The sequence below is a fragment of the Coffea arabica genome, chromosome 1c (assembly GCF_036785885.1).
Source record: "Coffea arabica cultivar ET-39 chromosome 1c, Coffea Arabica ET-39 HiFi, whole genome shotgun sequence".
NCBI lineage: Eukaryota > Viridiplantae > Streptophyta > Magnoliopsida > Gentianales > Rubiaceae > Coffea > Coffea arabica.
The window spans coordinates 46,434,443-46,578,621 of NC_092310.1; the positions used below are offsets into that span (position 1 = coordinate 46,434,443).

Consider the following 144,179-nt stretch of genomic DNA (forward strand, 5'->3'; position numbering starts at 1 on the left):
TATCATTAGTTTATAATGAATTATTGATATTAGCGCATCACTTAGTACTATTAAGAATGGGGACATGGTGTATTAAATTTGGCATTTTTAAATTTGTTTTCTGCCTTTATTTTTCCTCTTGTAGGAAAATTTAGAGAGGGAGAAAATTTTTTAGCAATATTTATTTTTTGAATTAATCCTATACACTGACATTATTTTTTGAAAATTTATTTTTTTACAATGGTTGATTTTGTAAAGTTTGGTATTAATATCACATTGATACTTGGATTGCGGATTTAACTCCCCTTTTCTCTCTCTGTCTCTCTTTCTATATATATATATATATATATATATATATATGAGTAAATCCTATATACAATGACGGTGTATACACTATCACGGTTAGATATGTGACACATATGCAAAATTTGAGTTTCAAATTAAAATTCAAATTATCTATCATGCATCTAATGGTAAAAGTGTATTATACACTGTCAGTGTATAGAAAATTAATCTTATATGATTAAATCTTATATACACTTATGGTGTATACATTTTCACAGTTGGATATGCGACACATATGCAAAATTTAAATTTTAAATTCAAATTCAGATTATTTGTCATGCATCTAACGGTGAAAGTCATGAAGTTGAATTGGAAAAATTGACCCCAAAAAACAAAAAAATGCAGTTGAATTGGAGATGTCTTCACCTACTAGATCAATATTTTATGAACAATTATGAGCTGATTTCCAAGTAAAGATAGAGGCATAGCATTTACACATGCTTTAACCATCTCACGATCATTTTTCATTTGCCCCATCATGGTAAAAACCAAGCCACCTATGGAGCAAATACTAACTCGTTTGAAACTGCAAGTTACCTTTTAATTCTACCAATATTTTTAGGCTGCAATTGTCTTTTACATTTGCGAGATTTCAACAACTTTTTTCAAAAAAAAAAATTTAGTTTATTTTAGACTAAAATTTTTTAAATTACTAAACCAATACCTTCATCCCAAAATTAAATGCCTAAGATATTCTCACAGTTGTAATCCTGATCCTCAATATGAAGATATCCTGAATCTTGATGGCATCACATCCCATCACTTTCTTGGAGAAAGAAGTTTGAATACAAAGTACACAAATCATGATTCTTGATCCCCAAATGCTGGTCCCAAATATCCATCAAACTAATCTTGTGGACTAAATTTACTAAGAATCTGTCTGCTGTAAATTTTAGCAAGATTTGACTGCACAATGAAACTTCACTGATCACTGTTAAAAGATTTAGATAAATTTTATATACACTGTCACCGTTAAATTCATGATACATGTGCAAAAGTTGGATTTCAAATTTAAATTTTACGCAGTTGTGTTCATCCAAAATTAATCCAAAAGATTTTATTTTAAGTTTTTGACCAAAATGACATTGGCAAGGAAGGGATGTGCCGGCAGTTTTAGCATTAGATTCCCCAAAACCTGCAAAGCTTTAACAAATATAGGGAGCAGAAGAGCCCCACAAAAGCCCACGGCATAATCGAGGCACCCAAGAGGATGACATAACACTGCTCAAAAAAAGAAGGTCCATGCTGCATTGCTGCATCCACTTTAGGACAGGTTCCTCTGCAATTGCAATATACACTTAACAACGAACTTAGAGATTAATTTGAATTTGGATGGATGAGATTGATTGGAGTCGTAATCTTTAATGAATAACAATATTTATTATATTTAAATACATTCTTTATTATATATATATGTATATATATTTTGAATTTGGAGGTCTTGATCAAGATCTCCAACGAATAATTCTTCCACCTTACTATCTACACACAATCATCCATTGTTTTAATGTATACATTATTATTTTATAACATCCACATATATTATTTTAGTACGTTGCACGTTGCAATCAAAACAAATACGCAACGGATCTTCTGTCTCACGCAACGTGATGTTTATGTAGGAAAAATAGCAATATAATAAAAAGTGGGATAGAGAGTGGCACAGGATGTGGAACAAAAGATTCGTTGCGAAACAAATATTTGTAGAAGCCTCAGATCCATGTTCTTTGTTATGCGAGTAAAGTTTTTTGGTGGTAAAGTATTAAAAAAATGTTCTACAACACCTTTTGTTTACATATATATATATATATATATATATATATATAGAAAAGGTACTATGATTAGATTTTTACAAAAATACTCTGAGAAATCTCATGTTTGGATGGAGCTATTTCAAAAAATATATAGTTTTTAAAGAACTCTTAACATATTTTCTGACTATCTTTCTACTTCACATGTATATTTTTCAAATTTGCTTTAATATATTTTTTCTAAAATGACTGCAAAAAAGAATAATCCAAAACGCTATATGAGGATTTTACATTTGTAGTTGATTTTGAGAGTTTGGGAAAAAAGAATGTGTGATGCTTAAAGAGAAATCGAAAGACCTGAATTTCATTTTTTACATATGAATACCATTTCTATCTAGAAGAAAAAGGGCTGCAAACAAAAATGAACAAGGGGGTTTGGAACATAAGCTTTGTGTACAAAGATTTAATCATTGAACCATGGTCGATCGTCTTATTCTTATAGTAACTTGATTGTCAACACAAATGCATGAAAAGTCAGGTGTATAGCAATATTCATAACTAGGCATTTTTCTTATACAAAAAGTTCCATTTGAGAACATTTTTATTTAAATTTTTTTGACAAAAGAAGGGTGAGATTAAGGAGAGGGACAGCGAAATTGGAATTCAGAATCTCTAATTCCTGAGGTTTCAATCTCCATTCGAGAACATTTAACATTTCAATGACAATGTACACTTTGACAGGCATGGGTTTTATATGTTATGATTGGTTTTTATGTCTTTCACCCATGATAAATAAATAGACGAGTAAGGGAATTAGGGCTATAGATGAAAGCTACATTTTTTTTACTCAGTGATGGAAGAGATGTAATGATTAACTTTTTCCCCCGAAAGCGTGAAGTGGGAGGTAGTTTCAAATTGTCTTGTGGACTAAGGGTGCGTTTAATACAATTGAAATTTAAAATTGAAATATGAAATTTGAATCGATTAAGTCATTGAATTATTAAATACTAAATTGATATATTTGAATGTATATCATATTAAGCGATAATAAATAACTTATCATTTATTTTTAGGAAGAAGTTTTATCTAGAAAATTTAGTATTATTTAATTAATTTAGATATTCAACATTTGATTATCGAACCCATCTGAACACGTTAAAATCTATATTCATTAACTTTTAAATGCTAAATTGAATTATTAAACAATACCTAAAACAACAATGGCACTTTGCTTTGCTGACAACGAGTCACATGATTGTTGTAAATGTAGAATTCGGAACATGACTAAATAATCCCTAAAAAATGTATGCACTCGGTAAAATACATTTTGAGTGCCAAAATTCTTAAAAACAACAATATTTTGGTATCCAAACATAGGCCTGTCAATGGGTCGGGTCTAGACCCGGATCCGGACCGGATCCGTGAAATTATTGCGGGTATGGGTAGGGATTTAATTCCGTTTCGCGGATCCGGATCCGGATCCGTTTTGTCAAACAAAAAAACGGGTCGGATACGGAATATTGTATTCCGGCCCGTATTAGACCCGGATCCGGATATAAATGAATTAATAATTTAAAAAATATATATTTATCAATATAATTTGATTAGGGTGATGTATTTTAATAAAGTTAATTTGATTTCTTTTCTTATTTGATTTTTTCTTTGCATTAGTTAGAAATTAGTTTACAAGTATATTTTTTTCTCATTTTTATTAGAAATTATAAAATTTGGTAAATTTGTTCGGGTAGACCCGGATCCGGATCCGGGACCGCCGGATCCGGATCCGGAAAGTATAATAAAAGACCCGTCGGGTAAACGGGTCGGGTCCGGAATAATGAATTCCGGCCCGGACCCGACCCGTTGACAGCCCTATCCAAACACTCCCAATATTTTGAGAATTTAATGTTTATGGGAGTCAACTTTTGGCCCCTCATATATTTTAAATCTTAAACTTGTCTCTTAATAATAAAAAGTGTCAAATTTTAATCTTTCAGTACATATTCACAGTTAGATTTTTCAAAATTTGCTATTAGATCCATCAGATTTAAAGGTAGAGATAGCCTAATCATTAAAAGATTAAAATTTGGTTTTTTTTTATTATTGAGAGACTAATTTGAAACTAAATGATAGGCTAAAAAAAATTAATAATTAGAACAATTTAACAGCAGCCTGAATAGTTTATCTTTAATCAAACTTATAAAAAGATACTTGGACCATGGCGGCGACACTAGAGCTGCAAACGAATCGAGCCGCTCGCGAGCGGCTCGAGTCGAGCTCGAGTCCGGCTTGAACTCGAGCTTAGAATATTAAGCTCGTTAGCTCACGAGCCGGCTCGCGAGTTTAGGTATATATATAATATATATATTATTTTTATTTTTATATAATAATAAAATTAAGTATATTATATATATATTTTTTATTTTTTATTTTTATAGTAAAATTACGTATATATCCTTAATATTTTATTATTTATTAAGAAAAAAATATTATTTTATTTATTTTTTAAAAATAAAATAATTATTTTTTTTTTTCGAGCTCGAGCTCGGCTCGACTTGATTCGAGTCGAGCTCGAGCTCGAAATTTGCCAGCTCGTCGAGCTCGAGTTTGGTAAAATTTAGTCGAGACTAGGCTAAATTAGCTTAAAACTCGACTCGACTCGGCTCGTTTGCAGCCTGACGGCGACAGCCACTAAGAAGTTATTCTCATTGTAGGACAGTATTTTTAATGGAATCACCTTATTCCCCACTTATTTTCTTGGGTCATAATGCCACTGGAGAACACTAAAAATCAAGTGTGAATATTGACAAATTTGTAGTAAATTTTCTTTACAAAGTCAGCTTCATGTTACACTGAAAACTATACTAAAATATTCATCACAGCGTTTACAAAGTGATTTTGGTGTCAATTAACCATTAAATCGATAAGAAATATCACTAATTAAACTTCAAAAAATTTGCAAAAATTCTTCTCTAATGTCAAACTAAACATAATTTGTTAGAATGACATGAGCAATCTATGTAAATTAAAAAAAAAATTCTATAGAAAATCAAATGAATACAAATTCAAGATTGAAAGTAATTGAATGAAATCAATCCATCTGGTTTGGTCGGAAACTAATTCACCCAAACCAATCAAAATTTCTATATGAAATACATTAGCAGGATCTTTGTATCAAATTAAGGACTATTATGTCAAATGAGATGATATACATGGCAAAAGCAAAAATAAATGAACTTCTGGGCAATAACAAGAAATACAAAATTTGGGCCAAAAGTTCTCATTTTCAAGCCCTAACCTTTTAACCCAAAGTTCCAAAATTTTTACATCGAAAACATCAATGAAACTTTGGAATCTAATGCTCAATTAAACGTAATAAGTTTTTTTAGGGGGAGGGATGGGTTAGTGAGAGGCCTTAGTTCGAAAAACATTTATTTTCCAAACATACCTAAAAAATATCACCGATCGAAGCTTTATTATAATGCATTTATTTGTCTATAATTAAAACGATCATAACACACATAGGCCCTGTTTGGCACTTAAGTTTTTTGTCAAGTTTGTTTATTACAAGTTTTTTAAAAATTTTAATTACAGTAATTTCAAAAATTTTTTCAAAAATTTTAAATTATACATTTCAAAATATTCAAAAATGTACACACTTCAAAAATTTTTTAAAAAACTTTTACAGTAAATATACAGTAAAATTTTAGAGAAATATAAAAAAAAACCCACTTGCCAAACGGACCTATAATATGAGTTGGACTACTAACTACCAGCTAGTGATTAGCATTAATAAATCTACAGGACAAAGTTAAGATATGGTAGATACTTTTCAGGCAAGAGATAGACAGTTTGCCCTAAAATTTAGTTGACCTAAAATCTTACTAACTAAAATTCAAGGTTTTAAAAAAGACCCCAATCAAATCAAATCAAATCAAATCCTCCATCTTCCAACCTTTTTTTCTTTTTTTTTTTGTTGACGGAGTGAGTGTCCGTGTCAATTTTTACGGGGTTCGATTTCGATTCGGAAGGAGAGGTCCCATCCCCCTAAATACGATAATCACAGGACTTGTACTCCTAAGAAGGCTTGCTGAGACCAACCGAGTTGTCCATGAGAAACAGATAATTTGATGAGAGACAAGAATTGAATCTTTGACCTCCCACCCCACCAGAGAGGTGGTGGCCACTGAGCTAAAGCTGAGTGGTTTCCAACCTTTTCCAATATGAAGAAAATACCAAACCCTCATGACAATAGAAGTACCTTTTTCTGAGTGGCAGTTAAGTAGGGATAAGCTTTACAACTAAAAGACTTGTTCAAAATCCAAGAAAACCTTAATGACATTAAAATAGAACATAGCCCATGAGCATGCTGAGATAAGTGGTAACGGAAGTTGGCACGTCCAGTTTGTGTCCGTGCGGGACAGGTGGCGCGCAAAGAATAGGACAAATCATCCGTCACTACTCTCTAAAGAGTCTGTCAGATAAGTGGGGAAAAAGTGTCTATGCACCTGGTTCACAGGGCATCACAAAAGGCCGAAATTCCAAAACAGTACCTTATGCAGAAAAGATTGTACGGTAGATAGGTTTATAGAGAGTACGAGTACTAATAACGTTGGTGTATTATAGACCGGCTACATATGAGAATTTTTCACTTGCATCGGCAAAAGTTAGCATCTGTCCAACAGTTACCTTAAATACTCTACTCTAGTCTCACTTCTCACTCTTTTTATTTAGTCTTTTTTTTCCCCTTGTTGTTCTTTTGTCAGGCGTTGAAAATAATAGGGGGTTTTTTTCCAGGTGTTTTCTTTTGTTTTTTCTGGTCTTTTTGGGGGGGTTTTCCTCACAGTCCTTACTGTTTCTGCACTCAGGTAATGACTTTCATTTCTGTGTTTTTTTGGAGTATGAAATTTATGGGTTTTTGTTGGTGAAAGAAGGGAAGGAAAATGTCAATGTTGGTTTAATTTGGGTTGTTTTGGTTAAATCTGTGCTTCTAAGGTTTGTAATGCGTGCTATGTTAGCTAAATGTTAAATCTTTATTAAAAGAACTAATTTTTTTGTGGGATTTTGGAGATTTTGTTTGTTGTACTTTTGGTGGAAAGAAGGAAAAGAGAAACCCTTAATGTTTCTGTATTTTGTGTTATTTTTGGTGAAATCTACGCTTTTAAGGTCTGTAATGTGTGCTGTTTTAGCACAATGGTAAGTTTTCTTTTGAAAAAAATGTTATTTTTTGTGAGATTTTTGGAAATTGTGGGTGTTGCAATTTTGCTGAAATAAGGAAAAGAAAACCTTCAATGTGGCTGTATTTTTGGTTTTTTTGGTGAAATCCCTGCTGTTTTGGTAAAATGGTTTTATGTTTTGGGAAAAAGTTCAAGCTTTTTTGGTTTTACATTTTTGTTGTTTTTCTTTTCTGCGGTTTTGCTTTCCCTTTTTGGCTGAAGGAAAGGAAAGCCTCACTGTTGCTCTGTTTTTGGTTAGGTTTTCTTGAGATTTTTAAGCTAGGAGTAATCTTGGAGAATTATATTTTATTATGTATGTTCTTTATGATTTTTGGCTGAAAGTTTTGACCTTGCTGTTTTTAAGTGTGAAGAAGAAGAACAATATTTCAAATGTAAATTTTAAGGATTTGCTTTTGTTGTTAGTTTCGTGGCATGCATGGCTGTTTTGTGACAGGATGTGCACTGTTAGGCCCTTGTTATCGGATGCATGCTCTATTTTGCTATCATATCTGGTCTGCTTGTTGTTTCTTTTATGTTCTTTTGGTCTTATTGGACCGTTCCCGTAGTTATTTGGACATTTTGCTTGTGTGTTTCCTTGGAAGATGTGTGTATGAATTAAGGAAAAAGTGAGAGGTCTCTCTTTTTTTTGTTTTTTTCCTGATTTGTGGGTTTTGCATTTCCTTCACTTGAAGGGGTTTGTGGCCTTTGGCTGTCTATCTAACTACTTTTCTTGAATATTTTTTGATTTTAAGCTACCAAACAGGAGGAAAAATAGAAAACGCTTGAAAGCCGCTGCTGTTCTTTTTCAGAACCTTGGGGATGTCATGATGATTCTAAGAAAATTTGTTGTTTTTCCTAAGAGGGGTTTTTGCACGCTAGTAAATTTGGGGTTTAAAGTCTGTTTGAAAGTTTGTCCACGTCTTTTACATTGCATGACAACCTGCTGATGATGCATCATTCTTTTCTCTGTTTTTCTTGTACTTCTGAGTCATGATGTAGCTAAATAGGAGAGCAGAGAGAAAAACAGGGGATTCAAATTAAAGTTTGTGCGTTTTGGTGTGATATTTGATTGTTTGGCTTTTAATTACTGATAATCCTCAAGTTTTCTCCAATCTAGGATTGTAATTTGAAGCAGTATCATTTTGGAACTGTTTCTTGCTGTTTTTACACCAGACAACCTCCCCCTCTCCCAAAACACAAAAAGAGAGAGAGAGAGAAATGTGATTTGCAGTGGTGGACATTTATGTAGCAATGACCACTACTAGCGATCTGCTATTTGTGCATTTTTTGTAATTCATTACTCTGAAGTCATTTTAACTTTTGTGGCAGTACTAAACATGGATTCATCTGAACAAGAGAAGAATGGTGTTACAGAAGGAAAAAATGGGGCTCCTGAGCCTGACGCTTTGCCACCTCCCCCTCCAGTTCCTCCAAATGTTACCCCTATCAAGGCTGAACAAGAACCTGCCAAGAAAAGGCTTCGAGTTCCAATGGCAAGACGTGGCCTGGGAACCAAAGGCCAAAAGATTCAACTGCTAACTAATCATTTTAAAGTGGCTGTGAAGAATGTTGATGGCCAGTTCTTTCACTACAGCGTATGGCCCCCTTTATTGGATATATATTTCCTTTTCATATTATATATAGTTATAAGAATTTCACACTGATTGTGATCTTGTCATTTTAAACAGGTTGCACTTTTCTATGAAGATGGTCGGCCTGTGGATGGAAAGGGTATTGGTAGACGAGTCCTCGATAGGGTACAGGAGACCTATGACACTGAATTAGCTGGTAAGGAGTTTGCTTATGATGGAGAAAAGAGTTTATTTACCGTTGGCCCTTTGCCACGAAACAAGCTTCAGTTTACAGTTGTGCTTGAGGATGTTACTTCAAACAGGTATTGATGTGATTTCTCCTTCTGTATATATTAAATTTTTAGGTTTGCATTTTGACACAATCTTTCTGTCCAGGAACACCGGAAATTCTAGCCCGGGGGGCCATGAAAGTCCAAATGATGGTGACAGAAAAAGGTTAAGGAGGCCATATCAATCTAAGACTTTTAAAGTGGAGATAAGCTTTGCTGCCAAGATTCCCATGCAAGCAATTGGAAATGCATTACGTGGACAGGAGACAGAGAACTCTCAGGAAGCCTTGCGAGTACTGGATATCATCTTGAGGCAGCATGCAGCAAAACAGTGAGTAAAATGTGAAAAAAATAGAATGAATTGTATCTGTATGTGTGATCTGTAATGTAAGTTAGTATTAAACAGAATTTTGATAAAATTTCAGGGGTTGCCTGCTTGTTCGCCAATCTTACTTTCATAATGAGCCAAGGAATTTTGCTGATGTTGGAGGCGGTGTTCTTGGTTGTCGTGGATTTCACTCTAGCTTCCGAACCACTCAGGGCGGCTTGTCTTTAAATATTGGTAATCATTTCTGAACTAAGGGGAGTGTCTTTTAGCTTTTAGTTATGCTTTAGTTAAATGTGCTGAATACTTGCACGGTGGCTTCTTTTCAGACGTCTCTACAACCATGATAATCCAGCCTGGGCCAGTGGTCGACTTCTTAATAGCCAACCAGAATGTGAGAGATCCATATTCCATTGACTGGGTTAAGGTAACAAAACTGTTTCCCCTTGGTATTTTATCCATGCTCGTGCACTTAATTTATGAGCAGCACTCTTCTTGTTTTGATTTGATCAGGCCAAACGGGTACTAAAGAACTTGAGGGTGAAGACTAGTCCAACAAATCAAGAATACAAAATAACAGGGTTGAGTGAAAAACCATGCAAGGATCAGATGTATGGCCCTTGTTCTCTTTTTAATTTATTTCATTTGCTTGTCTGGAAATAAGTTCTAAGTTTTCCCTATCAGGTTCCATTTAGTGCCACTGCTGTTCCAACTGATCTTCCTATTCTGCAAGATGGTTGTATACAATTTACATGAAGAAAATGGAATAGATTTGCTTTTTGCTCTCTGTAATTTGTAGGTTTTCGCTGAAGCAAAGAAGCAGGGATGATGATGGTGAGGTTCAAACTGTAGAAGTGTCTGTCTATGACTATTTTGTCAACTACCGGCATATAGAATTGCGCTATTCTGGTGATCTTCCTTGTATAAATGTTGGAAAACCAAAACGGCCTACATACTTCCCTATTGAGGTGATGAACTGAATGAAGCTCAACTTGTTTTATGATTATCAACTATCCTAGTTCTCATTGATTCTGTACTTGTTTAGCTATGCTCTTTGGTGTCCTTGCAACGTTATACAAAAGCTCTGTCCACCTTCCAAAGAGCTTCCTTAGTGGAGAAGTCAAGGCAAAAGCCCCAAGAGAGGATGAGTACTTTGACTACTGTATGTTTCCTACCTAAACCATGAAGTAGATGAGCTTTTGTGCACTGTATGGAAAATTAATTTCTGATTGGTTGTTTTAGGCTCTGAAAATCAACAATTATGATGAGGAGCCTCTTCTTCGTTCGTGTAGCATTACCATCAGCAGAAATTTCACTGAGGTTGATGGTCGAGTCCTTCCAGCTCCAAGGGTATGCTATTATATTGGTCTGAGATAACCAACTCTTAGTGTTACTATTAATTCTTTCACTGGTTTTGCTACTATTGGCAGTGAGGTTGGAAATGTGGCTAACACTTTCATTTGCTTGCAGTTGAAAGTTGGAAATGGAGAAGATTTCTTCCCTCGAAATGGAAGGTGGAACTTTAATAACAAGGTGAAGTTTATGTTTGATATTCTCTTGTACTCTGGTTTCTGCTCAATTTTTCCAATGTAGTAGTATGGATGATTTGATGAAAGCTTTATATTTTGTGTTCACGCGTACAGAGACTACTTCAACCTGCTAAGATTGAAAAGTGGGCCATAGTGAACTTCTCTGCACGCTGTGATATTCGTGGCCTTGTCAGAGATTTCATGAAATGTGGGGAAATGAAAGGAATTGTATGGCACTCAGATTGTTGAATCTCTGTCTGTAACAATGACACACTAGTCAAAATTTTTTTGAACTCTCCTTTAAACTTGTCAGGATGTGGAATCCCCATTTGATGTATTTGAAGAGAATCAGCAGTACAGACGAGCACCCCCTCTTGTAAGGGTGGAAAAGATGTTTGAAGAGATTCAGGCTAAACTTCCAGGGGCACCTAAGTTCCTTTTGTGTCTCCTTCCAGAGAGGAAAAACTGTGATCTCTATGGTTTGTGCAATTTTTTTTTTGCTATTTTTCCTCACTTAGGTTGCACGTGCACACACGAATAGCTATATGTCTAGACACTGCTTATTCTCTGGTGTTTGAACAACATGTTTCTTCCAGCTCCTTGGAAAAAGAAGAATTTGTCTGAGTATGATATTGTTACTCAATGCATGGCTCCTACCAGAGTTAATGACCAGTATCTTACAAACCTTCTCCTTAAGGTCAATGCAAAGGTTAGACTCTTTGTAGCCTTCAAGGAACACTTCAAATATTGTTCTTTCCTTCTATTATGTGAATATATTATAGGTTTGTTACATGTCCATTTACCTTGCTTTAACTTCTTTGGCAGCTTGGTGGATTAAACTCTCTGTTAGCTGTTGAACATTCTCCTTCAATCCCTGTAGTATCCAAGATTCCAACCCTAATTCTTGGAATGGATGTTTCACACGGCTCTCCTGGACAGTCTGATATCCCATCTATTGCTGCAGTAAGATGCTCATACTCTGTTTACTTCTCTATATTTTACTATTGGTTGGATGATGAAAGTTATGATGCTTTTGCTTCTTTTGTTTCATTTCGAAAAGCAAGAAACGGTGAATCTTTTTTTTCCCCCGAATATATTCCTTCAATTTGGGTATTTAAACCACTCAATCTCCCTCTGATGTTTTAAAGATTTTCTGCCAAGAAAGGGAGGGTTTCATGTGTCTGACTTGTGCAGTTTGCCATTCTTTTTTTTTTTTTTTTTTTTCTTTATATCACTTTTGTTATAGGTTGTCAGCTCGAGACAGTGGCCACTAATTTCAAAATATAGAGCATCTGTGCGTACGCAATCCCCAAAGCTTGAGATGATTGATACCCTTTACAAACGTGTTTCAGACACTGAGGATGACGGGATCCTTCGGTAAGTCTTATGTTCTTGTTCAATTTGATGAAAGCTCCTAGTCACAAGTGTAAATGAACTGTTAAACTTGCGCTTAAATTAGAGCAGTTGTTTTTGGTTGGTTTGTGTCAATGGTTAAATTAACTAGTGACTGAAGCTTGATGATTACATCTAGTCTTGTAGGCTGAGTATACTTTACTCTTACAAACATTGGAGTGTAACCATAGTGATGAATCAGAATTTCTTATAGTGTGGTTTCTTTTGAGTTCTCACCTGTGTAGATCCAATATTTCGTATGTTTAGTGTTATACTTGCTTGGGAGAGGTCAGAAAATTTTTATGCTACTAGCTTAGGGGAGGTCAGAAGCATATTTGATGCAGGGCTCCTTGATGATAATTCTCTAGGTCTGTAGGTCACTGTTACATCTATTTGTAAGCATGTGTGTAAAAGTTCTTTGTTATATCCTTGTAGTCATAGAGCAAATGAATTACCTGAACTGGTGAATTCTATGAATTAAGCCTAAGACAACAGATTGTTTGTGTCTAATTTGTCTGCAGAAACCTTATGTTAAATAGTAAGTAGTGCATTATGAGTTGAAAACGTGAACCCTTTTCTTTCAATCCTTTACTGCATCACGTTTCTTGATGCTAGCATTGTTGGATTACTGGAGATGTTCTTGGCATATCTAAAATGTAAATTCTGTATGGATTGTAGGGAAGCTTTGCTTGATTTCTACGTAAGCTCTGGCAAAAGAAAGCCTGATCAGATTATTATATTCAGGTATACCTTTTCTTTTTGTTGCAACTTCTATTATTTAGTAAAGTCTATTATGGTTGCAATACTTAATTCTTTGTCACAGATAGTATTTTAGTTGTATTTCTTTTTTAGTTCTCTCAATGTATTGCCAAATTAATATTAAGTCAATGCAGTCGTGCAGACATCTTAACAACTTGGGGAATCACTAACAGTTACAAGAGTGATATCTGTAAAACAACTTTTATATCAATCACATAGCTTGATTCCTATTGATCAGAAGTTATAGAGAATGGTGAAAACTACATGTGTGATATATTTAATGGGTACAAAGCTTCTACACGTGTTGAATGGAAAATGATAAGTTGGATTCATGATTTTACTAGAGCTTTGAGAGCAATGAAGTGCCAATTTGGCTTGCAATACTTCTTAAGCCGGAATTGAAGGCTCTAATAAGATATGCACTTGGTTTCCAAATGAAGGGGTTGAATTGATGATAGATTCATATACTCTTTTCTTGGTAAATTTTCCTTTTTTATTTTCTTGGATGGGGATGGGGATTATGGTCATGATGGAAAATCTTTGTGAATTTTCTGTAGTAACCGGGGTGGCAATGGATTTCATCAATCATGATGCAGCATTATGAGTTTGTGGTGTGGCTCTTGGACATTGATTCAGGGCATTTTGATATGTGTTCTCTAACTAGACGGTAGTCGTACTGATCTGCATCTTGTCAACAAGTGCAAAGTTATCTCTCATGCATGGAAGCATGTAGATGTTTCATTATTAGATTTTCAATTATATTGTCAGTAGGAATTGTATGGATTTCCCAATTTTGCTGCATATAAAAGGTTTCTGACTTTGCCCATTCTCTTGTACTCTAATTTAGAATCCTTAGTTATATACCTTTTTGTATACCTTCCATTTTTAAACTTTTTATTGGCCTTGTACTTTTATCCGCGGACAAACTGCTTAGTTTTGCTGTTTACCTACGTACTTCTTAATTCTTATCTTATAGGCTGATCAATTCTTGTTTACGTTCCAGGGATGGGGTCAGCGAGTCGCAGTTCAATCAAGTTCTGAACATTGAACTGGATCAAATTATTGAGGTCTCTGTTTTAGCTATTTCTGTTACAAATTAAGCTTAGAGCTAGGCTGAGGGAGTTTGGTAAAAAGTTTAAACTGTTGCCTCCCTTTTGCAGGCTTGCAAGTTTCTTGATGAGAATTGGTCTCCAAAATTTGTGGTCATTGTGGCTCAAAAGAATCACCATACAAAGTTCTTCCAGCCGAATGCACCAGAAAATGTTCCCCCAGGTAATGAGTTGAAAAAAATTGCCATTAGGGAAGTTAATTGTTGCATTGACTGATTCTTTTCATTGATGTGATGCAGGGACGATAATTGATAATAAAGTATGTCATCCCAAGAACTATGACTTCTACCTGTGCGCTCATGCTGGCATGATTGTAAGAACTTGAAAGTAGATAAATATTGTAATCAGGATATATCTCCTCCTTTCATGTTTTCCTATGTTTTGTCTGTGTATTGTCTTTGGTTATGTTCATCTGTACTTTGCACACAAACTTGTCCTGGCCCTTTTTTTTTTTATTGGGTTGGTCGGTGGTTTGCACGTGCAGTCAAACAGTTATATACCTCTGAAAATTCAATGGATTCCTTTCTCCTCTTGGTATGATTGGTGGATGATCTATTAAGCCTGTGTAAAAGAATTTGCTTGACATTTGAGATGATCACGCGAAACCATTTTGTCTTACAATTTCTGCAAAGACTTGTTTGGCAAAGATGTGAAGTTCAGATGTGCTAGCATACAAATATATTACTGAATAATGATCAACTCTATTTACAACTGCCAGATTGCTCTTTGTCGCGTGCTTAATGGATTCAGTTATCATATGTGCTTAAGATACTTAGGCATGGTTCCTGTACATAGCCTTCAACCTTGCAGAAAGCTTACACTTTTGTTAGTAATTAGATTCATTGTGTGAGTTGAAGTTCTGCTACTATGTATTGGATATGTTTAGTATCATCTTGGTCCTGTAAGCTTTATTTGATTGGGTCTAGTGATTTCTTTGGTGCCTGATTTTTGTGCTATTGGTACTTTAAGTTGAGAAGTAAGCAATGCAATAGAAAGTAGTACGCTAATATTGCTATCTGCATTTGTTGTTTTCATAAGAGATTATTATGATTTGCATGTTTCTTGCTGAGGGGAATGTACTTGGGGTTAAAGCTCTGTTTCATCCATGCAGGGAACCACAAGACCCACCCACTATCATGTTCTGTTAGATGAAGTGGGGTTCTCACCAGATGATCTCCAGGAGCTTGTACATTCCCTGTCATATGTGTAAGTAGTTTCTTGGATCAACAAAGGTTTTCAGTGATAGGAATTCTATTTCAAGAGTTGAAATAACCAGCTTTATGTGCCTTTGCTACAGGTACCAGAGGAGCACTACTGCCATCTCTGTGGGTAAGTATAACTTTTTCTTTAACGAGTGCAAAGCGCTGCAATACCATTTTATTTTAATTTTTTGTTCCTTTTTTTGGTTGGAGAATGGAGGATTCGTGAGAATCTCTTTCTAGGATTTGGCTTTTTACGAATTCCCAAGAGAAAACTCACTTAGACTGCTAAATATTGGTCTGCCAGTACCAGAGCACGATTCATTTTGCTTTATTCTAATTTTTCAGTTGCTCCAATATGCTATGCCCATTTGGCTGCTACCCAGCTGGGGCAATGGATGAAGTTTGAAGACACATCAGAGACCTCTTCAAGCCATGGTGGGGTGTCTCATGCTGGTTCTGTCCCTGTTCCCCAGTTGCCGCGCCTGAAGGAAAACGTCTGCAATTCGATGTTCTTTTGTTGAAAGCTTCTGATTCCTTTTTGATGCTTTACTGAAACTTTCGGTCAGTCTTGGACAAAATGCTTGTACTTGTAAATAGTTCTTAGCGCGAACCTGTTGTAGTTAGGTCGCTAAATTATGAAGCAAGTTATCTTGCAAGTCCTAGCTTTCTTTTTAGGTCTATAGCCATGCATGCAGGTGTGCCATGCATTGTTTTGTTTTTTCTTTTACTCTGCTGCAGCTACTTGCTTGTTCTGTGGCTTAAATTGCATGGATTCCTGACATTATTCTATGGCAGTGACTCTCATCCCAGTTTGATATTGTAGTGCAATCTCAGTTTGGCATCAAAATCGGCAACTTACATGTGCTCGAAGTTGAAAGTAGATGTGTTTATTTCCTTGCTGCTATATATGGTTCCACTTCTCTGTAGTTGCATGATGAGCCATCTGTAAGTTTGTGTTGAATTAATGAAAGAGCTCCCATTGCCCGGTATGACCTCAGTTGCGGTGGTGTGGTGGTACCCGAGGTGACTGCAGCTGGCTGGCCTAGGCAAGCTTTGGAGCTTGACATATTTCTGTAGGATCAGTTACATTGAAAGTAAGGTCATGTAGTTCGCTGGAACGGTTCCAGCTATCTTTGTTTACATATGAAGCTGGAAATTGAGCAGAAAGTAGCTGCTAATCCAGGCTGGGAAGCCTCAACTTCCAGTCTATTTCTGGGCATGAATTCTGCTTATGCTGAAGAAAATACGGTGAATACAAGAAATGATAATTCAGGGACTTAAATGTAAACTACAACTTGAACCAATGGGAGGGAACCTGTTTATGCTCAACAAGTGTGACTGGACATATGACATTTTCCATGGTTAATTTTTATACAGAGTTGAAGATTACTGATGTTTGGCCTCTCGGCCATATTTCTTTTGTCTCGATTCAAATTCAGATTTTGTTAGTTACTCACGGTTAATAATAGAATAAGTTAATTGCAGTATTCAATGTTGGAATTCTAATTTCAACATATTGTTTTTTAGTGATTGTATGCAAGGGCAAAATATGTGGATATTTGTCTTCCCTTCTCCCTCTTATTGAAATATGACATATTTGGAGATACAAAATAAAATCACGGATAATAAATGGGACTGAGGGAGTAACGGAGTTGAACTAAAATACGAAAGCAAATATATATGGTTTCTAGGTTTAATTCACAAATAGTTAGCCTTAACCAATTCACATAAGCGAATACATAAGGTGAATTTCGTTTTGAAAACAAATTATTACCTAAAGAGTTTTTTCTTTTCTTGCCACTAACAAAGTGGTTGTTTTATTGGGTCCTATCAGTCTCATGTACTCATTTCAGTATATTAATTCTTCAACATTACAAAAATAGAAAATTAGAAAAAAAAAATTAGCAAAAATTATGAATCTTATCTGCTAGTTTTAACATGCTAGATCAAATGCCTACCAAAACAATTGGTGAAGTGGTAGTTTTGTAGATAATAAGTTCCATGAAATATTAACAAAGTGGTCTCCAAAGTAAATTTCACAATGAAACCTTTGGTATTAACTTTTGTTTAATATTCCATATGTTTATACCTTTTCTAATTTCAGGACTACATCAAAACTCAATTCCTGATGAGAATTTGTTGCTGGAGTAGTAAATACCCTATCTTTAAATTGTGCTTATTAGATATTTTGTTCTTTTCAAATTGCGTCTAATCAATTTTAAGACTTAATCCTTATGAAGATCGGAGCCGCATCTAGTCAATGCGTGGGCAATTTCAAAATTTTAAGAATGTAGAATCCCTAAGATAGAGATTAAGAGAATGGTCGGCTAAACAGCCCATAGAATTTTCCTAAAATTATAGTATTGTATTGCTATCAATTTACTCTAAATTGAGAATATTTATTTAGAAAATTTAAGGTCTTGTTTTGGATTGAAGTTTTTCACAGAAAAAATTTTTCCTTTTCTGTGATCATATTTTCGAAACACCTTTTTGCCTTACATATTTCATGTCAGTATGTTTTCTGCACCTTTTAACTTTTTGCAAATGAAATTAAGACGGTTCCACCTGACATAATTGAAGAATTAGTATAGTAATAAAAAAAGGAGAAAGAATACATCTCCCAAAAAGGGAAAAAAATTAAGGTGAATTAATGACCTATATTAAACATATTACCAGGTTTATTGAATTTCCCTACAGCATAAATAGGAGAAAGGACAAAGCAAATTAAGAATTTCATAAAAAAGGTAAAACACAACCAAGTCAATGGGGATGAAGATTTACAGAACGGGAAGAATTACGGCACCTATTGCCCCTAACGGCGTCGTTTATGGGTCCCAAAAGTCAACGGAGATGAAGACTTATCGAAGGCGCAAAACACCAACTACTCCTCCGAACAACGTCGTTCATGCCCTCCACGAGTCAGCATGAAGACTTACCAAAAACGTAAAGTCAATGTTTTGAAAATCGGATCGGATCGGATCGGTCGGTTCGATCGGTTGAACCGATTTGTGAACCGGCCTTGTTTCTGGTCCGGTTCAATTAAAAACCAAAAGAATTAATTTAATTGGTTAAGAATCTATTGAACTAGTAAAAATCGGGGATGTTCAACCTGTTTTTTTATTAAGTATTTATTTTCTAAAATAAATATTATATTTTATTCAAAATTTTTAATACTAAAATAAATAAAAAATTATTACACCTTTGAACCGAGATCGAACTGATTGAATCACGAATCGGAAGGTTTTTCGGTTCACTCTCCGATTCGGGTTTAAAAACATTGCTTCAAACGGCAAGAATTACACTAACTGATTCTCTGAATGACATCGTCGTCCACGCTTCTTCGCCGGTTCCCAAGTCAACGGAGTTCAAGACTTAACATAGACGTAGAAGAATGGCAGTAATAAAATAATGTGGATTAATTGTTTTATAGTGAACTTTTTCTTTAATTGGTGCAACGTGCTGCAATACCATGTTATTTTACATTTTTGTTTCCATTTTTTGGTTGAAAATATGGAGAATTCATGAGAATCTCTTTATAGGATTTTGTAGAAAAATATAATTTAAGAATTTGATATAAGATAAAAAAGTGATTGAAAAATGTGTTTACGGAAGATGTAAAAAGTTTTTGGAGAAAAATGACAATCCAAATAAGGCTAATATGCTAAATATTGATGTGCAAGTATCAGAGTGCGATTCATTTTGTTTTATTCCAATTTTTTCAGTTGCTTCAATATGCTATGCCCATTTGGCTGCTTCACAGCTGGGGCAATGGATGAAGTTTGAAGACACATCAGAGATTTCTTCAAGCCATGGTGAGGTGTCTCATGCTGGTTTTGTCCCTTGTTTCAGAGTCAGACGAGATCTTCTGTCCATTATATCTGTCTATTTTTCCTTGTTCAATACAAAACTATGTAGTTTTATCTAGTATTGTTGATGTGGCACACAACATTAAATTTATATTTAAGAGGTATTTGGTAAATGGATTTCAAATTCAATAATATTCATAAATGATGTTTGTTTATGCCTAATTGTACCCATAATCTTCTATTTTGGAATTTCACGCCGCATGATTCAGATGAGATTAGGCAAGCATTTGAGGATGAGATCCTTGAATTTATCAGAGTTACAATTATATGCAGTCATGTTGATTCAGAAAGTAGGCCGTCCATACTAAAATTGAATTTGTAACCCATTTACCAAACACCCTCTAAATATATATTCAATGTTACGTGCCACATCAACAGTATTAATAAGTGTAATTACATAATTTTGTGTTGGACAGGAAAGTGTACAGACATAATGGACAGAGAATCCCATCTTGTTCCAGAGTTGCCGCGCCGGAAGGAAAACGTGTGCAATTCAATGTTCTTTTGTTGAAAGCTTCTAATTCCCTTTTGATGCTTTATTAAAAGGGATAATTTCAGAAACCTCCCTAGAGGTTTTTGACAATTTCACTCGGCTCTCCTGAGGTTTCAATAATTACGTTGACCTCCCTTGGTCTAATCAAATGACTAAAATGTCCTCCACTTAATAGTTAATTTATAAAGGAACATTTAAAACGGAAAAAATACTTCTTATTATTCTATTTGTCATTTCCTAATCTCAAAAAACAATCTCCATTAATTTTCAATTTTCCTCTCTTCCTCCCTCTCTCCTCCCATCCTCTTTCATATTCTTCTCTCTTTTTCTCCTACAACTGCTTCTCCCTCTCACCAAATATTGCGCTCCATTGTTACCAACCAAACCATTATCAATTTTTTACCATCTCCACAATTTATTTATATTTTTTTGTCTTCCTGTCTCTTTCTTCCTATAAAAATTTTAAACCACTTCTTTTTTTTTTTCCAATAATTTTATGCTTTACAAATGTTAGTCAATTGAAGTTATCAAATTAACAAGGTGCAGACTGTTGATTTTATTGTCAAACTAAGGGAAGATGAAAAAGATAGTAGTGATAAAGAGAAAAAAAAATGAAATTGAGAGTTGGAAGATAAAGAAGTGACTATTATATTTGTTAAGCAAAAAAGTCTAACAATTACTCATTGGTTTTCTCTTTTATTTACCTATTGATTGTGGTTTTACTATAAGGATAGAATTTTGTCTCTATTTCTAAGAGTGCTAGAGCAATGATGAATTATGTTCTTAGGGACATGGGGGCATTTCTTAGTTTAGTATTGGTAGTGGTGGCAGTGAATTGCATTAGGCAAGAATTAGTTAGCAATGGATTTTGAGATGAGTTGGAGTCGCTAGATTTTGTTTGTTTTAGTAAGTATGACACATACAAGAAATTAAAGATTAAAACGTTGTTTTATTTCATCTTGTTCTCAGAGGAAGGATATTTTAGGATATTTGTGAAAAATTATGGGCTATTGGGTCTATATTGTTAAATAAACCTTAAAAGCAAGGGAGGTAAGGATAATTTTTTAAAATTGAGGGGAGCTCTATATAATTGCTAGAAACCTCAAAGGAGGTTTCTGAAATTATCCCATACTAAAACTGTCAGTCCTGGACAAAAGGCTTGTAAATCGTTCTTAGTTCGAATGTCTTGTAGTTAGGTTGCTAAATTATGAAGCAAGTTATCTTTCAAGTTTTAGGTCTATAGCCATATATGCAGGTCTGTCATGCATTGTTTGGGTTTTTCTTTCTCTCTGCTGAGTCTACTTGCTTGTTCTGTGGCTTAGCTTGCATGGATTCCGGACATTATTCTATGGCAGTGACTCCCATCCTAGTTTGATATAGTGGTGCAATCTTAGTGTGGCATCAAAATCAGCAACTTACATGCTTAAGTGGAAATTAGATGTGTTTGTGTCCTTGCTGCTATATATGCTTCTACTTCTCTGTAGTTGCATGATTAGCCACCTGTAAATTTGTGTCCAATTAATGAAAGAGCTCCCATTGCCCGGTATGATCTCAGTAGCAGTGGTGTGGTGTGATTTCTGCAGCTGGCTGGCCTAGGCAAGTTTTCGAGCTTGGTATATTCTTTAGGATCAGTTACATTGAAAGAAAGGTCATGTAGTTAGAGCTGGTTCAAGGCATCTTTGTTTACACGTGAAGCTGAAAATTGAGCAGAAAAGTAGCTGCTAATCCATGCAGGGACGCCTTTCAATCTATTCATCTTGAATTCTGTTTATGCTGAAGAAAAGACAGTGAGTAGAAGTGTGACAATACAGGAGATTAAATGAAAATTACAACTTAACCAATTGAAGGGAACCTGTGCAAATTACAACTTAAATCAGAAGAAGGGAACCTGTTTAGGCTCCACAATTGTGACTGGACATATCACATTTTCTAGGGAAAATACTTGGCACTCGCATTAAATCAATGGGGGTGAATGAATAGAAGTATTATGACTGGTTGGAGGAAAGTGCAAAAGTAGAAAAATTGGGAGTTTAAGCTTAACTGGGATCTTAGTACAAAGATGGTTTGCTCCTGGGTGAAATGCTTTTTATCTGATGCATGTTAGCTGTTGAAGTTGTTTGAGTTCAATGGTTGTTTTCTCCTTTGTGTTGTGTATTTTAGCAATTATTCCGCGTTGTCCATAGAAGTTACTGTATTGCCGTTTATTTTACTTGTCATTGTCAATTTTTTTACACAGTTGAAGATTGATTGATGTTTAACCCTTAACCATAAGTCTTCTGTCTCAATTCAATTTCAGATTTTGGAGGATAGAGATGAAAGAAGAAGAACGACTTGTGTATTTAGGTTTAAAACTTTTCTTGTGTTGAGCCCCTGGTGTTTGGATAATCATAAAAAAACCCACAAAATCTTTTATGATTTCTATTTGCACCCTTCCATTTCAACAAATGAATCTTGATTTCGTCCTAGATTAATCCTCTTATAGAATTGTAGAGGACTTGTTAATGTGCGCTAATCGAACGTGAAAATTATTGTTATGTTTTATTTAAAAATTCTTCTCAAGTACTTTACCTTGATTTACCATCTATTGGGTTTGCTAGCTAGGAAATTGAAATCACTCTCTGTAAATTACCGTATGTATCTTTTATGTTGTTTCATCTTATATGTAACTAAAATGATCATGACCTCATTCAATTTTTCAAGTTTTTAATTTCGATTCAAAAGAAGTTGAACCTATTGATCCTTGAAACGATAGGCTTTTCATTAACTTACATCAACCAACTTATACGAAATGAGCAAAGGCTCAATGTCACTTTGCAATTCATGCATTTCGCATGACTAATTGGGATAAACCCATTCGTCATCATGTCGGTTGCTCAATGCTTGAGCTGCTACTTCAAAACAATTATCATTCTTTTCTATTTTTTGTTGCGAAAAAGAGTACATGCAAAACAATTTACTCATAGCTTGAATGTCCTTAATGATTGTATCCATCCAGTCATTTCTGACCACTTGGGCATGCTGCAGTTGCATCAGCTTCATATTTGGTTTTTCTATCTCTATGGCCGTCCATCTTTTGCTCCAAAGCATTGGCAGGAGTAAGCTTGACTGCATCTGCATCCTGCACAAGTTGGCATTCCCTCATCCTCGCTTTCATAGCCCATTTCATGATCATCTGCTATTATACCGTAGCCTGAGCTGTTGCTCATTTTGTCTCTTCTAGCCACGACTTTACGCAGTTGCGAACTCTTGAACTACAAACGAGTCGAATTGAGTCGAGATTTGGCCTAATCGAGTCGAGTCTCAATTTGGTTTGATGAAACTCGAACTCGAGATCGAGTTCGATGAGCTATCAATGTAAACCTCGAGTTTAAAAAAAATAATTATTTTATTCTTAAAAAATAAATAAAATAATAGTTTTTCTTAACAAATAATAAAATATTATGGATATATATATGTAATTTTACTATTAAAAAAAATATATAATTGAGTCGAGTCGCGAGCTCATGAGTTGAGTATCTTTGAGGTCGAATTTGATTTGGCCAACTCGAGCTCGACTTAAATTCGATGTTGACCGAACTCGAGTTGAGCTGCTCGGGACTAGATCGATTCGTTTGCAGCACTATTTCAAACTTTGGTTATTCTCCTCTACTGGTGGTCTTTGCTGCGGTATGATTGTTTCTTCTGTGCTCCTATTCCTGGTTTATTCCTGTGATTCATCCCATTCCATCCACTCACTGCAAGTCTTGTTGATGATGTCATTTGGTTCTTTTTCTTTCGCATTAAATATTCTGTCATTCCTTGCCTTCCAAATTTGCCAAAGCACGTTCACTGTTACCGAATCCCTAATTTTTGAGTTGAGCCGAATCACTACTATTTGACTCAAGTTTCAAGCGCAACGGATCTTTTGTCCCACACCCTATGCCACACTCTGTCCCATTTTTTATTATATTGCTATTTCTCCAGTATAAACATCATGTTTTAGTTCTTTTTTGTTTTCTAAAGATCCAATAACTATTAATTGAGAAATACACAAAATTTATCAAACTAAAAATATCAAAATGCATAAAAAATGAGATTTTTTATGTATTTTCTGTTGTATTTTTTAATTTTCTATTATATATTGCTTTTTTGAAGCTGTTGTCAATACACAAAATTTATCAAACTCAAAATATCAAAATGCATAAAAAAATGAGATTTTTTAATGTATTTTCTGTTGTATTTTTTAATTTTCTATTATATATTACTTTTTTGAAACTGTTGTATTTATTTTTTATTCAATTAATAGTTATTGGATCTTTAGGAAACAAAAAAGAACTAAAATATGATGTTTATGCAGGAGAAATAGCAATATAATAAAAATGGGATAGAAAGTGGCACAGAATACGGGACAGAAGATCCGTTGCGAGTTTCAAGAAACTATTTCACTTTGTTCCCAACATTGAATCTCAATGTGGGCTACCAATATGTGGCTGGGTTGGGCCAAGGCTTTGACCTTGACCCTAGTTGGCTTTTCCGATGACAGCCCTTCGCTGACAGCTGTCCTTCATGGACGATTAGCTGAAAAAGCTAGAAGCGAGAGTAATGGACAACTAAATCTCACCACCCCATCCATTATGGATGGAGTAGCTCATTTGGGCTGGGAAAAAAAAGGAATCACAAGGGTTGATCCAATTGTTAGAAAAGGATTCTTCAAATTATATTTGCTGTTGTCAGATTCAAGATTTGAATCATAGATACGAGAGTTTAGGATGAAAAGAGAGCGACGAAGAGTGGGACGTAAAAAAATAATGATAAAAATCAAGTTTTCCACCGCAAATACGCATGACTTTGATTCCCTTATCTACCTATTATATCTAGGAAATTCCTGATTTAAGGTACATATGACTTATATGACCAAACAAATTAAATCATGTAACCACTTTCTTAATTTTAGAAATTCTTATATTTATATTTATCTTTTTAAATAGGTTGTGATTTTTAATTGCCTTTTGTGGGTAAACTCTTATATATATATATATATATATATATATATATATATATATGTATGTATGTATGTATGTTTGTATGTATTAAAGGTCATGATTTTTTTTTAAAAAATTTTCTCAATTAAAAATGAATAAAACTCAAGAAATCGTTACGGTTAAAGAAGTATGCTTTTGATCTACAACCAACAGCTACTTATCTTGAACCTCTCCTTGCCCGATTCTAAGAAGGTTTAAAGATAAGAACTAATGAAAATTTTCACTTACGGTGTGTTTGATAAAATTGAAATCTGAAAATTAAAGTCTGAAATTTGAAATATAAAGTCTGAATCCATTAAATTATTAAATTGTTAAATATTAAATTTAATACATTTGAGTGTATATCACATTCAATGATAAGTGAATAACTTATCACTTAATTTTGGGAGCAAGTTTCGTTTAGAAAATTCAGTGCCACTGAATTAATTTAGATGTTCAATTTTTTGTTATCAAATAGTCTGAATATGTTAAGATTTGAATTCATTAAATTTAAGTGTCGATTTGGGTTATCAAACAGGGTCTAGTGTCACTTAACTACCCTATCTTTAAATTGTGCTTATAAGGTATTTAATCTTTTTAAATTGATTCATATTATTCCAAAACTCAATTCCAATGGAAACTTACCAAAGACATGAAAATGCCAGAATTACAGCGACTAATTCTCTGAATGACGTCGTTCATGCTCTCCAAAACTCAATGGAGATGAAAACTTATCGAAGACATGAAAAAACCATAATTACAGTAACTAATTCTTTGAATGACGTCATTCGTTCCCTCCAAAACTCAACGGAGATGAAAACTTACTAAAGACGTGAAAATGCTAGAATTATAGTGACTGATTCTTCGAACGACATCGTCTGAGCTTCTTTGCCAATCCTCAAGTCAACAGAGTTGAAGACTTACTATAGACATGGTAGAGGAATGGCAGTAACTATTTTCTTTAATGATGTCGTGTTGGCCCCCCTTAGATTTCACATTTTTGCCTCTCCTTCTGGTAAAATCAGAAACCCTAAAAGTTAAAACTTTTGCAAATTCTTCAATTCCTAGTTTTTTGTGATTTTAATTTTAATTGGCGATCGTGATGAAATTGGATAATAGGGAATAAATAATGTGGATTAATTGTTTCAAAAAAATTGTAGAAATTTTGGTAATTCATCGAGATGATGACAGTGATGGGAAAATAAAGGGTTTTGCTGATTCTGGTAACTAGTGTCAAGTAACTGGTTAGTTTTTTTCCTCCATATCTTTGAACTTGAAATAGTTTATATTTATCGGCAGATATATGGAGTGATTGGGTTTGACATTAAAAATGATTGCAGAAACAATGGTGCTACCTGGAGATGATGATGATGGTAGGGGCATTGCCGATTCCTTAAAGAAGAGTAAAGCCAAATTGCCTGGTTAGTTTTTTTTTTGTTTTCTTTTTGCTCTTCTTTTTTTAGTACATCTTTTTATTTGTGAAAGTAGGCTAAAATGCTTGTATAAGGTTTTTAAATGTTGAATTGCTTGATCATGTTTGCTTTTTAATTTTAGGCGATCACGAATCCTTGTTTTGCTCATTTAATTTGCATGTATTTTGGGTGAGGTTTGAATTTTTAGTTTGATTATGTGGGAAGCTTTGTTCTATTAAGTTTAGCTTGGATGAGGTTTGATTGATCTATTTATATTTTTCCAAATGAGGTTCAAAAGTGGACTTGAATCACAACCTCTAGGTCACAAGTGAAGATGCCAAAAATTTTTGGAGCTAAGTTTTTCTGTCAAGTTGAGAAGTTTAATGTTTTCTTTGTTTCTTCTTTTTTTTTTTGACGAAATGATAGGAGTTTTTATTCATGGTTATCAAAGTATATACAACAAGGACTAAGTCCACTGATATATTAGTAGTGCAACATTGCACTAAGGAGATGAATAAGTTCTCTCCTCTTCCCTAGCAATACTTAGCGCGTAGCTGCTAAGATTTGAGCATAAATCCATACAATTGGTATTGTCTAAACAAAAAGAGCACAATTAAAACAAACTAACTAGACTCAAAATCTCTTCCACCAGAACTGTCGTAGATATGTCTTTGCCTTGGCCTATTTGGAGCTCATTGATCAGTTGTTTGCTATTCATCTTTACCTTAACTCTGCTTCACTGGTATTCCAAAGCTTTACTCAGTGCTATCTTAAGTGCATGTGCTTCATTTTGGATCACTGAATTCAGTTTCCTATCTACTAGCGCCCACTCGAACCTGACTTGATTGGCTCTGGATATTTCCAATCCAATTCCAAGCTGTTCAACATTTGCTTCCTGGGCTGTAGCTATTTTCATTACTAGGCAGTTTGGTTTTTCTCGTTCCTCTTGCCTTCCTGGTTTTACTATGTTTGTTTCTGTTGTGCTACTAGGTCTTATTTTCTTAGCTATACTTTCAAATTCCACCCACTATAGATTGGCCTTTTGAATCATCTTCAGCTCATCCATTTGTTTATCCTCAAATTCTCTATTATTTCTTGCTTTCCAAATTTGCCAGAGAATGTTAACCGTGAGTGCTAAATGGTCCATCCATTTTCTCTTTTTCCTTACTTGTATGATCTCTGCCCACCATCTTATAAAACATGCATTTTGCTGTCTCATTCCATCTCAATGGATTGGGGCGAGTTTCCATATAAACTGAGCTTTGCTGCATTGGAAGAAAATGCATTGGAAGAAAATGTGTTCTACTGTTTCTATTCCTTCTCCACACTCCTTGCATTGTGGATCTCCTTTCTGTATTTTCATGAATATGTTCTCCTTTGTTGGCAGTGTGTTGTTTATGCATCTCCATATGAAAATTTTCAATTTGTGCTTCATATTAAGGTTCTAGAGAGTCTTCCAAAAATTGCTGTTGGACTCATCAACACGTGGTCCCGCAACTTGTTGACCTTGTTGAGTTGCTCTCTCTGCCTCCTGCATCATTTTCTTGTAGCTTGTTTTCGCTAAGTATTGGCCATCTTTGCTATGAATCCAAACTATCTTGTCTTTCCTTCCACACACACTGATAGGCATTCTTAGGATCTTTTCTGCATCCTCCTTAATGAATGTTCTATATATCAGGAGTCTATTCCACATAAAGTTACTAATCAGCTCCTCTACCTGGTTGAGTTTGCAGGCTGCTGGTTTTGGTGTTGTTCACCTTCCTTGCTCTGAATCCTGAATCCATATGTCTTCCCAAATCGGTGTGTTTTTTCCATTGTTCACCAGTTTTCATGTTCCTTTTTTCACCACTTTTCTGACTGTCATTATGCTTTGCTAGAACCACGAAGCATTTTTTGGTGCTTTGCATTGGAATATGGATTCTTTTGGGAAGTATTTAGCCTTTAGTACTCTGCTGACAAGTAGGTTTGGATACTTTAGAATTCTCTAAATTTACTTCCCTAGCATAGCTTGGTTGAAACATTGGAGGTCCTTGAATCCTAATCCACCCCTATTCTTTTCCTTAGTCATTTTTTTCCAAGAGCACTAGTGCAGTTTGTATTTTCCTTGGGCATTCCCCCACCAATAGCTAGCCATCATAGCAGTTATCTCCTTGCAGAGTCTTGTTGAGAGTTTGAAGCAAGACATTGCATATGTGGGCATAGTCATTATCACTGCTTTCAGCATCACCTCTTTCCTAGCAGCACTTAACAACTTGTTTCTCCAGCTATGCAGCTTCTCCTTGACATTGTCTCTGATAAAGCTGAATATCTGGTCCTTTGTTCTTGTGACTACCATTGGTAGACCAAGGTATTTGTCTTGTGAAACTGTTTGAATACCCTCTAGTATTTCACAGATTTTCTTTTTCTGATCATCCTTTGTATTTTTGCTGAATATCATTGATGACTTCTCCAAGTTTATCAATTGTCCTGAGCTATCTTCATACTAGTGCAATATTTCCTTGAGCTGTTGAGCATTGCTTTCATTAGCTTTACAAAATACCAGTGTGTCATAAGCAAAGAACAAGTGAGTTATGGCTGACCCTTGTCTGCTGATCTTTAATCCAGAAATTTCCTTTCTTGCTGCTATTTTCTTTATTAGACTTGAGAATCCTTCAGAGCATATTAGAAACAGGTAAGGTGACCGGGGTCGCTTTGCCTTATCCCTTTGTCTGGGGTGATATACTCATTTGTCTCCTCATTGATATTGAAAGAGTAGCTCACTGTTTTGATGCATTTCATTATTAGCTCAACCCATTTTTTGCAGAATCCCATCTTATCCACCATAGCTTTTAGAAAGCCCCATTCTACTCTATCGTAGGCTTTAGACATATCCAGTTTTACTGCCATAAAGTCTTTTTCCTTGCCTTTTGTTTTTGAGAAAATGGACACACTAATGGGAGATGATGATGTTGTCTAGAATTTGCCTATTAGGAACAAACGCTGACTGATTTTTGCTAATACATACATCCATCACTTCTTTCATTTTATTGGCCAGAATTTTTGAAATGGCCTTATAAATCACGTTACAAAGACTTATGGGTCTATAGTGCTTGAGGTCCAAGGGGTTATTGATTTTAGGGATTAAGGATATGACTGTTGGTTCATGGCTCTGAGCATGCGACCTGAATGAAAGAAGCTATTGATAGCACTAGTCACATCTTGTTTCACAACATTTCGGAATTTTTTTTTAAAAAAAGAGGGGACATGCCATTAGGTTCAAGGGCCTTGTGAGGATTCATAGTGAAAATTGCCTCTTTGATCTCATATTCCTCAACTAGTTTAATTGGATTGTCATTCATTTGTGCAGTGATTGTTACTGATGTTTCCTCTAAGATATCAGTTTAATTAGTATGGCTAGAGGAAGTAAACAATCTTTCGTAGTACTTAGTAACTTTCTTTCCAATTTCCCCTTCATTTTTAGTCTAAGATCCATTATCCCTCTACAACTTCTGAATTTTTTTTCTCTTCCTTCTTCCTTTCACCACAGCAGCCATGTTGTTCTAGCTTTTTGACTCCAAAATAGTTCATCTTTACTGTATGCTTCTTTAAGCTGCAATTTCAGGCCTCTCACTTTGTTTCTCATATCCTTTTCTTCTATGTTCCTGTATCATTCAATCTGCTCTTTGAACTCTATACATCCTTGATCCTTCCTTTTCCTTCTACCAGGCCTTTGTGATCACTTCTTTCACCCCTTATTTCTTTGTCCATCTCTTAGCAAAAATTTTTTTTCCTTTTTCTTTCAGTAGGCATTGTGTCCAAAAGAAGTATGGAATGGTCTGATGCAAAAGTGTCTTTATGACTGCATTTAGAATTATCAAACATCATGGCCCACTTTATATTGCTCAACCCTCTATCTAATCTCTGCTTAACTTTCCCTACTTCCCAGTTATTCCTCTATGTCAAGGGGTTTCCTTCATACCCCACGTCCACCATCTGGTTCTCTTCAATAAATTGGTTGAAGTTTTTGAAAGTTCATTCTTCTCTTCTTCTTTCTCTTTATTTCTCCTTCTTTGAGCATATATCATTGAAGTCCCCCATAATTATCCATTTGTCTTTCCACAGTCTTTTTCTTTCCTTAATAACTTTTCACTGTTTCTTCCTAATCTGGTCCTCACAACTTGCATATATACTTATAAACCACCACTCATACTTGGTTTCTGGAACATTTACTAGTGCCTCTATAGTGAAAGTAGATTGGTATATTCTCTTTCTTCTAAAACAAGGCCATTCCCTCAACCTTCTTCATTGCTTCAGTCACATAACACTCATCAAAGTGAAGTATCCTCATGACTTTCTCTATGTACTTCACCTTGTTTTTAGTCTCACTGAAAAAGATTATATCAGGGGAGAGGAGATTATTCATCTCCTTCAAGTGGGGAATTGTCAAGGGGTTTCCTGCACCATGACAATTGCACACTAGAGCTCTCATTGGAGATTGGGGGCCCAATTTGGGATGGCGCCTTCTCCCTCCTGCATAGTTATCTCCTGATCTATCTTACTATCTCATCTATTTTCTTTTGTAGTTGCTCCTCATCTTCTGCTTCTTCCATATCCTCATCTCTTATATGTATGTGTCTCTTCCCTTGAATTATCACCTTATTCTCCTGAATTTCTTTCAAAGGCTGCCTATTTCTGTTCATTGTCTGTGGTAGCTTTCTAAATTTCTTCCCTCCTTTGTGATTATTGATCTTTTCCTTTTCCATTTCATCTATATGGAGGACTCTTTTTTTTTCCTCATTCTCCTTACCTATACTCCTCACTTCCTTGTCTGACAATTCAGTCCATTGCAACTCCTTATTCTCTTCCTTTCTTACACTGCTCTCAGAAGATTTTTCACCTCCTTCAAGTGGAAAATTGTCAAGGAGCTCTCTGCACCTTGACAATTCCACACTAGAGTTCTCATTGGGGATTGGGGGCCCAATTTGGGATGACCCCTTCTCCTTCCTGCATAGTTATCTCCTAATCTATCTTACTACCTCATCTACTTTTCTTTTGTGGCAGCTTCTCATCTTCTACTTCTTTCATATCCTCATCTCTTATATGTATGTTTCTCTTCCCTTGAATTATCACCTTATTCTCCTGAATTTCCTTCAAAGGCTGCCTATTTCTCTTCAATGTCTGTGGCAGCTTTCTAAATTTCTTCCCTCCTTTGTGATTATTGATCTTTTCCTTTTCCATTTCATCTGTTTTCATCTGTATGAAGGACTCTTTTTTTCCTCATTCTCCTTAACTATACTTCTCACTTCCTTGTCTGATAATTCAGTTCATTGCAACTCCTTATTCTTTTCCTTCCTTACACTGCTCTCATTTTGTATCTTCCATTCTTGTCCCTTACTCATCTCCGCTGTGTTTTCTCCTTTTTTCAGAATTGGTAGCCTTTCAAAGGCAACCTTGTCCTTTATTGTTCTCTATTGCTTGTCCATTCCTCCTCTTAGTCCTTTATCTTGACATCTTGCTGTAGTATGCTGTAAGTCCTTCCCGACTTCTGTATCAGTTACCTTTTTTTCATTCTTCTAGTTATTGTCCCTCTCCTAACATTTCCCTTTTTCTACAGCTTTTTTGACCAATTCCCCATTCTTAAACCCCCAGTGTTGCGTATTTGGGTTCCATATAGTATGACTAATTTCCTCCTGTGGTACACTTCTGTTTCCTTGTACTCTCATCCAAGGTCCAAACTGATTTTGGTTTTGTTATCTGCTTATAGTAATATTTGCCTTACGATTTCTCTTACTATGACCAATAACTCCATACTTGTAACAAAAGTTTGGGCATTTTTCATATCTGAAGCTTGCCCATTTAATATTTTCAAGCACCTGCACTGTGGTCCCTCTCAGCAAAGGCTAGCTTATTTCAGCTGTTACCAGTAACTTCAAGTGTTTCCCCTTTTTGCCTCCTATTTGAGGAATTATAACGTCCCTAACTTCATCAAACACTGCTCCTATCTTTCTGCCTGCAGACTCTGAAATCCAGTGAAGAGGGAGATTCCACACTTAAACCCATAATGGAGCTAGATTAAATGCTTCTTCATCATCTTCTATTCCTTCGTACCATTCTCTCAACACCAACATCTGATTGTCCATTATCCAGGGTCCTCCTTCCAGGATTTTTTCTTTGTTTTCTCTATCTAGAGTTAAGAACTGGAATATATTAGGTCAAAGTTCTAAAACTCTCAAATCTTTTGGGAAGTTCCAAGCTGAGGTGACAATATTTTTTATCCCTGTGTAGTTTATAACCTTTTTCCCTTGAATCTTCCTAACAATATTTTCTTGACATTCCAGTATTCCTGCATCCATATCACCCAGATCCAGCTTTGTTTTACCCCTTTCCTTATTGGATAGTGCAAACTTATGCATTATTTCCCAAGTTCCTCAGCCATACTAATACTAATGATCTAATAGCTAAATTTCAGACCTCTACAAACAAACAACTCTCTAATCCTCCCAAGAGTGAGTTCGACTAAGAAGCAGTCTTAACTCCTAAGAGTTTTCTAAAGCAACACAAGTCAAGGAAGTCTAAGCAGAACCAGAGCATAAAATGACAACCTAATGAATGTTAAAGACGGAAGGTAGAGAAAAGCAAGTTAAAATAAAAGCTTTATAGCAGTAAACCACCTGTCTTTAGCCGATCAGAGCATTTGGGTCTTCCTCTGTGGTTATTCAGGTTTACCTCATCTACTCCTTTTCCTGTTTGTTTATCCTTTGTTGTTAGTGGCTCGCTATCACTTTTGCTGCTGTTTCTTTTACCTAAGGAAGTTTACTACGATAACTAAAGCATCGCATTTATGCTGATTCCATTAAGGAGGACAACAATGTAGATTGTTTCTTCACTTTTGTTGAATTTTGAGTTGAGTTTTGGGTTGGGATAGGTTCAAAAGTTTGTGGCTTCCACAATGGGGGGAAAGCTCTTATCCCAAGAGAGAGAGAGAGAGAGACAGAAAAGCCTCTACTAGTGAGAGGATCGTGTACCAAAAGATACATTCTTTTCTTTGTTTCTTCTTTTGAGTTTGGTTTGCCTTTACACAGAGTATTTTGCTAGACTAACTTTAAAAGGGTCCAAATTGTAATTTTTACAAGTAGTGGTTGTCATTGTAATGATGGATATGGTCACCGATATGTAAAGATGAATGTGAATGAGGAATGAATCTGAAGCATTTATTTGTTTTTCCATTCTTTTCCCTTTTTGTTGGAAATTATTGAAAGAGAATTTAATTATTTCTGTGTTCTGTTCCAAAACATTTCTTGGAAATACATGTTGTGTTGCTGAACAGGTAGATATTTGCCATTCATGATCTCAATTAAATTGCCAAAAAGAGAGTTCCAAGAGCAAGGATACATTTTGGGCTTGCCTATGTCCTTTTTTCATTGTATAATGCTGAACAGTAGATGCTTTTCTTGCCACAAGTTACATGCTGGCTTCGATTTGATCTGGTTACATTTTGTTCACGAAGAGTTCACCAAGAATTGTAATGCATAGATATCGTAGTTGTTCTTTATAAAGCATGCTGGCAAGTGCATTAGCTTCAACATGAAAATTCGCTCATACATGATACTATATGGAGCTGCCCTACATTTTGATGTGTAAGGTTTTAAAAGAACCAATCAGCAGGCTTTTTCCTCATGTCATCACTTTTAGTTTGAAAATGACATGTTAACCCTAGTACTATTAGCAAATAAGTATTCAAATTGTCTTATTTGAAAGTTTCAAATTTATGTTCCATTAAGCTGTTCTTATGCACAATAAACATCATATTCTGTGCTTCTTTAATGTGACTAAGATGCCATAAAACAAAACAACAAGAACTAACAGTGTGACTTTCAAGAAAAATGAAATTGCACTTGACATCTGTAGAAATAAGGGTGCATTAAAAATCTGATTGCAAATTTAATCAGGAATAGAAGAGGTGATTAAACCAACAATTGTGTATTCAGCAGATTAAGTGATAGTAAGGGGTGCATTGAATCTGTTTTGACCATTTGCTGCTCTGGTGCTTGTTTAAATGAGGATAGATCTTCTGTTTGATCTAGTTTTAATGATTTGATATTAATTAAGCATTCTTTGACCTATGTTTATGTGCCTATTGTTAGTAACATACCATAAGAGTAGATTATACGTTTTTTTTTATCCTTTCTTATCGACAAATTTTGTTGGACTTTTGGGCTAGAAAGTAGAAGGGGTAAATATCATGTTTCAAAGGTGTCCGGTGTTTTGTCACCATCCAAGGCCCAAAGTAGTCTTAAAAATGCAAATGTATGGGGTCCAAGTTTGGATATGGATCCTAGTGTTTTTTTTTTTTTAATCATGGCTTATGGTTACAACTATTGGATTTCGTCTATGGTAGATCTAGGGGTGCAAACGAATTGAACCGCTCGCGAGCGGCTCGATTCAAGCTCGAGCTGGTCGAGCCAGAGTCGAGCTCGAGCTCGAGCTCAAAACATTAAGCTCGTTAGCTCGCGAGCCGGCTCGCGAACTCGAGTATATATATTTATTTATTTTTTTTAATTTTTATTTTTAATAGTAAAATTACATAAATATCCTTAATATTTTATTATTTATTAAGAAAAAATATTATTTTATTTATTTTTTAAAAAATAAAATAATTAATTTTTATTTTTTTGAGCTTGAGCTTGAAAATTACCAGTTCGTCGAGCTCGAGCTAGAATTCGAGTTCGATGAAATTAAGTCAAGAGTCGACTCGATAAGGCCAAAGTTCGACTCGGCTCGACTCGTTTGCAGCCCTAGGTAGATCCTTATCCCTGAAATGAGAAAACCCTTTTATTCATTTTAAGTTCGTAATGCCAATCTATCCATGTACTTTCTCATTTCAACCAGCAATTGCTGCCGTTCCTTCACTTTCCTATTGCTCTTTGAAATTCATCACTCGTCTGAACTCAAACAAGGTATCAGGCATGCAGGTTTATCTTTCTGTCTCGCTCTCTCTGACGCACACACACAGGTATTTGCCCATGTGAACTACTGTCTTACCTTTTGAGTCCTTGAAAGAGATGAGTTTGAACATATCTAGAACCATTATAAACCCTATAATCCCAAATTTGTATACTATTGTATAGAAAAGTATGAGCATGTCAAAAAATTCATTGGATCTATTAGCATGCCAAAGATTTAAGATATAAAATATCAATATACTTATGTGAATAGGTGGTATATGCATGAACCAAATTAAATTGGGTTTTTTTTTTGTTAATTTAAGGTCATAGTTATATTGTAAAAATCACAAGGAGTGTTTTGGTATAAATTTTATAAATTTTGGTGAAGATTTTAGTGATGTTTAAAAATAAAACCGTGGCTGCATTTTGCCATTTTGACCCCTTTTCGTGCATTTTTGTGAAAAACCAAGCCCGAAAAGGGACTCTACGCAAAAAATCGAGTGGGGAAGTGTATTTTGATGAGTTTTTATGACCGAAGAGATCGCCGGCGATCAGTGACGGCAGCAACGATGTCTGCCATGGACGTCGGCAACCTGAACTTCAGTCCACCTAAGAAGAAGAAGAAGAAGAGGGAAGAAGGAAAAAAAAAGAGAGAGAAAGAAAAAGGAAGAAAAAAAGAAAAAAAAAGCATTGGGCTGGATTTTTTTTTATTAAATTTTTGGTGGGATTGCATTTTTTTCTCTTTGGGCTTGTGGTTGCCTTTTGGAACCAAAAATTTCCATTCTATTTAAGTTTCCATTATTCTTTGGGCTTGCTTGGTTTTTTCATGAATATGCCTGTATTTTTGTTTTGGACTTGAATAGTCCGGCCCAAGTCCTAAGATGATGGCCCAATTTTGTTTCTGGATTCTGCCCCAAAATTATACTATTTATATTCAGTCTAAAATAGAAACTGGATTTTGCAATTAGTCTCCCAATCTTTTGAGTAATTTTACTGTGGCCTAAAGAATTTTAATTGCTTTCGTTTAGGCCTATAATTTAATTACATTTTGGTCCATAAACTTTATCTTCATTTAATTTTGACCCATAATGTTTTGAAAAATTATTATTTGACCCTAAAAACTTTCCAATTTTTACAATTTAGTCCCTAATAGTTTTTGATTTTTCAATTATAATTGTTTCCTTCCTTTAGTTGTTAATTGTACTTCTCTTGCATGCATTTAAATTGTAAATTTTGAGTGTTTTGAGTTTGTTTACATTTTTTAACATAATAATGTGAATCTAGTACTTATTATCTTTAATTTTAAGTGAATTGGTACCATAATCCTTTTGTTAATTTTGAGTATAGATAGGGTGACTTTATCTCATTTAGTCACTATTTCAAAAGGGAGGTACCCTTATTGCCCTTAATTTTGATTATATGTTCTTATCTGCTCCTACATACTCCTATATGTTGATATGTTTTTACATGATTTTTGTTATTTATTTAATTCAAATGCTTATTCAATTTTTTTAATGTTTGTTTAGTTAATTTTGTAATTATTTGGGAGGTGCTTAAATACCTCAAGATGTAATAGATAGGTAATAATTTTATTTATTTTTACAAAATTATAATTAGATAGACAAATGTAATAGATAGGATAGATTGATTTATTTTATAATATTTTCTCCCATTTTACATTGTAGTTTTGTCTCAGCTGTAATAGATAGATTTTGTGTGTTTATGTGACTTATGTGCTTATATGTTTTATTCGCTTTTTTTTTATAGAATTTTTGTATCTAGATATTATACTTATGTATTATGTGCTATGTGCTCTTACATGTTTATTTGTTTTAATTCATGTTTTATTTGTTTTATTATGTATTATGAATGCCTGACGTCACCATACTAGTCCTAACGCGAGTTGTGGCTTCTCCCTCCACTTTCCTGCTAATCCAATGCTAATGAGAATTTCTAAAATGGAGTTAGTCCAACGTTAGGCCCTAAGATTGTCTACACATTAGATTCATCCCTTGTGTGTCATTCATTGCATTTTCATGCATATTTCTTATTTTAGGCCATTTTTCAAATTTGCATGATATTTTTTCTTATATTATTCCCTTACCCTCTATATGTGTGAACCATATCATTTAGATTCACATTTTATTTAGAAAATTAGAAGAAATAAGCTTGTTCATCTGTTTGTTTACATTAGAGGGTCACTTTTTGAATATGAAAAATGGGTGATTTAATATCCCATTAACCCTTTTATAAGAAAATGGGTAAACTATAAAAAAACCCCTGTGGTAAACCTAATATACAGAAAAGCCCCCCATAGTTTTAAAATATACAACATGACACTCCGTACTTTGAACTAAATTGTAAAGGTGACGGAATCCGTTAAACTTAACGGAAATGACTTATTAAAACCTAAAAAAAAAATTTTATACCTAATTTTAACAAATATACCTATTCTACCCCTTAACTCTTAATTCTCTCTATCTAGAGAATAAAACAAATGATTTTTTGAACTGTCTTTTGCTTAATTATATTAGGGCATTCTGATCATTTCATCTATTTCCGTTAAGTTTAATGAATTTCGTTACCTTTACAATTTAGTTTAAAGTACGGGGTGTCGTGTTGTATATTTTAAAATCACGGGGGGCTTTTCTATATATTAGATTTATCACAGGGGACTTTTTTATTTTTTACCCTAAGAAAATTATGTCAAGAGTTTTTGTCTTTCGTACTGATTATGTTGCATCCCAATCTTTTGGTCATGTATAATTCTATATATACATTATAAATCCTATTTCTTTTGAGTCCCATTTTTGCATACTCGTGACCTCTTAAAGAAATTATTTTGGATTTTGCAATTAATACAATTGGTACCAATTAAACCTTGAATGGACATTTTGCCCCTTTTGATATCTTTTTTAAGTTTAGATTTGCATCTATATATGAAACGTCCAAACGTAATAAACTTAAGAGCTAATTAGGAAAATCTTGACTAAATCTCGCAATTAATTTAGAGTAAGTTGAAAGGGTGCCTTAGATTTGAACCAATTGAAACTTTGTCTTTCCTTTCTTAATCGTGATTTTCAAAATTATTTTCTCTTATTTTCAAAGACTTGAAATTGTCGAAAAGGATTTTATTTTATTTTTTATTTTATTAAAAATATTTTTGGATGACTTGGTACACCTAAACTCTATATCAAGTGGTGACTTCTATTCTCTTAAAAGCCCATTTTAAACAAAAATTTGGGTCCAAACTATCACATTCTTAAAATCCCATTTAAGGCCTTTTTTGCACTTATATTTTTAAATAAAAAAATACATCTTTTTGTAAATAAACCCTTTCATCGCGGAAAATGGGGCGCGACAAGTTTTTTTTTTTTTTTTTTTTTTTTTTTTTTTTTGCATCATGGCTTATGGTTACAATTATGGGATTTTGTTTGTGGTAAATCCTTATCCCCGAAATGAGAATACCCTTTTATTCATTTTAAGCTCGTAATGCAAATCTATCCATCTACTTTCCCATTTCAACCAGCAGTTGCTGCCATTCCTCCACTTTCCAATTGCTATCCGAAATCCATCACTCGTCTGAACCCAAAACAAGGTATCAGACATTCAGGTTTATCTTTCTGTCTTGCTCTCTCTGATGCGCACACATAGATATTCGCCCATGTGAACTACTGTCCTCCTCTTGAGTCCTCCAAAAAGACGAGTTTGGACAGATCTAAAACCATTATAAACCCTATAATCCCAAATCTGTATATTCTTGTACAGAAAAGTATGAGCATGTCAAAAAATTCATTGGATGTTTTAGCGTGCCAAAGATTTAAGATATAAAATATCAATATACTTATGTAACTAGGTGGTATATGCATGAACTTGAAAGGGACTATAAGTTGCTAACCAAAATCCCAATTCATTACCTGCGGATACTATGAGCTTCTATTGTACGTGACAGTGTTCTGCTTAGGAGCTTAATTATGATGCATCTTGTGCTACTACCTCAAATTCTTTAAGGATAAGATCTTTTGTTGTTAGATTCAAAAAAAGAAAAAGAAAAAGAAAAGATCTTTTGTTGTTACTTTCAGAATTGAAATTATGTTCAGCATTTCTGATAGGTAAGTTTATTGTTCTACAGTAGGTCCTGTTGAATATGACAATACAGAGTCGCACCAGCAAGCTGCTCGGTATCCTCGCGCAAATAAGTTAAAAAGCATGCAGGAAATTTATGCTCAAACTAACCTCATATGTCAACATTTTCAGCCTGGCCAGATGTCAGAACGTAGAGGTGAACCCAAGGAAAGAACAAATGTTGTTGATACTGGTATATTTTTCACTCTGCCATACTTAGAATTTTGCTTTTGTTAATTGTTACTTGTTAATATTCCAACTAAAAAGATCTAGTTCTTCTATTCTGCTATGACAAGGGATTAGTCAACTTGTTGGTCTTACAGATACCATATTGACTGCAGTCTGAGATATTTTCTGAAATCTAAACAGAAAATCGAGTAAGAAGAGGTAGAGGTAAAAGATTTAAGGATGACAGAGACTTTTCTATAATGAACGAAGAATCACTTGATCATAATGGTTTGTGTATAGAAAATGGGAAAGAAACAAATACAAAATAAATTAACTATCGATTTCTATTATTTCAATGCCTTGAGACCATATGATTTCAAGCTCATTTAAAATCATCTTAATGGAATTGAAGGAGTGAATTCATGTGATAGCCTCCCTCAATCACAATTTTCTTTTGTAAAGTTTACTTGGTTGCCTTTTTGTAAAGTGTTGATATTAAAGTATGATTTGCTGATAATTGATAACAGTAGTTGGCATAAAAAGTCAATTGCAAATTATCTTGGATGGAAGAGAAACAAACCACACTAATTCGTGTATTTTGTCAATGGTGGAGATCATGAAGAAGGTGTGACCTCCAGACACCCAAGAAAGAACCAAATCAAGTCACGTCGCCATTCAACGAGAAGTAGAAAAAGCAAAGCTTTAACTGATACAACTGATTCTGATGTTAGCCCCCCACTCCAAGTTTGTGGGAAACTTCAGGGACCAGTAGAGTCTGATAATTTGAGTGCTGAAGAAGAAATTAAAATTGTTGGAGAGTCTTTTATTGAGGACGACATCAATGCCTATCCTCTTCGAACTAAAAGCAGGAGAAGCAGAAGAATGGTCAATAGAAGTGGTTCTGAAGTTTGTATTCCAAGAAAAAGAGTTCGACGGCAACCAAGGAGACCCCTGAATTTCGGCACTTCAATCACATCAGAAGGAGTTTTAAGCTCCAGGCAATTTTATCGCTACATGGAGTACGTTTTCTAGTTTGATGTTTTTAAAGTTGTACCATGATCCTATTTCAAAACCTTACTTGTGTTAAAAGCATTGCATTATGCAGCCACATATGGAGTGAGGTTTCTGCAGAGAAGCGAAACTCAATTGCATACATGGATTGCTTGTGGTTTAACACATACGCAGAAAATAAATGGAAGGAAATGGTGTTAAAATGGATAGAGAGGGTAGATATATTTTCAAAAAAATATGTTCTGGTTCCCATTGTTCTGTGGTAGGTCTCTTATATTATGCAGCGGGTTTAGTTAGTTAACATATTTTCTTTCGGAGTATCTTGTTCATCAAGATTGTACTTGTCAGGTCTCATTGGAATCTTCTGATCTTCTACCATTTCTGTGATAGCCTGCAATCAGAAAGCAGCACTCCCTGCATGATATTGTTGGATTGGCTGCACATGACAGATCCTTAGAGGCTTGAACCTTTAATTAGAAAGTATTTGATCAATCAATTGCTTGTTTTATTATTGGTCTCAAAAAGTTGGCGCTTGGTGCCTTATTTTCTCTTATAATGCTCTGTTGTTTTTCTCCTCCATAGGTTTGTTATGGACATATATAAAAATGAGAAGAGGCCAGAAACCAAAGAATTGATTCGTAAAATTCCTCTTTTGGTTCCTAGTGTGAGTTACAATTATCAGCTTATTTTAATTTTCAGTTGGATTCTTATACTGAAAAAGACGCAATGATTATGTTTTTTTTCTTTTTTTTTCCCAGATTCCTCAGCAGATAGATGATAAAAAATGTGGGTATTTTGTCCTTTACTATATTTATTTGTTCATAAAGAATGCTCCTGAGATGTTTAGCATCGACGAGGGCTACCCTTACTTTGTGAGCCCTCTTCGTTTATCTTTTTAAAGAAAAAGTTTCTTTTAACCTATATAATAATTGGTATTTTCTCTCATACATTGTAGATGACAGAAGACTGGTTCACTCTTGAAGAGCTCGACGGCTTCTATAAAACACTCGAATCAGTTCGGGCCGACACTACAAGCTCAGATGAATAGATTGTACAGGTGCATCACCTTCTTGTATTGTGCAGCAGTCTGTAATATAGGTTGCATCCAGGACTCTTGAAAAAGTAGTAGTGTAAGCAGAAAAAACAATTGATGTGTGATGCAGTTGCCAAAAACAAGATCTGAGTTGAGTTGCGACGGCCTGAGCGTGCTGAGAGGGAGCGAGCTGGCGAGCTGGGCTGGTGAGCTGCCAAAGACGCAATCCGAACTGAGCTGCTACGAACAGAACTGGCTGAATGCAGCCGAGCTGAGAGGGAAAAACCGAACAGACTATCCTACGGAGAAAGAACAACGGCAGGACTAGAGTTCCCGGAATAGCTCCGACGATCAAGTCAGTAGAGCTTAAGAATAAGGCAATAGTATGAAGGGTACTGTAGATGGCGTACCTTGAGTTGTCGCGTAGTGCTATATTTATAGGTTTAACGGGTAGCAGTTTCCAAATGGGTGTCGGAGTCCCCTTAGGGTTCGGAGTCTTTCTAGAGTTTCAAACTACTGCCCCTAAAGGTTCGGAGGCGGCGGCCCATTTGGCCCACTCCATAAAGAGGCGACGGTCGTGGCCGAGCTGATTTCTCTCTATACCGAGTTGAGGTGTCCGAGCTGTACGATCTCTATTGCCGACCTCGCTTGTGACAGAGCCGAGCTGACATGTGTCATACGTGAATTCGTTGGCCGAGCTGACAGGTCATCATGCCCGAACTGACACGTGGCTACTGGAAAATTTGCCCTACTACACTAGCCCCCCTTTGAGTCCAGAGTCATCGAAAAGTCGCATGAGTCTGGACCAAGTTTCTTGGCGAAGAGTCAGTTCGGTGTGGGACTCATGATTGCGGCCCTTGCTCGAGTAACTTGTAAGACCGAATTGAGTAGAACCAGTTCGTTTTTTGTATGAACTCCTTCTTTGTAAATAGACTCTTGTGGACTGAATAGACTTTTGTTTCTTCTATACTTAGCAAAATTTTTTATTCATGTCTTTCTTATTATGCTGTTGAAATACACTTGCATGAACAGTCCCTGAGCTAGCGCGCGAACTGACTTCCCACTTATGCAAAATAGTTCAGATATTTGCATGAAAAGATAGGACCATGCGCGACCAAACAACTCAGGTCATGTATAGACAGAATGAGTGAGTTTTAATGAAAGAGCCTCATACTCGGACTCGTTATTGGAGGCCCTGAAGTCAAACCTCAAGGCGCAAGCCAATTCTTTCCCCGTAGGGTTGATTAGGAGAGGTCCGACTCCACACCCTTGTTTGATGCTCTATCAATATACGATGTCTAGGTTGGGATGACCTGTCCAGCAACCTCATTGGTTTCTTCGGCCTGTACAGCCTCTCTGACCTGTTTGGCCTCAATTGTGTCTCTGGTCAGCTCGGTCTCGTCGGCTCTTGCGGCCCGTATGACCTCGGCAACTTTTTCGGCCTGCTCGGCCTCAGCTGTGTCTCCGGTCAGATTGGTCTCGTCGGCTCTTACGGCTCGTATGACCTCGGCAACTTCCCCGACCTGCTCGGCCACAGCTGCGTCTCTAGCTAGCTCGGCCTCAGCGGCTCTTGCGACGCATATGACCTCGGCAACTTCTCCAACCTGCTCGGTCGCAGTTGCGTTTCTGGCCAGCTCGGCCTCAACTGCGTCTCCGGTCAGCTCGGCCTCGGCGACTCTTGCGGTCTGTACGACCTCGGCATTTTCTCCGGCCTGTTCGGTCTCGGCAGCTTCTTCGACCTGCTTGGCCTCAGCTGCGTCTCCGGTCAGCTCGGCCTCGGCGACTTTTGTGGCTTGTACGACCTCGGCAGTTTCTCCGGCCTGTTCGATCTCCTGCTGCCCAAAGAGAATACCTTTCGCTATGAAATCAACCAGTACCTGGGATCCGATGGCTATCCGAGACTGGTAACCCAAGTCATACTCAGACAACTCCACAGCCCCCTTGGCCATTCTCCCTGACATGTTCAGTGATGCGACTGCCGATAGCACGATCCGAACTGAGCAGTCTCGAACTGCGCGAATTGGTTATAAGTGAACTAGTACTAGTGGGGTGAGCGAACTGACCTGCAAAAGGCACGAACTACGGGACTTGTATTGTCTGGTTGAACTATATTTATAGGGTTCTTGGTAGTAGTTTCTTTATAGGATTATGAGCCCTGTTAGAAATGGACTCCTCCTTGGATTATGTCTACTGGCCCTGAAAGACTCGAGAGTTTTGGCCACTAAGCCCATCCAGTTGGGAGGCGGTGGCTTTGTCCGAACTGGCTCTTGTAAAGGCCCGAGCTGACTGGTACGAACTGCCTATGCCCGAACTGACACATGACATTGGCGAATTGGTTCCTCTGCGACTGGAGACCGAACGGAAGAGTCGGCAGGTCATTACTCAGCTGGAGGCCGAACTGAACGGTCAGCAGGTCATTACTCGACTAGATGCCGAACAGAGGAATTCTGCTCTCTATGTTTGGAGGCCGAACAGAAGAAATTATATCATCTCCATTTTGATTTTGAGGCTGAACAAAGAAGTTCTATCATCTCTATTTTGAGGCCGAACAGAGAAGTTCTGCCATCTCTGGCCTCGTAGTTTCTCCTGTTCACCCTTCAAACGATTAGCTTCCACTGCATTAGCCTTCTCGTGAGTTCGGTCCAACATCTCCCGAACTGATTTGGGAGGTTTCTCCACGAACTCGGTCTATAGTTTCTGTTTGCATAGTCCATTGATGAAGGCGGCCATGACAACCTTATCGTCCCGATCCCGGACCTGGAGGGACTCGGACCATGTACTCACGGAGCGATTCCTCGGGCCTTTGCTGAACTGTAATCAGGTGAGCAGTACTCTTGGAAAGGCTCGTGAAGACACGAACTGCGCTGCGAACAGCCGTGCGAGCTTGCCGAAGGACCGAACTGACCTGGGAGGCAATCCCTGAAACCACTGACGGGTCTTCCCCTCCAGGAACATCGGGAAGGTCATGCACCTCACGGCATCGGCAGCCGTTTGCAGGCGCATCTGTGTCTGGAATGCGAACAAGTGGTCTTCTAGATCCGTGGTCGCATCGTAGGACTTCATGGAAGGTATCTTGAACTTCGCTGGCAGCGGATAATCTTTGATGTCTGGTATGAAGGGAGAAGTTGTGTACCTGTCCACCTCTGGATCCGACAACAGATCCAGTTCATCCTGCTTCGGGTATTCCTCTTTCTTGGGAGGAAGCTCCATCCGCGGGAGCCTTGGGATGGGCTCCAGGTGATCAGTTCGAGAGTTCTTGTGGGAGGGTTCTAGAACCTCGATTTGCTCACGCGTGAGCTTCTTGCGGGCTCCTCTTTGGTCGGGGGCTAGGGCTCCATGTTCTAGATTCCAACTGCCCAGTTCCGGTTGTCCTCCGTGCCTTGTGTTCCTGGTTGGGATGATCTCCGGATTGTCCCTTCAGGTAGTTCACAATGGCTTCGAAGATAGGCAGATTCGCCACCACCGATTGCACCAGCTGCTCTACGGGGATCCGTGAGAGTTCAATCCTTTCGTCCTCCAAAATTGGATCTTGACGGGGGTGCGGTGGATCACTCTGTTCATTCCCCTTAGATCTGTCCACATTCCTCTGGGATCTAGTCTTCGGCATGTTTTCGCAAAAGAGAGTACTTGCTTCCCACAGACGGCGCCAATTGATGCGGCTGCCAAAAATAAGATCTGAGTTGAGCTGCGACGGGCTGAGCGAGCTGAGAGGGAGCGAGCTGGCGAGCTGGACTGGTGAGCTGCCAAGGACGCAACCCAAGCTGAGCTGCTACGAACAGAGCTGGCTGAGTGCAGCTGAGTTGAGAGGGGAAAATCGAACAGACTATCCTACGGAGAAAGAACAACGGCGGGACTAGAGTCCCCGAAATAGCTCCGATGATCAAGTCAGTAAAGTTTAAGAATAAGGCAATAGTATGGAGGGTACTGTAGATGGCGTACCTTGAGTTGTCGCGTAGTGCTATATTTATAGGTTTAACGGGTAGTAGTTTCCATATGGGAGTCGGAGTCCCCTTAGAGTTCGGAGTCTTTCTAGGGTTTCATACTACTGCCCCTAAAGGTTCGGAGGCGGCGGCCCATTTGTCCCACTCCATAAAGAGGCGACGGCCGTGGCCAAGCTGATTTCTCTCTATACCGAACTGAGGTGTCCGAGCTGTACGATCTCTATTGCCGACCTCGCTTGTGACAGAGCCGAGCTGACATGTGTCATACGTGGATTCGTTGGCCGAGCTGACAGGTCATCATGCCCTAACTGACACGTGGCTACTGGGAAATTTGTCCTACTACAGTGTGATTAGTGATAACTAACAAAGGTCCACTTTGGGGCTACATGTTACGAGCGGCAAACTTGATTGTTACATTCTGGGAACTCATTTCAGTTTTCGCTTAGGTTCTTTCTTTTAAACAGAAAATAGGTTTTTTGTTTTTCTTGTACTTGATAAACCATTGTATTGTCAAGTTTTGTTTGTACTTGATCAACTACTTATAAGTTTTCTTGTACTCATTTCAGATTTCTTCTCTTTGCTTTCATAAGACTTGTGCGGTCATGTTGCATTTCTCCAACTACCCCGTCTGTTCGAATTATTGCTTGTGCTTTTGTTTTTGGCCCTTTCCAACTTCCAAGATTAACCTAGACACTTTTTTAATTTGTCAAAAATTTAACATGTCAATTTTGACATTAAGGGATTCTTGTGGTTTTGCACCAATTTTAGTAGATGTTAGTTGAATCTTAACAAATTGAATGCTAGCTAACTAATCATTTCATACGTAAATACTAGTGGGGGAGGCGCACTCTATGTGTGTGCATATTTTAGAAAAAAAATAAATAATGAAAAAAAATGTATAACAACAGGTTAGTTGCAGCAAAGGAATTAATTATGGGATTTTTTTATATTGAAGTTGGTATAAAGATTTGAGATAAATGTCTTATCATACTATATATGAAGCGAGAGCGAGGGGTTTGGCATAAACAAATTATGTCATTTAATGTATTGCTTAGTATGCCCATACTTCTAAAGAGAATTACATTATTTTAATTACTCGCCTCTCTACATCCACTTCATATTTGTTGAATTAACTACCACTTCTCTAACAAAAAAAAGCTACCATTTTTTTTAACATATTACACAGTTTAACTATTTCTAGCAGAAAAATATTGCTAATCATTTTAAATATCTTTTTATTAGTAGCACACACATTAGGTGTGCCTGTACTTGGCAATTGGATGAATTGAGTGGGTTTTGGATTAGTTGATATTAGGTTTTCACTTAAATTGGTTATACTTAACTCGCCCAACTTTAAATTGGATTGATTTTAGGTTGGGTCATATTGAGTCATCTCAAATCCATGACCCATCATATTAATTAATACATTTGGATACGTAAATTTTCTTACATACATTTTAACACACAAAAAGATTTTTCCACACACATAAACACATTTTCACATACATAAATATATTTTTACACACAAACACACTTTCACACACACAAACACACACTCACTTCTTAAACTCCTTGGAAACACATCATAAATAGAATAATATTTTATATTGCTTGTATTGTGAATTTTAGATAATAAAATTTTCATTTAAACAAATTAGCTAAAAAATTTGTTTACTTTATACTTTTTAATACTACTAATTGATTGAAACTTATTTAACACTTTTACTATTCATATTTGCCTTATTGTAAGTTGTAATATTCTGTGTATTTAAATTATTGAATGCTAGATTATATTATGCTTGAAAATGTAATTAAGAGACATATAATTTGTTGAATTATGATATTGATCAGGAATTATTAACAATGAAATAAAACAAGTTAGAGAAAAGTAAAAGAATGCAATTAGACCAAATTTAAAACTCTATTCTATATACATGAAATATTAACAAACAGAAACAAATAGCAACCTGAGAACAATAACCAAAAAAAAAAAAAGAAAAAAAGGGAGAAAAGCAACATACTCTTAAAAGGCATAATAAATCATTATAAAAGTTGAGCAAGTTTAACTATAGTTGTAAAAGTAAAATAAGCATGAGTTTCTTTTTTTTCTTATATAAAAATTAAAAAAATTGATTGAAAACATATATATGAGAATTGTGAATACAAATTGGTCAATAAATTGTTAACACATCTCGAAATGCAAGTGGTTGGCAATATATGTATTGAATCTTGTATTTATTATTTTAAATAAGTTGGATATTGGGAACCCAAATAAAAAATTCAACCCGCCCAATGAATAAGTTTGGTTGTTCTTACCAAAACTAACAAAATTCATAACCTAATTGACTCAACCCATCCTTTAAAATTAATGGACCGGTTGGGTGGGTTGATGGCTTTTGAATTTTTTTGTCAGCTCTATATGTGGGCCGAAACCACTCGTAATAATAGTAGATAACTATTGTAATAGAGGTTATGTAAACATAGTAGTAGATAAGTGTAGTAGTAGCAATTATGTAGACGCAAGAATGTGGAGCATGAGGTGATTTTATATTATTCTATCATGTAAAGGGGCAATTGAAATAACAAATGATGACAATTTTTTTTAGCACAAGACCCATTGCTCATCAATTGTTTCTTTCTTTTATTTCTTTCACTCTCTTATATTGGTTTGGAGTTTACAAGGTCAATTTATACTTGTAAATAATCATTCTAGATACACAGAGAAATGTTCCAACCATCCCACAAACTCTCTTAATTTCCATCATTCTAGAGAATATTGCAACTATCTAGAAAGCTTTCCAACTACCTCATTAATCAAGCTAATTGATTTAGCACATTATTCAACATATTCCCCCCTTAATGTGCTGTCCTTGAACTCCAAGCATCTCTCGAAAGTAGTTGAACTTGTCTTTTGGAAGTGCCTTGGTAAAGATGTCTGTAACTTGGTTTTCACTCTTGCAAAATTTTAGTTCAACTTTACCATCTTCAATTGCATCTCGAATAAAATGGTGCTTGATTGCAATATGGCGAGTTCTGCTATGATAAACTGGATTTTTGGCAATGTCAATTGCTGATTTGTGGTCACAGAACATCACCGTAGCTTCCTTTTGCTTCTCACCAATATCTTCAAGAATTCTCCTAAGCCAAATGGTTTGTGATGTTGCCAAACTTGCGGATACATATTCAGCTTCAGCTGATGATTGTGCCACGCTTTGTTGCTTCTTTGATGCCCAAGAAAATACTCCAGAACCAAGCGAAAAACAATAGCCTGAGGTGCTCTTCATATCATCAAGGCATCCACCCCAATCACTATCACAATAACCATGCAGATTTAAAGTAGTGCTTTTGCTGAATTGGATACCATAATCGAGTGTCCCTTTGATGTATCTTAACACTCTCTTGGCTGCTCCAAGATGTAATTGACTGGGATTGTGCATAAACCTTGATAATAAACTTGAAGCAAACATGATATCTGGCCTTGTAGCTGTGAGATAAAGCAAATTTCCCACCAAACTTCTATACAAAATGGAATCAACTTTCTTTTCACCATCTTCCTTGACAAGCTTTTCACTTACAGCAAGTGGTGTAGCCATAGGTTTACAATCAGCCATACCAAATTTCACAAGAATATTTTCAGCATATTTCTTTTGACAAATAAAAGCTCCATCACCATGTTGATAAATCTCCATACCAAGAAAATGATGTAGCAGTCCCATATCATTCATTTCATATCTTTTCATCATGTCTTTCTTAAAATCAACAATCATTTTCTCATTGTTACTAGTGTAAAGCAAATCATCAACGTATAAAGCAACAATGAGAATGTTTGAGTTACCTTGAGTTTTCACATATAAGGTTGGCTCACATTTACTCTTCTTGAATTCTTGCTCCATGAAGTAAGAGTCAATTTGACTATACCAAGCCCTTGGAGCTTGTTTCAATCCATATAATGCTTTCTTCAACTTATACACTTGGTCTTCTTGTCCTTCTTTGACAAAACCTTGAGGTTGTTGAACATACACCTCTTCCTTCAATTCTCCATTCAAAAAGGCAGATTTAACATCAAGTTGGTAGAGATTCCAACCTTTTTGGGCTGCTATGGCAATGAGAGCTCTAATTGTATCAAATCTTGCAACCGGTGCAAATGTTTCATTGTAGTCAATTCCGGGCTGTTGTGAATTACCCTTAGCAACAAGTCTTGCCTTCTTCTTTTGGATTGAACCATCTGGATTCATCTTAACTTTGTAAATCCACTTGACACCAATGACTTCCTTGTCTCAAGGCTTTTCAACTAGCTTCCAAGTCTCATTTTTCTCAATTGCATAAATTTCATCTTCCATTGCCTTTCTCCAATCCTTTTCTGCATATGCTTCTTCAAAATTTTCTAGTTGAAAAATGCAAAAGTTGCATCTTGCATAAACATCACTTAAACTCCTCATTTTCATTGGAGTTGTGTTTGGAGAACTGCAACTTGAACTTGAATTTGGAGATGATGGTGGACTGCTTGTTGGTGTTGAATCATCACCATTTTCTTCTTCATTTGTTGAATTTTCTTCTTCTTTATGATGGCAAACACCCTGCTTCACAATCTTTTTCTCATCCCAATTCCAAGCAGCATTTTCATGAAATACAATATCTCGACCAATAATGATTTTGTTAGTCTTCAAATTAAACAATCTATAACCTTTAGACTTGGAGCTATAACCAACAAAAATACATTTTTCACTTACTTCATCAAGCTTGTACCTCTTTTCTTTTGGAATTTGAGCATAGCAAATGCTCCCAAAAACCTTCAAGTGTTTCACTGATGGTTTCCTTCCACTCCATGCTTCAATTGGAGTTTGATTCCACACGGCCTTTGTAGGACTTCTATTGAGCAAATACATAGCTGTATAAACGGCTTTAGCCCAAAATTCCTTTGGCAACCCTTTGTCATGTAACATGGATTTTGCCATCTCCATCACAGTTTGGTTCTTTCTTTCCGAGACTCCATTTTGTTGTGGTGTACAGCCAACGGTCAGTTGCCTCTCCAAACCTTCATCTTCACAAAATTTTTGGACTGCATTTGACGTGTACTCCTTACCACGATCACTCCTCAACTTCTTGATGTAACAGCCACTTTGTTTCTCAACAAGACTTTTAAACTTCTTGAAAATTGAAAGCACCTTGGATTTTTCTTTCATGAAATAGACCCAAGTCATTCTTGAAAAATCATCAATGAAAAGAATGAAATACTTGTTACCTCCATGAGAAGTTGTCTTCATGGGCCCACAAATATCCGTATGAATCAGCTCCAAGATCTTCTTGGCTCGCCATGCAGCTTCTTTAGGAAATGGTTGCCGGTGTTATTTGCCAAGTGCACAACCTTCACAAACTTCATGTTTCTCCTCAATTCTTGGTAAACCATATGCCATCCCTCTTTGTTGAAGCACTTTGAGGCTATGAAAATTCAAATGGTCATACCTCTTGTGCCACAACCATGAATCTTCATTGACATTTACTTTCAAGGCTTGATTTTTACTATAATTGAATTTGATTGGAAAGCTTCGATTTGCTTGCATTTGGATTTTCATCACAAGCTGTCTACCATTCCTTTTGTCATAGATGCAGCACTCATGATCATCAAAGTTAAGTGCATATTTATGCTCAAGAAGCTGTCCAAGACTTAATAAATTTTGGTCTAAATCAGGAACAAACAAAACATCACAAATGAACTTCATACCTTGCTTGGTTTGGACACCAATTGTTCCCAATCCTTGTGCTTGAACTATGACTCCATTGCCCATCTTCACTTCAGTCTTTATAGATTCATCCAAGTCAATAAAAATGGATCTATCTCTTGTCATATGATTGCTACAACCGCTGTCAAGGTACCACATATTGTTCTTGACTTTAGTGGCTGTGTGACAAGCGTAGAATAAGTTTCTTTCTCCTTGCTTGTCTTCCGAAAATTGTGCTTGGTGATTGGTCTTGAATCTGCAATCCTTCTCAATATGACCAAACCTCTTGCAATAGTAGCACTTTGGTTTGTCTTTATGCCAACAGTCTTTCTCAAGATGGTTGGTCTTACCACAGTAGCTGCAAGATTGTGAATTTTCAGCATTAAGGCCTCTTTGAAGGTTGTTTCTTCCTCTTCCTCTTGAATTTTTGCCTTTGCCTCTTCCACGGCCATATCTACCTCCTCTTTGTGAGTCTCCACCTCTTTGGTAGTTGCAAGATGGCTCTCGTTCATTGGTTTTGGGGGTGACATTCAGCTTTGATTGGAATGCGCTTTCAATAGATTTTTCAGCATGTCTAGCCAATCTTCTCTCATGAGCTTTCAACGATCCCATCAACTCTTGAACACTCATTGAAGCAATATCTTTTGTCTCCTCAATTATGGATACCATTGGATCAAATTTTGGAGGCAAACTAACAAGAATTTTTTCAACAATTCCGCTATCACTAATTTCTTCACCAAAGGTTTTCATTTCATTTACAATTGTGGTGATTTTTGTGTAGTAATTTTGAATACTTTCATCATCACCCATCTTCAAATTTTCAAGATCTCTTCTAAGAGTTTGAAGAGTAACATTCTTTACCTTAAGATTTCCTTGAAACTCCTTTTGTAGAATCTCCCATGCTTCCTTGGCATGATCAGCTCCCATAATTCTTGAAAAAATATCTGAACTAACACCTTGCTGGATGTGTGAAAGAGCCTTTGCATCCTTCTTCCTATGCTCTTTAAGTGCCTTTAATTCTTGATTGGTGAGACCTTCTTCACTTTCTGGTTCTCTATAGCCATTCTCTACATATTCCCACAAATCTTGTGATCTAAAAATTGTTCTCATTTTTACGAACCAATGATCATAGTGCTCACCGGAGAATATGGGAATTGGAAGACCATCACTAGTATGATTGGCCATCTTGTAGTTAGAAATTTCTCAAAATTTTCTGGTTTTGGGGTATGAGCTAAGGCAATGAAACCTTAGCTCTGATACCAATCTGTTGGATACTAGGCCAAGAATTGAGAGGAATATTTGGAGGTAAGGGTGGCTTCAATTGTTTCTTTCTTTTATTTTTTTCACTCTCTTATATTGGTTTGGAGTTTACAAGGTCAATTTATACTTGTAAATAATCATTCTAGATACATAGAGAAATGTTCCAACCATCCCACCAACTCTCTTAATTTCCATCATTCTAAAGAATATTACAACTATCTAGAAAGCTTTCCAACTACCTCATTAATCAAGCTAATTGATTTAGCACATTATTCAACAGACAAAGATTGAAGAACCTGATCAGTGACATTCTCAGGCACAGAAGCTAAGCTGTTCTTTCTGCAACTCAAGGATGTGCATTCTGTGAAGAAAAGAAATAATCTGCAATACCACAAAAAAAAACTAGTTTTAAAACTCGAACTGTTAATTGAACCTGTGAGGTGTTAGGGTCAAGGTTTAACCGGTCGGATCGGTTCAACCTTGGTTCAATGAATTTTTTTAAAAATAATTTATATAAATATATATGCACAAAATAAGACATGCAATGGACCAATTTAAAACTTTATATAATGAAAAGTTTAATATTTTCAAAGAACTTGGATTTTCAAAAATAAATTTTTTAAATTATAAGTTGAAACAAATAAAATTCATCTCAATCTCAATTATATCTACCAAAAAATAATCTTAAATCCAATCCAAAAATACCACAATATTTTGAAATTATACAAAAGTCACGTCTATGAAAATTAGACATTGTGAGATTAAATTTAATTCATGTCTATGGGATTTAGAGATTGCAACTTAAAAAAAAATGGAGTTTGGAGTTTGAAGGAAGTCAGAAGAATTGAAAATAGAGATGTAAATTTGATAAAAAGCAAAAAAATGAGATGAAAGTGAGTGGTTGTAACATTTAATAATTAATCTTTATGGTTAAAGAAAAATAATTTTTTTTATTATTTTCAATTTAATAGACAAAAACAAAATTAAAAGATGGAAGAAAATATTAATAAATTAAAATTAAAGAGATTTGATTAAAAAGGGGATGACAAAAGAAAAGAGGAGTGATAGGTTGCAATTTCATCATTTATTTTATTATTAATTTTCCTTATTACCTGAGTTGATGTGGATTAATTGTTAGATCCTACTCACTTTTGAAAATTTACATTTATTACAGGGAGTAGAACGAAAATACCATAACAAGTGCCAATTTGGCAGTTATCATGAAAGAGTTTAAGAAGCAGGCGTTCAGGGGCATTTTTGAAATATCAAGACGCGATCCCTTTTCAATAATTTGCGGAAGACAACATTGCAAAAGAGAGGGCTGGAGTATTCTTCTTCTGCTGGCCGCGGACGCCGCACAGTAGCAGTAGGAATATTAGATAGCTTTCCTTTGACTTTTTCTGGGTAGCTTTTCTGTCTTCGTATGGTAGGACCTCTAGCTTAGCTTTTCTTTTGACTTTTCCTCTTTTCGTCTTATTGTGCTTTTGCTTCTATAGGATGTGAAGGCAAAGAAAAGTAATTGGGCATTCTTTGTAATCTTGACTTTTCCTTCATTGCCGAACTGAATTGAATTTTCTCATTTTCGGAGTCAATGGCCGCAATGGTTGCTTCGATTTCCTGTGTGCTTTATTCGTTAAAGATAAACTAAATTCCCTTTTCTAGTCAAGGAACAACGGAGGCTTTGATTCGCCTAAAAATTGTGAGATTGATTTAATTTTATCTTTTTCTTTTATTTATTGTTATTCGCATATTCTCTGATTACAGTATTTATGGTTATTCAATTAATTGATTGTCTTGGATCCGGATAATTAGTTAATTTAGTAACCTATTGTCAATTGGGGCATTAAATCCGTAATTGTTTAATTGCCTTAAAATAGTGACAATTGGCATAATTAGACTTGTGTTAGGAGAATACGCGGACTAATTTAAATTAATCCTGGTAGTGCGTTATTTAGTTAGAATAGGGCTCCTCTAATGCATAAGGCAGTTGGGAAATTAAATCTTACGGGCGTACCTAAGATTATTTCTCAATTAGAGTAGTGGTTAACGGGCGTACCTTAATTACCGATACAGTAAGGAGGGGTTGACTGTCATCGCTTGTTTGGCAGTTATAACATATTTATTGATAAATAATTGAAATTGGCTTTGCATCGATGATCAATTTGGTGAACCATTGTTGAAGTTATTTCTTGGCTAGATCCTTAATTATCACCTATTTGATTTTAGTAATTTGTTATTTAATTTTTAGTAGTTTCTTAGATTGTATTTGAATTTCTTTGATTGTCACCTTCTGCACAAAAACACCCCCTTTGTTACTGTGAATTTGAAAAGAAACAGTTACATCCAGTCCCTATGGATTCGACCCTACTTATCACTATTTACAAAAATTAACTTTAGTTGAGTAGATTTTTATTATTGCACAACCCCGACACCTGTCAAGAAGAGAGAGAGAGAGAGAGTTGAAGATTATACAAAAAGAGTCATGGATGAGATTTTATCGGGTGGACGTTTGTTTTATATAAATGTATTATCAAAAGAGACTAATAGGATGTGATGATGCAATGGTTACTATGTTGGTTTTCCATCGCAAAGATCCTGAGTTTTTTGACAAGGGCAACTTTAATATAGAACCGGTATCATGGCTAGGCATAGCCACGGTTCCTGAACCGCTGGTTTTGGTTCTTCAAAGAGGTAGAATCAGAATCGCATAACCGCACCATCTAAGATGGTTCTAGTTCTGGTTCTGGTTCCTTATAGTTTTGATTTTGGTTCCTTATGGTTCCGGTTCCGGTTCCGTATAGTTGTATACAATTTTATTTAATTTCTTATCCTTACCAATTTTAATACGAATATAACAATATGTTCAAAATTTCAAAGAGAATGTAAAAAAATAAATACAAAATAAAGATCATATTTTAATTTTATTATTATTCTACAAAGTATGAAGTAATAAATAGATAATACAAATTTTATGAAAAGTACATTACATTGTCAAATTAAAAAATACATTGCACTATCGAATGGTAATCATTTTAAATGGAAAAGAAAATACATGATTTTTTCATTGAAATTGAGATGAAATATCAAAACCAACATTAATTATTTAATCATCTTCATTGCTTGCGATGGCATTAGAATCAGTTGTATAATTGAATTTTTCTTCTTCATCTTTTTCCATTTCTTGTTGTCTATATTCTGCTCTAGTCTAATTATCCACACATGCTTGAATTTCTAGTGATTTTGGGCTTAATCTCGACCTTGTCTCATCCAAAATGCTTCCACCGGCATTAAAAGCTTGTTCCACCGCTACTGTTGATGTCGGAGTTGCTAAAATTTGCTTAGCAATAACTAATAAGGGAGAGGATAGGATAAAAAATAAACGATGGTGGGCTTTCAGTCCAAGACTCCAAGTTTTATACCATTTATGGCTTTTAGTTTCAAACCAATAGCTTTTAATTTGACCTTTTAAACTTTCTTAAAACCCATAAAAAAAAAAGCCCATAAAATTTAAACTTTCTTAAAACCTATTAAACACAACTAATTTTTTTCGAATTATCTCACTACTTATATTAATTATTTTTAATTATTTTTTAACGGTTCTGGAACCGGCGGTTTTGGTTCTATTTTTTAGAGAACCAGAATTGGAACCTTTATCTTAGGTTCTACCACGGTTTTGGTTCTTGTTTTGGTCCAGTTCCAAACGGTCCGGTTCCGGTCTGGTTCTCGATTCCAAATAGAATCATGGCTATGCCTAATCATGGCCGGTTCGCGATTCAACCGGTCGAACCAGCTAGTTCAGTCTACTTTTCAAAACATTGCAAAAAAGTAGAATGATTTTCAGAGACAAAAGATAATGCTACATGACGTTATAGTCAATTAGTAAATTGACGAGCTAATCTTGAAAAAAAATAATTAAAAAAGGGGACATATTACATAATTAACTGTCTAGCTACAGAATTAACCACATCCTATGCAAGCTACATCCCTCGCTAAACATTTAGAGACCGATCATGAGATCTTATATTAAGGGTTATAAAAGACTCTTCAGATGGCTAGCAAGCTAGGAAATTTAAGGGTTATATGTAGTTTCGGTCATTTTTGCATACATGGTAAGCAGAGCAACCACGAATGAAGGCCAAAAACTGTACTCCAACCTCTGCATTTGGTCAAGATCTAAACTTCTATGTAGCTCAAACTTGTGGGAGTGCGTTTCTAGATATAGCCGGTCTCAACAGACTTGTTTCAACTTGGTACAACATAACATAATTATCTACACTGCTCTACAAAATATCCTCGTGAATAGTTTGATCACTTACAAAAGCATTTCTCATGAGAAGATATAAACTATACACATAAAACTGTTTGAAAAAAAAAAAACTCTATTTTCATCAAGAATATTGAGTATATCTTTTATCTTTTCTTCCTCAATGATATGATTTCAAGAAACTTAAGCAAGCACTGTAACTTCACACCTTGAGAATAGACGTAAGATTTCACAGTGCAATTTGGAAGATGAATATGCATACATCCTGAAATTTGTCTCTACAACAACATATCCCTGATAGGAGTAAAGTTGGAATAATAATCAGTCAACAAATCTGTCTGCTATTTCATCGAAGTCAACTGAGAAGCTATGACGTATATTAAGTTAGCTGAAGAAATGTACAACCAAATCCACGTTCAGAGGAAGTTCCTTTGAAATGTCCAGTCCAATCAATGATAAGCACAATTTTTTTTTAAGAACACAGATAATTGGGAGTATCGGCTGGACAGCATGGTAAACAAAGAAAGTTACTAGAATGTTGCAGATAGGCTGGAATGACCTGTTTCCTGGATGATGTATCTGATAAGCTGATAGATAGATTTGTAGCCAACTTTATGCGGATAAACCAACTCTCCTTTCTTCCCTGATGAAGAGCCAAAACAAAATAAGAACTGCAGGTGGAGCAAAAACTCTAGAAGACAAGCATTTGAAACAACCAATAAGTGCAACTAAAGTTTACCTGCTGAAGCTTCACACGGCCCAAACCAGCAAGATCCTAATTATAGTCCTCTGTGTATCACTCAAATGTGTTTATATTATAAGCCTACATTCAGAACTGGATCAAATCAAATCATGATAAATATACTGACAAGTTACAAAATATTTCAGGGGATAAAAAGTGAGGCCAAAATCATGTCCATGCCAAAAATCAGTGATGGAACCAATATAGTTTCCCAACCCCTTTGAATAATTAGTAGCTGATCAAGCAATAGAACTTGATGAAACCAAACATTCTTACTTAATACCTCTTCAGTAGCACGGAAGCTTAGTTCCAGAGAAAAGGATACAAGATCCGCTGAGCCCAGGCCCCGCTCCTCGCCAAGGTGAGGAATACAAGTAAGAGGATAAGCGCGTTGGTCAATAATATTTAAAACCTTTTAGTTGGTCATGGTTGTAGGCTCAATCACTAACAGCATTTTCTTAGCAGTGTATAGTTTTTAGTTCCCTTTCTTCTTGTTTCCCTTATTGGTGCAAGCAAGGTTCACTCCAATATCACAAGTAGCAAAAGGTAATCACTCTATTTGTCCTTGCATGGGTGTTAAAAGGATCACCCTGGAAGCACAAAACTATGTGGTTCAAGATAATACGGTTTACAGTTTATTGTGGATTCGAACTTCATTGGGTGGTGTGGTGATTGGCATATAGATGTTTGCAGGATCAGGGATGGGAATAGAAATATCAAAGAAAAAAAAAAGAAAATCAAGAAATAAAAAATCATCCTGATCATTTTTGTTTCACCAAATCTACTATTTTTACACTCAATTTCCCATTCATCTTTCTTTTCATCATTTTGGTACAAAATCCATCCTTTTTGACCAACCAAAACTCTCACAACTCACACTGTCTGCACTCCCTCTTTTTCTTTCAAGACAAAACACACAAGACTAACATAACTCACTCCTTTCTATCTATCGGCTCTCTCCACTTCTCCCCTCAACTCACAGACACTAAAAAAGAAATTCTCAGTCAACTTTCGGCCTCTCCTCTCTTTCTCAATTTCTCACACACTACACACATTCTCCTCAACTCCCCCAAAAATCTCTCGGTCTCTCTCTCAATAACACACAACAATCATACACACATACAACTCCCTATCTCAGCTCTCTTGCTCTCTCTCTCTCAAAAAAAAAAAAAAAAGGGCAGAAGAACAAGGAAGATTTGTTACTGCTGTTGAAGTCGCCAGTGTCGGAGTATGGTCACGGGCTTCTTCAATAAATTTGCACACTAGAATTCAAAGGCTATTAAGCCAGTTAAGGTACCCTTCTCATTTTTCCCTTATGTAAATGTGGCCACTGGCTTTCTGTGATTAAAAGTTAAATAATGAGGGCTTTGTGAACAGGAGTAGACGGTTAACATTTTTCCTTTCCTTTTTTCTCTCGTTCCTTTTCTTTGTGGTAATAGGTATACTGGTTGTTGGTAAAATTTGGGAGTTCAAATCTGTCCGAGTTTCATGAACTGTGTGAACCTAAATCTTGCATTCCAAATGTTTCAAAAAATGCCTAAATGAAAAATCGAATTAAATTGGGTTTTTTTTGTCCATTTAAGGTCATAATTATATTGTAAAAATTACAAGGATTGTTTTGGTACAAATTTATGAATTTTGGAGAAGATTTTAGTGATGTTTAAAAATAAAACCGTGGCTGCATTTTGCCATTTTGACACCCTTTCGTGCATTTTTTTGAAAAACCAAGCCAGGAAATGGACTCTATGCGAAAAATCGAGTGAAGAGACGTATTTTAATGAAATTTTGTGATCGGAGAGACCGCCGGCGTTTGCCACGGACGTCGGCTACCCGAACTTCAGTCCACCGGATAAGAAGAAGAACAAGAGGGAAGAAGAAGAAAAAAAGAGAGAGAGAGAGAGAGAAAAGAAAGAAAAAGGAAGAAAAAAAGAAAAAAAAACATTGGGCTGTTTTTTTTTTTTTTTTTTTTTCTGGTGAATTTGTGTTTATTTTTCGTTAGGCTTGTGGTTGGGTTTTGGAGCTGAGTCCAAAGTTTTCATTCTATTAAATTTCCATTATTCTTTGGACTTGCTTGGTTTTTTTCATGAATTGGCTTGCATTTTTGTTTTGGACTAGAGTAATCCGGCCCAAGTGCTAAGATGATGGCCCAATTTTGTTTCTAGATTTTGGCCTAAAATTATACTCCTTCTGTCCTATTTATTTAATTATATTTGGAGAATTTAACCTTTTAAGAATTGTGATTTGATCGTGATGTTTATACTTTTTTTTTTTAATTTGACCCCCATAAATTCTAATTTTCAATGATAACATGCATATAATTAGAAAGAAGGGTTATATTGAAAAGAGAGATTGAACGGTACTTTGACTTTTCTAACATGACAATTGTTTTGAAACCTCCCAAAATGCAAAGTATGACACTTCAATGGGACAGAGAGAGTATTGTTTATATTGAGTCTAAATCAGAAATTGAATTTTGTAATTATGTCCCAATCTTTTGAGTAATTTTATTGTGGCTTAAAAATTTTTAAATTTCATTCATTTGGGTCCCTAATTTAATTACATTTTAGCCTCTAAATTTTATTTTTGTTTAATTTTGACCCATAATGGTTTCAAAAATTATACGTTGACCCCAAAACTTTCTTATTTTTATAATTTGGTCCCTATGGTTTTTGATTTTTTCAATTATAATTGTCCCTTTCCTTTAGTTGTTAATTGTGCTTCTCTTGCATGCATTTAAATTGTAAATTTTGAGTGTTTTGAGTTTATTTACATTTTTTAACATAATAATACGAATCTGGTAATTATTATTATTATTTTTAAGTAAATTGGTATCGTGTTCTTTTTGTTAATTTTGAGTATAGATAGGGCGACTTTACCTCATTTAGTCACCACTTCAAAAGGGAGGTACCTATATTACCCTTTAAATTGTGATTATATGTTCTGATCTGCTCCTACGTGCTATTGTATGTTTATATGTTTTCACATTTTTTTATTATTTATTTAATTCAAATGCTTATTCAATTTTTTAATGTTTGTTTGGTTAATTTTGTAATTATTTGGGAGGTATTTAAATGCCTCAAGATGTAATAGATAGGTAATATTTTTATTTATTTTTACAAAAATTGTAATTAGATAGACAAATGTAATAGATAGGATAGATAGATTTATTTTATTATATTTTTTCCCATTTTAGATTATAGTTAGGTCTCCGCTATAATAGATAGGTTTTGTGTGTTTATGTGGCTTATGTGCTTATATGCTTTTGTCGCATTTCTTAGGATTTTTGCATCTAAATATTATACTTATGTGTTAGATGCTATATGTTCTTACATGTTTACTTGTTTTAATTCATGTTTTATTTGTTTTATTATGTATTATGAATGCATGACGTTACCACACTAGTCCCAACGCTAATTGTAACTTTTCCCTCTACTTCCCTGCTAGTCCAATGCTAATGAAGATTTCTAAAATAGGGTTAGTCCAACGCTAGATCCTTAGACCATCTACACGTTAGATTCAACCCTCGTATGTTATTTATTGCATTGTCATATATTTTTCCTATTTTAAGTCATTTTTCTCATTTGCATGATATTTCCTCTTATATTATTCCCTTATCCTCTATATGTGTGAACTAGATCATTTAGATTCATATTTCATTTAGAAAATTAGAAGAAATAAGCTAGTGCATATGCTTGTTTAGATTAGAGGGTCACTTTTCGAATATGGAAAATGGGTGATTATAGCTCTTTAACTTAATATCCCATTAATCTTTTTAGAAGAAAATTGTGTCACGAGTTTTTGTCTTTCGTATTCATTATGTTGCATCCCAATCTTTTGGTCTCGTGACTCCTTTAACGAATTATTTTGGATTTTGCAATTAATGCGATTGGTACCAATTCAACCTTGAATGGACATTTTACCCATTTCGATATTTTCTTTAAATTTAGGTTTTTAATCTATATAGGAAACATCCAAAAGTGATAAATTTAAGGGTTAGATTAGGAAAGTTTTGACTAAATCTCACAACTAATTTAGACTAGGTTGAAAAGATGCTTTAGGTTTGAGCCAATCTCACAACATTTGCCTGTCCTTTTTTCAACCATGATTCTCAAACTCATTTTCTCTTGTTTTCAAAGATCTGAAATTGTCGAAAAGGGTTTTATTTTATTTTTTATTTTATTAAAAATATTTTTGGGAGACTTGGTACACCTAAACATTATACCAAGTAGTGACTCTTATTTTCTTAAAAACTCTTTTTAAATTAAATTTTGGGTCCAAACTGTTGTATTCTTAAAGTCCCATTTTAGGCCTTTTTTGCACTTATATTTTTAAATGAAAAAACACATCTTTTTGTAAATAAACCGTTTCATAGTGAAAATTGATTTTTTTTTTTTTTTTTTTTTTTGTTTGCATCATGGCTTATGGTTACAACTATTAGATTTCGTCTGAGGTAGATCCTTATCCCCCAAATGAGAAAACCCTTTTATTCATTTTAAGCTTGTAATGCCAATCTATCCATCTACTTTCTCATTTCAACCAGCAGTTGCTGCCATTCCTCCACTTTCCAATTGCTCTCTGAAATCCATCACTTGTCTGAACTCGAAACAAGGTATCAGACATTCAAGTTTATCTTTCTGTCTCGCTCTCCCTGAAGCGCGCACACACGTATTCGCTTATGTGAACTACTGCCCGTCCTTTTGAGTCCTCCAACGAGATGAGTTTGGACAAATCTAGAACCATTATAAATCCTATAATTACCAAATTTGTATATTATTCTACAGAAAAGTATGAGCATGTCAAAAAATTCATTGGATGTAGTAGCATGTCAAAGATTTAAGATATAAAATATCAATATACTTATGTGAATAGGTGGTATATGCATGAACTTGAAAGGGACTATAAGTTGCTGGTGCACTCAAGATCCCAATACATTACCTGCGGATACTTTGGGCTTCTATTATACGTGACAGTGTTCTGCACAGGAGCTTAATTAAGAAGCATCTAGTGCTACTACCTCAAATTCTTTAAGGATAAGATCTTTTGTTGTTAGATTAAAAAAAAACAAAAAGAAAACATCTTTTGTTGTTACTTTCAGAATTGAAATTATGTTCAGCATTTCTGATAGGTAAGTTTATTGTTCTACAGTGGGTCCTGTTGAATATGACAATACAGAGTCGCACCAGCAAGCTGCTCGGTATCCTCGCACAAATAAGTTAAAAAAGCATGCAGGAAATTTATGCTAAAACTAACCTCATACGTCAACATTTTCAGCCTGGCCAGATGTCAGAAAGCAAAGGTGAACCGAAGGAAAGAACAGATGTTGTTGATACTGGTATATTTTTCACTCTACATACTTAGTATTTTGATTTTGTTAATTGTTAATTGTTAATATTCCAACTAAAAAGATCTAGTTCTTCTATTCTTCTATGACAAGGGATTACAAGTCTCTTTTTGGTTCAACTTGTTGGTCTTACAGATACCATATTGACTGCATTCTGAGATTTTTTCTGAAATCTAAACAGAAAATCCGAGTAAGATGAAGTAGAGGTAAAAAGATTTAAAGATGACAGAGACATCTGTATTGAACGAAGAATCACTTGATCATAATGATTTGTGTATAGAAAATAAGAAAGAAACAAATACAAAATAAATTAACTATCTATTTCTATTATTTCAATGTCGCGAGACTATATGATTTCAAGCTCGTTTAAAATCATCTTAATGGAATTGAAGGAGTGAATTCATATGATAGCCTCCCTCAATCACAATTCCCTTTTGTAAAGTTTACTTGGTTACCTTTTTGTAAAGTGTTGATATTAAAGTATGATCTATATACTATTGTACAGATCTAGAACCATTATAAACCCTATAATCCCAAATCTGTATACTATTGTACAGAAAAGTATGAGCATGTCAAAAAATTCATTGGATGTATTAGCATGCCAAAGATTTAAGATATAAAATATCAATATACTTATGTGAATAGGTGGTATATGCATGAACTTGAAAGGGATTATAAGTTAGCCAACAGCCTCTTGGGCTGTTGGTCACCAAGACATCTTTAAGTCTTGGTAGAGGGTTCAATCCTTGCCTCCCACCATCCTCTAGTTATGGCTTCCCCTCCCCCTCCTCTTAGATTAGGCTAGAATAGGTTATACAAACTGTTATCATTGCTGGCAAAAAAAATAGAAAGGGACTATAAGTAGCTGGTGCAGCCAAAATCCCAATACATTACTTGTGGATACAATGAGCTTCTATTGTACGTGACAGTGTTCTGTCCTGGAGCTTAATTATGATGCATCTAGTGCTACTACTTCGAATTCTTTAAGGATAAGATCTTTTGTTGTTAGATTCAAAAAAAAAAAGAAAAAGAAAAGATCTTTTGTTGTTACTTTCAGAATTGAAATTATGTTCAGCATTTCTGATAGGTAAGTTTATTGTTCTACAATAGGTCCTGTTGAATATGACAATACAGAGTCGCATCAGCAAGCTGCTCAGTATCCTCGCCCAAATAAGTTAAAAAGCATGCAGGAAATTTATGCTAAAACTAACCTCATATGTCAACATTTTCAGCCTGGCCAGATGTCAGAAAGTAGAGGTGAACCCAAGGAAAGAACAGATGTTGTTGATACTGGTATATTTTTCACTCGGCCATACTTAGAATTTTGATTTTGTTAATTGTTAATTGTTAATTGTTAATATTCCAACTAAAAAGATCTAGTTCTTCTATTCTTCTATGACAAGGGATTACAAGTCTCTTTTTGGGTCAACTTGTTGGTCTTACAGATACCATATTGACTGCAGTCTGAGATATTTTCTGAAATCTAAACAGAAAATTGAGTAAGAAGAGGTAGAGGTAAAAGGTTTAAGGATGACAGAGACATTTCTATAATGAACGAAGAATCACTTGATCATAATGATTTGTGTATAGAAAATGGGAAAGAAACAAATACAAAATAAATTAACTATCTATTTCTATTATTTCAATGCCTTGAGACCCTATGATTTCAAGCTCATTTAAAATCATCTTAATGGAATTGAAGGAGTGAATTCATATGATAGCTTCCCTCAATCACAATTTCCTTTTGTAAAGTTTACTTGGTTGCCTTTTTGTAAAGCGTTGATATTAAAGTATGATCTGCTGATAATTGATGACAGTAGTTGGCATAAAAAGTCAATTGCAAATTATCTTGGATGGAAGAGAAACAAACCACACTAATTCGTGTATTTTGTCAATGGTGGAGATCATGAAGAAGGTGTGACCTCCAGACACCCAAGAAAGAACCAAATCAAGTCACGTCGCCATTCAACGAGAAATAGAAAAAGCAAAGCTTTAACTGATACAACTGATTCTGATGTTAGCCCCCCACTCCAAGTTTGTGGGAAACTTCAGGGACCAGTAGAGTCTGATAATTTGAGTGCTGAAGAAGAAATTAAAATTGTTGGAGAGTCTTTTATTGAGGACGACAGCAATGCCTATCCTCTTCGAACTAGAAGCAGGAGAAGCAGAAGAATGGTCAATAGAAGTGGTTCTGAAGTTACCATTCCAAGAAAAAGAGTTCGACGGCAACCAAGGAGACCCCTGAATTTCAGCACTTCAATCACATCGGAAGGAGTTTTAAGCTCCAGGCAATTTTATCGCTACATGGAGTAAGTTTTCTAGTTTGATGTTTTTAAAGTTGCACTATGATCCTGTTTCAAAGCCTTACTTGTGTTAAAAGCATTGCATTATGCAGCCACATATGGAGTGAGGTTTCTGCAGAGAAGAGAAACTCAATTGCATGCATGGATTGCTTGTGGTTTAACACATACGCGGAAAGTAAATGGAAGGAAAAGGTGTTAAAATGGATAGAGAGGGAAGATATATTTTCAAAAAAATATGTTCTGGTTCCCATTGTTCTGTGGTAGGTCTCTTATATTGTGCAACTGGCTTAGTTAGTTAACATCTTTTCTTTTGGAGTATCTTGTTCATCGAGATTGTACTTGTCAGGTCTCATTGGAATCTCCTGATCTTCTGCCATTTCGGTGAAAGCCTGCAATCAGAAAGCAGCACTCCCTGCATGTTATTGTTGGATTCGCTGCACATGACAGATCCTAAGAGGCTTGAACCTTTAATTAGAAAGTATTTGATCAATCAATTACTTGTTTATTATTGGTCTCAAAAAGTTGGCGCGCGGTGTCTTATTTTATCTCATAATGATCTGTTGTTTTTCTGCTTCATAGGTTTGTTATGGACATATATAAAAATGAGAAGAGGCCAGAAACCAAAGAATTGATTCGTAAAATTCCTCTTTTGGTTCCTAGTGTGAGTTACAATTAATCATCAGCTTATTTTAATTTTCAGTTGGATTCTTATACTGAAAAAGACGCAATGATTATGTTTTTTTTTTCTTTTTTTTCCCAGATTCCTCAGCAGATAGATGATAAAAAATGTGGGTATTTTGTCCTTTACTATATTTATTTGTTCATAAAGAATGCTCCTGAGATGTTTAGCATCGACGAGGGCTACCCTTACTTTGTGAGTCCTCTTCGTTTATCTTTTTAAAGAAAAAGTTTCTTTTAACCTGTATAATAATTGGTATTTTCTCTCATACATTGTAGATGACAGAAGACTGGTTCACTCTTGAAGAGCTCGACGGCTTCTGTAGAACACTCGAATCAGTTCGGGTCGACACTACAAGCTCAGATGAATAGATTGTACAGGTGCATCACCTTCTTGTATTGCGTAGCAGTCTGTAATATAGGTTGCATCCAGGACTCTTGAAGAAGTAGCAGTGTAAGCAGAAAAAGCAATTGTTGTGATTAGTGATTATTAACGAAGGGCCTCTTCGGGGCTACATGTTATGAGCGGCAAACTTGATTGTTACATTCTGGGAACTCATTTTCAGTTTTCGCTTGGGTTCTTTCTTTTAAACAGAAAATAGGTTTTTTGTTTTTCTTGTACTTAATAAACCATTGTATTGTCAAGTTTTCTTTGTACTTGATCAACTATTGATAAGTTTTCTTGTACTCATTTCAGATTTCTTTGTACAAGTTTTCAGATTTCTTGTACTCATTTCTTTGTAATTAATCAATTATTGACAAGTTTTCTTTGTACTTGATCAACTATTGATAAGTTTTCTTGTACTCATTTCAGTTTTCTTCTCTTTGCTTTTATAAAACTTGTGTGGTCATGTTGCAACTCTCTGTTTTGTCACGTAAATTGTATAGACTTTTGATTTGAGGAGATTGATGGGCTAACAAATTTTCTTCATATTACGCCTCGAGCTAAAATAGTTTTAAAAACAAAACCCAGAACTCTGATCCAACCAAACCAAACCAAACACTTGAATTTGATCTATCATACTTTCTGGTAAATGTTTCACATCAGTAAAAGCCCCATCTGTAAAAGTTCTATCCTTCTTACAGCCATTAACAATTCCTATGTCTTTTAAGCAACCATCACAAAACAAAATTACGACTGCATGTCCTCATATTTCCAACAACTTAGATAGCAAAGCAAGCTATTATGAACAAATTTTTTTTTCACAATTAATCCAAAAGAAAGGTAAAAGGGGTACCAAATCCGGATTTTCGACCCTAGTTTGATCATTTGATGTACTACAAACAAATACATGGAATTCAATCTTCAGCTGCTACAGCGGATGATCCTCTCCCAACCCTGCCATGAGTTCCAGCATCTTGTGCAGTTGATTTATACTTGTACCATGAAGCCCAAAAGAGATAGTTAGCAAAGTTGAGCAAGCTTAGGATGGCTAAAAACCAGTAAAAAAGCTCCAACTTATTGTGGTTCAAATCTGGTGCCTCTAACCATCCTTGTTTGCTTGGAGTCACCTTCTTGGTTACAGTATTCACAAGATTGACAAAGGCAGTACTTAAAAAGTATCCCAAGGAGAGTGATAAGAGTGCAAATGAAGTGGAAAGAGATCTCATCCATTTGGGAGCCTCCCTGTAGAAGAACTCCATTAGTCCGATCACTGTAAACATGTCAGCAACGCCAAAGACTCCATATTGGAAAGACAGCCAGAAAAGACTTATAGGATGCAATGGGTCCTCTATTGCTTTATGTCTTCTTTTGATCTCAACCACTCCTGCAATGGCCATTGAGATGATGGCAAGTACAAGACCGATGCCTACACGCTGAAGCTGAGTGATACCTGTTGGGTGACCAGTGATTTTTCGAGCCAGTGGGACGAAGTAAAACTCGTAGACTGGCAGAAGAAGAGACATGAAAATTAGGGGAATCACTGGGATTGAAGCTGAAGGAACTTTGAAAGATCCCAAATGGGTATTCATGAAATATCCTTGAAGTACTGAATATGTCTGCAGCTGTGCCATGCATGTGTTCATTATAATTGTACTCAGAATAATTGGGAGCATCCTGATGAGTATTTTGACTTCTTCTACTTGTGTTACTGTGCATACTTTCCATGGATCTGGAGCTCTCTCTTCTCGAACACTAGCAGCCCTCCCTCCTCGAACACTAGCAGCTTTGTCTAACAGCCTGTATCATTACAAGCATTTGAGGTCAAAAAAGTTCTGATTTATACACTCCTCTTGGATTGGGGATAAAATTTCATTTTTACTTGCTCTTTTGACATGTTTCATCCTTAAATTTGGTGCATTAGGATACTTTAATTGTCGAGCTACCTGAATTGGCTAGTATGTGAAATTGCATCTTTGTCATCAGTCTCGTATAACTCACTGGGATTTTCTGGTAGCGGTACATTTCTGTTACGTATTGCGGCAACTATAACCTGGAAAAACATGTTGATAATGGTTACGAACATGTAAAATTATTGTATTTATTATTTTTTTTGGGAAGAAGGGAACTTTCAAGTAGTTAAATGAAACAAATTAAGGAAGAGAAAAACCTGAGATATCTTGACCAGGGGGCTGGTGCTTTGGGATGGAAGGCGATAGAAAGGCTTTCCAAGTGCTAGAACCACCATACCAATAGAAGTAGTAATTAGAGATATCAAAAATCCCCAGTGCCAACCTTTGTTCATAGCTACCCAAACCACAATAGTAACACCTATAATTGATCCTATGGTTACACTGAATTGATAGGAGTTGAAATAGCTTGCAAGTGCCTTTGCTTCCTTTTCATCCTTTTGATCAAATTGATCAGCACCAAGTGCAGCAACTGATCCTTTAACTCCACCAGCACCTACTGCCAAAAGGAAGATGGTGCAATATAACATGACAGCTTTACCACCTCTTACACAACTTGATTTGTCGCAGGGATCAGGCTGCAACTTATTTGAATCTGCTTGGACAAAAAGTAAAAGCAATCCCTGTAGGGAAAACACCAATTATTGAGGAGGAAAGATAGATGAAAATTTGCTATTTAGAGTTAGAATTCATGTTATTGTTCTTTACCAAAACTTCCAAGATGCCAAATGATAAGCATGTGTAAAGTCTGTTCAAGTAAGTGTCTGATATAAAACCGCCAAAGATTGTGAGCAAGAAAGTTGACCCCAGGAAATTGGTGAGGGTGTTTGCAGAAGCGGATAGACCAAATTGCATCACAAAGTGAAAGTAAAGAACCAATGATGACATATTCGCCACAAATCCAATGTTCTCGAGAGTTATCAAAGCTAGCAGAAAACAAGAAAGGAAAAGGAATCAATTAATCTTCATGTTAACCAGTGAGAGCCATCAATAGGTCATATGTTCTGATCATGCACACTCACCTAGTACAAATATGCAAGCCCTGAATCCACCTTTCTTCTTTGTCATTGAACTCACTAAGGATTGAACATTCTCTGCATCCTGCAGTAGTAAGCAACTGATGTTAAATACTGTTAACGAGTGATGCATATTATACTAAGTTAGCATTGGAGTAAAGTACTCATGCAATTCTTAGCACAGATAAACCATACCATCTTTCAAGAGCCAAAGACCAAGGAAGATTGATGAATTCAAATGCCTGATGACGATGAAAAAACAGCCTTTTCAGCTGCCTATATATATTGCACCATGGATTAGATTTGCAGCAACTTAGTCGTGGAGAATCATTCTATTGTTTAAGTCCCTTTTGACTTTCTGTCCCTTTCCTGCAACCTTGGATTTATGCTCTAACTTAGTTGAATCAACTCTAGACAAAATAAAATATCATTTCCCTGATTCCATGTGGAGGTAAAATGTTTTATACGAGTATCCTTTGCTAAACATTTAACCCCAACGTTACTAATAAAATACTAAGACTTCTTTTGTTTCCTTTTGATGCAAATCCATACATCTCAAACAAATGTTGACATTTTCAACTAATTACTTCCAATCAAATACTAAGGTTTCTGAAAACAAGAAATACGTGAGTGCAGATTATAGTTACAATTTTATGGTTGACAAAAAATTGAAACATTGGCAAATTTTCTTGGATAAAAAGGAATATTACCGCCACTTGTGGCAATTTTTTTGAACAGTTGTCGTACGAAAGCCACAAAGTCACAAAAAAAAAATACAAACAGAATAAATTAAGCTAATCAACTATTAATGTCGTCAAGAAAATGGTAAAATGCTAATTTGGATTGCAGTTTTTTATCAAAAAAATTTTTACATTTTTCGTGAATACATTTTTTAATTACTTTTTTATCTCACATATATTAAATCACTATAGTATATTTTTCTACATAAACTTTAAAACATAGTCATCCAAACGGGATCTTAGGTTTTAATTAAAAGGTCAACTGAGGCCTAGTTCATTATCAAGGAGGTTTATTGATTGGTTTTAAGTTTAACAAATAAATTGTTTTTCTGCAAGGACAGTATCTCTGACGAAAGAAAACCTTTAGTTTAGGCTTCAAGAATTGGAATTGTCAAATCTAGGCAACATATACAACTACTAAAAATAAAGTAAAATAGACTCTTTAGTATTATAGAAACGCAGAAGAAGTCATAAATCGGAGATGTAATAGATTAATATAGAAGTCCAAAAAGGACGGCCTTTATTTTTTCATTGTTGGATTCAACTAAAAAAAAAAAATCAATCAATGTAAATTTATACACCCCATGACTTATTATAAGACAAAGTTTTACCTAAGTCAACAAATAACCTTGAAACATGGTTCATCAGTTTTTTTTTTTTTTTTTCTAATAGAACTTATTTGGAAGTTAGAAGTAGGAAAAGAGAATGAGAGCTGAACCTAATTCTAAGACTGTATGAACAACGGTCTAAATTCATTTATCTAGAAGGCTTCAAGCATTATGTAAAGCTACAAACATTTTTGTTTCTTTTTTGAAGAGATTAAATTTGTAGTATGATTTTCTTGAAGTCAAAGATCATCTAATGGTGTTATAAAACATTTAAAAAAAGGAATTATAAGTAATTCCCTTGATTTTTGGTGGGTTAATTTAATTTAAATACCATGACCATTTAAACACATGCTAGAGCAAAAACAAAAAGGGAAAATGGCTAATTCATCCTTAAACATTTTCATTAGTGCCAATTTAGTCCCTAACTTTTATTCCTAACCAATTTGTTATGTGAACTTATTTTGCAGTTCCAATTAAGAACCTCCGTGGCGCCGCCACCATCTAAAGCTGATCTAACTCCTAATTAACCAACTAAACAAGGGTGTTTTGGGAACGCTACTTATGAAACTGTAATAAATCAAGTATATCATATAAAAAATCACAAGACTATACTTAAGAAAGTTTTATATATGGTGATTTTTTACATGATTTAAAGATTGTATCTGGTGATTTTTTACATGATTTACTTGTTTTATTACAGGCATGCAAGTGGTGTTCCCATAATACCCCAATTCAATTAGTCAATTAGGAGTCAGATCAGTTTTAGACAGTGATACCACTACAAAGGTCCTGATTTGGAACTGCAAAATAAATTCAAATATTAAATTGGTTAGAAATAAAAGCTAGGGATTAAATCGGTACTAGTAAAAAAATTTAGGGTGAAATTGCCTATTTTTCCAAACAAAAATGTGCGATAATAGTTTTTTTTTTTCCCGTCAGCTACTTTGCGATTATAGACTGTGGGAGAAGAAAACTTGACCAAAAGCAGAAGGTTTGACTGTCTTTTTTTTTGGATGTATTTTAGAATGAAATGACTTGACTTTGTAATTGCGTATAATGTGATTAGATTCGGTAAGGATGAAGTAAAATAGTGAGTTGAAAGGATGATGATTCAGCTGGCTTGACTTTGTCTTTGGTATGGAAGTTCATTTAATAAGTCATTAGCCGATCACACAAGATAATTATAGGCATGGATATATGATTTCAATAAATTAATGATAAAGAGGCTAATTATGAAAAAAGAATTTAAAAATGTTTCTTTCTTTTGAAAGTACGGCTACTCTTGATTTTTTGTTTTTTAATAGTAAGTCTGGGTTATTTTTGAGGCTTAACATTCACATGTTGTAACTGAGTTAAATTAAACTCGAATAGTGCACTGCTCAAACTCGACTAATTAATAAACTCAACCTTGATGCTTGAACTTGAGTTTGAGCTCATCGAAATCTTGAAAGTTGAGTTGATCTCGATCTCGAACTCGAGCTCAATTTTGGTCTGCCTTACTCGAACTCGATCTCAAGTTCGATCAAATCAAGTATAGTCAATCTTAATTCGAGCTCAATCTAGCTGAATTGATCCCAATCGAGTTTAAGTAATATAAATTTATATTATATATAATCTAAACTAGGAACAAGATAGATATTTCACACTAGTAAATTGAAAAATTTTAAAAAAACATATGTATGTGAAGCTCGATTGATCTCGATTACATTCGAAAAGCTTTTGAACTTTACATATGAAGCTTGAGTTCAAAATCATCAAGCAATTTGAGCCGCTCAAGTTTGAACTCAAACTTTGTCAACACGAGCTCAAACTTGAGTTTTGACTGAGTAAGCTCGCGAGTTATTCGATTAAACTCAACTTGTTTGCACACCTAAAAACCAATGGTATAAAAGATAAAAATGAATAGGAGAGAATATGAAAATCAAATATACATGTGGACTGTGAATGTGAATGATGCACTTCAGCCATAATAAAGAATAAGGTTTTTGATCATATTTAAACTGTGCATTCAAGGGTAAGAGATCTTCTTGAAAATTTGACATCAGTTAGAATGAAAATTTGATTTTAGATTCTTAACTCTCTCGAGTACGATTTAAATTTGATCTGTACCTTTAGTTTTATAAACAAGGCAAAATGGGCATCGTCCATATTTCACATCTAGGATTGATTTTTAGATTTTTTCAATTTTATTTTGCCTTTCATATCATAAGTTTCCATTAAAGATTATATGCTCTTCAAAAGAGCATGATTGGAAAGAAATTTTCAAATTGCAGCCAATGAAGGTAAAACAATCTATCATTTTTATAGTTACAGGGTGATTTGGTCATTACAACGGACTTGAGACATATTAGTTTAAGATTAGATTTTCTCATAATATAGTAGTTTGAAATATAGTAGGTTTAAGGTTAAATTTTCTACTGATATTTGTAAACGTTTTGTGAAAAGTTAATTTATAATGTAAAATCAGGTCAGTTGGCTATTCTAATTAGATCTCCGGAAAGGTATTGTCTGGGACTTGATTTTTCTTATTTTCTAGGATACAACCGATTTTACTTGTGGCTTTGAAATCAAAGTCTACTAATTACTTACCGTCAAATCTTATCATCAATTACAATTTATTTTGTTAGCAACCAAAAAGACAAGAAAATTACATTTTTATGCAAGTCGTTTAAGAGGGATGCTGTTTGTGTAGATACAAGTCATCATAGGAATGTAGAGGAAGAAACTGCCACAAATTCAATTTGATGGCCTAATGTTTCTCAAAGTTAATATGGCCATTTCAATCTGGGGCAGCAAAAACTGTTGATCTTTCAAAGCATTGGCCTCATCTGCATCTGATTTATACCTGTGCCATGAAGCCCAATAGAGATGGTTAACAAAGTTCACAAAACTTAGGATGGCTAGGAACCAGTAGAACAGCTCCAACTTATTGTGGTTCAAATCTGCTGTCTCTTATCATCCCTGTTTACTTGGAGTAACCTTCTTGGAAAATGGCGTTCACTACGTTGATGAAGACCACTCAAGAAGCATCCAAATGTAGGGGTGGCAATCGTGTCAAAAATGGGTTAACGGGTCAGGTCCAGATTCGGGTATAACAGGAGATCCGCTGATCTGAACAGAACCCGTCAACTAGTGATGGGTCAACATGCTTGACTCGAACACGAAATTTTTAGGCTGGTGGGTCATTCGAATGACCTGAAACATAATTCTAATTTACTAATCTACCGCTATAATTTCTAATAAAACCAATTCCGCACAAGATTAGTCACGTAATCAAGTAAAAAAAATCTCAATAAAATAATTTCAAACCAGATCTAAAATAAATTAAAACACCGTAAAAATATTTTATCCCAAATCAGATTTGAAATAAGTTAAAACTTTAAAAGTAGAAAATAATGTAATATATCATTTGTCTAAACATAACAATTCCAACTTCACACAAGTTAAACAAATTCATTTCTGATTAAATGATTAATGCCTTTGGGATAAAAAAAGAATAACTTAGTTTAGTTGGATAGAATATTTTTTATATTTATTAAATTATTTTTAATTCATAAACAGGTTATCAGGTCAATCGTGGGTAATCTGAATTAGACCTATTTTTTTTTTTTGGATTCATCGGGTTCGATCCGATTCTAACACGAATCTACGAAACCTTAACCCAAACCCATTAATTTTGTATTAGATTCGTGTCATGTTTTCAGGTTGTATAAGAAATTGCTACCCCTACAAATGAGACTGATAAAGGTGCAAATGAAGTCGCGAGAGATCTCATCCATTTGGGAGCCTCCCTGTAAAAAAATTCCAGTAGTCCAATCACTGAAAACATCTCATCGATGCCAAGGCTCTGTATTGGAAAGAGAGGAAGAAAAGATTGATTGGCTTCAGTGGATCCTTCAGTTGTTGATGCCTTCTTTTTACCTCAATCAATCCAGCTATACCCATTGAGATGATCGAGAGTACGAAACTGATGCCTACACGTTGTGATCCCAGTTGGGTGACCAGTGAATTTTCGAGGGATACGGGGCAGGGACGGTCATGACCGTCCCTGAACGGTTCCCTCACAAACACAACCGTGAGGACTAGAAATAACCACGTCGACTAGTTTTGAGAAGGTGAAAAAATGACGTCACATAAATTAGTAATGGAAAAAAACTTTGACGCTTCTGACGGACCTCGTCATGAAGCATTAGCTCCATTCCACAAAATCCCGCTCAAATGAATCATCAAACAAAAAGTTCATTTGCTTTCCCTCCACAATAATTGCCATTTTTCATTCATCCATAACACCAGAAAATGGAAGCAAACAGAGAATACAAGAAAGTGGCTGGAGGCAAAATAAGAAAGTGGTTGAAGGCAGACTAGGTATAAGGGAAAGCAGGGAAAATACAATTGCACTAAGGTATATTACAGCAAGAAAAAGGAAGAAGTAGCGACAGAAGAGTAGAATTTCGCATCCGGAGGAGAGATAAAGCAGGAAACATTCAGGTAACAAAACAATAATAGTATCACATAACTTTCAAAATTTGACAAGGTCATGGAGCGATGTGAGTAGTTGTCATTGTTGGACAATGTTGTGAATGAATAGGTCAATTGATTTTTAATGGTTTTGGTGGAACAGACTGTTCACTAGTCTCGAGTAGAAGAACGTAGGTATTTTGGTGGCCAACATAGTGGAGGATAGGTGAGGAAAATTTAGTGCGCCAAGTGTTTGTGTAAAATCGTGTGAATGGGATGGAAAATTGCTTGGGTAATAATATAACAAGGGTACTCATTGTTTTTATGAATTTCTTATAGATTTTGTTGAAAGTAGTGCCTGCGTGCAGATTATACTTTATGTGGTTTGTACATACTATTCATGGCAACATACAAAGCGAAAGAAAAAGCATTACAAAGATAATTTCCTTAAAAATGTCTCTTACAGCATGTTATATAAGAGACATTTCACATGAATAAATAATGACGCGGAGTAAAATTATTATGCGGAATAAAATAACATGACACTCAGATTGGTAGACGCATTGCAAAGAAAAAAGTTATAAGTTTTTTTAGCTAGTGGGGTTGGACACCATGTTGAATAACTGTTACATGCAGTTAGTCAACAGTTACAGTAGAAGAACTGATATGTAATATTGCGTGAGCATACTGTAAAATTGCTACCTATTATTTGTTAGTTAACTCGTATTTGCATAATCACAGGATAAATAGAAGAAGAGGTTAATTGTTTGAAACTTGATAGTTAGGGCAGTAGACGACAATCTGAACAGGGTAGGCAAAATGAATAACGTAGTTTTTAACTTGGCACACTTAATGTGGAAAAAGGTTACAAGTTTTACTTTGCTAGTGTGTGTGGACATGAAGTTGAATAACTGTAACATACAGTGAGTTAGCAATTATAATATAAGAACTGCTTTATAAAATTTCGTGAATATAACTGTGAAATAGGTACCTCCTGATTGTTACATTAACTCATATGTATAGAGTAGGACAAGAAATAGAAGAAGAAGTTAATCCCATCAAACTTGATAAATGAGTGAGAGTAGATTGTAAGTGGAATTGATGAGGCAGAATAATTAACCTACTGTTAATTTTGACAAACAAAGTGTGAAAAATAAGTTATAAGTTTTCATTACTATTGTTACTAAGATTTGAAAGTGATATATTATTTATCTTAGTACTTTGTAATGCATTAAGAATAAATGTGGAAAGCATAATAGAACTGAAGTGCAATTGTTTGTGTAAAACTCTAGTTTAAATGGACAGATGCTCTGATCTCTGAAAGGGATGCATTGGAGATTAAGAATCTTGGGACTTATGGAAAAGAAAAGTTGGTAACATGTTATTTATTGTTTACCTCATTTCATATAAAAAGTATTGGTGTATGTATTACGTGGCTTTACTATTGAAATGGTTGGTTTAATTTGATGTTAAAGGTTGGACGACATGATCTGGACGAGAATAATATGGTGCGTGGCGTACTAAACTACCCCCTGATTTGGTAGGGATAATGATGAACAGCGGGCATGCCGATATCGGTGTAAATGGGCCTGTTCCATGGTTAACGAAATTTATTATTTGATTTGACGTAATTACTACATATTATAGTCAACATTATGGGTCATTGATAGGTTTATCAACTTGTAACTACATACAGTTACAGTTAATATATGAAACCAATTCTAATATTACATTGAACAAATAAGTTATCTTGAATTAAATCACACACATGTAAATACATAAATGTAGTGATCTTTTGGATAATCATATTATAAATAAATGAAAATTCAGTTTTCGCGGTGACCATTTTATTTATTGTCATAGAACTTACAGTTATAGAACCTATGCCAACAGTACAAATGTTAAATTTATAACTTTCACTTAGATGTATTATTGTATATGCGTGTATTATATTCCATTCTGGAGAGTATGTGGCTAATTTATGGATTGGTAATGTCGTCATGTAACTGCAGGCTGAGCTAAATGTGTTATATAATATTGTTGTTAGTAGGCATACTGTCATAATACACCAATGTCAGCTGCATATGAACGGACCTGACAAACTAAATTAAGTATAATAATTAAGTGTGACTTTATTCAAGTTACATCCAGATAAGTCTAATGTCATGTTAAGCCAATTGGAAAGTTACAGTGTGTTTGAAAAATTGTTAATTACATTGTGTTTAAAAACTATTACAAAATAGTTATTGACAAGTTACAGTATGTTTGAAAACTGTTACCAAAAAAATTATTTGGGAAGTTACAGATTAAAAATTAATACAAAACTCCATATTTGACTATTTGTTGACAGTGTGTTTGTAAGTTGTTACAAAATAGTTATTGAAAAGTTGAATGTTATTGAAGACTGTTACAAAATACTTAATTGGGAAGTTAGAGATTGAAAATTAATACAAAACTCCATATTTGATGATTGCATGTTACAGTGTGTCTGTAGGTTGTTACAAAATAGTTATTAAAAAGTCACAGTGAAAACTGTTACAAAATAGTTATTTTAGCAGTTACAGTGTGATCCATACAACAGAACACAAGCAGACCACATATAAATTTGGACCTAGTATGGGGTCCATACATGTCACGTTTGGACCCAAGAATAGCTTTCGTAGTTCAAAATTTATTACTCAGAGCACATATAAAATTCGTACACGTGCATTGTTATACAACATCGATCCAAACATGTCGACTAACAAACATAACTCTATAAAATTTGTTTGCATTATTATCATATTAAAGATCAAAACATATGCGGCCTTAGTTATGCTGGCATTTCTGTATCTTTAACAACAAAATCGACTGAAATTTCATACGTACTCATTTTCACAAGCAATATTAGTTGCTAGTTTACATCTTCTAGTGCCGCATATTACCACTCGAGAAAATAGAGTGGCTATGAATGAATGGCCATGATTTGTTATAAAAAAAGTCCATGACTAATTTTTAATGCAAATTGAGTAATTATAGTTGTTATTTGTTTCTAAATTGATCTTTTACCATGACCATTACCCCAAACGTTGAAGCCAATTAAGTTGAATGTTTGGTGAATATTTACAATTACGTGGTAACTCCGTCCAAAATTTAAGTTTAGATTTTAGGGCACCTACTCTTTTAATACAACAACTTTCTTTATATAATATTTGCTTCTAAATATTACTTTTATTACGAACGCATACCCTTTTTTTGTTGAAGCAAGCAGGACCATTTTGTGGTATATCACGAGCGCATATATTACGACATATCACAAACGCATATATCATGACAGTCATTTGTTGTGGTATTCTATGAAAAATACTATAATCCTAAAGAAGCACGTTCAATGGTATTGTAAAAATGTTAATTTTCAGTCAACTTTATAATTTCTTAACAACTTTATACAACCCATTACAGAACAATTGATGACTACTAATACTGGATATGATTACAATTATAACCCACTTGTCTAAGTTTGAATAGAGTGAAACATTGAAGGTGCCTGTCCAGGCACATGAATAACTTGTAATAGCTTATTAATTTCTTGTAACGTAGATATGCAGCATTCTCAATCAGGTCGACATGGAGGTCCAATAACAAATGTTCTTCGAAAAACACCGCAAATCTTGTTCAAGATAACTAATGTATGAAAAAAAAAATCTAGTCAGTTATAGTCAACATGCACTAATTCATTTCAACATTGTAGATTAAAAGAAACTGATAATAGGGAAGCGATTGAAACTGAACAATATCTTCAACAGAGAAGTACTAACATCAATAAATAAGGTCAACTTGGTGAATGGATAATCGAAACTAAATACACATAATGGAACATACGGTTAATAATATACGATGTCCAAGACATCCAATTAACAATACTATATAAATATGTGATGTAACGATAAAAGTTTGTCACCTGCGGTGATGGTGAAAATACATGATATGCATCAATATCATAGCGTGTTGAAATTGTCGCATCCTCCTCCTACATTATATAATATAACTATTCAACTGTCAATAAATCACTACCAGTGCCTATATTGCTCACTTCAAAAGCTAAATTGGACTAGACATTATAAAAAAAATTATATATCAAACCATTAAGATATCTTTGACGGAGTTATGTTTGAAAAAAATAGAAAATTTGGATGCATCTGGTAATAACACCCTAAATTAGGGGCTTTAGTGTCATTTTATTATGTATCTGGTAATAACACCCTAAAGTTTTCCTAAATCGCTAAGGAAATTTCCCATTGCTTCAATTTTCTTTCCTTTTCTTCAGCTGTCACTTTCATCACCCAAACTACCCTACCACTATCAACCGGTCACCTCACCACCATAAACTAGTCAAACAGTCATCTAACCACCGTCCATTGGGTAACCATAGCGTACCACTATCTACTTTTGCAGTGACCCATCTACTACCACCATTGAAGGAAACAAAGCACACATGCACCCATCGGTTGTCACAGGACCACCTCGATAGAGCCAGTGGCTGATACCATATCACTAACTGTGTAATCTGGTAAGAAATATTAACCCCTTGACCCCTATTTGTTGCCTTTTGCATAGTATTTTTTGCTTTAGAATCTGTTTTGAACTACTTGATGCTTAACTATTATGCAATGTTTCAAATTTGTAATTGACATGAACTTAAGTTATTTTAGACTTTAGATTGACTACTTTGAATGTAGAAACTTGGATTTAATAGAGGGATTGTACCAATCAAATTTGTATTGTGAATTTGTGATTTCTACATTTATTTCAAATGTAGATCTAGTTGTGAAATTTTCTGAAAAATTTGTTAACAGGTTGAGACTTGGTTGTTAATAGGTTCAAGTGTTCGAGCACGAGTCTCGAGCTCACTCGAGATCATTAAGTTTGGCTTGCTTTTGCAACTCGAGTTTGAGTTCAAATTCGAGTTTGAAACTGAGTTTGACGAGTCGATGTTGAACATTTTTTGAAGCTCAAGCTACTAATCGAGTAAGCTCGAGCCTAGCTTGATAAAGGTTCCTAGTCGAATTCGATCATTAGATGCTCGGGATTGGCTCAACTCGATTAAGAGCACTAACCTTGACGGCAAATTAAACCGGAACATTGTTTTTTCAAGTGAACTAGATAAGAAGATGAAATTTGATAAACTGATGTAATAATCATGTAAAAGATATATATTTAGCCACTAATTCAGAGCTTTTCTTACTAAAATATGTTTGCCTATTGGCTACAATAATCTGTTAGCTATCAATGTTATTGTCTTTCCCATTTTCTTTCCTTTTAGATTTATTTTGTTAGATGGAGTACAACTACTAACAATTTACTATTGTTTAAAGCAATGGTCCATAGCATACATGAAGTATGCATCGTGACTTTATTATTAACCACAATTAGTCCATAGCATACATAAAGGTGGCAAACTTCACAGGAATGAAAAACTTTACAAATCATGCTTGGGGATACCCAAAAAATCTGGTAGTGACATAATTAGGACCAAACTTGTTTCAGTTTCAACTGAGAAGAGAAGAGGACAGAGCAAAAATCATGAAGGGAGGTCCATGGATAATAGACAACCAGATCCTAGTTATGAAGCAGTGGAAGGCAGGGTACGAACGGAACCTTAACCACTTCAGGTTTGCATACCTATGGATACAAATTTGGAACCTTCTTGTTCATTGGATGTGCAGAGCAGTTGGATTTAAACTTGAAAAAAATTTAACTCAGTGAGGGAAGTGATAATCCCAATAGGAGGGGGAAAGAGGGTAGACTTATGAAGATATTAGCTAAAGTGGATGTTTTCCAATCGTTAGTGAGAGAAACTTTAGTAAAACTGGATGGAGAGAATACATGGGTAGAATTTAGATATGAACGGTGTTCGAATTTCTACTATAATTGTGGGATTATAGAACATGGGGATAAATCTTGTAATGGAGGAAGTTGGGATGGACAAAATAATAGGGAAGGACAGTTTGGAGCATGGCTGCAAGCGGGAAATATAATGACATCCCCTTTGAGAGCTTGGAAAATACCTAGCAAAGAAGATGTTCAGAGTCAAGTTGTAGCAACGAAGGTCAAAAGCGTGGCAGAAACAACAGTAGAGAAACAATATAACCAAAGCCCAAACACCAATGATCCAATGATGAGTAAAGGAAGGGATAAGAAGAACAAAGACAAAGACCAGAGAATGATTGAGAATGAGATAAGTTGGATGGAAATTCTGAGAGAAAACATTGATTAGAACATCGTGAAAGAGAAGAAGGAAAAAGATAAAGGAAGAAGTGAAACCAAAGTCTACAGTGATGGGGAGGAAACGAGAGGTAGGAAATGAAAGAACTAGTAGGACAGGAAGAAAGCAAGAGAAATGTAGAGGACAACCAAGCAGCAGACATGGTCATAGAAGAAAACTCAGGTAATAAATGATAAATAAGAATGGCTCTATTTAGATTCACACTTTTTTGAAAAATAATTTTTTCATCTACAATGTTACAGTAATACACAAATAAAAATAACTCCAAAAACACCATATCCATACAATATGTCAAAAATAACTCCAAATATATAACAAAATACACCACTACCCATCACTTTCCACCACCACGTCCACCAACTTACCACCACCACCCCTACATCCACGATCCTCTTTCCTCTCTTCTCTCTCTCTCCGCCCATCTTTCCTCTCTCTTTCCTCATTCTTCTCATTTTTTCTTCTTCCCCTCTCTCCTTCTCTTTCCTCCTTTCTTCTTTCCCTTTTTCCACTCTCCAATTTCCTTCTCCTCGACTAACCGCAACCTTCCTAGTCACAATCAAATCTGATTGCGATCAAGATGGTCGTGATTAGAGTGGTAGGTAAAGTCGCAACCACCATCCGTGAGCGGGAGAGGGGTTTGGGGTTGGAGGGAATGAAGGGAAGGGAGAAAGGAAAGGAAAGAGGGAGGAGGAGAAGAAGGAAAAGGATGAGGAAATAGAGGGGAGGAGGAGAGGAAGAGAAAGGAGAGAGGGGGAGGAAAAGGGAAGGGATAGTGGTGGATTGTGTAAATTTAAAAAAATATTCCAAAAAAATTATAAATTATAAAAAATATTCAAAAATATATTTTGAAAATATCTCTAAAAACAATCCAAAAAAATCTACAGTAAAAGTTTTTTATATATACAGTTACAGTAAAATTTTTTAAAACACTCCCAAAAACAGTTAATCCAAACAGAGCCAACGTTGTTGGAACTGCAGAACCTCAAGGGAATGGAAAAGAGGAATAGCATCGCCTAGCACCTGAGAACAATAGCATGAAAGGAGACAAGAAATAAGGCAAGAAAGTGTTAAGAACCAGCTGTGCTTCCCTACAGGACATTACCAATAGAGAAAGTACAGGGAGGCAAGGAGGGAAAAGAAAGTTTCCTACGTATCAATAAGGTCCTGACCCAATGGAAGAGGATACAATGGATGTTCCAAAGCAGAAACTTCTAAAGGTAGAAAGTTCTACCATTCACAGTACAGGGGAATTGGAGGCTAACCCCTTGGCGCCTCCATTGTGAAGGTTGCGGTATGGAATTATCGAGGTGCAAGAGACCCCTTGATAATTTTCCAACTAAAAGAGGTTTTGAACCTCTACTCCCCTAGCATAGTTTTTTTGAGTAAGACAAAAAATCAGGAAAAGTTCATGAAACAAGTACAAGAAAGAATCAAATTTGATAATAGCTTTGTGGTGCGCTCAAAGGGGAGAGCAGGTGGCCAAGCCCTATTTTGGAGGATGAAGTAAATTTGCATGAAGTGAATGTAACAGATTGATACATAGAAGCGAGAGTAATAGACTAGAGGGATAAATAGTCATTGGTAGTTGATAGGTGTTTATGCAACTATAGAGAAAAGTTTTAGGAAAGAACAGTAGAAGTATATTGAGAATAAGAAGAGGGATTGGGATGAGACCTGGGTTTTAGTGGGGGATTTTAATGACATATGTTATAATGGAGAAAAATGAGGAGAAAGATAGAGGCCAGAGGGAAGTTTTAGGCATTTCAATTCCTTTATTAAAGGGAATGACCAAGTTGAAGTAGGTTTCGTAGGAGTTCCTTGGACATGGTGCAATTCCGAGAAGGGGTGGGAGAAGTAAGGGAAGGGTTGGATAGGTGTTTGGGGAGTGTGAGTTGGGTTCAGAAATTTGATAAGCAACATTTGAACATGTGGAAAAGAAAGCTTTTGATCACTGTCTTTTGATATTGGATACAAATTCACATAATAGAAAAGTGAAGCAAAGGTTTTACTCTGATCAAAGATGGGCCAAGGACAAAGGAACAGATGGAGTGATAATAAAAACCTGGGAATGGAACAAGCTGGCTCACGGATGTTCAAAATGGTAAAAAACATAAAGGAATGCAGAATTGCTTTGCTTGAATGGAACAAGAAAGTGAAGGGCAACACAAAAGCAAAGATCCAGGAACTAAAAGAGAAACTGAAAGCAGTGAAAGCAGGAAGTGACCCAGGCAGTAGAGGGGACATAGCAAACCTGAAAATGCAACTTAGCTGAGCATATAAAGAGGAGGAACTATTCTTGAGTTAGAAGTCAAGGAGTAGATGGCTTAAAGAAAGTGACAAGAACACAACGTTTTTTCCACATAAGTGTAATGACCAAGAGAAAAAGGAACAAAATCGGCTTGTTACAAAAATTGAATAGGGACTGGTGTAAAAATGAGTAGGAAATTGAAAAAGAATTGTGTAATCACTATAGGGAACTTTTCACTCCTACAAAGCCTAGAGAATTTGATGAGATTCTGCAAAGAATACCTTGCATTATTTCCAGTCTGATGAATGAGCAGTTAATTAAATAAGTAGAAGAGACGGAAATTCAACAAGCTTTGTTCTTTATGTTCCCAAACAAAGCCCCAGGTGTAGATAGTATGTCTCCCTTGTTTTTCCAAAACTATCGGCCCATCATTAAAGTTGATGTTATCAAAGCCATTAGTAGTTTTTTTCATAGTAGAAATTTGCTTAAATATGTCAATGAGACCATCATATCTCTAATTCCCAAAATTGATAATCCAGTGAAGTTAATCAATTTCAGACCTATTAGCTTGTGTATAGTGCTATATAAAGTCATATAAAAAATACTGGCTAATAGACTGAAAAGGGAATTAAAGAACTGTATTAGTTCCTCTCAATTTGCTTTTATCCTAGGGAGACAGATTCTGGATAACGTTTTTATTGCTCATGAAATTTTACATTTCCTGAAAAATAAGAGAAGAGGTAAGGTAGGCTTCATGACTTTAAAACTTGACATGTCTAAAGCCTATGATAGGATAGAATGGAGATTTCTTGGGAGACTGATGATGCATATGGGATTTTGTCCCACCTTTGTTAAATGAATCATAGTTTGTATTTCCACTGTTTCTTATTCCTTTAACCTGAATGGACAATAAGTAGGACATGTCACTCCTACAAGATGGCTACGTCAAGGTGACCTCCTATCCCCATATTTGTTCATTATATGTGCCAAAGGGCTGTCTAACTTACTCAAGAAAGCTGTGGAAGCAAAAGAAATCACTAGCATAAAAATTTGTAAAGATAGCCCCATGGTCTCTCACTTGTTCTTTGCAGATGATTTTCTTTTGTGTTGCAAAGCAAGCAAGCAGGAAGCTATGAAGGTGAAGGAGATCCTTGAACAATATGGACAAGCTTCTGGACAAGATATTAATTTCAACAAATCAGCAATGTATTTCAGCAGGAACACTCCAAGCCAGTCAAGATAGGAGATAAGTGAAGCGTTGGACAACATGAGAGAGGCATCCAGTGGAAATACTTAGGCCTGCCAATGAGTATAGGGAGGTCAAAGAACCAGGTATTCGGATATCTTAAGAATAAAATCAATAGCAAGACGCAAGGATGGAAGCAGAAGACTCTAAGTCAAGGAGGGAAAGAGGTCCTGATCAAATATGTGCTCATAGCAATGCCAACGTATATTATGTCTTGCTTTAAATTATCCAAAGGACTGTGTAAAGAAATCTGTTCTAGAATTGCTAGATTCTGGTGAGGGAATAGAGATAAGGACAGCAAGATTCACTGGGTTAGTTGGAGAAAGCTCTCATATGTCAAAGGGAAAGGGGACTGGGCTTTAGAGATTTGGAAGCTTTCAATTTGGCTCTGCTTGCAAAGCAAATTTGGAGATTTCTTACAGCTCCAAATTTGTTAGTAAGTAGAGTATTGAAAGCTAAATATATGATAGAGGTTAGGTGGCTAGAGAAGAAACCTTCCAACTCTGTTTCTTGGTGTTGAAAAAGCATCGAAAATGGTGGTGAACTACTACGAGAAGGACTATGGAAAAGAGTGGGAGATGGAAGGACAGTAGAAATCTGGCAGGATAAATGGGCCATTGGAGTAGAAAATGGAAAAGTCTTAGCAACAAAACCCGTCCACTGTCAGCAGAGGAATGTCAATGAGTTGATTGAGGGAGGGAAATGGAACATAGATTGTCTATAGCAATGGTTCAGTGAACATGATATTGAACGCATTGTTAGTAAACCCCTTAGTTTATACAGCAGAAGAGATAGACTTTTCTAAAAACACACCAAATTTGGGTGTACACAGTAAAATCAGGATACACTATGGCAAAAGTGGAGGCAGTTCCCCAAACAGAACGAAGGAATCAGGAGCAGAAACTAGTTGGCAAATCAGAAAAACATATTGTATGGAAAAAGCTGTGAAGCCTTAACTTGAAGATGAGGTTGAAACACTTTTTGTGGAGGAGCTTGCAGAACAGCTTACCAGTGAATGAATCCATATATAGAAGAATAGGAAAGGGAAACAGTATGTGCAACTGCTATGGAGAGGTAGCTGAAACCACTGAGCATATATTTTTCATCTACACAAAAGCCAAAATGATATGGAAAATAGCGCTTGTCAGGTGGGAGGGAATAACTGAACTACAAAGTAACCTATGGAGATGATGGGAAGCAGTGATGTAATCAGCCAATAAGGACCAAGGACAAGACAGAATCAACCTCACATTAAACATTCTATGGCATATCTGGAAGGCACGAAACAATATGGTATTCCACTGGGAAAACAAAGAGGCAAAGCAGATTGTTGATAAAGCGCAGTAGGAATGGATGAGTATGAAAATGAAACAGTGGCAAATGCAGGAAACAAGGCCACTCCAGAAGTTGGCAGGCAATCAAAATAAATACAGATGCAGTAATATCAGCCAAAATGGTAAGAACAAGTTTGGGGATCATAACCAGGAACTGGTTGGGAAGGATTGTGAAAGTAAAAGGAATATCTGAACACAAGAGAGGAGTAGCAAGCAAAGAAGAAGCACTAACAATTAGAAGTGCTCTAGTAATGGCAAAGAATGCAGGTTGGACTAATATTGAAGTCCAAATAGATTGCAAAGATGTGGTGGACCAAATCAGCACAGGCAATGTTCAAGACAACAGCATAGAAATAGTCCTGGAGGACATTGGTAACCTTAGACAAGATTTTGAGTGTTGCAGATTCTCTTTTGTTCCTAGAGCTAGAAATGGTTGTAGTCGTAGCCTGGCACAATTTGGCGGTCAAACTAGTTAAAGATATCGAATAGGAAAATAACTTCCCAACATGGTTGATAGATCTAGCAAGAAAAGATATAGGGATAGTTACCCCTTTTTGTAATTAGCTCTTGTATTATCAAGTATTAATAGATATAAAAATGTTGACGTTTGTTGGAAAAAAAATTAGTCCATTGACTGTTGTGTTTCTAATCAGCATTTCATTGACTAAATCATGTTATTTATTAGGCTTAAATTAGAATTTTGTTGGCTAATAAACCATTTGGCATTAGATAATAGTTCCAATCTTGTAAGTTTTTAACATTGGTTTGAGCTTTTAAGTGTTCATTGTACTTTCTTTTTTCTTTTTTTCCCTTTAAAGTTGCTTGAAATTTTGTTAAGTTGATTTTTTTCTTTTTGGTTTCTTTTCTTTTTTTGGATTGGGATGAAACTTTTTTTACTTGAAAATGTTGCTTGAAATTTTCTTAATTTTCTTAAGTTTATTGAACATTTTTAATGATGAAGTTGAAGTTAATTGTAAGCTAGCACCTTATCTTGATAATGAAGACATGTAGAGATTAGAATTCTCGGCATACACTAGAGTTGGCAGAGTTAGCAATATGATGATGAAAAATTTTTAAGCTTATATATAAGTTGGCAATTTGATTATGATAGTTATTTCTTGGAATTGCTTGAACATTTTGAAGATTGTTTGTGGAAATTATGATACAATATTTATTTAGTTATTGTGTTCAGTTGCTTTTTTTTTGGATTAGGAATTTGTAATCAATTTTTGATTCATTTACTTCTTGTATTTAGTTGATTTTTTGGACAAGGAAGTTGTGATCAATTTTCGAGTTGTTTGTGTAAATTATGGTTATGTGTTGGTGTTTTCCATTTCGGATCTTAGGGATCTTTGGATTTTTTAACCATACAACGTTATTCGCCAAAAAGAAAAATGACACAAAATCGGTGAATCGGTCGGCTGAACCGATCAAACCAAAAAAATTATAAATTGACCACATCTCTGGTTCACTTAGCCGTTCGATTTTAAAACACTGATTTTATTACTATTTTTCATGTATTTTGAACGAATTAAATATAATTATTATTTAAAATTTTATGGTATATATACATTTTAATGAACTATTACTTTTTAATGTTTGTATATTAAATTTACTTTATAATTTGATAGTTATAGTAATTAGATTAAAGAAATTAAAGAGTAATAAACGAGTTTGAATTAAACCTCAATTAGGCTCAAAATCAAAATATTTTAAAAATTAAATATGAGTATCATATTTATCAACCCATATCTCATGGCCAAAGGTTAAAAGTGTTACTATTAATTAGATGAGCTACAACATTCCAAATATAAAATAGGTACATTAAACAAAGGGATAATATCAGAAACCTCCCTTGAGATTTTTCTTAATATCACTTAGCACCCTTGAGGTTTTAGAAATATTACTTACCTCCCCTAATAATTATAAAAAGACTATACTAACCCTTATTTAACACATAATTTACAACATATTAAATAAATGAAGCTCAAAATTAAAAAAAAGAAATAAAAGTCACTTTCTTCTTTTTTTCACTTTTCTCCATCATTCTCTCTTACTCATATTTTTTGGATGAATATGCAATATTATATTATAAATTATAATAAATTAAATTTTATTTATCTTTTACTTTTTGTGATTGTGATAAAGTGGGGTACTATTTATTTGCTTATTTTGAGTTGATTTTTATAATAATTGGTATAATTTAATGGTTTAAGCAAGGGTTAAGAAGATGGTGGAAAAAAAGTAAATTCATAAGAAATCGATTTTGAGCATATCAAATTAAATTGATACAAATGAATTTTTTTCCAAATATCATTTTTATTTTTCAAATTTATATTTTATGGGGTATAGCATTGTGATGTAGTAGTACTACAAGAGATTGCTTTTGAAGTGAATAAAGTGACTTAGGAACATTTTTATATTTAGTAAATGAAAGGGTAGTTTAGGGTTTTTAAAAATTTTGTTACACAAATAACTAAAGTAAGGGAGGTAAGTGATATATTTGAAACCTTAGGTGTATCAGGTGATATTAAAAGAAACCTAAGGGGAGGCTTCTGATATTAAATGTTAATGCCAAACCCAATAAATGTACGGTCTGTAAATCAGAGCGTCAGAAAAGTTAACCGATCAAAGCATTTGGCCTTTCACTTCCACTCCACTTCACTTCCTTTGTCTTTCTGCAAAAAGCGGTTCTTTTTTCGTTTTGGATTTTGATCATATTCTCCGTTGCCAAAACCTTCATCAAAACTAGAAAGCTTCGATTTTTATAGTGTAAGTATACCTCTGATCTTCTTCTCTTTCAACTATCACTTGGGTTTTTCTGAAATTCTTTGGGTGAAGATGGTAATGTTTTGTTCTCTTGCTTCAATGGCATCTGCTTTCTGAGTTTTTCTTCCTTGTCTTTTAATTTTTTCTGGCTTGTTTTTGTTTGTGCCAAATTTGCAATGCAGTCAGTAATCACTAGTAGGAAAAAATGTTTGTAACCTTAATCTACTATCTACGGAAATTTCTCTGCCTTCTTTTTCTGGTTTCATTTTATCTCTATATTGCTGCGGAAGCCTGAAAATGAGCAAAGAAATATGGGGAAACTCTTTAAATATCATGCATGTTGATGGTTTTTCGTTTTCTTTTTGAGGAGTTTAACGTGTGGGGCTTATGGTTGTCTGGGAAAGTAAAGCCGAAGACCTTGCATTGTTGCTTGTCCTAAGAAAAATGAGGCTGCTGTATTTTATTTTAAGGTTTTTTTTAGCAGGTATTTTGATAATGTAAACTTGTTGCTTTGGGCTAGGAAAAGAAGGTACGGTTTAGGACCCATTTTGACGAAAAAGAGAATGCAAGACCAAGAAGCAAAAGAATAGAATAAAATAGCAACGGCTTCGGTTTCTTAGGACCTTCTTGAAAAAATGAACAATGCACAACCTGGGATCCTCAAAAGTTAATAAAATAGAACAGAGTCGGAAAATTTTGCTCCTAAATGTGTTTTCGTAGAGCTATATTTCAATATAAGTAGATGGAAATAGAAGGAAAATTTTGGTAAAAAAAAATTAGAGGGAAAAAAGATTTTGTTCTGACTACTGGTTGAAAGATTTGATTATAATAATTTGATTTCCAACTCTGCCCTGTGTTTTGTTGGTAGGAAGACCATATTTTGCCCAATTTGGCTGATTCTACTTCTGGTTGTGACATTAGAAATTTAATCATTGTGAATGCAGAATTTGACGTGCGCTTTTCTGATTTCTTTCTGCTTTGAATTATAACAGATTTTGATTCTAATGGATGTGCCTGACGCCAGAAAAGATCCAGGAATTGGGAGCAGCAAAGATAAGTTATCAGACGAAACTTTACTGATGGATATTGATGACATTGACTTTGATGATTTCGATGATATGCTGAATTCTGTCACCCTACAAGAATTGGGTGAAGATTTTTTGAAGAAATTTTGCAAGAAGGCAGCAACTGCCTTCTTTGAACAGTATGGTCTAATTAGTCATCAGATTAATTCATACAACAATTTTGTCAAGTATGGGATCCAAGAAATGTTTGACTCTGTTGGAGAGATTGTGGTTGAGCCAGGGTTTGACCCTTCCAAGAGAGGTGACGGCGAATGGAAATATGCCTCCATAAAGTTTGGCAAGGTCATCCTTGATAAGCCAGACTTTTGGACAGGCGACAAGTTCTTTGGAGATGGTGGAAAAGAGTACCTGAAGTTTCTTCCTCGTCATGCTAGGCTTCAGAGCATGACTTATTCCGCTAGGATAAAAGTGGAGACTCATGTTCAGGTTAGTCATTCACTTGGGTGTTATAATTTAATTAACTCGGATCTAAATGTGGTGTGTAGAATTTCATTGTCTCTAGTTTACGCTGTTGATCTTCCATTTCATATGTGTTGGTAGAAGTTGGTACATGTATCTTGTCATTGATGCATATCAACTAATATTTGCACCAAATTTCCAATTTTTGTCTGTTGGGTGCCATCTCAAGCTTTAATTTGAAGAATATTCTTAATATGGTTTGTAAAATTTCTTGTAAAGCAATTTCATTTTCTAATACTCTACATGTCTTTGATCCCTAGTGGTGACAGGAAATTGGAAATGGTAATTTTAACTCTTAATAGATCTTGCCATGCTAAGTGCCTAGTAAGGCTTTGGTAGAGTCTCTTTGTTGATTTACTCAGAAATATGAAGATTAAATAGCTCATAGTCCCTCACCTCTACTATGAAGAACTCAAATCAGTAGTGATTATGAAATGGCAAGGAGTTCTGGAAATAATTTATTTTTTCCTTTGCTTATCTGTCTGATGACATCATTGCAGGAGTCACTTTCATTTTGTTGTGGTTTTCAATAAATGATTGATTTAAATTTTCTGCTTGTTTTGGCTTTCTTCCATGATGTTAATTTATTAATACCTAAAAGAAGATTAGTAGCTTAGACAGTGTCAGTATGACTTTTATTTACACAAGCATTCTGTATACAAATTACTTCTAAACTGAGACTATTAGTTGACTCTGCAAAGATGGTTCCATTCCTACTACTTCACCACAAAATTGGCAGAGGCCATTCGTCTTCAACAATAACCTTTCTTTTTATTGTAGCTCTTTTGACTTTGATGTGTTTTGAATTTGGTAATCACTTAGGTTTACACCAAGAAGCTTCTAGCAAGTGACAAGGCAAAAACTGGAAGGGCAGTACATATAGAGAATGAGTGTGAGAAGGAGGAGAAGAGAGAGGTCATAATAGGGAGGCTTCCTGTTATGGTGAGATCCGACTTATGTTGGATGAATGGAGTTGAAAAGGATGATTGCGAATTTGACCATGGTGGTTACTTTATTATAAAGGGTGCTGAAAAGGTGAGTAGCATTCTCTGCTTTTCCTGTCCAGTATAGTGTTTCTAACAGTCTATGCCACTCTTTTAAATATGTAATAGTTGTCCTGCTCGACCAACTAGTTAGATCTCTGAATTTATTGCACCGAAAAATCTCACTACGAAAGAGCGTGAATAGATGAAAATGGAGAAATGACAACGATCTGTAGTAAATGGATCCTTTAAACTTGTAAACGGCTGGAACAACGATCTATAGTACGGAATAGAAAGCTAGTTATCCTCATTATATAGTTGGCATTAGAATTATAGTGAAAGATGAAGTCTTGCCACAAAAAGTATTAGTAGCATGCTAAGATGTACTTGCTCTTTACTCGGTCAGGGCTTGTTGTTTGAGGCCATGTGTATGTTTTGTCCTCCTAAATCTTGCTGTTCTTTGTTGACTGTTGTTCAATTGCTTCTGGGACAAAAGATTGCCCCTACTGATTCCTTGTGTTTCATCTTTACTTTATCTGTTAGTCTCATGCGTTTGAGATTCTTTTGCGGAGTAAACAGAGAATACTTTTAAGTCAGTTGTGAAATCTAAAAGCTTTTCTTTTTGAGATCTTAGTAATTTCCAGTACAATGATTAGCCTATTGTTTTGCATCATTGACCAATTTAGAGCAAAACCAACAACAACCATCTTTCCATTGAGCATTTTGGGCGAGTCTTTGAATAAAATTTCATTGCTCAAGGCGATTTTCAGCAGTTGTTTGTAGATATTTGGGTACTAGATGTCCTAAAATATTTTCTTTTAGACATTTGTTGCACAGGAGCAAATTTGCTTGACAAGACTTTGGCTCTCAAGTGTCCCGTGCTGGACTGTTTCTTACCGTCCGGTTGCAAGAAGGAAGAGAGTCTATCTGAAGCTAGTTGATGAATCAAAATTTGCAAATCTCATCGGAGGACAAAGGGTTCTTTCTGTTTATTTTGTCATTGCCGAAATGCCTGTATGGATACTATTTTTCGCCCTTGGTGCATCTTCTGATAGAGAGGTGGTAGATTTGATTGATCTGAACATTGAAGACACCAAGATTGCTAATATACTAACTGGCTCGATTTATTATGCTGATACTAAATTTGAGGATGCTGATCTTAAATGTAAAGGAGGCTTCCGTAAAGGCAGGAATGCTCTAGACTATGTTCAGATGCTTCTGAATAACTGCAAATACCCTCCAGCTGAGTCTGTGGAAGAATGCATCAGCAATCTACTGTTTCCAAATTTAACTGGATTCAAACAGAAAGCCTGCTTCCTTGGGTATATGGTGAAGTGTCTGTTGGAAGCCTATACTGGGCGAAGAAAAGTTGACAACCGGGATGACTTCAGAAACAAGAGATTGGAGTTGGCTTCTGAGCTACTGGAGAGGGAGCTGAAAGTACATCTTAAGCATGTTGAGAGGCGCATGGTTAAGGCTATGCAAAGAGATCTCTATGGAGATCGTAGCCTGCAGAGCATTGAACATTATCTGGATGCATCAATCATTTCAAATGGTCTCTCAAGGGCATTTTCAACTGGAGGATGGTCACATCCTTATAAGAAGACAGAAAGGGTTTCTGGAGTTGTAGCATCCCTTCGGCGAACAAATCCATTGCAGATGACTGCTGACTTGAGGAAAACACGGCAGCAGGTTTCATACATCGGAAAAGTTGGTGATGCTAGATATCCGTGAGAACCAGAACTCATCAAAGATTTTTCCTTATGAATTACTTTCAGCTTCTCATATAGTAGAAAGAATAAATGTGTGCTAAAATGTTTCTAAAACTTATAATTTGATTCAGACTCTGGCTAAGCTAATCTTTATGCACGCTGGTAGAGAGTTACTTTTATTCAATTGCTAATAGTTTTCTTGCATACTTTTATTAACATTCTAAAGCCATGCACTATTTCTATTTTCTTCTTTCTGCCTGTCCACTCTCAGGGCATCTGTAATTTCTTGATTTGATCTGAGTTATTAATTTTAACAATGGTTAAAACTGATGACGCAGGCACTGTTCACACTGGGGAAAGATATGCTTCCTCTCTACTCCAGATGGAGAAAATTGTGGGTTGGTTAAAAACTTGGCCAGCTTGGGTCTTGTCAGCACAAAAGTGTTGGAACCTCTTATTGAAAGATTGCTCGATTGTGGTCTGAAACAATTGGTAGATCATACTTCATCATTGGTACATGGAGAGCACAAGATATTTTTGGATGGGGATTGGATTGGAACATGCAAGGATTCTGCATTTTTTGTAGCAGAACTAAGGAGTAAGCGTCGGAACAAGGAGATCCCACCACAGGTAATTTCCATAGTCTAAGCTTGTTTCAGAATATTTTGGGATGCTGATAGAACAATAATGTAGACTGTTTATATGATATGCAATTGTTTCAATTTCCCTCGAGAACCTTTCATGCCACTATCTGAGCAAAAATATATTGATCCTTTGTCTTGCCTTATAATCTTACTTCTTTTTAAACAACAGATATCTACCTAGGTAGAAATGCTAGATACTCTTAGATATTATCGCTTGATTTGTGTGTTGATGCAATTACTGTCTTTCTGCTCCATTTCCCTTGTTTTGGTCAATAGTTGCTTCATCTGACCAAAGGCGAAAAACATATGTATACTAATCTGAAGTATGTATACTTGTAGTCATAATAAGTCTTCTTTTCGGTCTGAATCATCTCATAGTGACAAGCCATTTAATGTTATTGAGCTTTACAATGTGCTAAGCAGCCTTTTTCTCTGCTGTCAACATAATTATACGTATTTTACTTTCATGTTGTCTGATGGTTTTTTGTTTATGTTGTAGTGTTTTTGGATTTAGACTAAGTTGTTAAGTGAACTTCATTTTATCCTTTGAATAAAGCGGGCCTAGTTTCAGTGGCCTTCTTTAGTGGCTGTTTGCATGTTTTGACTGCCCACAAATCTCTCTAGTGTTTATACTGGACTGAGCTGTTGTTTTTTATTTTCTTGCAGGTGGAAATTAAAAGAGATGAACATCATGGAGAAATTCGTATATTTTCTGATGCTGGAAGGGTTCTTCGTCCTCTCCTAGTAGTTGAGAATCTGAAAAAGATCAAAGATTTGAAAGGGGAAAACTATTCATTTCAGTCTCTTTTGGACAAAGGAATAATTGAACTTATTGGACCTGAAGAGGAAGAAGATTGTCCAACTGCTTGGGCAATTGACTATCTGTATACTGGAAACAGAGAGAACCCTTCCATGAAATACACACATTGTGAACTGGACATGTCATTTTTACTTGGTCTAAGCTGTGGAATAATACCATATGCAAACCACGATCACGCACGAAGGGTCCTGTACCAATCTGAGAAGCACTCTCAGCAGGCCATTGGGTTTTCCACCACAAACCCAAGTATCAGGGTTGATACAAATATTCATCAATTGTATTATCCCCAGAGGCCATTGTTCTGTACAATGCTTTCAGATTGTCTGTGGAAGCCTGCCTATCCTCGTCATAGAGGAATGTTGCCACGACCTGAATACTATAATGGACAATGTGCTATAGTGGCAGTCAATGTTCACCTTGGTTACAATCAGGAGGATTCCTTGGTGATGAATCGTGCTTCACTAGAGCGTGGCATGTTCCGCTCCGAGCATATAAGAAGCTACAAGTCAGACATAGATGAGAAGCATAACTTAGGAAAGAAGCATAAGTCTGAGGACGAGGTAAAGTTTGGAAAGATGCCAAGTAAAATTGGGCGCGTTGACAGCCTTGATGATGATGGTTTCCCATTCATTGGTGCTAGCCTTCAAACTGGTGATATAGTCATCGGTAAGTATTCAGAATCTGGGGCTGATCATAGTGTGAAACTGAAGCACACTGAAAGAGGCATGGTTCAGAAGGTTGTACTGTCAGCTGATGATGATGGCAAGAACTTTGCTGTGGTATCTCTGAGGCAGGTATATAATATTTAGGTCTATCCATATTTGGTGTCATCCATATTTGGTCCATCCATATTTGGTGTCATGCCAAGAAAAGAAACAAAAAGTTGGTGGTTTAACTGTTTGATACACAATGTCGGAGAGCATTGCCTTAGCATTCCCTAGATTTCACTGTCAGCAAGCCTGTGATATGGCTTAGTACTTTTTCTCATGGCACTAGAGCTGCAGATGATGAAACTCAATGCCTTTAGGGGAGTATATAGAAGCTAGAGTAGAACTGAAATTGCTCTTTTATCATCCGTAGGGACTGTCCCTCATGAGCTTGTTTATTTCCTCTTTTGGTAATAAAGTAGTGGAAGATTTGTCTTTTAACACTTATTTTTTCCACTTTAACTTTGCTTGTTGGTTAGCTTCTCTACTGTTGAATTTTGAATTGCAGACGTTGGAATCAAATCATCATTTCCCTTGTATGTTTTAAATGCTTTTGAAATATATAGGGCTGGAAGACTGTGTATGATACTATATTAGCAGATGTAATTTGGTTTCGAGTTATAAAATACTCTTTTTCTCAATGATCATGTTTTCGTTTTGCATTTATAATTTGCTTTTAGGCTAAGAATGAGTACGGTTTTCAGGTTCGTTCTCCAAGTCTGGGTGACAAATTTTCAAGCATGCATGGACAGAAGGGTGTTCTGGGTTTCCTGGAATCCCAGGAGAATTTTCCGTTTACTGCACAAGGGATAGTTCCAGATATTGTGATTAATCCACATGCATTTCCTTCAAGGCAAACTCCTGGACAACTGTTAGAGGCTGCTTTGGCTAAGGGAATTGCTCTAGGAGGTGTGCAGAAATTTGCCACACCTTTTTCTGCTTTATCTGTTGATGCTGTAACAGACCAACTCCACAGGTAATTTATCAGCAATATGAGAAAGTTATGCACGATCATTTGCACCCTGTATTTACTTTACTCTTGGTGCGCTGTGGCCTGTTCTGAGTTGCTTTTAATACTGCACATGGCAGGCTTGGATTTTCAAGGTGGGGAAATGAAAGAGTGTACAGTGGTCGAACAGGTGAAATGATTCATTCCATGATTTTCATGGGTCCAACGTTCTATCAGCGCCTTATTCATATGGCTGAAGATAAAGTCAAATTTCGAAATACTGGACCCGTCCATCCACTCACTCGTCAGCCGGTGGCAGACCGGAAGCGATTTGGTGGGATAAGATTTGGTGAGATGGAGCGAGATTGCCTTATAGCCCATGGTGCTGCATCCAATCTGCATGAACGCCTCTTCACTCTCAGCGATTCCTCAGAGATGCATGTCTGTCGCAAATGCAAGAGTATGGCAAACGTAATCCAAAGGTCAGTGCTTGGTGGGCGGAAGATTCGTGGCCCTTTTTGCCGGTTCTGTGAGTCTGCTGAAGACATTGTTAAGGTCAATGTGCCTTACGGCGCCAAGTTGCTCAGCCAGGAGCTTTTCAGCCTGGGCATATCTCTGAAGTTTGATGCCGAGTTGTGTTGAGCTCTATCCATTGTCTTCTAGGTCCTGTAAAAGTTCACGAATTTCTGTAAATTTTTCAGTTTCAGATCAAGGGTAAGGCGCAATATCACAGCTTTTGGATGAAAAATTTTGTACATAGACTGAGAGAAGTACTTCCTCTCCCAAGCACAAGCAAGCACTCATGTTCTGATTTAGAAAAATTGGTAGTCTTGTGAAAACAAAAAAGGTGCAGTCCGGATAAGCAATTTCCTTCTGTAATTGCTAGTCTGCAGTTGTGCTATTATATGCCTGGCTCATTTATCAAACCCTGTGCATTTGGTAGGTTTAGTTTCAGAGCATCTGTTGCTTACATGGTGGTTATAATGTAATATGGGATTGAACTTGGTGATGATCAGTGTCCATGTATGGCATTGCAGATGATTTCACTGGTTGAAGACATTAGCAAAGAGCCACCTCTAACCTGTATTGTCTTTTACTTCTAATAATGATTTAACATCTTTCTGGTTTGATTATGTCAAATTTAAACACCTATCTTCCTGGTTTAATTATGTGAAACATAAACCCCAGCTTCAATCTTTATTACGCAGGAAGATTTCGTTGGTAGGGTAATCTGAGAAGGCATAAGATTCACGTATTTGTTAGTTGGCTGATGGATTCATTGCTCGAGACTTGATATGAAACGTGAGGATCGTTTGCCTAGCTCATTCAAGCCAACACAAGTATGAAACTCATAGCAGAATGAAATTTGAGTCACTTGGAGAAAAGGAGCTGCTAGTTTTTTTTTTAATCCTGAGCTTATCTATGTATATTCAACATGATTTGTTAATTTATATAATTTAGTTTCTTACCTAGTTAAACATACTCGGAGGGAAACCACTAGACGAAACAAAGATTACCACAAATTGTATATTTTCTTAGTCTCTTCGCTTTTATAAAGTCCCCATTATAGATACTAATTCTATGAGTCCAGTGCTGCGTTTCTCATGCAAAGCCACTCAAATAGGGCTAATTGCTCAGATTATAGGTGTGTAAAAAAAAAAAAATCCACCAAATGTAGCTCTGTCAAATATGATGTCCTAAACTAAAGCTACCGTACTGACTAAGCACGGTAGCAATCAAATTTTTTATTTTTTATTTTTTATCAGGTCAAGACTGACAAGAATGAAATGAGAAATGAGGGAAGGGGGATGTTTTCTGAACCTTCTCCTTTTTTTATAATCACGGATATGACTTTTGCACCAAATCTAGCCGTTCATCTGAACGACTAGAATCAAACTTTAATTTTTTTTACAAAAACCCCCTGCCATGACCCGTTAGCACGGCAGGGAACAACTTTTTGGACAAAAAATGGTCAACGGCTGTCACAATTTTTTTTCTAACATTTTCTCACAATTGACCTGACATTTTTTTTGGAAAAAATAGTCAAATGTGACAGCCTTTGACCTGACAGATTCTTCAAGTGCAGGTTTTTTTTTTTTTTAATTGATAGAATGGCTACTGTGTTGACTGTGTACGGTAGCCATCTAGCCTTTTTTTTTTTAAAAAAAACTGACCTGCCGTGGCCCGTCAGCACGGCATGTATAGATTTGTACCTCCTCCCTGTCAGAGCTAATTTTGCCGAACTTTTTTTTTCCACACATAATATGAGGAATTAGAGCTAAAAAAAACTTTCGAAGAATCAAATACAGCAAAAGTTGTGACTGAAACTACATTAGAAATTAATCAAAAAGATATGTACTTGCAAGAAAAGTCCCATCCTCTTTGTTAAACTAGTAATAGTTCACGTAGTTTCCATGTCTTTAGTTGTTAGATTCAGGATCAAAAGATTTTAAGGGGAAACAATTCTGTCCAAAATTCAACCTATTGGGATGTCAAAGCTCCAACTACTTTTTTCTATTAATTTGGGCAAAACATACTTTACTCCCTAGTGGTTTGGCGATTTTTTACATTACCTCCTATAGTTTCAAAAACTATATATAACTCTCTTATAATTTAGATTAAAATGTCAGAATGATGAAAATGATTATTTATAACGGAACCCATGAAAATGTCAAAATTACCCTTGTTTAAAAACTAAAATGGCTAAACTGACAAAAATATATAAGCATGATATGCATGACACTCTAACTTTGTATGATTTAATGTTTTACTATATAACTCCCTATGATTTAGTATTTTACTATATAAATCCCTTATAACTTTCAAAATATATACATAACCCCCTATGGTTAATAAATAAATTTTAACTTTACATAGGGGTATTTTGGACATTTTAGTTGACTCCATTATGTAATCAAAATTCCGTCATTTTAACACTTTAATCCAAATCGTGAGGGGATTATGTATAGTTTCTGAAACCATATGGGGGTTATGTGAAAAAGCGCTAAACCACGGGGTAGAGTGTATTTTGCCCATTAATTTTCTATTAAGGTACTAATCATGTTCCTGACCATTTCTTTTAAAAAATTTTTGCCTTAAATATTTATGTATGGCTTCAAAGTTACAAATTTTTCTCAAATTTTGATGAATATATTTAGGCACAAGCATTAATTAGTAATAGCAGAGCTTTGAGATAGTGGGGGAAGACTTAAACCCAACATGATTGAGATTCATTCTGCATAAGAACTTGTGGATTCATTGTTGAATATTGATGATAGATTGGTTACAGTTGATTTTTTATTCCCCTGGTTGTGGAGGTTGCAAGGCTTTGCATCCCATCTTCGTCGACTGCAATGGAGATGTTCTTCCTCTGCTGCGGCTAGACCTTCTTCTGTGGAGTCAAGAGGCTGGTTTCCTTTTACTCCATAAATACTACTGACTACTGAGTAGACAAGAATGCCCCTCTAATTCCTCATGGATCGTGCGCGATATTGTTTTCTGTCATTCTTAACTATTGGAATTGATAGAAGAACCAACTTTTGGCACTTTGGGAATCAAAAGTTTACATCTAATTATTGGAGGCTAAAAGTTCATCCGGACAAAAGTTTGAGCGCCATTGGGACTTTTTGCCCATTCTAAAATTATCCATAATTTTTAGTGTACCGCTATAATGGAAACAATGGTAAATTCAACTCAAGACCCTTAAACTATAGATATACTACTACTTTAGTTCTTAAATTTTAACTTTAGATACTTTAATCGCTAAAATGTGAAATCCTTCTCATTTTAGTTCTTAAACTTCAAATATGGATGCTTTACCCCTAGAACTTGAAATTTATCCCGCTCTAATTCTTAAATTTGAGCACACTTGCTTACTATTCCATTAGTTTCGACAGTTTCTTAAGATGTATTTCATATTTCAGCGAGTGATATGTCCAAGTCAAATTTAAGAACTATAATGGGATGGATTTCATACTTTACGGGGTAAAGTGTCCAAAACAAAATTTAATAACTAAATGGGAGCGCGTCAATATTTTAATAGTCTAAAGTGGTGTTCAGCCGGGAGAACAAGCATGTTTCCAATCATGCCTTTATTCTTTGGCTAGCTTGCAGTATATGGCTAATTACAAATAATTAGCTGCTTGCTTGGGTGACGGAAGTAAATTTTGTCTGTCGTTGGCTTTTGGAGGCAGTAGAAAAAAATTAGCTAGCTTGTTTGAAGGCAGTAGAAAAAATGAAAGAAAATAAGTGGTGAAAATGAACAAATGAAAACAGGGCCAAAGGCCGTTTGTCTGGACTGGAGGCAGCGATACCTTCCTTTTTATAGCAGTACACGTAAATGTAAATAGGACATCTCAACTCCTAAGTCAGCCATGAAACTTAAATAGTAATAAGGACAACGTTAGCCACTAACTAGCTAGCTATGGCTTAGCATCAAGAAAAATCTACAACCAACTCACAGTTAATCATGCATTGAGTCTTGACATGAGATGACCAATTTCAAAAACCAATTACATCTAACCAATCAAATAAGCTTGGTTTCAATTATGTCAACACTCATTTAGTGATTTGGTTGGGAGAACTGCTTTTTCTGCCTCAAATGTACTACTATATATTTGGAGTAGGAACAAAGAAGCAATTTCAAGAAATGGTCCTGCCTCCTGAATTGGTGAATTATCAGATACTTAAGAGACCTTAGAGAAAATACTATTTGAGTGGAGAAACCTAGTAGCCAATTCATTCAGCAACCGCTTGTTAGCTTCTGAACCAGAGACCTTAAGTTCTATGTTTGAGGCAATAAATGTTTCTGTTTGTAATGTATTCTGTCTTGTACACAGATTTCTTTCCTTTGTATAGGTTGTAAGTTGTAAGTCTCAAGTATTCTTGCTTGAAGATCAGTAAAATTATGAGAGTTTACAAACCATGCTTTGAACCATGCTTTAAGCAGGATGACCATAGTCCCACAGACATCAAACCATGCTCTGAACAAATTAAGTTCATTCGATAGACCATTGTGGATGAAACCATGCTTTAATTTATGGTTCTGTCAAGTGTCAAGAACTGATCATTTATGGATAATCAGGTCAATTGGCTTGCTGTTCTAACTTGAATGGTGGATGAAAGTTAAATGCCCTGGAGTTGGTTTTGTACGATTCCGTGCTCCTTTTTGTTTACAAATCAAAGTCTGCCAAGTACGTGAAATGTCCTACAATCTTATCATCAATTGCAATTCATTCATTTGCCCCAAAAAAGCAAAAAAAAAAAAAAAAAAAAGAAAAAGGGCAAATTATACTTTACCCCCTTATGGTTTAGTATTTTATTACATAACCTCCTTATGGTTTCAAAAGCTATACATAACCCCTTTATAGTTTGGATTAAAATGTCAAAGTGACAGAATTTGCAATCCATAACGGAGTCAACTAAAATATCAAAAATACCCTTATGTAAAGTTAAAAATTATTTATTAATCACATAGGGGTCATGTATATATATTGAAAATCGTAAGGAAGTTATATAGTAAAACACTAAACTATAGAGAGTTATATGGTAAAATATAAAACTATACGGGGTTAGAGTGTCATGCATATTATGTTTATATATTTTGGCCACTTAAGTCATTTTAGTTTTTAAATAAAGGTAATTTTGACATTTTTATAGGTTCTATTACGGATGATCATTTCCGTCACTTTGATCCAAATTATGAGGGGGTTATATAAAATTTTTAAAACTACCAGAGGGTTATGTAAAAATTAGCTTTACCATAGGGGAATAAAGTATAATTTGCCCAAAAAATATGTGACTCGTTTGAAATATTGCTTTTAATGTAAAAATAAGTCATCAACAATAAAAGTATATGTAAGAAGCAATTTCTCACAGTTCAATAAAGGGCCATATGTACTCCACATGTAATATTCCTGTTTCAATTTTCCACTGCATAAATGGCTGATTCATTGACGGCCTGGAATTCTTTAGCATCGGATTTATACTTATGCCATGAAGTCCAGTACAGATAGTTAACAAAGTTCAAAAAACTTAAGATGGCTAAGAACCAGTAAAACAGCTCCAACTTATTGTGGTTCAAATCTGGTGCCTCTAACCATCCTTGTTTGCTTGGAGTAACTTTCTTGGCAATGGCAATTACTAAGTTGACGACCACAGTACTCAAGAAGTATCCAAATGAGAGTGATAAAGTTGCCAAAGAAGTTGCGAGAGATCTCATCCATTTTGGAGCCTCTCTGTAAAAGAATTCCGCCAGTCCAACCAAAGCAAATATGTCGCCAACTCCGAAGATTGCATACTGGAAAGAAAGCCAGAAAGGACTGATTGGCTTCAGTGGATCCTTCAATGCTTGATGCCTTCTCTTTACCTCAATGAGTCCTGCAATACCCATTGAGATGAACGAGAGCACAAGACCGATGCCTACGCGTTGAAGCTGAGTGATGCCTGTTGGATGACCGGTAAATTTTCTAGCTGGTGGGACGAATAAAAACTCGTAGATTGGGAGAAGAATAGCCATGAAAACCAAGGGAATCACTGGAATTGAAGCTGATGGGAACTTTAGAGATCCAATGCGAGTATTCATGGAGTATCCTTGAAGAACTGAATATGTCTGCAACTGTGCCGAGCATGTATTCATTATAACTGTGCTAAGAAGTAATGGAAGCATCCTGATGAGAATTTTGAATTCTTCAACTTGTGTTACTGTGCATACTTTCCAGGGTTCTGGAGTCTCCCCTTCTTGAACTGTAGCAGCTTTGTTTAGGAACCTGTTAAATAGTTGGAATTATCAAGAACGTAATCTAAGACAAGTTATTTCTAGACTTTCCCTTGTTGCAATACCAAATTGATTTCTCTTTCCGAGTCATATCAATCTGATATGCAGAGATGGTGCAGGAAATATTTCAACCATCATATCTAATGCAATTGAAAGACTTGTTATGGTTGTACCACCTGAATTGGCTAGTGTGTCCAATTGCATCTCTGTCATCTGTCTCATATAACTCTTTGGGGTTTACGCGTATCGATAAATTTCTGTTTCGGGTTGCAGCCATGGTTCGCCATCTCGGCCAAGTCTGATACGACTCGGCCGAATCATAATCGGAACGGAAGGGATTCCCGAATCGTGGATAATTTCATATCCACGGTGACTCATTCTGACTCAGTCGAAATTGGCCAATTCGAATCTGTAATGCATGGAATAGGCCAAAATATCCAAGTCCACTTAGAGTCGATTCGAATATTTTTTCAAATTGTGTCTTTTTTGGTAATTTCTATTTTTAATAATTTTTTTCAAATTTTTTTCAAAGTTTTATATTCTATATTGTGCGTATCACCTGATATCCAACCGATATGCCGCAACCATGACCCGCAACTGCGAACCATGGTTGCAGCAACTATAACCTGGAATACACGAACATAAAGGATCAGAACATGTGACAAGGTAAATAAACTATTAAGGGCTTAAATGGAAAAGAAACTCTAGAGAAAAACCTGAGATGTCTTGACAAGAGGGCTGGTGTTTTGTGCTGCCAAGCGGTAGAAAGGTTTTCCAAGTGCAAGACCCACAAAACCAATAGAAGCAGCAATCAAATTTATAAAAAATGCCCAGTGCCAGGCTTTATTCAAGGCTACCAAAATCACAGCAGTAACTCCGATTACTGATCCAATAGTTAATAACGGTTGAAAAGCTTGCAAGTGCCTTTGCTTCCTTTGGATCTTTCTGATCAATTTGACCAGCGCCAAGTGCTGTAATTGATCCTTTGACTCCACCAGCACCTACAGCCAAAAGGAATATGGTACAATAGAACATGACAGCTTCATCACCCTTCAGACAGCTTGATTTATAGCAAGGATCAGGCTGCAACTTAGCTGAATATGCTTGGACAAAAAGCAAAACATAACCCTGTAGCACAATTAGACATTACATCAGTGAAGAGGAGGAAATGTTGGAAGAAAATTAAGCTGGAATAAGTTCATGTTCAAGTGTATATTACCAGTACTTCCAGGATGCCAAATGATAAGCATGTGTAGAATCTATTGAAGTAAGTGTCTGATATGAAGCCTTCAAATACTGTGAGCAAGAAAGTTGATCCCATGAAATTTGTCAAGGTGTTTGCAGAAGCGGTCAGATCAAATTGCATCACAAAGTGGAAGTAGAGTACTAATGATGCCACGTTCGCCACGAATCCAATGTTGTCAAGAGTTGAGAAAACTAACACAGGAAATAGAAACCATTACAACTATTTTCACATATTTACCTACATGTCTAAATTGGAGAAGCAAATTTTGATTTTCTCAGATCAAAATTGTAACATTTCATCTTCATCAGGAAAACTGACAGATTTCACTGCCACATTGGCCATAAAGATACAAATCAGACGCCTACCATATATAAACATGGAAGCCCTGAATCCACCTTTTTGCTTTGTGGATGAACTCACTGAGCTGTGAACTTCCTCTGCATCCTGCAATATTGAGGGAGGAAAAGATAGACATTAAAGAGTGATATTCAACTGAAAAAGCAAGAGTTTAGAATTCGTAATCTTACTTTGTTCACTCAGCAGCCATACCATCTTTCAAGTGCTACTGTACTTTTCACTTGTCAATGAAACTGGAAGAATACAAATGTCTCCTGAATTTGCTTCTCAATTAACTGATCTGTACATATGGGAGCCTGCTAGAATTTAGATTTGAGAAGTGCATCAACCTCAACTATTATTTTTAGTTCTTTTCGCTTTCGATCTCTTGCCGCCTTCCTTAATTATTCTTATTGTTCTGTTGATTCCACTTTAGACCAACGAAAAAAGTACAAGATTCTTGAAACTCAAAACACTATCAAATGAATCATTTCTTAAATGCCAAAAACAAAATAGGAAAAATACTAAGAATTAATATCAAGAAAGTCTCGGGAAATTGACATCGGTTAAGCTTCCAAACGTTCAACTAGGCTACAGTCTGCTTTTTGTCTTATTCTTTCAGTTATTGCATTAAATTTCAAACTCACTGAATTCAAAGAAAATGAGTTTAGTGAAAGCAACAAAATTTAAATTAATCATGTACCTATATTTGTTGATGGAATTTAATTCTTTATGCTTAGGTCTGACCAAGAGGAAAAATTCAAAGTAGTAACAAACTTTATTGTCAATATATGCCCCGGAAAATGGAAAGACATGGGAAAGGATTGACTAAACTTACGAATTATTCTTTATCTTTTTTAAGGGTCTCATTTAATTTCGACTTTACATCTTTAATGTCAATTTAGATGGTTTACATTCTAAACTAATCAAAAATTTCCAAATAGTTGCAATGTCTTTTCATTGTCAATGAAAGTAAACCAAAGAATTTGCTTTCACTCCTTTTTTTTTTTTTGAGATTAAAGAATAATGTCCTTTTTCTCGACATCAAAAAGATCAATGTCCTTTTTTCAGCATCAAATAATTGCAATTTGTCAAGAATAATCATTTGTAAGTTATGTTAATTTGGAATGAATCAATAACTTCAGGATGCAAAGTATACTGAAGAGAAAAGTTTGAGGTGCAATCTGCCAAGAATAATAACATTGAAATGTGAGAATGGTTGAAAACATAGGACTACGAAGCGAAATTGGTCCTTTTTAATTCCTCTCCAAGTTAAGATACTCAAACAGAAAAACTCTGAATATAGACGACAAAAATTATATATATATAATTAGTTCATCTGACGTGGAGACAAACTACTAAGAGGTAGATATAGATTTTGGATCTACACTCTTTTGTTCACATAACTAAAGGGTTTTGCTAATAAAGTAAAGAAAAAAAAAAAGAAATGATAGAGATGTTGTAATTTGGAAAGTAAATACACTATTCTTAGACACTAGTTTTTCCAAAAATATATCGTTATTCTGTCTGTGTATCCCTATATTCTAAGTAGTCTACTCTTGATTTGTAGACACTTTCACAAACCTTTAAAATTTCAAGCGATATAATATGGACTGCTTTTTTAGTTATTCAAAATTTTTACCTTTATCTTTCAGACCAAATATGTAATGTTGTTTGTCTACGCCACCCTACAACAATTTTTATTAATAACACATTTTTAAATTGGATTACCATTTAGTTATATTTGTCACTCTCGACCAAGACATTTCCTTTCTTGTCATATTTGCTATGTAACTAATATTAGGCCGTCCCTTGTGATCCCAACCACAAAGGTTCGTCATGAAATTGCAACTTGAATGCTTCGAATGCCACAGGTTCTTTATATGATGGTGAATACTGGTTTATGTTAAACAAATTAGATGACAATAATTAATTTTTAAAATTTAGAGGTGGGGTTTGTAATATGTCCTTTCTTCTTTGTGCAAGTAATTGGTCCTTGGATTCAGTCAAAAGAATGATAAAAGGGACAACAAAGACCTGGTATGAGTTTGGAAACTCTTCTCTTTGAGTTGGCCAAGTTAAAATTTACACTTCAAAAATCTACAGGCCATCTTTTTTAATGAGAGAATGGTTGAGAAATAGAGTCAAATTAGTCCTTTTTTATCTGTTGTGTAAGTTAAGATACTCAAATTGTAAAACAGATTAACTCTTAAAATATTCAAGCTAAGATGCTCAAAAAAGAAGAACTCTGAAGGCTAAATTCCACCTTGGACCATTAGACTATAGTTGTCTTCCCACTTTATTTTTTAAATTTCAATTTTGGGCATTTTATCTCCTAAAGTATGAAATATGATCTATGAAATTGTCAAAGCTAATGGAATAGGAGCAAGTGATGCTTAAAATTCAACGACTACAGTGGGATGGATTTCATACTTTTAGAGGTAAAATGTCTAAAATTGAAATTTAAGAATTAAAGTGAGACAGATTTCATATTTTAGAAGGTAAAGTGTCCAAAATTTATATTTAAAAAATAACGTGCAAGTGCCTCTAAAGTTTAAGGGTCCAACTCTGAAAATAGAGGACAAAAATTGTATTAAAGAATTTGTCTTAGTAGTTCATGTGACATGAAGACAAGCCATTAAAAGAGATATAAATATTTTGGTTCTGGACTCCTTTTTTTCATTTAACCAAAGATTTTTGTTAATCAAGCAAAACCTGCAAATTCATGTGCCTTTTGCTTATGAAGAGACAAATAAAAGGTTTTGAATATAGTTCTCAAGACCAACTTGCTGAGGAAATTAGTTAACTAGAAAATCACTAGTTCTCTTATTTTGGACATAAAAAAGAAATGAAGATTAACTCTTTTTATATCAATTCTCAATTTCTCCCTTTTTCTTTCAAACCAAATATATAGGTGAATTGTCTAGGCAACGAGGCTGTTTTTGGATTACAACTTTTCAAGAATTTTTGAGAAAAAATTACTGTAACACTTTTTAGGATATAATGTATGTGAGATAAAAAAATGTATTTCATGTGGCTTAGAAATGTGTGTTTTAGCATTGAAAAGGTAGAAAATAAATTGCATTCTGAATATCATTCCAAGTGTATGGGACTTAAAAAAAAAAAGGATCACTTTGTGCAATTTTCTTCTGATAAGACCAACCCAAAAAAATTTTCTTCTGATAAGAATAAGGTGAATATGAGTTTGTAGGCTCAACAATGATTGTTATGGCATTGCCGTCTCGAACTTCATATATTCTTTTATGCATTATACACTATATATATATATATATATATAAAAGTAGTATCTTCTTCTTATTGAAAGTAACCAACCTCTTAATTTTTTATAGACGTTCTGAATCTATAGTTTAGTAATATTGGAAGTTAGTTAAGGATTTTTTTTTTTAAAATTTTGGTAGAGTGTTAATAATGTTGACAATGAAGGAAAGTGTAAATTATATGCTTCTTCTTAAATATTGGTCAAAAGTCTGGCACAAGTAAAAGAAAGATTAAGTTGGCCCAAGTCAAATAATTTCTTCTATGGTGCATAAAATACCATAAAACAGGCCACAATTTTTCTGAAAGTGGCTGTTTAGCAGCTTTGAAAGATTAAAGCCGTCAGCATGGGACCGAAAAAGGAGACAAAAAAAATTGGTCTTATTAGTTCCTACTGTCACTCCAAATCACATTCTTGCCTTCATTTCTTTAAGTAATCATCTCAATTGTATTATAGGATTATATATATTATTTGTCTTGGGACGTATCTCCTTTCTCTTCATCATACCTTCTAGCAATGTGCTATTTATTTATTTTCTTACAATATTTTTGTAACTACATGTCCAAGTTTAATTATTGCAGAAGTTTGTACGATGGGCTGTTTCAACTTTGATAGCCATAACAGCCTAAATCAAAAGAAAAACAAAGCAACTCAATCAAAGCAAACATAAAAAGGTGTCAACTAATTAGGGAGTCCTGTCATCTTTTGCCCATCTACTTCAAATTTTAAATTGCTACTTCAACAATAAGAAGTATCAAATTCTGATCCTTCAATCCATCTTCACTGTTAAAGCTGATGGATCTAATGGTGAAATTTGACAGATCTAATGGTCGAAATGGATCGAAAGTGTAAATTTGACACTTTTTATCATCAAAGAGCCATTTTGAGATTTAATATAAATGAGGGACCAAAAGTTGACGATTGAAATAATTTAAGGCTCCTTACGTAATTTTCCAACATAAAAATTGGCTGGCACATTGAAACACAATCATAGGGAACATTTAATCAAAGTCCCATAAAATTCTAAAGTTATCTGCTAGAATAGTAAAAAAAATTAGCAAAATTTAATTTAGCAGAGGAAAGCACTGAGAAGTTCTTCAAAGATAGTTAAGACTCTAGAAATTAGAGATTTTGAATTTAAATCTTCCCGTCCACCTCCTTACTTCTTAAATTCCGCCTCTTTCTTACTAAAACTTTTTTTTAAAAGAGTTTTTCAAAGATATGGCATGACTACTACAAGCAATGCTAAATATAGCAATAACAAATCCATCATTGAATGTTGAAAATTTCAAAAGGCCAATACACAATTGAAAAATACAAATACGCATAATAAATAGGGATGACAACGAGGTGCCCATCCCATAGGGAGTAATGGAGTGGCAATCGGGGCAGGGCCGAGTGCACGTACCCCCACCCGACTCATGTCCTATTCCTCACATCACTTAAATAAATATAAATAAAAATTATAAGTATAACATGATAATTACAAATAGTTCTAACTAGAATAAAACTATTGATTAACTACATGTAATTTTAATTAATTAGTTTTGTATATAATTTTATATGTTACTAATTTGGGAGCTATATTCACTATTTTTAGGGTAAAATATACTAAATTCCCTTGTGGTTTGGGTTATTGTCATAAAGTTTTCTCATTGTTTAAAAACCCCGAAAGAGCCCCCTCATAGTTTGAACTAATTTGGACAACGAACGGAAATCATCCAATTTGATGGGAAGTGAATTACACACATTTGACAAGTGAATGTGATAACAATACATCAAGGGTAATATGGTAATTTTATGTTTTCTTTTCTTTTCTTTTTTCCAAGTTCTTCCTTTCTCTCACCAACTCAAAATCTCCCTTAAACATACAATTCACTCGATTCTTGAAGTCCAGAGACACCACCATCTCATAGCCTTCAGGTGATCCCTTTCCCCTTTGTCCTCATCCACCCCCACCACCAATTTCGCGTTGCCGCTGTTGCTATCGACACTACTGCTTAGATTTCCTGGTGTGGGTCACATCGTCAAGTTCGTCAATGACCACAAGGCCAGTCTAGACAATCTACCCAAGCCACTCACCATTGCAGGCGTCTCTCCAACTCCGATGCATGGCTTGAAGGTCCATATTGCCTACCAAGGTGTTCCCGGAGCTTTCAGCAAAGCCGTTGCCGGCAAAGTTTATCTGAACATGCAAAGTGGGTTATGGGGGGTAATTCTTAAAGTAGTGAATTTTAGTGTGTAGACATTTTTTATCTAGTGATTTTTGTGAAGAAATTTTGTGGGTTTTAGTTGAATTTTGATTTCTCATTGCCCAAATCTAATACAAGTTGACTTCAATTTGAGTGGTTTCTGGTTAATTTAGTTTTGAGATTCTTGGCATTGATATTTATTTGATTTGATCCATTTTAGTATGATGGAAGAAAAGAAAAGGAAAAGGAAGAAAAGTGGAGAAGGTGATAAGTTGTTACAAGTTGTTCCACTGTTGTAGAAGGAAAAGTGGAGATTTGGAGAAGATGATAAGTTTTGAAATTTTCAAATGAGCCACTTGATGTTTTCTAATAGTCAAATGAAGCAAGAAAGTTTTTAAAATCTTATGTAAACCCTAAACTAACTTTTAGTATAATTTGAAAACCAGGTTAATATAGGAATTTTATATTTTTCCGTCAAATTGGACGATTTCCATTCGTTGGCCAAATTAATCCAAGTCACAAGGGGGCTCTTTGGGGGTATTTAAACAAGGGTAAAATACAGGTAAACCTAATACACAGAAAAGCCCCTCGTGTTTTCAAAATATACAACACGAAATCCCGTACTTTGAACTAAATTGTAAAGGTGACGGAATCCGTTAAACTTAATGGAAATGACTTATTGGAACCTAAAAAAAAAATTTATACCTAATTTTTAACAAATATACCTGTTCTATCCCTTAACGCTCAATTTTCTCTATCTAGAGAATAAAAAAAATAATTTTTTTGAGCTGTCTTTTGCTTAATTATATCAGGGCATTTTGGTCATTTCGTCCATTTCCGTTGTTTATCCATTTTGGCTAGATTTTCTTTTTAAATTTTTCGAGTTTTTCACATATCATGACCCGTTTGTGATCTTGTCAATTGAACCAACTAATCCGATCCGATTTTAAAACACTGGGTATGGGGATGGATTGGCAGAGGAGTTAGTTGACGACCTCCACCCCAAAATATCCCATTGTGATTTGCCATTCCTAATAATAAAGCTTTAGACTTGAGTAAAATCATAAGACTATGCCAGTTCGTTGCTAAAAGTCTAAGCTGACCTCACAAATAATCTACATATATATCTATATCTATATGTATTGTAGAGAGGGTTTTTAGGATGGTTAAATCAGAAGGGTTTTTAGGATGGTTAAATCAAAATGCTTCTAACTCTTTATTCTTTTTTTTATATAGAATTTTAAAATTTTTTAATTGTTATATATCCTTTCATGTCTTTTAAATTTAAAAAGTAAGAAGTGACTCCACTTATCTAGGAGTTTGATTTGAAATCTATTAATGTGAGGTAACTAAAGAGGAAACATCACTAAACTTACTAAAAGTAAAAAAGTAAATAACAATAATTTATCTTCAACTTAGTAATCCTAACTAAAAGGACAAATTATATAGAAAACAAAAAGAAAATAATATTCATTGGTCATGGATTAAAACAAATCAAGAATGGTACCATTCATGAATCCTAAATTATGAAATCACTAATAAAAAACCAAGTACTACTAGCATTTCAACATGAAAATTTTTATTTGAAATATCTATTTTTGATGAAAACCAAATTGCAAGTTGTGGAATTTTTTTGCTTCAAATTTTAACTCTTCAATTTGGAGGTTGAATGTAGATTCAATGACAATATTTCTCCTTTAAAAATTTAAAATCATTAAATTCAAAATTAATATGAAAAATAACTAAATTTGGCGTTTTTACAAATGAAATTCACTTTATAATAGTATAACATAAACATATTTTAAATTATATTTTGAATAAATAATAGAGAAATATTGGGTGTCAAGGATAGGAAGCTAGTGTGAGAACTTGAAAATTTGCTTATATTTTCTTATAACCCTCTTTTATTTTGAATAAGTTAATTTATAATTCCTTTTACTACTAATTTACTCCCTCAATAGTTGTAATAAATAATAGAATCGAAAGTTTTACTTTTACTTTTATAGTTAGAATAAATTAGGGTTTTTATGTATTTTGGTAGTGTGATCAGTTAGTGAGGTGTGTGTACTAAAATTGGTGGTGGATAAGATCTGGTATTAAGTAAGAGGAGGTGTGTGATTAGAAGTACTAAGAATAATTTAGTGAATGATAAGTTAAAACAGAAGTACAAAATAGTTAATAAAATAGGCTTGAACTGACGTGCATCATTCGTTACTGATTGAGTACATCATTTGACCAATACTTTGTTACCCTAATCTTCTTGATTTTATTTCATTTAATCCTCCCTAAATTAACCCTAAAGCCAACCGAAATTATTGACCAAGAAAAGGAAAGAAAAAAAAAGGAAAACTTGGCCTTGCTAAGTGTCAATTATCCAAGACAAGTTTGACCAAAACAACTTTCTTCCTTCTTATCTTTCTTTTGGACCAATTTTGCTTCATTTCTTTCTTGTCTTGGCCGAACCATTGGAGAGGAAAAGAGAGGAGAAAAACTTCCATTTCTACCATGATTCTTACCTTGTTTAAGTTAGAATCATAAAACTAAATCGAACAAACTAGCACTAAGGAAGCAAGGAAGCTTGTAGCGGAGAGTTTTTGGAGAGGAAGCCTTGGTTCTTCACTTTCTTCAAGGGGTTGAAGGTATGAGATGAACAACTTCCTTTCTCTTTCTTATTCTTGCAAGTTATCGTGAAGATGACTTGAAACTTGGAATTTTATGGATGATAATCTAGATTTGGCAAAGATTGGTGAAATTTCAGCCTAGGGTTATGATTTTCAGCCTTGATTTACGTTATTTATCTATAATGTGTTGGTATTGAGCTTGGCTATGGACTTGTGAGGTGATTGGTAGCTTTATTGTGACATTTTAGCTTTAAAATAGGAAATTTCAGCTTTATTAGAGATTTTCAAACTTTGCTATTGTGATGTATATATGCTAGAAGTGAGCTTTAATTGGATGGTTTTATGGCTAGTATGAGAACCGAATTTATCTTGTAACTTATGGTGTTGATTTGGGCTGATTTGAGATGGAAATGTGGCCTTGAAAATGGCTGAAAAATTAGGGAAATACAAAGGAAGTGCTGTCCGTTTTATTTCTTGAAGTTCAAACGAGTGAAATCAGAACTTGAGCGGTGATTCTTGATTGAATTGAACTTAGGATTGTTTAGAGTATTTGAGTTTCTCTTAATAGGGATGTATAAGCTGAAATTTTTGCCAAACCTAAATATTTTATAAGGAGAAAGTAGCGACCACTTTAAACACGAATTCTAGTTTCTTATACCAAGTTGCAAATTTAAAAGTTTTAAACGTTTCTTTATCGAAACCAAAAGAGCGAGCATGAATTTTCTAGGGTTTGATAAGTAAAATGAATAATACTTAAATGAGTTCTATTTACTTGGTTTTCTTTAAGTAAAACTCCTATATTTTGAAACCCTAATTGATTGCAAACTGTTAAACGGTATTTTATCGCATATTTGGACTCCAGTCAGGGAGTTGAACCTGAGCTTGGTTTTAGAAAGCAATAAATCATTGGTGAGTGTTTCCAAGTGCATGTTTGAACTTATTACTTGAATGAATTACTTTGTTAATGTGATTGGACGGTACTTATTGCATTTGCACTTAATGTGACTTATTACTGTGCACTGATTACAATTGACTTGATATATATATATATATATGTGTGTGTGTGTGTGTGTGTGTGTGTGTGGCTTGGATACTGTCTGGAATTTCAAAAACCCTGTAACTAGTTCATCAAGTCGAGCCGGCAAGGGCCTGGTCGATAAGATAACGAACCTTAGGTCTACTGCTTTGTCGAGTGGAGTGTTATCACCTCGACTAATTGGTATGCTTGAATATTACCACCACTATTATATTGGAGTTCAGGCTCGGTAGGGGATTTGAATGATGGATAGAGATTGGAGTTACGTGGTGCACTACTAGACTGGTTACTCTATTTAAAAGTTGACTGAGTGTCAACTACTACTTGGTGAAGCTATGGCGGAGTTAACTCGCAAGAGCTACTGTATCCTTTTACTTGGAAATGTTGGATATCTAATGATTTGCTATTGAAGTGTTATTGCTCATTTTTATGAACTCCTATGCTCGCTACTTTGATATTTCAAGTTTTATACAATGGTCAATTCGCTACTTGGTTTGCATGAAGTTTTGGAACCTCACAGAGTTTTGACTCATCCTATTAGTTTTAGTTGCCTTATAGGGGGTACGAGCGTGGGCGTGAGGCTGGTACAGGTTGTTTTTCACTTTTGTGATTGTACTGGCGCCAATGCTCGGTTAGGGTTGAAAGTTATCTGGAACTTAAATCTTTTTGTTGTATTTGGGAATGTATGAACATATGAGATAGACTTGAGTATAATTGTACATTCTAAATTTGGAACTGTTGTTTCATTTTCTTTTGAAGTTATAACTTGTTTTCTTGAAGTGAGTGAGTGAGTCCTGACGAGAGTTGAGCAGGCGGTTCGCTAAATCTTGGGGTACGCCCTAGGAAAAGGTGGGATCGTCACAGCTAGAGGCTAACTATACACAAAAAAAAAGGGAATAGTGAGAAGTTAAAAGAGTGGCAGAAAAAGTCGAAAAAAGAAGATGAACTACTACAAGGTTGGATGAAAAGAGGAGAAAAGAAAGAAGGGGACTATAAGGACATGACAAGAAGGATGGTATTGTGGTAAGATATCTGAAAGTCATAAAAAGCAATAGATAGCCAATTAGCAAGTAAGAGAGGATGAAAAATGTGATAGTTTTTAATAATTTTGAAAACTTTAAGAACACATTTTACAAAGATTTTTTTAAATCTATATTAAAGTTTATGAAAAATACTATTTTATAAGCAATTAACAATTTTAGAATTACAAGATGGGAGAAAAAAAATATATTTTTAATATTAAAAATTTTGATATATAAGTATAACATGATATTTGATAAATAGGTTTACAATTGCTCTACCATGTAAATTATTATAAATTAAATTAGTTTACTCAAATTGTTATCACTTGTTGACAGACAATAGTAAACAAATTTTGGTTTCAACTTATTTAAGAAGTTAAAATTAGGAAAGTCCATTTTATACTTACGAAATAAGATTTTTTTAATATGTTAAGTATACACTTCTTTGAATTGTTTTGCTTTTTTCATATACTTTATCCTATACTATAATATATTAGTTTATATTATTGTTTTGATTTGAAATATAAATTTTCTATAATATATAAATATATATATATTAGTATTATTTTAAATCGAAATATAAATCCATGCATAGCACGGGTAAGAATGATTATTGACTCGTAATTTTCAGCAGAAGAGCAAAAATGGCAAGAAAATGCAAATATGTCTAGACAATTGAGCAGTTAAACGTAGGAATCCCATGAACACCAACATTAGCTAATACATTACGGCAAGTTGATGGAGGACCAAAATACAATTGTACTTAACTTTCATAAAGAAAAATAAACTAATTGTTTTTTTATTTATTAATGTTTGATAATTAAGAACTTTTTTTTTGATAATTAAGAACTTGCTAAGCTTTGTTTCATACTTGATCTACTAGTCTGTTACTTTTACTATTGATGGTTGAGCAATTATGGATATTGATTAGTTTATATATGCTTGATGGTTTAAATTACTAGATGACATAAAGTTTGCAAAGTAAGGAACATGCATTTTGCTAAAGTATTGAGTTTATGATGAATTATCAACAACAAAACTTAACCAATAAAAAATCAGATAGAATAAAGTTAAATAAAAAAAAACTTTAATTATTTTATTTGCAGGGGCAAAGCAGCGACTACTGGCAAGAGAATGGAATGCTTTCTTCCTTTCAATTGGACCGAAAGAGGGGAATTGCATGCAAGAAAAGGGAGAATCTTAAAGGACTGGCTTTCATCGATCGAAGTTTCGCGCATTATAGATGGTGGTAAAGTAAGACCACATAAGAAAAAGAAAAAAAGATAATATAGGCTTTCTTGGTTCCACTGGGGAAAATGAAGAGGAAGAAGAGGAAGCAAAGGCAAAAAATGAAGAAGTGATAGAGAAAAAGAAAAACAAATATATACAAGACAGCAAGCATAATTTTAAGGGACAAATTCATAAACCTCATCTGAGATTTTTAACTGTTTCACGGGGTCTCACTCTAGGTTTTGAAAATTATACTAACCTACCTTAAGGTTAATTATTTTGTAATATTTAGGTCCAATCAATAATTAAAAAGTGATATTAGGAGAGAGAAGATAATTTCATATTACCCCTCATTTACTACATTATTAAGTTAATTTAATACCAACTAACACATTAAAGAAAAATACTAAAATTTGCTATTTATCATTATGGATCAAATCACATATATCATCAAAAAAAAATATTATATCATTCTATATGTTTCACTTAATGTAAGATCTGAACTACTCATTTCAATTACATGTCCATTATCAAACATGATCAACAATAAATAATCAAAAAAATTTGTAGCCAAAACATTACAAAGAGCAAATTTTAGCATCATAAATATCCTTATCAATATATTAAGGTCAATTGTTGCGATTTTTATGGCATTAAGTTCGCTGTTTGTAGTGTTTGGTGCCTATTAAGAAAATTCAAGAGGGTAAGATGCAACTTGGCAAATAGTTTAGGGGGTATAGTGCAATTAACCATTTTAAAAAGTTTTTTTTTTTTTCCTTTTTTCTCCGGATAGAAAATTTTTTACCTTTTAGGGGGTTTAATTTGCATTACTTCTGCCTAGGAACATCAATCTGCTCCTTCTTCATCCCCTGCTTTCTTCTCTTCTCCAATTCTTGATTTCATAAGAGGGCCTAATTGTGGAACTATTACAATACTATTTACAGAACCTAAATCGGATTATCTTCTTTCTTCTCTATCCGGTAGAGGCGCTCTTTTAATACAGCCAGAGCTAGAAAGTCTGCATTGCCGTCTGTTGAGTGTCTTGTGACAGAGGAAAGGACGCAAATACAATGTATTTTCGTAACAACAACAATATGAGGTAAATCCGACCCTTTTTTCTTCTGATCAATATTACTTATATCTATCTTTCCAATATGGTCATCATTTTCTTCAAAATTCGCAATGGAAAACTTAATGGAGAGGGATCCAACGGATCAAGTTAATGAACAAGGCAAATTCTTACATAATTTAAGTATAATTCATATGGAAAAATGGTATGTATGTGCATTGTCTTGCTAAACTTGTGTGTTGTTGTAACTTGATGGAAACATAGTTTTTGTAGTTTTTAGTAGATCAGATGTGTTAATTAGTGGGAATAGAGGCCAAATTTCTTATCAAGCCAAGAAAAGGCTTTCGATGACAATTTCTAGCAGTTTGTCTATGAATTGTAAATAGCAAACAAACCTTTTCCTAGATTCAAGAACTATGAGGACAGCAAAAGAAATGGTGACCCTTGTCTGACAATCACAGCCTGCTGTAGTTAAAAGACACTTGGGCTGAACAGGAAACCTCCAAGTAATATACTCTGTCTTTAGAATTAAGCATTTCTTACGAGCCAGTCCAAGATAAAGGAATGCTTAGCATTCTGGTTCTTGTCACAGACTTGCTTCTGCAATCAGTCAACAGGGTTATGCGAGCAAAATTTAGAGTCCAAAATTACTGTGCCAAAAGTCACATCCATTAGTGTGTCCATCCCATTTGCCACTTGGATGCCACCAATCAGACCAAAGAAAAGTATCATCCCCATATGCGAGAAATATCCTTTACACGCTTTCTAGCTAACAACAGCTCCGATCTTTTTCATTTTGTTCCTTCTTATAGAATTGGAAAAGCAATTTTGAGTGATGGGAGTCTGTAGTCTTGTCAACCATTTTCATCTGTCTATAGCTCTCTTGTTAATATCCACAAATAGGTAGCCAGAAAAGCAAAATGTGTTGTACAGGACCTTCAACAACCTTTTGTTGGAAGTTGTAAAAATGGAGTTCTGAAGCATTTAAGCCTAAGGTTCTTGTGAGGAGAAATTGGAAGCTGGCTAGCTGTTTTAATCTGTTTGATGGAAAACTAAGGACAAGTAGACTTGGTCTTCAGAAAACATATATAAAATGCCTGTGAACCTATTAATCAGAGTTGCTGAGTACATGAAAGAGTATATTATCCTTCTTGTCATCAATTACAACTTTCACTCTCATCGCAAAACTTACAGAACAAGAAGTTACAGCTGCAAACAAATGACTAGCAAATAATGCTATTCTGCACAATTTTGTGTAGCACATAATGCAAATAATCCTAAATGAGAAGAGGACTAGAAAGGGGAAAATATCTAAAGCCTTGATCGATGAATGAATGCAATCGCAGCTCAATCCTGCTGAGTGTACTGGAAGTAGAAATTCATGCCCAATTTAATTTTCAGCAGCAACTGCAGATGTTCCTTTCACAGCCTTGCTTTGTGTTTCTTCATCATTTGCATCTGTCTTGTACTTGTACCATGAAGCCCAAAAGAGATAGTTAAAAAAATTGAGCAAACTTAGGATGGCTAAGAACCAGTAGAAAAGCTCCAACTTATTGTGGTTCAAATCTGGTGCCTCTAACCATCCTCGTTTGCTTGGAGTGACCTTCTTGGTTACAGCATTCACGAGGTTGACAAAGGCAGTACTTAGGAAGTATCCAAAAGAGAGTGATAAAAGTGCAAAAGAAGTGGAGAGAGATCTCATCCACTTGGGAGCTTCTCTGTAGAAGAACTCCATAAGTCCTATCACTGTAAACATGTCCGCAACGCCAAAGACTCCATATTGGAAAGAAAGCCAGAAAAGACTTATAGGATGTAATGGATCCTCTAGTGCTTTATGTCTTCTTTTCACCTCAACTATTCCGGCTATACTCATTGAGATGACAGAGAGTACAAGACCGATGCCTACGCGCTGAAGCTGAGTGATACCTGTTGGATGACCAGTGATTTTTCGAGCTAGTGGGACAAAGAAAAACTCGTAGATTGGTAACAGAATAGACATGAAAATCAGAGGAATCACTGGAATTGAAGCTGATGCAATCTTGAAAGATCCTAAATGTGTATTCATGATGTATCCTTGAAGAACTGAATATGTTTGCATCTGTGCCATGCATGTATTCATTATAATGGTGCTAGCAATTATTGGGAGCATCCTGATGAGTATCTTGACTTCTTCTACTTGTGTTACTGTGCAGACTGTCCATGGCACCGGATCCATCCCTCGTCGAACACTGGCAGCTTTGTCTAGCAATCTGTTTGAAAATTGAGATTATTTGAAAATTTTAGTGTAAGAGAAGCTAATTTTATATATTATTCTAATACAACTGTAATAAACTCCTAGTTTCTTGCTTCTTTTTCATGTTTCAGTCTTTAATTGTTTGACTACCTGAATTGGCTAGTATGCGAGATTGCATCGTTATCTTCAATCTCATATAATTCATTGGCATCTTGTGGCAGGGGCACATTTCTGTTTCTAATTGCAGCGACTATAACCTGAAAACACAAATTGATAACGGATAAGAATATGTGGAACAACATGGAAATTTCAAGCACATAAATGAGATAAAAGAGATAAAAAGTACCTGAGATATCTTAACCAGAGGGCTGGCGCCTTGTGCTTGGATGCGGTAGAAAGGTTTTCCAAGTGCAAGAATTACCACTCCTATAGAAGTTGCGATTAGAGATATCAAAAATCCCCAGTGCCAACCTCTGTTCATAGCAACCCAAACCACAATAGTAACTCCTATTATGGATCCAACGGTTATACTGAACTGGTAGGAGTTGAAAAAACTTGCAAGTGCCTTTGCTTCCTTTGGATCTTTCTGATCAAATTGGTCAGCACCAAGTGCTGCAACCGATCCTTTAACTCCACCAGCACCTAGTGCCAAAAGGAATATGGTGCAGTAGAACATGACAGCTTCACTGCCTTTGACACAGCTTGATTTGCCACAGGGGTCAGGCTGCAACTTATGTGACTTTGCTTGGATGTAAAGCAAGAGCAGTCCCTGTAGTGAAAACATGGATTAGTGAGGAGGAAACGAAGAGGGATGTAAGTACTAGAAATGCTAGAATTCATTATGTTCAACTCCATTACCAGAACTTCCAAGATGCCAAACAATACGCATGTGTAGAGTCTGTTCAAGTAAGTATCTGATATTAAACCTCCCAAGATTGTGAGCAAGAAAGTTGATCCCAGGAAAATTGTGAGGGTATTTGCAGAAGTGGACAGATCAAATTGCATCACCAAGTGAAAGTAGAGAACCAATGATGACATATTCGCCACGAATCCAATGTTCTCCAGAATCGTCAAAACTAACAGAAACAAAAGTCGCTTCCATCACTAAATTTGAAGTTTGAACCCGATGAAAGCAGTGGCTCAGAGCCAGGAAATAAGAGTTGGGAAAGGAGGATAGTGGGGAGGTGTTTTCCACTGCCTGTGTATCTCCCAGTGATTTTAAACCATGAAGATATATGCATATGTAAACACTCACCTAATACAAACATGCATGCGTTGAATCCACCCTTTTCCTTACTCAATGGGTATGAACTAATTGGAGATTCACCATTCTCTACATCCTGCATGAATAACCAAAAATTTTGATGTTATGGAGAGATATTTCACTAAGAAAGCAAGAGATGGTTGTATATTTCTATTTCAATTCTCAGCATTATACCATTTTTCCAGTGATGAACTGGAATCCAACTTGACTCTGAAGCTGATGAGTTCAAATGCTTGATGAGTAATCACTATGGATGGGAATGTCTATTTATAGTTTTATACAGGAAGCAGCGTCAGATTTTCGAAGTTCATACGGTGGCTCAGTCTTGGATTCTATGTTGCTTTGACTTTCCTATCACAATCTTGCTTCCTTTATTTATTGTTTGTTCAATTTACCTAGACAATAACACACACACTTATATATTCTTTAAATCCATCCGGGCCACAAAAAATACAAAATAAATTGGTTTGTATTTGTTAAAAGCAACTAGGATCACAAGAAATTATATCTCTTTCATTCAAAGTTCAGGGGATTTATTTGGTGCTATATTGTATAAGGTTTGAAAACTTTAGCTAATATTATTTAATTACTGTTGAATATTAATACTCAAAGAGTAAGAAGTGCTAGATTGTTAACATTAGTGGTCCAGAAGGGACAGAAGTACTGAGGAACTATTTATTCACTTCCTGACCCAAAATTTTCTTTTGAGATATTGCTATTAGCACAAGGAAATTAGTTGAATTATCACAGAAATTGACTGGGTACTTAATTGTCTCACTATTAGTATATATCCTTCTTGTTATTTCTTTGGGTTAACTAAGGCCTAGTTTCTTAGGAAGACAACAAGAAGCAAGATTCCTGTGTTTGAATTTTTCAGTTTTGTGCTACTAAGAACCATTAATAGCAGTCAGTTTAGGGCTTTCACAGTATGATCCTTTGTCAAAAATTTTGGACTTGTTCTCCTTTTCTTGATGAATCCATTTTGTGCATGGAAGAAAAGGAAAACGAAGGGCAATAAATTTTTTCTTGGCAGCTTGCCTTGAGGGATCAAAGCAAGAAAGGCTAGACTTGTGAAGAAGACTTGACCAAGTCTTTTGTTGCTTTCATTTATGCTGCAGTGTAATGAGTTGACTTTTCCTTGCGTAACGAGTGTTATAGACTTGGTGAAGATGTGGTTTTTATGAAACTTGTACACAGGTTTGACGATAATAATTTATTCAAAAAAGTTGCACAATATTTTTTTTTTCAATTTTTTATTGACAATGGAGATATGGTATTGATACTTTGATATTTGTTGATGATAATTTCCTTAACTTTTTAATCATATCCAAAGAGAAAATTTTCGCCATCTTTTGACCCTATTACAACATGATAGCACTTTAGTGATTGTAAGTGTGATTAGAAGTTAAGATATTTTAAAATATTTTCACATGATTTAAAATATAGAAAGATATACCATTAAAAAATATGAAAAGTTTCAATTCAATTCCCTTAAAAAAATGCAATACTAGTCATCTATAATTTCCTAATTCTGCAACTGTAAAAAATCTTTTTTTATTTGGTTATTTACTAATTTATTATCAAGTTCTTTGATAGCTTGACTCTTTCTTGTTCATTCACATTTCCAATATCCTGTGCCACTTTCAACCACTTTTAAAGGAACAAACACGGGACCCTTGTGTCCATCTCTCAAATGCTTTATGAATTTGCTTCCAGTTTGTTTGCTAAAAATCAAATTGCTTATTCAATTTCTTTTTACAGGATATAGGTAGTTTTTTTTTTGTTTTTCAATGTATGACTTCGAAAAGAAATATTACTTTCATTTACTAATATCAAAAGGTGAATGTTTTCCACCATCGAGATGATAAGTAATTTTTTTTTTTGGTTCAATCCATCATTAGAGTAGGGAAATTCAAAAGGGCTCACAATAAGGTTTAAGATCACATAATTACTCAATCATTGGGTACCTGATTTCTTATTACAGCTATTACCGTAGAAAACTTGTTGTCTTGTCAATGTTTGAAGTTTTGCAACTTCAAAAGCTTAAAAAGAACTCTACTACTACTTTTGCCTAGAATGCTTAAAGAGGACTCTACTGCATACACAGTTCCGGCACTTAGGAAAAGGAAAAAAAAAAAAAATTTGTTCGCTGTGAAAAGAATTTGATTTTACTGACAAAGAATGTGAACCAAAATTATGTTATACTTTTCACGATTTCTAAACAAACTGGGCAATTATAATTATGATTGATTTTGTATACACTAATAATATAATATATGTCACATCATCTCAATTTAAAATTGAGTTTCAAATTATGCATATGTGATGTGTGTGCAGACCCACCCTTTAGTATATACATTGTAAGTGTATAAAAGATATGTCCAATGAATTAATCGATACTCCTTTTTTTGGATAATAAAAAGTTTGGGTGGATTCGATTCTGGTCACTGCCACAAACAAGAACATGCTTCTGGGACAATAGGTCATCGCTCACAAGGATCTTTATTGATCGTCCACCAATACAATCTTTACATCGGAACGGGATTCAAGCACACGATTTTTCACGAGAAAATGATCCGTATTAACCAACTTGTATTGGCATTTGAATATTCCATAAAACATTTCAGGCACAAATGCAAATGTAAGTGGGGCATTAGGCATTCATTTCTTGCAAGTTGGAACTTACTAAGTCAATTCGTCACGCTGGCCAGCTTTAATTGACAATTCTGATCTTTTCTTTGTCAACACCTTTAATTGATTTTTCACTTTCATATTAATTGTGGTTGGGTTGTCACAGTTAAGATGTTTGATCCAATTTCTTGCTTTCCAACTAGCAATTTCTCTTATTCCACCGAAACCCAAACCCAAATGGTCCTCCCTTTAGCAGTCAATACGGCGGGGTAATGATCGGCAATTAGCTAACATTTTCTTCAATTAATGTGGTCACTTTGGTCAATTAATATTGACCAAAGCCAGTCTTTTTGCTTATAGAAATGATCAAACAATTGTTTATCCATTAATTTTGCTAGCCAAGTCAATTTATCATAATACATGGTAAAAAATGGTCCAAAGTTACCTAACTTAGAGAAGGGGAAATTAGTCATGATACCCTATGTTTTTGCATTATACCATATATATGAATCTCCTAAGGATTTAAAATATCTACATGGCCTCCCGTAATTTTATGTAAAGTGGAATTTGATGGGAAATAGTACTAAATGAAATGAGGTTCTGACCATTTTTTATAAAATCACAAGAGATTATGTGAATGGATACAAAATCACAACGAGTTAAGTGGATAGTTATACAAAATCACAAGGTGGTTAAGTAAGTTTTAATAATTTTATCAAACGCATTTTTGGAGCATGTCTTGATAAATCGACGTAATTGGCAATGCTTTCTCTCCGTTGTCCACTTTACGTACAATCTAGAAAGGTTACGTGGATATTTTAAAACTTTAAGAAGGTCTTGTTGTATTATACAAAAAAGTACAGAGAAGTTATGAGTGTTTTCTCAAGCAAAAAACCTTTGATTTGATGCAACTTAAGTATCAGCATCAAGAAAATCTCAAAGAAAGAGGCACATTTAGGCAGCAATTTTTCCACTATACCCCATGAATAAATGACATTATCAATCATATATTAATAAATATTACCTGAAACATAGAAAAACAGGCTAAAGGTGACCCACTAGAAAAATTTCTTTTGCATACAGATATTTCAAAGCTAAAAGGCATGCACTGGCATGCAATTTATTCTTGAATCTGTTCATCCAGATTCAAGACTATGTTGATTTAGTCCAGGTTTTCCACTAATTACCAGAATGTAAACAGAATCAAGCTAAAATAACTAATCGTCAAGTGAATCTAATGAGTCAAAATTTGTGGATTATATAAACCTACTCTGATAATTGAGTCATTAACTAACTAAATTAATTCTCGTACTATCTCTCTCTTGTGTTGCCACCAAACAAATATGTCAAGGCTGGAAGATAAGTCTAAAACATGCAGAAGAGCTAACGCAACCATTTCAAAGAAGAAACCTATTAAAGTCAAGAAATCCATCACAAGATAACGGGGCATGACCTCCGCCAACATTGAAAAACGTCAATAGAAATAAAAGCATTTTCTTTTGTATAGATGTAAATAAGTACCTTGACTACATGATGAGCGTAAATTAGGTATGCAATGAATACCAAGCATAATTATTGGATAGATAAAGAAAATCACACTTGCATAGAAATGGATATTTTAATGTGCTTATTTTTTTAAAGTAGGCTTTGAAACAAGTGCATCACTTCTGTATGTCATGGGAAGGGACATGGTGGTGACACTGTAGAGCAATCATTTTCAAGTAATGCAACTGAAAGAGAGATGTCTTGATTCTTGAAAGCTTTTAGTCAAAAACATGAATATCGATGATCTTTTTTATATTGCATCCACGGTTTGAATTAAAACATCTGCAAATGCATTGAAACAACATAAGAAAAAGTCTATAATATATTAAAGGCTATTGTTTTGTGATCTTCATTTTCGACTCATACTATAGAGTTTGACCATGAACATTTACTTCACTTATTATCCTTTTCTAAATCTCTGTGTGCGACCTTCCATGTTAGTCAATTTTACAAAGATTATCATCAACGGCACTTGCCTTCATATTTTACAAAAGTGTATGAAAAAAATAGAATTTCATTAACAAAAATTAAATTGCCTTTGAATAACACTAGCCTTTGAATAATTGTTCATCACTAACGACAATAAACTTTTTCTTTCATCACCACTCGTAGTCCTTGTTGTCAACATATGAAAGCTATTTTAGTTCATTCACTATTTTGCTATTGATTTAGCTTTTAATAAAATCACTTATTGAATTTTAAGTGCTTTTAAGTATATTATTTGGATATATAGTTCAATAAGTATTTATTGTATTAGATAATGTGTAATTTAAAATTTTTTAAATGTATTTATCTTTTTATTTAATTCATAATATATAATAAAATGACTAAATTTAATATTTCATTTTTTAAAATACAAAAGTTATTCTAAAAGCACTAAATTTAACGCCAATAAGTTCTGCCTTTAATTTTATGAGATGATATTTATCTAACACCTTAAAAGTACTTCTAACATCCAAAAATGCTTTTTCACCAAAAGTACTACAACCCCAAACAGGTTCTTAGACTTTTAGTGGTGGTTATTCTCTATTCGTAGTTTCAGTCTTTTTTTTTTTTTTTTGTTTAATTTCGAAATGCATGGCAATCTCAAAATCTTTAGTATCCCAACTGTTAATATTTCTCCATCAGACTGGATTAATTACCAACAGCTGCCAATGAAGACTTCCATTCTTATTATTGCAAGCCACTCACAAGTTATCAATTCACGACTTTCCAATCTGTGTCCACAAGAAAAATTTCTTTTGCGTACAGTTACTTGATGCCTAAAGGGGCATGCACTGGCATGCAATTTATTATTGAATCTGTTCGTGAAGACTATGTTAATTTAGTCTACTTTCTCCACTAATTAGCAGCAAGCTAAAATAACTAATCGTCAAGTGAAGTTATTGAGTCAAAACTTGTGGATGGTACAAACTGACTGTGATATTGACTCGTTAATTAACAAAATTAATTCTCCCTCTCTCTCTCTCTCTCGTGGTCAAAACTTGTGGATGGTAGAAACGGACTGTGATATTGACTCGTTAACTAACAAAATTAATTCTCCCTCTCTCTCTGTCTCTCGTGGTCAAGATGGAACTAGGATTTGAGTTTGGGTGGCTAACAACGTACATAAAAATATAAAATAATGTAAGGAAGGACAAATTTAAACTCAAAATTTACAAGACACTGATTAGCATTCAAAATAATTTTAATAATAGTCTTAAGTAAAATACAAAAAAAAGTTAGGAAATTAACAAATACTAGCGAGCAATTCTGTACAACGTATCCACAGTACTTAAAATCAAAATAGAATCTACCTTATGATTGAAAAGCTAAATATTTGATGAAATTGCAATACCATAATTAAATTCATAATTTTCTTTAGATCTTCTACAGTTGTACTTGTACCTCTCACTTGTAAATAAGAATAAATATTTACAAATTTAATGGCTCGGATGTAATATATATATATATATATAGAACAGAAAACATTCGAAAGCAAATTTTAAAAAAAAAAATCTTAGTTTGGAGAATTGGAAGATAGGCTATACTTGAAAACAAACTACAAAGACACAAAAGTTGGCATCCCTTTTAATTGATGGACTATGAACAAAATTCTAATTAGATTTTAATTAGTCAGCTAACTGATATAATTACATTACTCCCTTTTATCATTAATTACTTTATTTGCATTTTACTAATCCTATAGACTAAGACAGTAGGAGTTGGCTTAGTGCCTGTTTGATAACATAAAAAAGTGCTGAAACTGAATTCATTCAGACATTCAGATATTGTGGGTGTTTGATAAATAAAAATTCACCTGCTGAACTTATTAAGTGGTGCTGAATTTGTATGTATTTTTTTCAGCACAAGAATCGTAGCTGAATGCTTAATTTGATAAGAGTCAAGAGATTTACTTCAACTACTTTATCTTATCTACCAAATATATCCCTGTTTGTTAATTACATTCAAAATCCTTATTTAATTAAACAATCTAATATTCCCTATTCAAAATCCTTATTTAATTAAACAAAACAACCTGATATTCTCTATTCAAAAAATTTTTTTAACAATAATATTTTTTTGCAGTAATTTTCATCCACAAACATTTATATTTTGATATTTTTTTGTGCAAATAAATATTATTTATGTGATGCAACTTATCCACACACACGTGGCTTTATGACACCATATCGAAATATTAGATATTAGTTGTCTGATTTTCGAAACGCTTCTCGTCCAAGATCAAAAGAAGAACGCTTTAAACCAAGCACATGCAAGATTGAGAAATGTAATTGAACGTGCTTTTGGAGTATTAAAAGCTCGTTTTTCCATTCTCAAAACGATGAAACCATACCCTTTTCCCACACAAAGAAACATTGTCATTGTATGCATTGCTCTTCACAATCATTGTCATTTTCATACATAACAATTTTAAGTTAATTAAATCATAGGTTCTATTTCCTTTTTGGATTAAAAGATAGAAGGGCAAAATTGTACAATTTAGCTTATTAAGCATTAAGTTATGAATATTTATCAAACAGTATAAATAGATTCAGCATTAAGATTCAGACATTCATATATCTCTTTTCAGTGCTTAAAATTCAGCAAATTAATTATTTCAGTATTCAGAATTCAGAGTTCAGAGTTCAGAATTCAGATTCAGTGTTATCAAACGGAACCTTAATATGGGAGATTTATTCAAAAAGGAGAGAGAAGAATTATTTTTCCTTTTTTAAAGAAAAAAAGTTTGAGAGGACAGAATTAGAGTCTGTTTGATAACATAAAAAAGTGCTGAATCTGAATTTTTTCAGACATTCAGATGTTTTGAGTGTTTGATAAATGAAAATCCATTTGCTGTACTTGTTAAGTAGTGCTAAACTTGTGTGTATTTTTTTCAGCACAAGAATTCTAACTGAATGCTTAATTCTGATAGAAATCAATAGAATTACTTCAATTACCTTATTTTATCTAACAAATCTACCCTTGTTTGTTAATTATGTTCAAAATTCTTATCTAATTAAACAATCTAATATTCTCTATCTAATGATTTTCTATTTCTTTTTTCTCCCTTTTGAATGATTTTCACATCTTCTCCATACTCCTCATATAATATATTTCATCTTTTATATTAATTTGATTTAAAAATAAATATTGTCATTTTCATACCTAACATTTTTAGCTAATTAAATCATAGGTTCTATTTCTTTTTTGGATGAAAAGATATAAGGGCAAATTTGTCAAATTTAACTTATTAAGCATTCAGTTATAAAATATTTATCAAACAGTATAAATAGATTTAACATTAAAATTCAGACATTCATATATTTCTTTTCAGTACTTAAAATTCAGCAAATTAATTGTTTCAGTATTCAGATTTCAGAATTCAGACTTCAGAATTCATATTCAGTTTTATCAAACGGAACCTTAGTGTAGGCAACATAAAAGTTTTAAAAAACTAAATGATTAGTCAGATATGGACAGAATTTTGGGAGGCTGCCCCTTCCCCCCCCCCCCCTCCCCCCTCATTCTGTCCTTGTTTGTGATGCCACCAAACAAATATATCAATGCAACCATTTCAAAGGAGAAACCAGAGAAGTCAAGAATTTCATCACAGGATAACGGGGCACGACCTCCGCCAACAGTGAAAAAATCAAGTGAAATTGAAAAAAAAAAAAAAAAAAAAAAGCCTTCTCCTATTGGTGGATAGAATGATAAAGAAGGTCCTTTCACTGAATATAAATAAAAGGAATTTTTTTTGTATAAATACAATTAAGTACTTTGACAACATGATGAAAGTAAATACTAAGTTTCACTGAATATAAATAAAAGAATTTTTTTTTGTATAGATGCAATTAATTAAGTACTTTGACTAGATGAATAGTTCTCTAATAGAAAACGAAAACGACAGTAATACAGAAAAAGATATCCGAATGTGCATGAGTTATATAGAAAGCATGCATGTTTTGAATAATTCTCCATTGCTATTCCTAATATTGCTTGGGGCTTGTTCTCCACAGCCTAAAATAAGGTATGAGATGAGCAACCTATTGGGAATTGAAAAACAAGTTAATTTTGAAGGGTTGTTGAAAAGGTTGATGTCATGTTTTCCAAAGCATAAAATAGCAATTTTCAATTTCTATATGCGTGTGAATTTATGTCTTACTATCAGCTGTTGATAACATCAATACGTATAACCAGTTTTAACATGTCATCCACTGCATGGATTGAAACGTCTGCAAATGCATTGAGACTACATAAGCAAAAGCTCTGGATAGATATAGTCATATAGACGCAATAGTTTGATCTTTATTTTATACTAATACAAGTTGCGTTTTACCATGCGCATTTACTATTTACTTTATTTATTATCTATATATTTCTAAATCTGTGTGATTTTGACCTTACTTATCAGTCAATTTTACAAAGATTATTGTCTGGATAGTGGATTATTTGTAAAAATTTATTTACTTGCATCAATAACATATTTTTCAGTTATCTTTATATTTCGTATATATCACATCGAAAAAAGTATTACAGTATTTTTAAAAAAGATTATCCCAAACGAGCTAGTATCCAACCACATTAAGCACTCCATCTCTCTTGAAATTTTTACAAAATCATATGACAAAATAGAATACCGTTGACAAAAATTAGATGCCAATACACTAGCCCTTTACTCATTGTCCCCCACTAACTTCAGTAACCTTCTTCATTCTTTCTTTCTTTTCATTTTTTCGATTTCAAAATGCATGGTTGTCTCAACATTCTTTGGTATCCAACTAGTTATATTTCTCATCTTACTGGCTTAATGACAAGTACAGCTAGCTGCCTGTGAAGACTTCTATTCCTATTATTTCAAACCAATCAACTGTTCTCAGTTCACCACTTTCCAATCTCAATGGAGATTTTGGCAAAGAAGAATCTAAGTAACTAAGAAAGCACCCAAAATAATGGTGCATTGGGCCATCAGACTACTCAAAAATTCCCCCCAAATCGACTTCAAAGACTATGCAAGTCAAGTTTTGTTGGTGACTTTTCAATGGTTAAAACGTCAAACGGATCAATTAGGGTTCCCATTTGGGGAATTGTTGCAATACCGTTATCCAAAGTCAGAATGATGCCGCTTTTTCTTATAATGGTACAAGATGTGTGGAAAAAATGGAATCCAGTTAATGAGTAGAGATTTTGACTTCTGATTTAGCTATCCAAGTATTGTATGCCAAACAAAAATCCACATTATAGACCATTTGCATATTACTTTCCCCGTCAGTTTACTATCCTATGTTGTATGTCAAATTATTCTTGAAAATATTGTGCAGATGACGAAGAGTGGAACTTTTTGGACCTTTAGAAATTCGGCAACTCCATTCCTGCCCATTTCATAACGGGCTTTATTTTGCCCACCATGCCCATATAATAGCAAATGGAGCATATAAGGGCTTTCTTGTCTAATTAAAATGTTCGTTAAGCTTAATTGATCATCTCAAGTATCTTTCAATCTTGAAAACATAAGAAAATGATAACTAATAGATATACAAGTTACAATTAATAAAAATGGAAAAGAAAAGAATATAAATCTAAAGAAAGTAACAAAATTACAGCCCTACAATGGATAGGGGTGATATTTCAGCCAATGTTTTTAAATTTGGATCGGATGGTTTGATTTAACCAATATAATGATTAGCAGTTCGGACAGAGTCAACAATTCAAATGGGGGAGCAATTAACCTGGTAAAAAACCGGATTTGACTAGTCAAAACCAGGAAATCGAATCTGTCCAATTCCTTTGGTTTTAAAAATTTTTTTTTTACTTTTTCCAACTTTTGAATATTTACTTCTATTGACATGTGTTTGATAATCAAACTTTTGTTATATTTGTTTTTGATCTTTGGATAATTTGGATAAATATAAATGCTCTCATAAATATATTTTAAATCCAATTGCAGTCTTATATTCTATATTTTGTCAATAGGTCTTGTGAATTTAGTAATAAAATCATAAATTTCTATTTTAAAATTTGAAAATAATATAACATATATTTGAATAGGTATTCTTTTTGTAATTTATTATACATATAATTAATAAATAAGTACGATATTTGTCGATTCTTAGGTACTTTTTATCTTGGTTCAATTGATGATACCCACTAACCCTTGACCCCTGGCTTGATCGAGTCATTGGCTGCTCCAAGTTTCAAAACGCTGATTTCAACTAACATTATTTCATATTCTATTGAGGGAAATAATGTCACAACTTTTCACCTATTGACAGGTTGTCAGCCTGTGCAATAATAAAACCTGTTCAAACTAAAAGTAATTTCTGTAGATAGCAGTAAGTAGAGTCGAATCCACAGGGACTGGGAGTAATTGTTCCTTTCAAATTCACAGTGACAAGAGGGGTGTCTTTATATCAGGGGTGACAATTTAAACAATTCAACTAAAAGTAAAATAATAAAAATAAAATAGCCAACTAGAAATTAAATAACAATTTACTAAAATCTAATAAGTGATAATTAAGGATCTAGCCAAGAAATAACTTTAGGAATGGTTCACCTAATTGATCATCGATACTAAGCCAATTCCAATTATTTACCAATAAATAAGTTATAACTGCCAAACAAGCGATGACAGTCAACCCCTCCTTACTGTATCGGTGATTAAGGTACGCCCGTTAATTACTGTCCTAATTGAGAAATAATCCTAGATACACCCATAAGATTTAATTCCCCAATTGCCTTACGTATTAGAGGAGTCCTATTCTAATCAAATAACGCACTACCAAGGTTATTTTAGATTAGCCCGCGTATTCCCCTGACACAAACCCAATCATGTCAGCTGTCACTATTTCAGGACAATTAAACAATTACGGATTTAATGCCCTGATTGATAGTAAATTACCAAATTAACTAATTATCCGGATCCAAGGCAATTAATTAATTAAATAATCATAAGCACTATAATCAAGGAATATGCGAATACCAATAAATAAAAGAAAAAGATGAAATTAAATCGATCTCACAATTTTAGGCGAACCAAAGCATCCGTTGTTCCTTGACTAGGTGAAGAGATTAATTCATATTTGGTATGAAAAATCCACACAAAATTGTAGCAAAAGTCGCGGCCATTGTGCTTTGAAATTGGGGAAATTCAATTCGTCTGACATACAAGAAGGAACAAAAGACTACTCAAAGCTCAAAAGTAGAAAAGTTAAAGTTCTCCCCAATTTTGCTCTCTGACATGCGTGGGAAGATACCCCTCAAAAGCTACGATGGAAAAGTCAAAGGAAAACTAAGCTTCAGGAGGAAAAATCCTCTACTCCTCCCTCTATCAAAAGTCCTATTCTAATGCCTGGCTCTGTGCGGCGGCTCTAGCCCCCAAGGGAAAGAACGCCTAGTCCTATGTTCCTTCTTCTCCTTTTATGCTGTCTTTCGCAAATTATCAGAGAGGGTCGCATCTTGATATTCCAAAAATACCCCTAAACATCTGTTACTTGAACTCTTTCCCAATGACTATCAAATTGGCCTTGATTGTAATATTTTTGTTCTACTCCCTGAAATAAATGTAAATTACGAAAAGTGAGTAGAATATAATAATTAATCAACATCAATTCAGGTAATAGGGGAAATTAATAATAAAATAAATGATAAAATTGCAACCTATCAATTCCCCCCACACCTAAACTATGCTTGTCCTCAAGCATAAGAACAGCAAACAAATACCAATATTTGATAGTGGCTACTGCTCTATCCACCAAATTGCCAAGATACCAAGAAAAATAATAATCAAGCATCAATGGTCAAGTCCAAGAAACATCACTCCTGTTTAGCTTCTAAACCATAAACTCTTCCAATTTCAGGTTAACGAATCTAAAAAAAAAAGGAATGATGTACAACATTTATCAGCAAATGATCCAATTATTAATCAAAATCTCAACATTGAATCCATAAATCGGCAAGCTGACTATTATTATACATTAACACAACCTTCACTTTTTTTCACATTTTTTGTTCCATTTTTCTCTCTTTTTTTTTTTTTTTTTTTTTGCTTTTCTCAATAGTAACAAAAGATTTAGTCGCTAGCCATTTGAGCCTTTTGACGCGAACTCTGACATTTGTTAGATGAAAGAGCCCGGTTACTCAGGTTCTATCGCCACGTGACCACGTACTCATAGCAATTACTATTTTTTGACGCGAGAATCAACACTTTTAATGAAAATCTCCGGTTACTTGGTAGTAAAGACTAGCGGAGTACAGTCAACTCTTATTCACAGCCAAATAACACCAAAAACTCAATAACTCAAAAATTAAAAGAGAATTTACATCAGCTAGCCTCATTTTCAAGCATGGAGAACTAAAGTTAATAACCGAACCAATTCACATAAAAATACCAACAATCATTTCCAATGCCTAGAAAAGTTAACCAAAAATTAGAAGAGCTACATAATCCGATATTCACCAAAGAGGTGTTCTTAGAGTCAACCACATTAACTCGATACACCTTTATTACTCAAACTTGGCAAAAGTAGAAATAGAGGCAACAATCCAATATCAAACCTTGGCCTGCACATGTGAGCTAATCACTGAAAAGAAAGGAAGAAAATGAACGAGAGGTGGGCAAATAACAAACTAAAAATAAAGAAAAAAAATCTAAAAACTAAAAAATAGGAGAATTAGCACAGCTGTCCCCCTCCACACCTAGATCCTACATTGTCTTCAATGGAGGAATTAAAGCAATTAAAGTGAAGAGAACAATGAAACTTCCCTCTCAAGTGGCTACCGGGTATGCAGAGACGAGGGAGGGAAACCGATGTGGTGGAAGTACGCGCCCAAGTTCTCCACAGATCGATAATTGAAGAAGGTGGAGCTGGTGGTAGCTAACAAAGGGGAACAGAGGCGCGACACGAGAGAGAGGAATGGCCGTTGCCTATGGTGGCGGCGGACCGTGGATGGTGGATGGCGCGTGTGGAGAATGAGGGACGACGTGCGAGCAGCGGGCGGCCATGGACAGTGACGTGCGGTTGCTGACGATTATGCACGGAGCCTGGGCTTCGTGAGCTGGCAGGGGTGGCGTGACGCCAGGTGGGGGTTGCCGGAGTTGTGAGGGAGAGAGATACGGCGAGAGGAGTGAGAGAGATGGAAGCGGTGGTGGTAGTGGAGTGGCGGAGGTATGCGAGTGACGACGGCATACGCAGAGGCGACAGCATAAAGCTTCGTGGGTTGAAGTGGAGCACTGGTGGACTGGGTAGTGGCGGCGGCGATGGAACTTCAGCAGCGGCGGCCAAGCTGGAGTGGAGGCGGCGTGGGTCTGCTAGGTGGATGACGCGAGTGGGACAGGGGCGCGCGCAGACAGTGGAGGGAACTTCAGTAGCGGCGGCGGTGAAGAGGCGGGTGAGCTGTGATGGAGGTGCGAGGGAGGTGGGTGGCACAGCTACGGTGAGATCGAGCTGGTGGTGGCGCAATCTGGGGTGCGGCGGTGGAGCTTCGTGCGCAGAGCAGCTGGGTTGCGCGCGAGGTAGAGCTCGGGTGGAGGTGGGCTACTTGCGCCGTGAGGGAGCGAGCTTCGGAGGAAGAGCAGCGGCGGCGCGCAACGGGCGGCAGCAATCGCGGCGTCGGCATGCGCAGAGGGAAGGAGGGCAGCGGGGAAAGAAAGAAAGAGGAAAAAAAGAAGAGGAAAGAAAGAAAGAAAAAGAAAGAAGAAAAAAGAAAGAAAGAAAGAAAAAGAAGAAGAAGAAAGAAAGAAAAGGAAAGAAAAGAAAGAATAGGGAAGAAAGAAAAAGAAAATAGTTTTTTTTTTGGGCTTTTCCATTTTTTTTTTCTCTTTTTAGAAAAATTTTTTTTTTTACAGGAAGACTCTCCCCTTTTTTTTTAAATTACTAAAAAAAAACCCCTTTTTTTTGAAATTATATATATATATATAACTTTTTTTTATTATTGACAAAATTTATTTTTGAAATTCCAAAGTAGAGATTAACAGAAAATCAATAATCGTTCTTGAGCTTTTTGAATACTTATCTTTCCCGCGAACATGACGCGGGCACGTCATGAAGACACTGAATCTGGAGCTCTCCAGATTACTTGACACGGGCACGTCAAGAGAGTAAGAACCCTTTCTGACGAATCTGACCGTGAGCTCTTCAAATGTCATGACGCGGGCGCGTCATGTCAGAGGGATGCCTATGAATCCTCAAAAACGAAAATTGAAGCCATAAATCAGCCAAATTCAAGGAAAAACATATTTAAACTAACAAATAAAATTAAACAAACAACTAAAGGAAATTGGGTTGCCTCCCAATGAGCGCCTCTCTTTAATGTCTTTGGCTAGACATTATCATGTTTTGTTCATGGAGGATAAAATCTTGTGACTCGTCTTAATGTTTCATCCTCTATATAGTCCTGATAGCCCTCGTAAATAGAGTAATCCTTGGGCACACGAGTTACGGGCTTCCATGGACTAGTAAATAGCGCTAAACAAGTCAACGATAATTTGAATTCTCCATTCACTCCTCCCTCACTTGCATTTATTGGTTCAAGATATCTTGCCATCGCCACTCTTAATTTATTCCTATCATGAAATTCGAAATTGTCTGGTATAATAAAGTCAATTTCATTAACAGGAATTGAAGAGTAAGAGTCAGGAGAATATTAATGAAGGAGTGAAGGAGATGTCACCGCATTTGGAGATTGTTCACTGGATTCGTTCACTTGAACGAGTTGATCCTGGAGTCTCATGTCTTGCATTTCCGCTTCCTTTTCAACTGCATCTTTAGATCCGTTTCCTTGAAACTCTTGCAGTTCCATGTCATTTTACCGGATAATTGCACTCTCATCTCCTTCAAGATTGATATTGGTTTGTGAGGGCAATTCTTCAAGGTGAGAAGCTAATCGCTCTATCCTGGATGTCAATTGACGCATTTGATCCTTCAGGTCGCGAAGGTTCGCTTGTGTCTCCTGATGAAATCGATATGTATTAGTAGCAAATAATTCAATCAATTCCTGAAGAGACATACCTGACATGGATGATGGTTACTGAGACTCTTGCTGTTGAAAATCCATTGGCCCGGTCGCATAATTAAAATTGGAATTATCCCACCATCCTTGATCATACCCGTTTGAATAAGGGTCATACCACGTTTGAGATCGAGGTGAAGAATCTCCAAATTTTCTTTTGAGATAGTCACTCAGGTAATCTTGATATTCGGGGCACATACCGGTTGAATGATCTCTAACATAACAAATTTCACAGGTTGCAGCAATCATTCTTTCTCTAAGAGAGTTTAGTGCCTCTGAATATGCAAACTTAAAAAAAAAAAATAAGCCTCATTGCCTTCCCTGGAAACAAAATCCAGTCTATCACCAAAATATGGAGTGTTAGAAGCCATAAACTATATAAAAAAAATAAGAGAAAAATAAAAAAAAATAAAAAACAAAAATAAGATGAACTCAAAAGGAAACAAATTAATCTGGCACACCAGTCTCCGGCAACGGCGCCAAAAATTGACAGGTTGTCAGCCTGTGCAATAATAAAACCTGCTCAAATTTAAAGTAATTTCTGTAGATAGCGATAAGTAGGGTCTAATCCACAGGGATTGGGAGTAATTGTTCCTTTCAAATTCACAGTGACAAGAGGGGTGTCTTTATATCAGGGGTAACAATTTAAACAATTCAACTAAAAGTAAAATAATAAAAATAAAATAGCCAACTAGAAATTAAATAACAATTTACTAAAATCTAATGAGTGATAATTGAGGATCTAGCCAAGGAATAATTTCAGCAATGGTTCACCTAATTGATCATCGATACTAAGCCAATTCCAATTATTTACCAATAAATAGGTTATAACTGTCAAACAAGCGATGACAGTCAACCCCTCCTTACTGTGTCGGTGATTAAGGTACGCCCGTTAATCACTGCCCTAATTGAGAAATAATCCTAGGTACACCCATAAGATTTAATTCCCCAATTGGCTTACGTATTAGAGGAGCCCTATTCTAATCAAATAACGGACTACCAAGGTTATTTTAGATTAGTCCGCGTATTCCCCTGACACAAACCCAATCATGCCAGCTGTCACTATTTCAGGACAATTAAACAATTACGGATTTAATGCCCTAATTGATAGTAAATTACCAAATTAACTAATTATCCGGATCCAAAACAATCAATTAATTAAATAATCATAAGCACTATAATCAAGGAATATGCGAATACCAATAAATAAAAGAAAAAAATGAAATTAAATCGATCTCACAATTTTAGACGAATCAAAGCATTCGTTGCTCCTTGACTAGGGTGAAGAGATTAATTCATATTTGGTATGAAAAACCCATGCAAAATTGTAGCAAAAGTCGCGGCCATCGTGCTTTGAAATTGGGGAAATTCAATTCGTCTGACATACAAGAAGGAACAAAAGACTACTCAAAGCTCAAAAGTAGAAAAGTTAAAGTTCTCCCCAATTTTGCTCTCTGACATGCATGGGAAGATACCCCTCAAAAGCTACGATGGAAAAGTCAAAGGAAAACTAAGCTTCGTGAGGAAAAATCCTCTACTCCTCCCTCTATCAAAAGTCCTATTCTAATGCATGGCTCTGTGTGGCGGCTCTAGCCCCCAAGGGAAAGAACACCTAGTCATGTGTTCCTTCTTCTCCTTTTATGCTGTCTTTCGCAAATTACCAGAGAGGATCGCATCTTGATATTCCAAAAATACTCCTAGACATCTGCTACTTGAACTCTTTCCCAATGACTATCAAATTGGCCTTGATTGTAATATTTTTGTTCTATTCCCTGAAATAAATGTAAATTACGAAAAGTGAGTAGAATCTAATAATTAATCCACATCAAGTCAGGTAATAAGGGAAATTAATAATAAAATAAATAATAAATTGCAACCTAACACCTATTCATTGCATGGCATACTGGTGGGATGCTCCTCAAGAAGATCATCAACTGAGACAAGGTCATTCACTAAGTTAAGCATGATCTGCAACTTCATTAGACAGTGACCAACAGGTATTAATTCTGTTGTATAAGAGCATAAAATGGGGATTTTAGTAGCTTAAGGAAACCATCAAGGACAAAAGATAAAGGCTCCCCACAAAACAAAGGCACAACTTCCTTCTAGAGTTTGTTTCTGTCAGTCTCATGACTATGGTCTAATATCCATACAAAGACAGATGATTTTCCATGAGATAGGATTCAAGAACAATTAAAAAAAACCCCAAAGTACTGGATGAAGAGTAATAGCAATCCCTATAGAGAAAATATTGATTAGATGAATAGGAAAGAGGGATGTTAATTGCTAGAAATGTTTAGAATTTATTACAGTCAAGTATATTACAAAACTTCCAAGATGCTAAATAATAATCATGTGTAGATTTTATTCAAGTAAGTATCTAATTAATACGAAACCTCCCAAGATTTATCATTTTCAAGAGGGTACGGATTTGGGAATATCCCTTGGCAAAACCAAAGCCTTCATTGATTCGCCTATGGCATGAAGGGGACCTAAATTTTCTTTATATTTGTTTTCCACAAAGTTAGTTAGACTAGTTACCATATTGCATGTATAAATATTCCTTTTCTGTTTTGGATTTCTAAGATATCAATTTAAATGATTAAATTTACGATAAGTTTCCTTTCAGAATGTTTAAGTATTCATTGCAAATAAAACTAATTTAAAACATAAAAACAAGCCAATAGAGAGTTAGGAATGTATAAACGTAGTTTTTCTTTTCTGTTACTCTTTCATAAGTCAACTATCTAACAAAGGATAACACTTTTTTCTTCAACTCCTTTTCTCGTTCACCTATCACTTTTCCTTCCATAACCAAAGAAGACAAAGCCTAAGTTTCTTGCAACGTACTTTTTTATCCTTTCCTTGTCCTTCAGTTCCCTAACCAATGGACTATGTGGAGAGGAAGTGGAACCAAATAGGGGGGGTGGAATTTTGAAGGATACGAGCTTTGTGACATTATCTAAAGTGTTTTAATGCAAATATGCCTAATACTGCTCAAACTTATTACCCTTCTTTGCTATAAGATGCACCCTGTAGTTTTTGCCATTGAAATATTGGGTATCTACTTCCCCTACTGTTTCAAATACTAAGTTGGTCTTGGCCTGTTTGTTGTGCAAACCCACTGCCAATTTTCCAACTTCAATCCGACGGGGTCGTTTGGGTCTAGACTCTGCCAAGGAGTACCGAATCTAGCTTCTGTGTTAATGCTGGCCACCAGCACTAGTGCTAGCATTGCCAGGACTCGATCGTTAGAATGAAGAGCCATTTTTGCTGTGTTTTTGGGTCTGTCTGTGCTTATGAGAAAATGAATCCCCGTGGAGAAAGAAGTTGTTCTTGGAGTAATTTATAGGGGAGAATTTGAAGAGGCCACTCTGTATTTGTTTGTGTTATTCTCTTGTTCGTAATTGAATGGTTTTATCTTTCATTTAATAGCCTTAAATCTCATACACATTAAATTGATGTCTCAACAAGTTTCACTTTTAAATTTACCATTGACCTTCATTTATTGATCTCTTATGCATTAATTCCACTGCACCCATAAATATATTAGTGTTCTATTTTTAGTGTGTGCATGTTAGGGGTGTAAATGAATTGAGCCGCTCGTGAGTCAAGCTCGACTCGAGCTCAAATTGGCTCGAGTCGAAATCGAGCTCAAACTCGAACTCAAAATATTAAACTCGTTAGCTCGCGAGTCGAGTGTATATATATATATATATATATTTATATTTTTTTATTTCAAATATATATTTATTTTTTTTTATTTTAATAGTAAAATTACATATATATTCTTAATATTTTATTATTTATTAAGAAAAAAATAATATTTTATTTATTTTTTTAAAAATAAAATAATTATTTTTTATTTTTTTTCGAGCTCGAACTCGAGCTTTAAATTGTCAGCTCATCGAGCTCGAATTCGAGTTTGAGTTCAATAAAATTAAATTAAAACTCGACTCGATTAGGTCAAAACTCGATTTGGCTCAACTCGTTTGCAACCCTAGTGCGTATGCATGTGTGTGTATGCATGTATGTATGTATATGTGTGTGTGTATATAGACACACACACAAATACTCTATCATAAGCGCACACACACACACACACACACACATATATATATATATATATAGACAGACACACAAATACTCTATCATAAGCACAAATGTGAATTGAAGAGACATCCGTAAGCACAATGATAAAAAATTTCTTGCAAGCACGCTGGGCCGACCGTAGTACTATTTATCTAGAGTATTTCAGGGTTGAACTTACACGAACGAGTCAAATTTCTTTATTTTAACTATTCTCACAAAAGATTAAACGAGTAAAGAATTGGTAGCATCACAGAGGAACTAGCAATTAATTTGATTAAACTAATGATAAGTATGGAAACAATAGTCAAGCAAATCTAGGGTTCAAGCGTTAATTCAAAGTTTGACTTAATTCCCCAATTATTTTTTCCTGTCAAGCTATGAACATATCACACAAGTGTATTTTAGATTATCTCTCGATACATCCAAATTGTGCCTAATCAAATCCTGCATCTCTCTCGAAATCGTAAGTATTCAATTAAACCCTTTAAAAATCTTGGTGATATAAGTGTGTTATACAAAATTGATCTTCATTTATTACAATCAACACATTAAATTGATGTCTTACCACATTTCACTTTTAAATCTACCATTGACCTTCATTTATTAATTCTCTTATACATTAATTCCACTTCACCTATAAATATATGGATTAGTCTTTACTATATGACAGCGTATATACTATCAACATTGGATAAATGATAATTATGCAAAATTTGAATTTGAAATTTAATTTTTATACATATGTCATGAATTTGATAGTAATAGTGTATATACTGTCAGTGTATATAAGATTTATTCCAAACATTTTGGTGCCCTATTTTTTGTGTGCATGTATGTGTGAGTGTGTATGTTGGACACACACATAGTCTATAATTTTGAACCAATAATGATAAATTATTGTTCATCTACTCATGTACTAAACGAATTTTAAAGTTCAAAGGGATTTATTATTTAAAAGTCCATTGTTTACTTCAAAATAATCTCTAGAGTCCATCGTTTACTTCATATCAATCATTGAAGAGTATTTATTATTTCATTAAAGTTTCCCACATCTCAATAATATAAACTACAATAATTTTAGCTTCATTTCATATTCTTCAGGCACACAATTGAAAAACCCTTTTAGTAGAACTAGAGAAAATATGGTAATCATATCTTCTTGTTCATATTCTTTTTGAGCCCTAAACAAAATTGAAAGAAATAGTAAAATCGATACATTCGTTCACACTTTTGTTTGTGCCTTTAGGACATAAGATAAACACATAAAAAAAAAATGTACAAATTATTAAGATTACACCCTTTGTCTGTAAACACTGTTATAGGGAATATTTACAATTTTGCTGATAAAGGATATTAGGCTTCCTTTTTGTGCCCTTAGGACACCAAAGAGAAGAATTTTTGTTGTATTATTGGTGGTAATACTTTTCATTTTATTTGCAGTCCAACAAGATAGGACATGACATTATCTCTTTAATTGCATGATCACCCAATTTGTGATATATATATATATATATATATATATAGTCGACTGAGAAGAGAAATCTATAACAAGGGAAAATCTTGTGGAACACTCACATAATTTAACATTTTTCTTTTAAGGGGCTGACATGCCACTGAATAAGGTATAATGTCAAGTAGTTTTCTAAAGTGTTGATTGTAATTTGCACCTCTAAAGTATTCATGATTGGCACTTCCCCGCTAGATTATTAATACCTTAAAATTTTAATTTCCTCTAAAGCAATTTAAGAACCCTAATTATGTTGGACTTTTAAGTAGCCATTTCACAAGTAGAAAGGCAATCCGCTCAATTAAATTACAATATTGGCCAATATTGGCTCTTTAAGAATAACCACTCAATTATTGATTATTGTTTGTCCTTTTATCTGAATTTGATATTTTCACTGAAAAACAACATAAGCATGTATCAACTTCAAAGAGCAAGATGTATTTGTATTCGGGTTGCTATTCTTAAACATAATTTGTGTGATTCAAAAAATAAAGGGTCATTCTTATTTTTTATCAGTGAAGTGAAAGCTAAATTTAATTTGTATTCAAGTTATTGATCTGTATTGCCCAAAAAAAAAGTGCTATAATACTGCAATTGATAGTTTAAAGGAGCAAAATGATAAATGCGAACATTTTAGGAGTGCAAAGTGCAATTAACCCGTTTTGCAGAAAGCAAACCAGAGCTTTGGAGTTTGAACCTGAAGTTTTGTTCGGATGACAAGAAAAGCCTATTTGAGACTTTTGATGAACTGCACAAGATGATACGATGTTAGTTGAAAAATGGAAACAAATCATTGCTAGCCTTGATCTTTTATTCTTCTTCTTTTTCGGTTGCTTATCCCAATAACTCAGTATGGGACCATTGTCCAAGCCTTAAGGTCCAACTAACTTGAAGGCAAGCAGCAGGCAGCAGTAAGCGAACTGCGTGGGATTTTCTAAAGGACTAAACAGTCAATATAGGAATACATTAGATTGAGTTGATAAATTAATCATCATCGATTGTTGAACCATGAAAATTAAATTAACGTTTGTGATCATTGTCACTATCATTATTAGTTTTCTACTATAGATAGTATAAAAAAAGGTTTAATTTTTTCTTTGCTGAAAGTGGATATGCTGATCTTGAGAATGCATGTCACATGTATTTTTGTCAAGTTAAAATTAATTTTGAATTAATTGTTATGCTTATACATTGTTAGTCAGACTTATTTATTTATCGAGTTTTTGAGTTGATGGATTCGAATGACTCATTCAAATCTAAATGCATATTGAAACTAAACTATTCATGGGGTAAAGTCGAGTAAATCCTACGTATACTGACAATTTATATACTGTCGCTGTTGGATTTATAATATATCTGTAAAAGTTAATTTCAAATTTAAATTTCGTATTGTTATCATTCATTCAAAATTGACAGTGTATATATTTTCAGTATATAGAATATTAATCCTCAAGTGAATCCACTAACTTTCTTTTATATTTTTGTTCTTCTCCTTCTTACTCCTTACTCCAAAAATTCAAGCAAACTTTTCAATTGTAGCCTAATTGATTCTTATGTTAATACCTAAATCTTTTTTAACTCCAATAATATTTCATTAGTTGACACTTGTCACAGTCATCATTTGTGTCATGGCACAAAATATCTTTGGTTGTTTTCTTTTTCTTTTTATTTGGATAAAAAAAATTATTTACTAATGTAATAAGTTTTAATTTTTATTAGTATAAAATATTATTACTTATGTTTAAACAATATGCAGGGACTTCAACCCTCACACGTGGATATGCAAAAGTCTAATTTTCATCCAGTTTCGAATTACATATTTGTTCACAATACTAACATTTACACCTTTCATTAATTGCCATATAATGTAATCACATCTAAATTTCTAATTCTTTCATTTATCTTTATACTCCACTTAACTAGCTTATCCTTCTATAATACTTATGAGTCGTTATTTTTTTTCGTTTCAAGTACAAAATTATAGCACCATTTTTTTTAAATTCCTGATCCTCTTTTTCTTCACGTTTCTTTGGTGCCATTCACTTTTTTATTTTCATTTTTTTTGGGGCTCGTATATCTGCAGAGTTTCCAGAGTATCTCCAATTATCAAGCCATTTTATGGTGACCAAATTTGCAAAAGGACTTCCCCTATAATATCAAATTTTTTTTGTTGACCCAGCATGTGAATTGCATTCTTATTGTTTGCTAGGGATGGCAATTCCTGACACGACCCGAAAACACGACACGAACCTAACACGAAATTAATGGGTTTGGGTTGAGGTTTTGGGAGTTCGGGTCAGAATCGGGTCGAACCCGATGAACCCGAAAAGAAAACATGTCAATTTCGGGTCAACCCATGGTGACCTGATATGACCTGATGTGACCCGTTTACGAATTAAAACTAATTTAATATACATAAAAATTATTTTATCTAACTAAACTAAATCATTCTTTTTTTCCAAAGGCATTAATTAC

At 34.8% G+C, this 144,179-nt stretch overlaps 6 protein-coding genes, 1 long non-coding RNA gene and 1 pseudogene across 24 annotated transcripts; 4 read left to right on the forward strand and 4 right to left on the reverse strand.

Moving 5' to 3' along the window:
- Positions 1-6,800: 6,800 nt before the first annotated feature.
- On the forward strand, positions 6,801-16,280 carry LOC113720556 (protein argonaute 4). The gene is made up of 23 exons (XM_027245319.2): positions 6,801-6,940; positions 8,618-8,883; positions 8,977-9,182; positions 9,256-9,480; positions 9,575-9,711; positions 9,804-9,901; positions 9,988-10,085; positions 10,274-10,442; positions 10,520-10,636; positions 10,717-10,824; positions 10,945-11,007; positions 11,118-11,231; positions 11,317-11,482; positions 11,600-11,712; positions 11,829-11,966; positions 12,250-12,380; positions 13,074-13,139; positions 14,158-14,221; positions 14,315-14,426; positions 14,503-14,576; positions 15,375-15,469; positions 15,561-15,592; positions 15,811-16,280. Exons 2-23 carry the CDS (start codon positions 8,626-8,628, stop codon positions 15,984-15,986), a joined length of 2,760 nt encoding a protein of 919 aa, XP_027101120.2. The 5' UTR covers positions 6,801-6,940; positions 8,618-8,625; the 3' UTR covers positions 15,987-16,280.
- A 12,039-nt stretch (positions 16,281-28,319) lies between these two features.
- LOC140005637 (uncharacterized) lies at positions 28,320-28,673 on the reverse strand. The gene has a single exon (XM_072046656.1). The coding sequence runs from the start codon at positions 28,671-28,673 to the stop codon at positions 28,320-28,322; it is 354 nt and encodes a 117-aa protein (XP_071902757.1).
- Positions 28,674-39,446: 10,773 nt separating this feature from the next.
- Positions 39,447-66,437, forward strand: LOC113724862 (probable ubiquitin-like-specific protease 2A). 18 transcript variants are annotated; one of them, XM_072073824.1, is made up of 10 exons: positions 58,290-58,717; positions 62,570-62,618; positions 62,696-62,756; positions 63,876-64,058; positions 64,669-65,074; positions 65,161-65,328; positions 65,415-65,546; positions 65,648-65,729; positions 65,829-65,942; positions 66,026-66,437. In XM_072073824.1, the coding sequence occupies exons 3-10, from the start codon at positions 62,705-62,707 to the stop codon at positions 66,116-66,118; spliced, it is 1,230 nt and encodes a 409-aa protein (XP_071929925.1). In that variant the 5' UTR covers positions 58,290-58,717; positions 62,570-62,618; positions 62,696-62,704; the 3' UTR covers positions 66,119-66,437. The 18 variants fall into 18 exon arrangements, with proteins under 18 accessions (XP_071929955.1, XP_071929925.1, XP_071929903.1 ...); XM_072073837.1 differs by having other exon boundaries at positions 58,291-58,717; positions 63,998-64,058; XM_072073805.1 differs by lacking the exon at positions 58,290-58,717 and adding an exon at positions 61,877-62,033 and having other exon boundaries at positions 63,998-64,058.
- LOC113724873 (uncharacterized) lies at positions 40,840-41,613 on the forward strand. The gene is made up of 4 exons (XR_003457218.2): positions 40,840-40,944; positions 41,047-41,128; positions 41,223-41,336; positions 41,420-41,613. It is a non-coding gene; the product is annotated as an uncharacterized lncRNA (long non-coding RNA).
- Positions 66,438-66,807: 370 nt separating the features above from the next.
- On the reverse strand, positions 66,808-69,394 carry LOC113740686 (protein NRT1/ PTR FAMILY 4.5-like). Its single transcript, XM_072048730.1, has 6 exons — positions 69,310-69,394; positions 69,121-69,199; positions 68,807-69,024; positions 68,299-68,721; positions 68,075-68,181; positions 66,808-67,928 (listed from the first exon to the last, which is right to left on the reverse strand). The coding sequence occupies exons 1-6, from the start codon at positions 69,310-69,312 to the stop codon at positions 67,046-67,048; spliced, it is 1,713 nt and encodes a 570-aa protein (XP_071904831.1). The 5' UTR covers positions 69,313-69,394; the 3' UTR covers positions 66,808-67,045.
- A 19,232-nt stretch (positions 69,395-88,626) lies between these two features.
- LOC113724879 (DNA-directed RNA polymerases IV and V subunit 2-like) lies at positions 88,627-97,274 on the forward strand. The gene is made up of 8 exons (XM_072073869.1): positions 88,627-88,785; positions 89,775-90,293; positions 91,149-91,361; positions 92,132-93,039; positions 93,360-93,651; positions 94,332-95,279; positions 95,897-96,168; positions 96,282-97,274. Exons 2-8 carry the CDS (start codon positions 89,787-89,789, stop codon positions 96,781-96,783), a joined length of 3,642 nt encoding a protein of 1,213 aa, XP_071929970.1. The 5' UTR covers positions 88,627-88,785; positions 89,775-89,786; the 3' UTR covers positions 96,784-97,274.
- A 4,787-nt stretch (positions 97,275-102,061) lies between these two features.
- LOC113740695 (protein NRT1/ PTR FAMILY 4.5-like) lies at positions 102,062-117,683 on the reverse strand (annotated as a pseudogene).
- Positions 117,684-118,013: 330 nt separating this feature from the next.
- On the reverse strand, positions 118,014-120,662 carry LOC113740706 (protein NRT1/ PTR FAMILY 4.5-like). Its single transcript, XM_072073876.1, has 6 exons — positions 120,617-120,662; positions 120,434-120,518; positions 120,037-120,254; positions 119,525-119,947; positions 119,329-119,435; positions 118,014-119,194 (listed from the first exon to the last, which is right to left on the reverse strand). The coding sequence occupies exons 1-6, from the start codon at positions 120,617-120,619 to the stop codon at positions 118,336-118,338; spliced, it is 1,695 nt and encodes a 564-aa protein (XP_071929977.1). The 5' UTR covers positions 120,620-120,662; the 3' UTR covers positions 118,014-118,335.
- Between the last annotated feature and the right edge of the window lie 23,517 nt (positions 120,663-144,179).

Bases quoted from the DNA above. Each gene is read 5' to 3' on its own strand.
- LOC113720556 (XM_027245319.2), top strand. From the start codon at position 8,626: ATGGATTCATCTGAACAAGAGAAGAATGGTGTTACAGAAGGAAAAAAT. The intron at 10,086-10,273 runs GTATGGCCCTTG...TGTAATTTGTAG, and splicing joins AAACCATGCAAGGATCAGAT to GTTTTCGCTGAAGCAAAGAA. The intron at 14,427-14,502 runs GTAATGAGTTGA...GATGTGATGCAG, and splicing joins ACCAGAAAATGTTCCCCCAG to GGACGATAATTGATAATAAA.
- LOC140005637 (XM_072046656.1), bottom strand. From the start codon at position 28,673: ATGATATTCAGCAAAAATACAAAGGATGATCAGAAAAAGAAAATCTGT.
- LOC113724862 (XM_072073802.1), top strand. From the start codon at position 62,648: ATGCAGGAAATTTATGCTAAAACTAACCTCATACGTCAACATTTTCAG. The intron at 65,547-65,647 runs GTATTTGATCAA...TCTGCTTCATAG, and splicing joins CTTGAACCTTTAATTAGAAA to GTTTGTTATGGACATATATA. The intron at 65,943-66,025 runs GTGAGTCCTCTT...CATACATTGTAG, and splicing joins ACGAGGGCTACCCTTACTTT to ATGACAGAAGACTGGTTCAC.
- LOC113740686 (XM_072048730.1), bottom strand. The intron at 68,722-68,806 runs GTAAAGAACAAT...TTTTCCCTACAG, and splicing joins TTGGCATCTTGGAAGTTTTG to GGATTGCTTTTACTTTTTGT. The intron at 67,929-68,074 runs GTAGCTCGACAA...GTAATGATACAG, and splicing joins TCACATACTAGCCAATTCAG to GCTGTTAGACAAAGCTGCTA.
- LOC113724879 (XM_072073869.1), top strand. From the start codon at position 89,787: ATGGATGTGCCTGACGCCAGAAAAGATCCAGGAATTGGGAGCAGCAAA. The intron at 95,280-95,896 runs GTATATAATATT...TACGGTTTTCAG, and splicing joins CTGTGGTATCTCTGAGGCAG to GTTCGTTCTCCAAGTCTGGG. The intron at 96,169-96,281 runs GTAATTTATCAG...TGCACATGGCAG, and splicing joins GTAACAGACCAACTCCACAG to GCTTGGATTTTCAAGGTGGG.
- LOC113740706 (XM_072073876.1), bottom strand. The intron at 120,255-120,433 runs GTGAGTGTTTAC...TGTTTCTGTTAG, and splicing joins CGCATGCATGTTTGTATTAG to TTTTGACGATTCTGGAGAAC. The intron at 119,195-119,328 runs GTAGTCAAACAA...ATTTTCAAACAG, and splicing joins TCGCATACTAGCCAATTCAG to ATTGCTAGACAAAGCTGCCA.